This window comes from Porites lutea, chromosome 14 (genome assembly GCF_958299795.1).
Source record: "Porites lutea chromosome 14, jaPorLute2.1, whole genome shotgun sequence".
In the NCBI taxonomy this organism is placed as follows: Eukaryota; Metazoa; Cnidaria; class Anthozoa; order Scleractinia; family Poritidae; genus Porites; species Porites lutea.
The window spans coordinates 20,062,149-20,206,327 of record NC_133214.1 but is presented as its reverse complement, the minus strand read 5'-3'; the positions used below and the strand labels follow the sequence as shown (position 1 = coordinate 20,206,327).

Genomic DNA, 144,179 nt, shown 5'->3' with positions numbered 1-144,179 from the left:
ACTGGGGGCTCCGCAGGAATACAGCTGGAAAAAAAAAGGCATTTGCGAGCAGCTTGTTCTACCTTTGATTGCTCATCCATCTGGGTTTATGTTACTGTCACGGTACGTATTTACTGGAAATAAATACAAAGTTATTTTGTGGCAAACATTTGAACAACGAATTAAGAACCCCCTTAAAAAAAAACGTCCCCACCCAACCCGTCGAATAAACCCAACCCAAAATGGTAAATAAGCGCCCTGGGCGTCAATTAAAGCATCTGCTGTAACTGTGGACAAGAAGTTCTTCTGACACAACCATGGGTTCTGTTAAGACTAACCTGGAGTTTGTTTCTTGTGAACTCGAGACGTTCTCTGATGCTGAAACAAGGATTAAGACAGTCAAGCAATCATTAATTTGAGTAAGGATTGAACAAAGAACAAAGGAAAAACCTGGCTAGTAGGGAAGATTCGTGTTTTTAATCAACTTTTTACTTATTTCAGTAAACCAGTCACTGAAACAAAAAAAACACTTGTACAAGAGAAAATAAGCCTCTTGTTGACACAAAGCGGCAGGTTTGAATCGCTATTTGGCTACTACGAAGTCAGTCTAACCTAATGTCGTTTCGTTTCACACTAATTCTAGCATTTGAAAGTGGAACTTATTCTACAACTCTCCTTAGCTTGTTCTGCACCCTTGAGAGTTACTACCCTCCCCACCAACCCGCTAATGTAATAGCACCCTGGTAAGGTTCACATGCATTTGCACACAAGAATCTCTAGGACTGTAAGAGCATACAAAGTAACACACCTTTGCGCAACTTTTGTCCACACATGACGGATGGTAAAACGGGATATCGATAGATATCAAGTTCTTAAACGGATACGTGCTAAAGCACGTTCACACGAATTTCGTCCCACACATGACAGAGTGTAATTAACAATTAATCCTCGAGCCGGAATGGGCTCTTAGTCAATAGCCCATGAGACGGAAAGCCGAATGGGCTATTGACTCAGAGGCCATGAGGGCGAGAGGAATAATCTTTTTAGTAAAATCCAGCTGGTTGGTCAAAAATATCGAGAATAAAAAACTTGTAGCTAGTTAAAGCTGGATTTTAATCCTTTTTTGCCGCCAAAAAGCCCGCGCTTTTCGCTACTAGTGGGCTATAACGTACAGCCTACTAGTAGCTCAACCAATCAGAACGCAGCATTGATAATAGACCACTAGTTGGATTTTACAAAAGTGGGATATCTTCGGATTTCCGCGGCAGTAAACGTATACGAGCTAAAGCCGGTTCAAACGGTTTTCGTGCAAACATGACTGTTCTAAAAGGAATATCAAATTTATTAAATCATATAAACTAAAGCGCGTTTTTAGCTTTTGTCCACACGACTGTTCTTAAACAGATATCATCAGATATAAAGTTCAGTCGTAAACGCATGCGAGCAAACTGCGCCTCCACACGACTTTGTCCACACATGAGAGATCGTAAACCGGGAAATCTTCGGATATCAAGTCCGTAGACACATACGAGCTAAAGCGAGTTAACACCACTTTTGTCCAACATGTGACAAATCGTAAAACGGGATATCATTAGATATCCGAAGTTCGTTATATTAAACGTATACAAGCTAAAGCGCGTTCACATGGCTTTCGTCCCACACGTGACAATTCTTAAACGGATATGAAGGGATATCAAGCTCGTAAACGCATACAAACTAAAGCGTGTTTACGCGACTTACGTCCAATCGATCGTAAACAAGGACATCGTGATCGTGGGATATGAAGTTCGTTAACGCATACGAGCTAAAGCACGTTTACATGACAGATCGTAAACGGAAATCATTGTAAACAATCTAAGGAGCAAACTTCAGCCTCCCGGCAGCGACGAAAAAGTTAAGACTGAAGGTTTACTAGACTTTAAGCCAAAATGGACTTTCGGAAAGTCTATCTCCAGTAAACGAACAATTTCATCCTTCTTGTGTCAACGACCGTCAATACACTATGTAAGTTTGCGTGGCTTACAAACAGAAATTACAGCATAAGAGTCACAGGGAAATTTCAAAGCGGATATATATAAATACGACACGCCTGACTTCCTTCTTCTTTCTGAACCATTTTAATGTTGTTTTTTTTTTTTAATAAATGCAACCGCAGCTTAAAAAGTTTCATCATTTTGTCGCCATTTAAAAACATGGTGAACTGTCTAACAAAAATAGCTCTTTGGATCTCACAAACCATGTCCAAACATTTCCGTACGTCTAATTTCACCAAAGTAGCCTCTAAACTAAAGGAATTCATGTGAAACGCATGTTTTTTCGTACATTTACAATCGAGCATGAGCAGTTACTCTGGAGAACAAAATAGGTACCTTTATTGCGCTCATTAAACCAATAAGTTCCAAACTTACCACAGAAAGACAAGGTTACAACGTACACGGCAGCGAGAACATGAAGGTCACCAGTAGACTGAATAGACATTTTCGTCAAGGCAACATCAAATCACAAACCCACCTCGTGCGGAACATTAACACTGCAAAGCGAAGTTAAAAGATCTGTGCCGTTAACCTAATAACGTTAAAATAAGTAACATTCGATAAGTCATCATGGGGTAGGATCCGTTCTTTTCGCTTTCCATACAAAAGACCCTTTATCATCACGCATCCGTCGTTCACCTCGATTCTCTACAAAAATTTACCTTAACTTTCAACTTCCGACTTCCGTAGCAATGAAAGGCGGTGGTAGGCCTACGCGACTTTTACCTTATGCTAAAATGCTGCTTGTTTCAATAACGTTTTTTCCTTCTGCTGGGTAGATTATGCTATGGAAGGTTCTACATTTTTTACTGAGCAAATGTGATTTTAGCCGCTTGTTTCACACTGAGAGGTCATGGCACACATATCGATTTACAGTGGTTTTTGTTTCTGGTCGGCAAGATTTGCCCCCTGATGAAAGAGCATTTTCTTTAACCTTGTCTTTTTTTATTATCATCGGTTGCCGGGTTGGCTCTGTGCTTAGTTGCTTTTTCAAGAGCAAGTTTAGTTGTTCTCTTTTGTGGCGAGAACGGAACAGCCATCCTTTCAACTGAGCTTTGACTTTGAGCATTAATACCCGCGTGGTGGATCGAGCGGAAATCGAGCCTAACAGAACTGAGAGTCAAGTCAGAAGTCGGAAGTTAGAATTCGGAAGTTGGAAGTCAGAAGTCGGAAGTTGGAAATCAGAAGTGGGAAATCAGAAGTTGGAAGTCAGAAGTCGGAAGTGGGAAGTGGGAAGTGGGAAATCGGAAGTAGAAAGTCAGAAGTGGGAAGTCGAAAGTGGGAAGTGGGAAGTGGGAAGTGGGAGGTCCGAAGGTCTAGCCATTCAGCTTTGAGTCTGAACGGTCAGAAATCAGACATCGGGAGTTCGCACTTTGTCAAGTCTTAAGTCTTAAGTCTGAAGTCTGAATTTGGAACTCGGAAGACCCTTCTCGGATTTCGAACTTAACGTAAATCTGGTAAATGACGTCCTACCCTGGGTGCCAGAGACTTTTCTAGCGCGGTTTCCGGTTTCTGTCAAGTCAGTGTAGTGACCCGCGCGAAAAGCCTACGGCCGAAGATGTGTCGGCCTTCGGCCAACACCGAAAGTTCCCGCCGCGCGCGAGAAAAACCTCTGGTACCCAGGGTAATGACGTCCATCTTAGTGACTCGAAGAGATGTATCACGGGCGACTGTCGCCTTTGATTTTTAACTGATGAAAACAAACAAAGAAACAAAAAGACTTACGATTGATTACCGTTACTTCTTGCCTCAGGCAAACTCTTTTCATACCACCTAATGATTTATACTAAATGTATTTTGAGAGCTAATACTTCAAATAAAACAAATTAATAGTCGAAATGAAAATTGTCATGAACACTTCTATTTGAGTGCCCAGATTTTAGCAAAGTACATAGCTACGAATTTCGAACTTTCTGCTACCACTGAGTTTCCCCCAGACTCCTTAGTTGTAAAACCCGTCTGGGGAACGGCAGGGACGCTTTTTGGGAAAATTATAGAAACCGTTTGTCTTTTTTCAAGGATAAGAGAAGACTTGTATAGTCTATGTTTAAAGAAGATGATGTTCCACGTTTTACATCATTTTACTAAAAAAAATCTCTCTGTAGTATTATGAATACGTTTGGAAAAAGAACAGTGTAAAGGATTTCACGCGGGAAAGAAAAGAAAAAAAATCAGGGGGGTACTGTTATCGAGTCGGTTATTTGACAGCCGTTTGTTATTACAACGTATTATCTTGCAGCCTTGCTTTTAATCAAAACTGTCATCAGTAGCCACCCTGTTCCCTAATGGACGTCGTGTCCGTTTACAGTAGCGAGAAAACCAGTCTAAACTTGCTTTGTTGATGAATGGAGTAGACTGAGTAAAGGCTCTTTACCTAGCTACCTAGCTTACTAGGAAATTTGGTGCTCTTTCAACTGATTTATCTCTTCTTGGTGTTATAAAAAAGGCCAATCGTAGACGCAAAAAATTGAAATGGAAGAAGCGGATAAGGTAAGTGGGAGATCTGTTTGTGTTTATCAAAATGCCACTACCTCGTGGTTCTATAACATCCCATTTTCAGACGAATGAATTAAAATAATTGTACTTTACATTCAATGTGCATTCGTGAGAAATCGCTACCAAACAGACTTTGCTTATTTGAAAGGCTGCACTTGGTGCTTTACTAAAGACCACAGAAATGTTCTTAAACCTTGACTTCCGCAAAAAAGAAAAAAAATCATTTTCCCCACGTAAAATTCCGGACTCCGAAATAAAACGACTACTAAACAACTGTGCAGCCCGGGTAAATCTGCAGTTTGAAAGACTGACACGATGGCAGCAATTTTTTCCGCGAGATGTATGAACTTGGGGCTGCATTCAATGTCTTGTGGCAGTCGGAATACAATTTGAAGTGAGTTATATTGCCACGTTTCGATACCAGTGCCCTAGACAAGCTTAGCTTTAGACAGCAGAGAGACTGAACCCCTTCGATTCGTTCCACCTACGGCCTCTATCCTGTAGACTACCAGTGTGTCAAAAATATCGATAATCAAATAAAATTTGTGTTGAAAGCTGGAACAACACAATACCACTTGGCGAAGTTCACTTCTGTCTAATGTTCTCAATACTGACTCAAAACCAAATAGGTCAAGTAGTTGTTAGATATGAAAGCTACAATAGCCACAAAAGCATTTAAATTTTGCAATAGAGCGACGTTTCTCTGAAATCGTCGTTGCGTTCTTAAGGGTCTAAAGGACTTTCCAAAGTTGTTATCAAGGCCTTTCTCTTTATAATGCATTATTAAACGTTTTTTTCTACTTGAAATTCCATACAATCCGGAAATATTCACCTCTTAAAACCTGAAGATTGTGTTCGTGAAAGAATGTTCGTTATATCCGATGACGAAAATTATACTCCAATAATGACAAATTATCAGTGCAGGAAATAACTTTTAAGAAAGGTTAATACCCCTGAATTTCGATTAATTTCAGCCGCGGTGGAGCTTACCTGTTAAAAAAAGGGCTCAGGGGTAAAAATATGGCTTGTGGTGGTCTACGTAAGAGAGATGGGGTCTTAGAGTAGCATAATGGATTTAGCGGATCCACATTTAACAATGTGTCTATACGCATTATCCGGAAACTCTGGAAATCTACAAACCTTATTTTCAAGAAGCACAATATAAAGGTTCGATATGGGTAATTCATTACGATATATTGCTTGAACGCGAGTTATATTTCCTTTAGAGTTCACGTATCCTGACTCTATGTAAATCCAGTCACCTAGCTACATCCTCTACGTTCTCTTGCGAAAAAGAAGTCAGCAAAGGATTATCAGTCAGTTGGAAAGAGATTTTAAGTGCACGGATTTGTTCACCTGCAAATCTACCTGCCACAAAACCCCACAAGGTTTGTTTTCTTTGTTTGTTAACGTGGCGGTGGTTTATAAAACATTTATGGCAGACCGCGGTGCGGTTTTCACCAAGGCATTTCTAAAAACAAACGCTTTATAGCTTTGTCAAATAATTAACTTACCATACGTATATAAAGCTTTATTATCAATTTCTAGGGCAAGGATATATTTTCTACAGGTCGCCTGACCTTGAGGAATATTTGCTTTGTCGTATGTGGGTTAATGTGTTTGTAATATTCTTTTAAACATAATCGTTTCAAGAGACTGATAATCGAATTATCTCATTCCAAAGTCTGATTCAATACATTTCTAACTTTTACATCTATGGACGAAATCTTGTAGAGTTACCCTTCTAATGAAACCAGTTTGGCAGTAATTTCACGTAGCAAACGCCTTTGGAGGGGTTGTTTAAAATATTGTTAAATTTTCCTTATTATTATTATTATTTTTGCTGTGGATACTATCTATTATTAGTCTGAATGATCACCATCATCTATATCAGAACTACTAGCCGGCTATCTCTGTCAGGAGGCTACGATTAATCAGAGACACCTATCAAGCTTAAAATACAGGTTAAATATATACATTTAAAAAAAAACGTTATTTGATAGTATTTCACCAAGAGTAGTATTCAACAGTAACCTTAAAGTAAACAAATACTGTGTTAACAAACGCAGTATAATGATATGAAAACATAACAAAGTTATCAACAACCCCGTTCAAATTACAATAATTTCGAGAGCATGATTTACAAGTAAAATGAAAGAACACGTTAAGGCAATATCATATACATTGAAATTAACGTATTTTAATAGTATTCCGTTTCTCCCCGACTTGTCTCCCTACGCAGCCGTACATACTCTTAGAAGTGAATTGTCCATTGAGTTTGTTAAAACGAAAACAAATAATTGATTTATTGTGTTCCTAAAGCCAATCGCACTGAATATTTAGAAAATCCGTTTATTTCAAGCTTCATCGATGAAATACACTTAACTCCTACCAACCATTAAATTTCCTGCATTTTGTCGCAGCTTTTTTATCTGTGTTTGTTACAAACTATGTCTTGATTTTAATTGATAACAATCACACTGGTGATATTTAATGTCGTAACAATGCCCTTGTGTCAATTTTACTCGGAGATTGTGCTGTTTATTGGAAAACAGAGAATGGAGCTTTATTACAAAGAACCCGTTCTTTAGATTTGCATAATTTTTTCACGCTAACAACTCCAACGTGTGAGAGAAGTATAGGACATTCAATTTATAACCATTGCAACGACAGGTTAGTAACTAATTTGGGGAGAAAGAGTCACATTCTATTTACTGTACTAGCAAGCAAAGAGTGCTATTTCTCGATACTTTTTCAGATTCACAAATGGGTGGTAGAAAGTTAAATATTAAACAGATATAGAATAATATAATCGGTACTCTTCGGAAATTATACGCTACTTGTTTTAGCTAAAATATTAATATCTGACTCTACTTTAAGCTGAAATATCTACCTTATCAGAGTAATATCTGCTCGTTTGATCTGATAGATTTTGACTGACGAGACGAACTATTTGTTAGTGTATGTGATCGCCCGTGGACGACTGATTACGCTTGTACGCTTGCGTTCAATCCCATTTGTCCATGAATTCTTCAGGGACTGTCATGGAAATATTATTGGGGGATTAAAGAGGCTTCTTACATGGGGGGAGGAAGATCCTAGAAGGCAGATCATGCTCGCGCCATATATTTTCTGTATTCAGTTTACATGCAAAACTTTGTACTTGTCCCTAGTGGTAGGATCTTCTTTGCAGTGAGGTACGAATTAAAAATCCTAGCACGAGGAAGATCCTAGCACCAAGTAAACGGCTTTCACTAGGAAGATCCTAGTGTTAGGTACAAACCACACAAAAATGGCTGCGGGCCGTTCAATGGGTTATCTTCAATCTTTAATTCCTTCTCTACTGTTAACCAAACGGACAGAAATTTCTGCATGTAAACTCAACGAAAAGTTGTTCCGTCTTATAGGATCTTCCTCCAGCTCTCTTCATGTAAAAAGCCCCTAAGTATACATCAAATAGGTGTATTCGATGGTAGCTTTAACAAATTAACGAGATTCAAACGATTATAGCCACTATAATTTGATATTTTTGGCCGATTTAAGTAAAACTACTCTGTCTTACCTTAAGCTTAGCTGTTTAGACAATCTTTTGCATACAGCAGACCTTGCTAGACAGTTTGTAGTCACGCTTCGGTAAGACAAAGTCGGATCAATGGAAGTTTCTGGGTAAATGATCGACCGCTTACCCCTTCCCTTAGTCAACATTGACACTTACTTCTCACTTGGGGCAAAATTGTGAATTAGGGGAGGGGTAGGTGGTAAGTTATCCAGAAACCTCAATTAATCCACAAAGTCCTGTGTTACTTAAATGAGGTGTGGACTCGTTGAAATGATTCTTAAACGATAATGATGACGATGATGATATTGATGATGATGATTTGGTAACATTCCATTGATTTCTTTCAGCTTGTTTACTCCAATGCAACTGACACCATGTCTGAATCGCACTTGTTAGCACCTCCTCAGGAGCCGTCGCGCAACTATCGCTCCCACTCCCTGAAAACACAGAGTCAGCCCTTCCTGTTTCCACCCCGAACTAAGCGACGTACCCTGAGTCTTCCATCGACCAAACCAATCATCCCGCCTTTCATTGTCATAAGCGATTACCAAGGCAACAATATAAGTGAACGCGAAGATGGCGAATTAGGATGTGAATATCACAAGGAATGCATGGGTAAGTTTTTTTTGTGCGTGTATGTCTGCGTGATTTCGTGGGTAAGTTTTTTTTTTGTGCGTGTATGTCCGCGTGATTTCGTTTTCTCGTTCAGAGACTGTAGACAGTCAGTTTCAGTTTAAGAATATGTGCTTTTAAGATTCCAAAAAACATGGCACGTCCAGGAATGTTTAAGAGATATGTAAGTACCATTATACTATTACTATACCGTCAAAATCCATTTCGTTTTTGTTTTCTCATTTCAATTGATAAATTCCGTTTTTGTTTCAGAAAACAACAACGATATATGGTTTGCATTAAAAAAACACTGGTCGTTGTAGTAAACCGACACCATAATGCATGCATGTTTGGTCAATTTCTAATATCAAAATTAAACGCGTAATTTTTCGTTATCCCTCTTCTTTTCAGCGTGGTACACGCCCGTACTTGGTTTTTCTTGTAGTGTTCTGATTTACTTCTGCTCATGCGCACTGGCCTACTATTCAAAAGCAAGTTAACCACTAGTATGTTTTCGTATTTCGTGACTTCATTTATTTATGGATTTCCTGAAACGTCCAGTTCCACGAATTTTTGCGGCTCTGTATCGCTGGGTCATCGCTGACGTTTAAAGGTGAAGCAGTCATCTTGTGTTCTCGTCCCAAACATTGCTGGCCACATAATTCCAGTCAGAGCTCTCACCATCTCGTGTCCAATCATGCTGGCGTAAACCTTTACTGGAAGGTGCAGGGCATTCTTACAGGAGGATGGCAATAGGTTTGGTCTGGGACTGAACTTGTCATAAGGATGCTTGTTATAACAAGAACAACACGTTTTATTGAAATTCAACATTATAACTGATGAAATCATTTTCCCACCCACAAAAAGCCTAGAGAGAGAGGGGAGAGGAAAGATCTATTTACAATACAAGGTTCTATTAGTTGGACTAAATAATAATAAAGACACTACAATACAATAAATAAAATAAACTAATATAAAACAAAGTATTACCAAAAAACGATTACGAAGAGAGACAAACGTTATTGGTACACGAAATATATCAAAGAAAACAATAAAACATTGGATGTATGAGAGAAATAGGACCACTTTACAGAGCAAATTCACACACACGTCCGTCCAACTTGGTCAGCTCAATTGACTTGAGTCTTTTTTTGCTCAGATTGCCACAAATTTGACTAGTTCCGCAATCAAATCGTCACCAGAGCCTTCATCACCCTTGTCCGCGAGACAGGCAAATCTTATAAAGGCGGGAATTACGCAGATCTCGGAGAGTGTTATCGGTCTCGGCGGATAACAGCCTCCTCGTTGCTAAATAATTTTTCATATCATACTCAGCCTCACCTAACAATGCTAATTATTTTGTTGTCAGCCATTTGCCATTCTGTTGTATGTCACTAGAGAGTTTTAAAATTGTTGACCCCCTCATTTCATTTACAAGCGTTGGTTTAGTTTGTAAACTTATAAAGTGTGGCACTGACAGTTTTTCTTAATTTTACCAAAGTGTTCATTCAGTCTTAAGCATCCGGCAAAATCGATTGTAAATGCGAAGCGCAATGTTCTCAAAGCAGAGGCTTAAGAATGAATGCCATCTTACCGATTAATTTAAAACCTTCCTTAAATACAGATGTTTTTAGGAATCATTTTTAGCTTCACACGTTGCATAATCTTTGTCAAGTTTATTGAGACTAGGAAAAATATTTTTATCCTAAAAACGTCATTTTACATTCCAAAAGTCGTTGATTGTTTTCCTTTTTAACCTATCCTTTATTTTGTCAACGTGGTATTGAAACAAGTTCTGTTTACTTCATGACTAACCTCAGCGACCAGTTTGGTCCAAAACAGATGGACATCAGTTATGAATTCACTTCTTTGTAATCTATTTTTTAACTAATATCGCAAAAGGCATGACGCCCCGCGATTAAACTCATCTCCGCCGTATCAGGAAATTGCGAGCAACGAAACAAAAGAGAACTGTTAGATCGACGATTAGCTCGCTTTATACACCTTTCACACTCTTTCGCTTCTCCGCGGCGTGTTGGTTTACTAAAATCACTAAACGATCATCTCTGTTGTGGTCCTTTTTTTAATCCTGTACGATTTTTCCCTGTTTATTTTCGTTAAATGAGCTAATTAGTAAGTTTCAAGTCTGTTTGTCTCGAGTCTGAACCAGTCCAATATCACTCAAGCTTTGCATTCGGTAAGTACCTGTTTAAATATTGCTATCTCTGGCTCATATCATAGTTTTATATTTATGGGTTTTTTAAAATTGTTTCTCCTTTTTAAAAAATACCCCTCTGTTGTGTTGCTCGCGCTGGGAAAAATCATAACGAAATTGAAAATGGTTAAGAGTATTCGCCTCAATTTTTACATTAATTTTCCGAAATAAACTACCTTTTATTACTCTAATACCTTAGTAAACTGACACAGTTGAAAATCGTCGAAAGGTACATAATATTTCAGCTTTCTGCTAAAAATGACTAATGATTGACACTTTTTCACGAAAAAATATTAAAGAATATACTTTGCAGACGATATTACATACAATTTAAGGTTTTTTTAATGTTCATTTTGCACAAATAGTATAATTTGGCATTTTATATTTCGAATATTTTTTCTAATTAAATATGAGTTTAATTGTACCGAAATTCTTTGGGTTGATTTGTGAATAATCCAGTTCTTCTAGGTTGATTATCTTTATGTTTCGTCTAGCTTGGTCTAAATTACAATCCTACAGCTTTTTCCCGCTTGAAAATTCATTAAGTAACAAACAGGCATGCATGATATGAATCTCAAAGTGACGTCAAAAGCCTTTTAAGAAGCCTTCATCCCCCGCAGCATGAAGATATTCAACTTTTAGGAAAAGAAAAATCAGTTGGTAATGGAAAGATATGTTTCAAACCGATAAAATACTAAAATATCGCATGTCGCGATACTGCCTGAAAGTTATCGCCAATGGAACTGGGAGCCCTTATGGCATTGTTCATGCGCAAGGGCCTGGAGCTAGTGGTAAAAAGCATTAAAATTGCATTGCTTATAAACCTGAAACCAGCCAGGGTTTATTTGATTTGAGACGACGTCATAAAAACTATGGCTTACGTTAGGAGCGTAAAAAGGTTGGGAGGGAGGGGATGGAAGGATGACGCAGTGACTGCCTATTATATTATCGTTCATAAAGCTAAAGACCACATGCAGAGCGAAAGAGATATTCCGTATTCGAGGGGCCCATAAGTTAAAGTTGTTTATTCAAAAGGACCTACTACAAAACGTCTGCTTTAGTACAATCGGGTAAAAAAGAAGGAAATTTGAAAAGTAAATACTGAAAAAAAAAATCATTTTTCGTAGCATTATATTAATTGTTCGCTTTTCTTTATTTCAATTTTGTAATAGCTACAAGTCTCCGCCAGTCATGTTTACAATTTTACATCTATCGGCGTCAATCTTTAGGTCGTTTTAAAACATTTGAAAAGTTATTTATTTTGCAATCTTTCAAAGTGTCAGTTAGAGGCTTTCGTGTTTGAAATGTTAATATTTTCTGAAGGATAATTTCCTGCGATTTTCTTGAAACATTCATTACTGCCTCAGGTTTGCAAATAAAAACCGAAACCGAAACAAAAACAAGTGTATCTAAGATATTGTTTTCTGCGACACTGCTCTAAGAAAAAACCGTTTTTAGAACTTAGAAATTAAGGTGTTTCCTTTGCAAACGCTTTAAGGCACTCAGCAACAAAAATAGCCGACAGTTTTCGCGTACTTTAATTTAGCAGTTTCTCAGCTCCCTCCCGCCTTATTTGTTATTTTCGATTTGCCGCGAGTTGATTTATTTGCAGCTGCTGTAATAATCTTTGTAGTCTTTCTTTCAGTACACAGCTTAAATTAAACAAATTTTAATAGAAACTTCGAAAGGAACACAACAAGAGGATCCTCGCAGCTTACTAGCAGTTAAGGGAGTCCCGGAGCTTTTCATATCCTGAAAACTCGGTAGGTTGTGATGAATTAAGATTTTTGCCCTTAAGATTATCCTACACTAAAAGTAGAATATATAGGCAGCTAAACTGCAACAAAAACTGTATTAGGTAAACGTTGTTTAGAACAATGTTATGCTTTAATTTGCATGAGCAGTATCAACATTTTTTGCCAAATCAGAGACAATGTTCCTTAATTTTAGACACGATCAGGATACCAGCCAGTTCTGAATTTAAGGCTTGACTTAAATGAGAAAAAGAAAATATGTTTTTATAATATACTGAGCTCAGTTATTTCAACAACATCCCTTCTTTTCCCTCGAAAGTCACTCAATGTTGAATTAAATCGCGGTTGCATATCAGTGTGGGATTCTAATATTCACCATGTAGGTTCTTTATTTCTTTTTGTTCTATGTTTTCGTTTGTTCATAAACAAGAGGCCACCTTTACATATTTTGCATCGAACAGAATGCAACAAAAAAGAGTTCAAAATATCGTTTAACCTTTGATTAAAATAATTTGAATGTTTATTTTTGTTTTATTTTTCTCCTTGACGCGCTGTTGAGGCGTTTTGGAGCAAGTTAAGTCGCTGGACAGACTGGCAAACACACAAGCAGCTAAAGTTTAAAAAAAAGCTGTCTAGTGCTTGGGCTTTTTTTCTCTACTACTGGCTTGCTTTGTATGTTTTTTGTTGTTGCTGTTGCTTTGTTTGGCTATTTTTTCCGTATATGAATGAACAGGAAGTCAAACATTTAGTACAGATGAGGGTAAGACGGGAATTTTTTTTCTCTGTTTCATGTTACTTATTGCCTTTTTTTCAGGGTTATTCTTGGGGTTTACCCTCTGTTTCCCTTTTCCCAGCAAAACTACTCAATCTAAAACCATCCCTTAATTTTCTTTGCCTTTTTCGTTTTAGCTTTTTTTATTCATGACTACCATGTCTGACCGTGTCACTCTGTGTCTACCAACAAGCAACATACAAACACGCTCTGTTCGAAGCCAATCGTTTAACCCCCCTCCCACGCTTGGATGTCATCGCTCAAGAAGAACACTTAGTCTTCCGGCACGAGAGAAGCCGATCATTCCTCCGGCGATCACGGAAAGTTCCGAATGCGCTCCGTTGGTTCACAACCAGAATTCCGAGGAAATGCAGAGGCATTTACAAGGAGAAGGTTGCGATATTGGTAATGTTATGCTCGAGTCTATGTTCCCCCTTCTCGCTCCTTTTTTTACCAGATATACACCTCCCTTGTTTCCCTAGACTATTTATATCAGCTTTATAATGAGACTTTTTATCAGGGTCACCTAAGGAGAATATAGTTCAAAACCACTTAAACACTTAAACATAGCATTGTTAAACGTATTTTAGTATTTAAACGGTAGATATAGGCATATTTTTATCCCCTAAAAATTTTTCATCTCTTCTGATTTTCTAGCTGAAAAACTATAGGTATTAAAACTGACCTTTTCGAAAATTTCAGCCAGAAAAAAGGCTCCTGAAAATTCTAGGTGACCTTTTTAGGGAAAAAATCTGTTAAAAATGAGCAATTATACCATTTTTAGCTATTTTTAGAAGGTTCGAGAATCCTAGGAGAGGTAGGTAAGCAAGAAATTTAACAACAAATGTTCCGAAAATTCTAGATCTCAAATCGCCTTCCGAACAGATATTTTCCAAAAATTGTCGTTGGGTGACCCCTGATGTTCCCCCTCCTCGCTCCATTTTTTACCAGATATACACCTCCCTTCTTTCCCTGGACTATCTACTTTCCTTGATCTGTATCAGCTTTATAACGGGACTTTTTATTGTCAGTGTCGTGATTAAAATAACCGGAGCACAGGGCTTTAGGGGGGTAGTCAGGAGTATATTGCTGCTTTAGGGCAATTCTGTACTGAAATCACTACTTACTGAGTTTACCTAGACAGAAAAGCTCCTGTAACGTTACGAGGAGGATATCTAACAAATTGAAATTTCATTAGCTCTAACCATGATTTCCGTCCTTGCCATCCTTTACAAGAGACGACAGAAAAAAGTTTCAATCCCGCCCTAAATATAGTCGTTCATAACAAAATTGGACCATTATTTTTGGAATTCAATTGATGCGAAAAAAAAGTCTGCACTTTTCGAAAAGGTAGCAAATGGCTGGAAGTAGACTTTTTTGTAACATTTCATATTACATAAGCCCCTGCAGTATTGTTTAGCAATGCATTGTTTCTTCTAAGCCTAATCAGCGTGCATTGTATAATAGCATTGTTTGTATGCCCATGGGCGAAGTGTTCTTAGCATATACTGTATATACATACTCGAGTAGGGAATAATGTATCCATTCGGAGTGTACACTTCAAGTACACAAGACATGTAGTTTAGTCGGTAGAACGCTAGGCAGCAGAGATAGGTCGTGGATTATTTCCCCAGACCGGAAGCGCACTCAGAAGAAAAGAAGGTACTGTACTACTAATTCCATGCAAACGTCTGTCTTCGCTTGGCTCGCATGACTAAGTAGATATAGCGGTCCCGTCTGTAGTAAGAAACGGAAAAATAAATAAATAAATGATAAATATAGTCGTGTTAGACCCCTTTTACATGGAGTGTGGGACCCAGGTTTAATGGGGTAGGTTTCTTTTGTTTTGTGTTCCCCAGAGCGTGAAAACAAAAGAAACCAACCCTACTAGACCGGGGTCCCCCACTCCATGTAAACAGGCCCTTAATTACAAGTAGGTTTTATTTCCACTTTTTCTTCCAGGTTGGTTCGCCCCTATACTCGGTTTGCTGTTGAGCCTATTGTTGTTTGCTTGGGCGTGTCTACTCTCACTCACGGAGGAAGAACAAAAAGCCTTATTCTCATAAAAATGCAAAAAAGTGCTTTGGTACTGAAGAGATTACACCTTTGAACAAAAAGAACCTCAGGACCAGGAGAGGAAATATTGCTACGGAAACACTTTTCTTTTCATTATTGGGCGTGCAAACAAGAGAACGTTGTTCCGTGGGAACCAAAATTTACACAATGGAAGCGAGAATGTTTATTGACTTGATTCAGTATTATTTTTTTCCCGTCTTGGAAATGAATTTGCGTCCACGCATTTTGTTTAGCGCGCGGCTAAACTGGGAAACATTTTGCCGCAAAAAGGTTCATCAATTAATAGCCATGCAGGCTGTTGAAATTCAGAAAATGACAATCATCCGAGAGGATGAGAAGAAAGAGAGCTAATAACCTGTATAGGAACTAGTCTGATTAAATTTAATTAAGGTCCATAGAGGTATTAACCACAAAATCCCCGTCCCAAAAGCCTCAAACTTTAAGAGAAAGAGGGACTGGGGACGGCAAATGATTATTTGCCTATTTATCATGCGATCTGTTATTATAATTATTTATCAACCTCTCATGTAAATTTAAATTCAAATCTTAGGAGCTGTTGCAGTATTTTCTTTCAGTGCAGCTCTGGCCCTGACGAAGGCTACTTTTGTTAGCCGAAACATTGGCCCAACATAAATCAGCCCTTTCCCGTATTGCCAGCCTTGCATTCAGTTTTGTTTAAAAGTCCTCATCCCCCTTTCGTCGCCTTTCCCGAAAACTTCTAGACAGCTTTCGGTCGGGTAGCTCTTTCACTTTGTCAGACTGCAAAACAGTCGTTTTTTTCTGAAAATCGGTAAAGTAAAGCGTAGCCTAAGAGTCTCCCCAGTATCGCTCTCCGTTTTCAGCCTCGCTGCAGACCTTTTGTTTGGTTGCTCGCGCTCACTTGAATACGCAAAAATACGGACTATTCTGCAGTATATCACTTTGTCAATGCCATTTGCAATAGTTAAAACAATCACTGGTTACCAGGCCAGTTTGTTCCGTTTCTGCATTATGTGAAAGGCCCAGGCCCAAGATGAATTCGCGACGGGACTGCAGGGGCCACCTCGGATTATAATAGACCATTATTTTTTACAGTTCAGTATTATATTCACTAAATTTAATTTAGTGAATATAGTATGTGACTTAGTATGTGATTAGACAAGATTATGAAATGAACCGATTTACATCGACAAAAGCACATTAATATTAGTTATTCTATTATATTATATTCTATCCTATTCTATTCTATTGTATCCTATTATATTCCATTTTATAAATTAACTAAGATAGGACGCGCGTTTTGATTGGTTAAAAAGCTATGGTTTATTGTGCCGGTAAACTCATAGAAAACTTCATAATTTATAGTTTTTTTTATAAAAGCAATAGACCACACTTTCTACCTGGGTTTACTGGCGTGTAACACTAATTTGCGTAAAAACAACTTGATTTACATAAGAAAGCATGAGGGGTAAGAAGGGCACGCATAAACGACACGCATAGGAAGCGACGCGGTGGCTCAGCTGTTGGCCGTGCACCCGGCTGGAAAAATGGCGGAAGATTTCGCAATAGTAAGAAGCAAGCAAGAATGCATCATAATACGTCTGGACGGATGACAGTCGTGAGTTCTATATGAAGAAAATCCCTTCATATCCTGGAGCTGCCGAGAAACAAGCAAATGTTTTGAAAACGGCAGGAACGTTAAAAAAAGTTTAGCGTGTTCTGAGCTTTAATTCGGCTCTCACAAGAGCCCATAACCTGCAGTGAGCAACTCCTCTGTGCCATGCAACGGCGTTTTCAGCAGACCAGTTTATTTTTAGATCGATTTTCCCGCGAAATTTGAATATCAAATAAGTTTTACAAATTAGCCATCAAAAACCGGAGACTAGAAGAAAGTCTTTCTGATGTTTTGATAGCATTCACTTATTCTTTTTGTAAAAATGATGCAAAAAATAACTTGATCTGTGAAAACGCCGTTGCTTAGGCTAAGTATCGGAGTTACACTCTTCGGGTTATGGGCTCCTGGCTTTCAGAAGGAATGAAAAAGGCCTGAACGGATGACAACTCCACGATCTGCATAATTCTTTAATATATTATACTCAGCCTCATCCAATTGTTAATTGTAAAACAGACGTGTCTTAATAATTAGCATATCGTAAGCAATTTACTCATCTTTCTATTAAATTTCCATTTATTTTAATATTGTAATGTCTCCTTCCGGAACTGCTTTAATTTATATTTTTGAACGTAGACAAAAAACCCTGTTAAGTTGTAGAAAGGTTTTAATATTATCTCCTTGTTTATTCTATGTTTTACTCACTAATGCTTCCTAGAGCCAATCAACACCTTCTATTTGAATAGGACTACGCGATTCGAGCTCAATTGCTTTTCCGTCATCATTCTAAGTAGATATGAACACGAAATGTGTCGTGTCATCTGCTAAAAGTTTTTTTTTTTTTTTGGGATTACCACATATATCATACGATGAACGGAGATATCATGACAAATTTTATTTGTTTAGCATGGCTAATCTTTGAAGAAAATGAAAATCGTATTCAGAAATCTCCTTCCACAATGATTATCACTTTTTTTTTTCTTTAAAGTCAACTCAACAGAAATTTAAAGAATTGCTTTCGGAGCATTGCCAGCTTCATTGCCGGAAGAAAAACGCTGCCGAATTGTCTTGATGATGATTAAATCAAACTATAATTATCCAATGTATTAAACCTTGAACGATCGGAGACAATTTTACACCCGGGCGCACTTTGAGTTATGTCGGTTGAAAAACGTCTCTATGATTTGTAGCCGGGTGTTGGTTTATTCAAATAAGAAATCTGAGGCTATCGCCAACAAATCTTAAGACATTTTTTCCATGTTTTTCGCAATAAAATACAGGATACTGTAAATAAAAAGTCTTTTCTTTGGCCTATTGGTTCTGAGTTGCCGGCAAATAGTTACAGAAAATTAAATCAAAATTTTATTTTTGGCATTTTTTTTGTCGCATTTGTCGATTAGTTCGATAATTTTTTGAATGCCTGGCAACTGTTCCTTAGACGGGCTGGGGCGGGGGAGACTCGATCCTGTTTACAGGAAATAAAATTGAAAATTGAAATCTTTTTTGAGCCTGGAACTAAAATATGACGTCGGATGCTACTTAAAAAGGACCGTGAAAACTGTTAAGAAGACTTGTTCGTTCCGCGCTCTTGAGATTATCCGGCTCTACTCAGGGAAAATCGTCGTCTCTTTCTTAACAATCCAGCTTAGCGGATAGTTTCAATAGAGGTTAGATCGGTCTTGCATTTAGCCCAAAAAAATATTTCAAGGAACCCAACTAAAAGGGCGATATCTTAAACGAACCTATGAAAATCCGCAGAATGTAACCTTGATATAACGAACCTATACAACGCCGAAGTCATGGGTATAACGAACGACATCCTCGACCAGTATTAGTAAGATATATGGTGAATAACCGCGACACTGATAACGAAACTTCGTTATAGTGAAAAATGCCAGTAGATCCCGCGACTCTTAGTTTTATCGAGGTTCCACTGTTAGCTACTGTTTGCGTTAGCTTGCGTTATCGTGAGGCACCAACGTAGTACTCATAGCTCGTTCCCCCGGGCAACTACATTACTGACATTTTCATAATATTCAAATTTTCACTAAGTCTCCTTTCAGTCAATTGTTAGCTTTCTTTGCAGCCTTCTACTTAACGAGCTGTCAACGAGACTGCCTCGGGATGACATACGTTTTGTTCCAATTTTATTTAGCTATTGTTTCACTTCGCGTTTACATACGACTGATCAAATAACTTCCATTTGGAGCTCAAAATGACAAGTACTATTAATTGACGTTTCGCGATTTCGATCAAAAATATTGCTCTAGTTTATGGCTTAGATCATGATCTATCGCCATAGACATTGGCTTTGAATAAGACAACGTTATTCCTCAGCCGAGTTTTTTTATTTTCGATTTCAAAAAGCACCTGATTCTGATCCGTACTGAAAGAGAGTCCAGCTGATATTTGCCCACAAACGCCTTAAACGCAGGGATAATCTCGGGCAAACAAATTGAAATTCTGTATCGTGCGACAAAAGACGCGATCATCAAGTTAATGGAAGGCTCCCAGATTTGATTTAGGTAAGGAAAAAAAACATTGTAAGGAAAATTATGCTCCTTTATACTCAACTCATTAGACATAAATAATTCGTCGTGTTCCGTCCAAGTTAGGTAATGTAATATTATTCCCTTCACACTGTCAGCAGAATCACAGTATTTGTCATAGACACTAGACGATACGTTTATTTACAGTTGAAGAAAAATATTTTTCTGTATTAGGCACTGTTATAGTGCATCAACAAGGGCGCGAGTAGGGCTCATGAATTTTAAGAGCAAAATTTTCGTTATTTCCCCATATAAGACATTGTAAATTAGGTATAACGTGAGGAAACTGAGGGATTTCATTTCTTAATTAAGTTGAGGAAAATTTTTCTTTACTTGAACATTTCATGTCCGTCTAGCAATCGTATCTTGGGCTAAGCACGTATACGTTACTTGTTTGGCTAATAAAGTACAATTATTTTCTAACAAAGAAATGTACACTTAGAAAACAAATTTCGCGCCGAAAATATTCTTAGCTAGACGAAAGTGAATTTGAATCTGTTCACACCTAAAGTTTTCCTCTTCAAGATGCGCTCAAGGAAACCATTCGCCTGACGATGAATATAATTATGAGTTTTGGAATACGTACAGAGTAAACTTCACAATAGTTTTCATCTCGGTGGTGGCGTACAATATGTTACACTACATAAACTCAATTTTCGTTCGATCATATTCAGAACCATCTACCTCCACCTATTGACAGCACCACAAAAAAGTACGGTTTATTCTCCCAAATAATAATAATAATGATGATAATAATTACAGTAATGATAATAATAATAATAAAAATAATCATAATGATGATGATGATGATGATGATGATGATGATGATGATGATATTTGATAATGATAATAACAATTCCTTTATTTACCCTCGGCAGGTTTTAAAACGCTTAGGTTGTTCAGATCTTAACCTTCTTGTGTTCTATTCACACCAACGTAACATGTTTAATTAAGGTGGCTGAACACAGTTTCGACAGTTTGTGAGTATATGTCATTTGCCAAATCATGGCAAGAGAAAGGTTGGAGCTCACAAGCTGAAGCTTGACAAATGAAAAATATACTGAGGAACATTTTGATTGACAGGTAAAATGTGACGTTTTCGTTGTTTCCATGTCAACACGATCGATTGAATACAACCTTAAAATTTCACTTTTAGTTGCTCAGTTTACATAAAATTCGCTCATTAGATTTTCCTATAAACTTGCACACAGCTTACTCATTAATCATTACCATTTGAAACTTATTGGATCAAATTTTAACAGTCGGGTTTTTAGATAATCAACAGTTAAAATACGATAAAAGAAAAAATTCTGCCAAATATCACAAAGTTTTAATGAGAAGATTTTGAGAAATCGTCTTCTGTGTACAATTGCTTTTTTCGCCTCCATGTTTGTTTGTGTAATTTAAAACACGCCGCCGTCACGCGAGTTAACGCTGACTGTCCGCCAAACTGTGTTCAGCCACCTTAAACGAGGTTTTAAAATTGAAAAACAGACATAGAAAACTTGAGCACAGGTTTTCACACAGGATTCAAATGGAATTCAACATCATGTAACATGTCAGTCAGTACGAAACTTTTATAAAAGAAACACTATTGAACCGTGTTTTACCATAGTTATTAGAGGAGACTGGTTATGAAAAGCGGAAAATATCAATGATAAAAACAACAGTGCTGCAGTTTATGTTGGAAGCACCCTGAAAGTGCACAATCCTTTGTTTTCTGTTGGCAAATTGTTACGGAATAAATTAATGCAACGTTTTTATTGGTCAATACAATCAAAATGATAGGAATTCTTTTGAACGTTGTGCACTTTCAGGTCCACAAAAACATATAACAAAGGAGTCTGACTGGTTTCATAACCATTCCACTCAATTAACTATGGTTTTACTAAACAAATTTTAAACGTGTTAAAGCTTTGGTGTGAATGGGGCATAAATTTGCATACAATTCCCTAGGACTGACCGCTTTGACTGCATAGGCAGTTAGTGTCCATCTTGGAAGGATCTCTGCTGTATACTGAACTGTCTTGAAACAGGGGACCTTATGGGAGAGGTGACTAATGTTATATTTAGAAAATAAAATCTACATAACTTTGTTGCTTTGCCACAGACTCGCAAAAAATCAGCTAAAATGTCCTTTGATGGAGACACTTCCCGACTGTCTACTCGGTCACGCAACACTCGTTCCCATTCCCTCAAACCACAGAGTCAGCCCATCATTGCTCTCAAACAGCGTTCAAAACGCACGATGAGCCTACCTTCCAAGCCTGTGCTGTTACCGCTGATCAATGTTCAACGTTGCTATGACAACTGGGACGGGGCTGAAAGCGAGGATGATGAGTCTAATAAAAATGAGGAAGAAATGGGTATGTCATGTTTAATGTAAACTTGGGGGTTAAAAACAGATAGCTCTCCGGTCCCTCAATGATTTACTGTCCGTTTCGTTTTATCACTTTTTATCTCGCACCTGGTTTAAAATGCGGACCAAGTTTTTCTTCATAAAGTTTTTCACGTTTTTTTTAATCTTCCGATGTTTTCACTATTTTTATGCCACTGTATATACCTTAATTAACTTTCGTTAAAGAAATATTAGGACCAATTTTTCCAATTTAGTGAACACTAGTGACCTGTCGGCTCAACAACAATGGATAATGCCTATGCTCCAGGGCCATCTTAAAAATAACCTACCGTTAGCGCTTTAGACCATTATAAATTTTTTTAAAATGCCTCGAAGTCTGGGCATTATTCTTAATATTTAACACCTGGCGACCGCACTCTCCAAATGGTTTCCCCCAAACACTGCTAGCCTCCGCCACAGACGAAACTAAATACTCTGCTCAAGTCTGTCTGCGAAACAGCGCCGAAATCCTTGTTCTGGGCCCCGATCAGTGTACCAGGATTTGAGGACGCGACATGATTGGCCTGTTAAAAATTCCATTGTCAATTTGCCTATCAGATTGAAGGGAAATTCGAGAAGCATTTCCGGTAATTCGTTGAGTCCGTTGGCGGCCCAGTCGAAAAAGGATTTTCGCGCTTTTTCCCAGACGTTACTAACCGAAGTCAAATTATATAATTACGTCCGCGGCGCGGGCTAGCGTTTTAATTCCAAACATATTAACTCTTTACCCTTATCATTTTTCAATATTTTGTTCTTTCAGCCTGGTATACACCAGTTGTTGGTCTGTCCTGTAGTCTTGCTATTTACTTTTGGTCATGCGCATTAGCCTACTATTCGAAGACTGAATGAGAACAATTCTCTTTCGACTAATATATTAATAATGTATTTCCTCTTTGTTTGGTATTATTTTTTGAGACGAAAGATGGTTAATATTAAACATACTTATAGCTACAAATTAAAAGAACATACTTTAACTGTATAGTTAGTTTGTCCCTGCTTGCATTAGAGTGCATGGTTAACCCTTTTAGCCTCAATATCTAAATACAAATTCTCCTGACTAATCTCCATACATTTCCATATGGAACTAGTTGAGAGAACTTGTTTAAAGATCAGAGCATTTTCCAAAGACTGATCACTTTATTAATTCTCACAACATTTTTTCTGGATTATATGTTGATATCATTAGGAGAAAATTGATTTTGGTCACTCTTGGGGCTTAAAGGAGTTAACGCCGACAGGCAAACATTGTTTGCTAAAGCGCATAAACAAATTCTAGTTATTGTCTCCTGCTCGTTTAATGAGACTGACATTAAACTCACTTTATCAGGACGTTTTACAGACCTAAATATAAGCTGGTGTCGAAAAATGCACCAACATTTTGCCGCATGTTAGAAAATCCAACAGATTCCACGAGTAAAAATTTCCGGGAGTAATTGGCGAAACGTATAACGTGCAACACTGCCGCCACATTTTTAACGTTGTTGAAATTCTTGGTGGATATGCAGAAATGTACTATGAAAATACCGTTATCAGTTATGTTTTAACAGCCCACCCACGCTACTTAAGTTGTAACCACCATGATGATCATGATCGCCGGTTCCTCGTAACTGCCCGCAAAAAATGAACTGAAAATATTTAATATTGCGTTAAAACATCCGCATTCCTAATCTTCAGTGCCGTGAAGTGCCAACGGAGGTAATGCGGCTAGGAGACAGGTAGCCTCCCACGCAGACGTTCTTAGCGGTTCGTCACGCGTTCCCGCCCCAAGCCTCACAAACGTCTGCTGAATCGAGCTGTAAAACGTAGACCAATCACAGCTCACTTTCAGATCTGGGAAGTGCACTTTCGACCTTGAGAAATTTCGCGCCATATTCAGCTCCAGAAAGATCCGAAAGGTCTAGAAAGGTGAAGACCTTATTATACTTTTGGAACAAACTACCCAGTTCACTCACGCCTTCGTACTAGAGACTACCCTCAAAAACAAAATTACCTCGGAGGTTTAATTTTCTGAACGCGGTACGGAAGTCGGCTTTACTCCAAAACAATAAAGTGCGAAAAAAAATTCTGCCTTTTGTTCAGTTACGACGTACAACCCCACGGTTGCCTCATTCACAGAACAACTTTATGAGCAAATGACATCTAATCCATCCTTTACAAAGAGAAATATACAAAACACCAATGCTTATCTCCTAAATATTCTTGTCCGTAGTGGAACTCTTTGGTCACGTATCACACTCTACGGAGCTTGTCAGGGTATATACTCAACAAATATTTATGCGGGGATGCTCTGTCCTAAGGTTCAACCGCTTAACCTTTTACAAACCATTTTTCATGAAAAAGGTACCCCTTTTGTATACCTTCTATTGCCGACAAATGGTACCCCTTTCAGATACCTTGTTTAGAACTTTGCATCCCTTTTAACTGCTGTAAATGCACTATCTTTTAAACAGGAATCAATCACAAAAATAGAACGTTTCCTCGACTTTATAAAGCCATAAAATTCATCTGTCAGCCCTTTTGGGCCCTTTCACAGACCCAAATGACATACATATTCGGTACTCTGATAATCTGCATGTGAACTCCAGCTGATATCTGCGAACATTAGGGAAGGAATTTAACCACTCGATTCAGCAGACGTTTGTGGGGGAGAAACGCTTAACGAACCCCTAAGAAAGTCTGGGTGGGAGGCTAGGAAACAGGAGGAATATAATTATTACATGGTATGACGTATTTCCTGTGGACATGATGCTTTTTAGGCGCACACTTTCAGCTACATGTAACTCTGTAGACTTATCGATGTCAATCGTTGCACTTCTGTACAATTATCGTTGTCAGTTGTTGCATACTTTTTTCTGGAAACATCATATAGACACTGTCTCTTTAAAAATCAGCAAAACGGTTGGCTTACTTGCGAAATTCCGTCATTTTGTACCCCGGCAAATTCTTCTAAAAATTTATCAATCACTTATTTATCTGTATATTACATATGGACTTGCTGCTTGGGGCCAAGCAGCAAAGACACATCTCAATAAATTCTATTGCTACAAAAAAGAGCTCTTCGGATAATAAACTTCTCGGATAGACGCGATCACGCAATACCTCTCTTCATTGACGCCAACGTTTTGCCCTTAAACTTCCTATATTATCAGATCTTATGCATGCTGTCCATAACAGTAAGGTACCTTCTGGCATTTTAAATCTATTTCAAAAAACAAGTAGCTGCCACTACTACAATACAAGAGCATCGGCTGCAGGAAATTTTTACGTTAACAGTTCCGATCTAGAATTATATAAACTGTCTTCCTCTGTAACATCCGACAACTTCCCAAGAATAAGTTCAAAAAAACACTCCGCAAATTACTTTTTGATATTCTGAATTCAGAAGATGACCATGTTGATACGCCCACCTTAATTAAAAAGGTAAAATAAGCCAAAAATGTCGAAAAATAAATTCTTGCTTTCTAGTTTCTACTCTTACAATTTATTTGTTTAATTCTTTTTCCTTTAGTCTGTTATCTAGTCCTCATCCATATTACCATTTTTATTTCATGATTTATTTGTAACTAACTGTAAACTTTCCTTAGTTAATAGCCTTAGCCTTTATTTCTTATATTTTGCACGCATTGTCCCGCCTCGAATAGCCTTGCTAGCTGCGGGCAATACTTTTGTAATTTTATTTGTTTATTAATAAAGTTTTGTTGCTGTTGTTGTTGTTGTTGTTGTTGTTGTTAATAATAATAAAATGGAGAATGATAAGCTTAAGGAGCCCGGATTCCCTCCACAAAAAGTCTAAATATTTATTACATTTTCTAATGATGCGTACCGTTAAATTTCTGATTGCGACCTTCCGACTGAAAAAAACCTGAATCAAGTTATTCACTTTTATTACTCTGCTTCGATTTTCCACAAACAAAAGAGTAAAAAGTTCGTGTTATCACGCACGATCGCTGCCTCGCGAAATTGATTCGCTGATGGATTGTAAGTGTCTTCACTGTTGCCAAACATTCAGGAAATTTCACATTCCAAGTTAAGGAAACAGCAATAGTTCGCTGGTACAAATATGGTTTTATTTTTCAGTTAGCGTGTTAAGCAATGCTCAACAACTCCCACGTAACGACGTAGATATAGATGTTTTAAAAAAATGCTTCGTCACCGAACGAACTGTTGCTTTGACGTTTTTACGACAAAATCTAATATATTAAATGAAGACTACCTTTAAAATCGACGACAAATGCCCCATTTCAAAAAACTTAAAACTCCTCCAAAAATAGTAGCGATTGGACATCATATTGGAAATGTTCAAAAACGGACGTTGGAAAAAAAAGGCAGCCTTAGATTTGAAATAGCTTGCTTTAGTAGATTTGGCATAGTTCCGCTTTTCTGAAATGGGTGGCTTAATGCCTGCCTCCCTCTTCAGATTATAAATGTTTGTTGGACTTTTTTACTTTGAAGAACTAAAGAAAAACAATAGAAATAAGTGGCATTTATTTCATAGCGAAGCAGAATAACAGAATGATATTACTCTAATATTATGCTAATATTGGTCGATGTCAACAAAAGCCCTAAACAAAAGAGTTGTGATTTTTATCATTCAAACGCCCAGTTGTTGCGAAAGATGATGCTAAGGACATCAAGAGAAATGATTTTGACAAACACAATCTTGCTTCTGCAAGTGTTACTGATGAAATTCGTCTGGAGTGAAAGTCAGAAATCAGTGAACTCGTTGCAGAGAAGATATATGAGTGACTCAGACGCCGTATGTAATGATAATTCCAGAGCAACTTTCTTTATCGGAGTTCAGTCGAGTAACAAATGGATTCTGTTCTTTGAAAGCGGAGGGTTTTGTGCTTCGTTGGTGGACTGCAATAAGCGGTACTTGAATGAAAACTCGACGGTGTTAATGACTTCGACATTGATGCCCAAGGAAGTAATTGGAAGGGATTTGTTATCTTCATCTCAGACTGAAAATCCATCTTTTTATGATTATCGTCATGTTCTTGTACCATATTGTAGCAGCGACTTATGGTTGGGACAGAGGACAAATCCAAAGGAACCGTTCCGTTTCGTCAACGATTCCTCTGTTGATAATTTCAGCTTTAGAGGTCAAACGATTTTCCGTACTCTCTTCATGGATTTACTTAGGGGATACAATCTTCGAGAAGCGGAGGAAATTGTCCTTTCTGGTAGCAGTGCTGGGGGAATCGGAGTTCTAAATCACGCAGGCTGGGTCTTGGACCACGTGATTAAATCTCAAGGTTTAAATGCTAAATTAAAAAGTATTGTCGACTCCGGATGGTTCATAAACTTTCAGAACAGTTTGGAAGCCAAAGTTAGACCCAGATTTATGTCATTTGCGAACATTACATCGGCAGCTTGTAAAGATACATCACGCGACTACATTTGCTGCCCTTCGGCATCGTGTATGATAGCGCGCGGGTATTATCCCTCGGACGTCCCGTTACTTATAGTCTCGAGCATATACGACCTTTTTATGCTTGGGGATGTTATCAGTGCGCAAGACACACAAGAAAATACTGCAACAGATAACTCTGCAGATTATTTAACCCTCGTTAGTATGTATGGTGGGGCAATGAATGAATCTATCAGTCTGATTGGAACTCAAGCTTCAAATGTGAGCATTTTTGCGCCAGCCTGCTTTCAGCACATTTATCTGTCCACATCAAGTTTGTGGGAAGAAGGAGGTGTTTTGCCACCTTCCGCTGAAGTTGGGCGCGGCCCGGCCAAGTACAGGTAAGGCTAGTGTGAATGAAAATTAAATTTAAAGCGATGGTTTGTATCGTAGAAACGAATAGATCATTTTGTTTTGATGACTTTGATATTGTTCGAAAAAATTATTTTATTTATTTAAAGTATGCAGCACTATTATTGTTGCGGCAGATCCCTATAAGAACTAGGATTATTATATAGCTGGAAATTTTTTTCCATCAGCGCACGCTCTCTGGTTATTTCTAGGTCACTTGACATCGAACAATGAGACTGTTTTCCGCCAAAATCGCTGAGCGGCCAACATTGCAAAATCTATGACGTCGGAGTGTAACAGTTCACTGTTACCCGTGAATGTTGACCGACGACCACCGTTACAGAGAGGTTTAATGAATTTCCAGCTTCCAAATTTCCAGCTATATAACAAATCACTTAAAGACTGGTCCCTCGGGAAACAGTTAATTGTGTTTCCCTCGTACGTAGGAACATCGAGATTCTGGGGAAACAAAATTAACTATTTCACAAGGAATCAGCCATCAAGACATGGTCTTTTGTGCCGGGTTCAATTCACCAAAACAATAGCCTTTTGTCCTAGCTGATGCTTCCGAAAAAAGACCAAACAGTCTGTGCATGATCGTTTAATCTTCGGCGTGACTAATATGTAATACTAGGCGGGTGGAGATAGGTTTTTTGCCTTGACGCGATGCTTTTGATCGGATCGTGTTTTTATACTGAGCGCTCTGAACAAAAAGATATGATTTCAGAAATACCTTACAGAGAACGTTCTTAAACCGTTATTAAAACAAGCTTATTATTTGCGGCGCGTCCTACATTCAAAGGTGCAATCTTTGAATGTTATCCATACCTTTTTCTAAGATTAAACGACTTTCCTTCTTATTCTCACCCAAGCGGCCCAGAACACGTTTTCACGATCTTTGTAATCCACAAACTTTTCCTGCTGAAAAATTATTCATTCTCCCCAGAAAAGAAAAGAAAAAAAAGTTTAGTCTTTAGTTTACTTTTACGAGCATTCCGAAACGTTAAGAACGAAATGCTTTGTTAGCCTGTGGGCGGAACTTTACGAAGGTGAAATTTTTGAGATCATTGTTGTTCGCTTATTGTTGTTAGTATTGGCGTGGGCAATGAACTCTCGATCAATTCCTCTCTATAAAAAATGGACAAGCGAGTTCGACAACAGATAAAACATTTGCAGAAAAATGAGACACACATGGTTAGCTGTTTTAGAGTTGAATGAGATGCGTGACTTTGTCGTCTATTGTTTTTGTGTGCCCTTTAATATCCCATTGCCAGTAAGCACGCGAAAAAAAAACATCGCTAGAAGAGTTATAAAACAATTCCAAAGTTGAGCCAAGTTTTCATGACGAAAACGACTTACGCTGAAGAGGAGTAGAACGTGCACGCGCGGATAAAACAAGGCACGAACAGGGCACGCTTTACTTCAATAGCTGAATGGGAAGTGAGACTTTTTATTCATCTCTTTGTCAGACAACTGAAGCACAGAATTTAAATGCTTTTTTTATGACGCTGTGAGAAGCAAGGAAGCCATGCGAAGCGAAATCAAAAGCGACAATATATGCCCCGCACTTTTCGATGAAACAGTTTGTAGGTTTTAATTGAAAGATTTTTTTCCGCGGGTAGCCGTGTGCGAATTGATTGAAATGAATCGACGAAGCGCGAGTTTTAATGCTTAATTTACCACTTTGAACTTAATAACCCACTGAGTGCGTGTATTAGTTATTCGAATAAATCAATGAAGCGCGAGATTTGAAAGCTGACTTTGTCGTCTATTGTTTTTGTGTGGCCTTTAATATCCCATTACCGGTAAGCACGCGAACTGATAAATATTGCTAGAAGTGTTATAGAAGAGTTATACAACAATTCCTAAGTTGAGCCAAGTTTTCGTGACGGAAACGCCTTTACGCAGAAGTAGGATTAGAACGTGTACGCGCGCGGATAGGAACGAAGGGCACGCTTTAGTTCAATAGCTGAATGGGATGTGAGAGTTTTTATTCATTCTCTTTGTCAGACAACTGAAGCACAGAATTTAAATGCTGTGAAAAGCAAGGAAGCCTTGCGAAGCGAAATCAAAAGCGACAGTATGTCCCGCACTTTTCGATGAAACACTTTGTAGGATACTGAAATGAAACATTTTTTTTCTCCGGGTAGCCGGTTGCGAATCGACGAAGCACGAGTTTTGAATGCTAAGTTTACCACTTTCAATAACCCACTCAGTGAGGCCATTAGTTATTCAAATGAATCATTGAAGAGCGAAATTTGAAAGCTGAACTTAAAAACGTGTAAAAAAAACCTTTGAATGCAGTCTGAACAGTATTCGCAAAGGGCCCTAAACAACCTTTGCAATTGTGCAACCGAACCGATAGAGTGACGACAGTATTTTTGTCCCTCTCCCTCTGAGTGAGTTTCGCTTACCCTCCCTCCAAGGAATATTGTTCACTCCTTGACACTCGCCGAAGTTTCAGATTTGCCGCCTCGGTAGTCATCGGAATTTTGCATGTGTAAAGACGCCATTGTTTGAGTCATTTAAAAAATGACCAAATATGACCAATTTTACAACAGAAAACAATACCTTTTGTTTTCGAATTGGACCCGCTTTTCTTGATACGAAGTGTTTTGTGTTAAAGGATTGTTATGCTTATTCTCCATTCTAACTTTGGCATGTGTGGACGAAACCCTATGATGATACCATTCTAATAAAACCTCTGTGGGAAGACTTTTTGCATCCCACTTATTCTTTCTCAGTATTTTGCAAAAGTAAATTTGAATTTTTGGGGGAAATTTGTTGCTTAATGGCAGCTACTAGGAGTGAAGGGTTCAAAATAAATTTAAGCCACACCCGCAAAGGAAGACAGATTCTGGTATCTTTGAGGGCTCCGAGGAACACCTCTGTTATTTTTATGTTTAAATGACGTAGTTTTAATTGGCGTCTCTCATCGATCTTTTTTCTGTTTTCAACGCTCAATTATCTCGCTTTGCACAAATTTAATTCAGGGACCTTCTCTCCGCCACTAACTGGTTTCTAAGGTGCCTCGCGAGAAATCACGTGAATGACCATGAACGGAAATCACTTCACTACTTCCTTGTCCTATCGGACGCACTTCTGATCTGTAATTACCCTTGGATCAGATCAAATCTTGGTTCAATTGTACTACTATTTATACGTATGTTTATTCCTCTGTTAGCCATAAGATACAGAGTGGAACGTGGGAATCGACAAAGATCCAAACGAAAACTTACAGCAGCAACATCAAAGATTTCATAGCAAAATGGATGCAGTCAAATGGTTCTTCTATGACTTTGATAGACAGCTGTGTTGGAGCGCACTGCAACCCAACTTGTCCTGGGCAATTTTTGTTTACAGACCCTGCGGCAATTTGGAAACAGTCAGTTCAAACTACCATTCTTTTACTTTCCTTGGTGATTACAATTGTAAGCTTGGGATTTAAGGCCACCTTCTTCTTACAGCATTACTACTTGAACAGGAAACAAAAGCATTACCTTAATGAGTTTGCAAGTTCTCCAGTTACAAGAGAGGTGGGTAAAATTCTACTCGATATATTTCTTTATCACGCATTGGAGCGCTTCAATACAAAGGCTTTTCTGCTAACCTCCATGTAGCCTCATGTAAGGCAATCCAACACAGCCTTAAATTCTGGATTCCACGCTGTGGATTCTGGAATCCAGGTACTGGATCCCGGATTTGTTTTCAGTGGAACTTGGATTCCGGATTTCAATCGTTAGCGGGTTTCTAGATTCCTTGGGCTGAATTCCGGTTCCAAAGCCCAGGATTCCAGAATCAAATAGAAAACGTTTCCCGGATTCCTGAACCCGGATTATCGTAAATCCTCTATTAAGCTCCCCCCGGGGGGCTTATTTATTTCAAGCCCATTTGAGGGGGAGCTTAATAGAGACGGGGGGCTTATTTAATTTAGAAACGAAGATGGTATCAGTTCTCCATAAAGAACTCGAATACAAAATGGAAAAGCTCAAGCACAAGAAGGTTGGAGGTCACGCAGCCGAGGATCAGAATCAAATCCGAACTTCCAGTTGGTAAATAAATCCATCCCGGATCAGTCTACACGTTTTACAGTCGTGATTGATTAAGACCGATCTATCATTTATTAGTTAAGAATAATTAAAGGAGGGGAGGGGGGCTTAATAGAGAGGGGAGCTAATTAACTTTCTTCCCCTAAAAAGGGGGGTTTTATTAGAGGGAGGGGCCTTATTTGAGACGGGGGGCTTAATAGAGGATTTATGGTACCTTACATGGCATGATTCCATAAAACAAAGTCGATTATTCATGTCTTTCAGCTTCCACCATGCGCACCTCACGAAATGACCAGTATCGCCTGCCTTTTCCTAAGTTACTCAGTTAATGTTGCGCATCAGAAACCAACTAAAGACAAAGGTGAGAGAAAACCACTTGTAGTTGTAGCCATTCCTCCTAAAACGAGGGCTAGTTAAGGTAACTTGGAAACGACACCATATTTCAAAATGTTGGTAAAAATTTTTCCTTTTAAATCTTTATCAATTAGCCCTTTTTGCCTCCATTGTCGATCTGCAGAATGAAAAAAAGCTTTACCTTGAAGAGAAGCATTGATGGCCCAATATCATGAAAACAGAAGAGTAACTTGACAGTTTGCCGCAGCCATTTTGGAATAGAGTTATGGCAGTGGAAATTTGCTGTCGACAACATCGTTATTGATATCAAAATTCTTATTTCTTGAAATCGATGATATTAGTAGCTCAAAACGTTGGTATCTCATTGGGCTTCTAGTGCTTTTACAGATAACTTGATATATATTCTCTAACTAACGGAAATCATCTAAGATAAGCTTTCTATCAAACATAACTGCTAGGTCGTAGTACATGATGTTACCGAAATTTCGTAGCATAAGAATGAATTAACCATTTCCATTTGAGTTTTCATCAGGATTACTGCAATTGAAATATTTAAATATATTAATGTTAGTAATCTCCTTTGATTAATGTTTATTTTGTCACTAATACAGATATCGATAATAGGTTGACTTTGATATTACTGTTGATATTGATGCTGATGTTGATACTGATTTTTTAGGGGACAGGAAACTAGCAGCAAATAAAAGTGAGGCAGATTCAAATGAAGCAAAGACTGAATGCCCCGTGAATATCAAACAACATACGATTTGTGATATTGATGGTACTGGTGGCAGCGAAAACCATGCAGATCCTCCCGTATCTACTCAGGCTGTTAACTTAGGTTTTGCTACAACGCCCGAGAAAAAACCGGTTAATTCTCAAAAAACTATTCGTTTCAGCGACAGCGAAACAGATTTTGAAGAATTTAACAAGGTAGACGGACTCAGCACAGACAAAGAGAGGAGAAATAGTTTACAGACTCCCTGGAGAAAACTTTCAGATCCCCCTTACGCTAAAATAGAGCAAGGCAATCCCCGGGAAAAGAAAATTCTTGACAATGTTTCAGTTTACTTTAATCCTGGTGAACTGGTGGCAATCATGGGTCCATCTGGTTCAGGGAAGACTACCCTTCTTGATTTGCTGACAGGAAGGAGGACAAGCGGTCACAGCCAGGTACGTACATAATGAACTACAGTGGCACCTCTATTCAAGGGACACCCTCGGGACCAGCGCAAGTGTCCCTTGAACAGAGGATGGCCTGGGGTTTGTTAATAATTAACCAACAAATAAACTAGTTTTCTTTTATTCCAACTCTGAATCTGCTGCAGTTCTTATTTCAAGCAGCTAGGTAACGTATAAAAAATCATGGTTAAATTATCTCTGCGACGGTTGTGTGTTGAATTCCTAAAAGTGCAGTACATCGATTTAAGGGAGATAGTTCGTGTTTTGAAAGCTGTCACCACTGTGACTAGTGTACGCTTAAATAGCTTATCAATGATTTTTGTGGTCAGTCACTTTTTGATTGCTAAAGTTTCCCCTAAATGGAGGTTAACCCCGGGTTTCGGTATCCAGAAAAAGTGTCCCTTTCCCCTTGTGAATAGAGGTGTCCCTTCCATCGAGGTAGCAAATACAAATATTATGTGAACATTTTTACGGGACAAAATTTTTTGTGCCCTGAATAGAAGTGTCCCTTGAATAAAGGTGTCCCGAAGGAGAGGTTTCACTGTAATACTTTCGTCACAAGGGGCTACCAGGTCACCCCAGCTTTGCTCAGTCTCCTGTCACGTGAGCGGCGTCGTCATGTGACCTGACGAGTTCTCCATCTTGAAAAAGACAACGTGACGTTTAGAAAAGATTCACCTTTTGTCTGCGGAGAAAATTTTATTTCGCTCTAAGGATCCAGAGACCACAACCATTCGTCAGCAAATAAATTAAGAGGTTTGCCAATGAATATCTGAGTGTGTCATTTGAATTATTTATTCTGAATCTGTCTTTTCAGCGGAATTGTGATCTTAACGAATCATAGCTTGCTAACCATTGCATCTTGATCACTGAGATCTTGCTCAATTCAGTTTTAGTTCAGTTTTACTAGCCTGTATCCCCGCTTAGTTATGAAGAAGTTTTGCTCCAAGTCTAAGAACTTAACGTAATCTTAAGTACATGTAGTCTGTGCAACGTTGAGCTCCTTCGGTACAAAGTGAGGAATATCAGACAAACGAAAATGCTAATTGTTTGCCGACTGATTGAAGAAACCCGTTCGACTGCACAAAGTTGTAGTTGTCGACAACTTTCTTAGGCACTGACAAACCGACGTTCCTCATTCCGTATACCAACAGGGTAGTGTTTACATTAACGGAGAGAGTCTGGGTGACGTACAAGACTGGTACGCCCGAAGGATTGGTTATGTGTTGCAGCTAGCTGTACCTTATTACGAAGAACTCACTGTTCGACAGAATGTGTTTTTCGCAGCGCACATGAGGCTTCCTAAGAGAACTAGCCACTCAAAAAAGCTTGAACGAGTAGAGCAGATACTTGAAGAGGTAAGTTCTGATTCGTTTGTTACAAGTGAACCAGGTGACTCCATACAACTCTGCGCATTCAGAAGTGTCGAACTCTACGGCATAACTAAAAATCCTTTTCACTCACTGCAGTACGCTCATCATCAAAATTACCTTTACCTTGAAAGATCTTTAAGGGTGTCCTGATAGGGTAGGATTCACAATTAAGATGTTGTACTTTTTTGTTGAATGTACTAGAAACAACTTACTATAAGGAGTGAAACGGTTAATTTCTTTTCAGACAGGTCTTGTATCCCTTGCCGATACAGTTGTTGGTGGATCTGTTGGTCCAGGACTCAGCGGTGGACAAAAACGTCGCCTGTGCGTTGCTCTGCAGATGATCAACCTGCCTTCTGTACTCTTTTTGGACGAGCCAACGTCAGGTAGTCTCATTTGTAACGAATAGAAAACGAAATTTTCACATTTCGAGCAAAAATGTTCAAATATAATGTGCAGATGTACGGACGGTTCTAAAATTGCACGCTCTATGATTGTCAGAATGGCGGATCCAGAGGGGGCCTGGGGTCTAATCCCTACCCCTACTCCCCCTACCCCGCCCCCCCCCCCCCCGCCACCCCTTAATGAAGATAGCAGAACATAGATTTGCCTTGAAACGCCTTGAAAGGCCTTGCATTCACAGAATGATCGCATTTATCTGATAGTCTATGAACTAGGGCTAGCAAAGCACGTCACCTCTAAGCCATAAACTTTCACAAGCATAACCAAGTTTGTCTGTAATATAAAGTAGGAGCGAAAAGTCCATATACGCACATACGCCCGTGCGTGCATGCATGTACATGCATATCCATTTATTATTCCATAATTCTGACTGCTAGAGATGACTAAAATAAACAACTAACTACTACATTTTCCTGCGTATTAATTTACTGAAAATGTCCTACGGAAAACGCTGGAAAAGACCCTAGCTTTAAGGTTTTTCTGGGGGATGCCCCCAGATCCCCCTAGGTTGGGCCGCGTCAGGAGCTAAAATTTTTCTTCCCCGCGTGCGTACACCTTCAAAATCTTACGCTTAGTCACGCCCCTAAACGAAAAGTACTAAAACATGAGAACCATCCCCAGCAACCGCCCTTTCGTGGTATAACTTTTAAAGTACTTTTTGTAGGTCTGGATGCATCCTCCTCTCTTGAGCTGCTGCAGCATTTGAACGTTGTAGCAGAATCAGGAAGACTTATTATACTCACCATTCATCAACCCAGACTTGAAATCTTCCATCTTTTCCACAAGATTCTTTTGTTGTGTGATGGCCAGGTGAGTAACTGCTCGCCCCATGTGGGCAACTGCTCGCCCTATGTAAGGGAATCCAACTTATCCAACAGGATTCTGGATTCCGCACAGTGGATTCCGGATTCCAAGTGCTGTAATGCACATTCTTTGCCAGTGGAACTTGGATTACGGATTCCAATCCTTAGTGGGATTCCGGATTCCTTGAGCTGTATTCTGGATTCCAAAACCCAGGATTCTGGATTCCACAAGCAAAATGTTCCCACATTCCGGAATCCGGATTCTCTAACATAGAGCGTGACTGCTGTGATAAAGGTTTATTCATTCACAGTTGACATGGTTTATGTCATACATCGGTATTCACCTAGATTAAGATAGTTTTGTTGCCGATTTGGACGAAGAAGATCAATAAAGAAATTAGCTTCTAAAGAAATTTTGGAGTTGCGTCGGCTGGCGAGTGTGATGTAACGGAGTCGATAAACTATACCAAAGAAGACAAAGGGTAGTGCTCAAAACTTCAACTTCTCAATCCACCTACGGTCCCGTGGGGAAACTCAAAAACGTTTTATATGGGGAGGCTCCGCCCCGAGGTCCAACCCCTTACCCTTTTATATACCATTTTTGACAGCAAAGACCCCTCTTATTAGCTAGTTTAGAACTTTGCATCCCTTTTAACTGCTGTAAATGTACTGTCTTTAATATATGATACAATTATAAGATACATATGTTAGACAATTTGGGCATTTTTACCGCCCAAAATAACAGATTTCCCTACCCTTTTATATTCCTGAAGCCTAAAAAAGGTACCCTTTTAAGGAGAAGCCTTCCCGTATAGGCCATTGTAAGGAGTACCCCCCCCCCCCCCCCCGCCTCCACCCCAAGCCTACGTTATCAACTTCTTTGATAAAATCATATCTTTGGTTTACCACGTCGTCATATCGCTATCCATCCACTTGGTAAATCTCTGTCCACTGGATAACGCAATTGGTTTCCTTAATGCTTATTCATTGGATAGTGATATCCACTTGATAGTGCTATCCAACGTTTAAAGAACAAAGACCTGCTGTCTGATTTTTGCGGACTGGTTTAATAATTGAAGTTAGCAACAGAGCTTATCTAAAAATAAACTTGTCCGTGATCAACGCCTTGTCAGTAGTGATATCAAAGGATACCCTTGAAATATTTCTTTTTTTTTTTCAGGTAGCGTTTTATGGCGAGCCCACTAACGTCCCGAGTCTCTTTGTTGAGGCATATTTGAAGTCAACAACAAAAGAATTTCGGATGAGTGAAAACGCTCCAAAAATTGATGCGAAAAACCCAGCAGGTTGGTGTTACTTAATATATCAGATGAAATCAAACCATAGCCTGCGAAAACAGCCGTTTCTTCTTGCTCCGTTTCTCGCTCCCCGCCGTTGGGGACGTTTCGGTTGTTTTCGCAGGCTAATCAAACCACAACTAGGGAAACATATCTTACAAATTAGGCTCAGTTGATATCTTTCTTTTTCTTCTTCCTTTAAATATATGTCTTCTGAGTAACGAAGTGCCAGAGTGATGTCCTCATTGGTTATAAGAGTGCTCAATAGTTGAACTAGCGCAAAATACAAGTAGACTAATGGAACTGGATTATAAATATAAATCTTGAACATTTATTGCTACTCAGAGTTTCCTGCCTCTTGCAAAGCCCTCATCAGGCAACTGCCAAAAGTAACGGTTACATTCAAGGGATCGAAAACAGAACAATAAATGCTAGGCGTGGCGCATCATACCGCTACTAAACACTGCCCTAATTTGATTCAGAGTAGACTTCGTCGCAAATTTGACTTGACCTTTATAAGCATCACTATTAATCAGAGGTATGACCAGCCACGCACCACACGCCACGCGCCACGCCTAGTATTTATTGTTCTGTTTTCACTTTATCTTTGAATGTAACCGTTACTTTCGGCAGTTGCCTGATGATTGCTTCGCAAGAAGCATGAAACTCAGCTGAGTAGCAATAAATTTTCAAGACTTTAATCCGGTTCCATCAGTCTACTTCTCCTCTGAGTAATAACGTATGTGTTTCCGGTCGCTCTATGTAAAGTAATTCAAGACAGTCTATCTTGGACACTGGATTCCACCCTGTGGATTCCGGAACCGATTTCTTCGAGAGGAACTTGGATTCCGGGTTATAATCGTTAGCCGAATTTCGGATTCCTTGAGCTTAATTATCCAGGATTCTAGAATCCGGAACACCTTTCATGTGGTAATTCAAGGATTTGAAAGAGCATTATGTTAGAGCTTTTTTGCTCAGTTCGCCTTCCCAGTGTTAGTGCACTGCTTCTAGCATACGGCTATTTTTTTTCATTCAGACACTATAATGGATATACTGAACTGCCCCGACGCTCGACGTTGCATTCTCGCTTATTACCAAAAAAGTGGTGAGCCACAGGCTGTCCAAGAAGCTATCATGACCTCCCTGCGCAAACAAACCAACACCAATAAACCAAAAAGAAGATTCAGAAAGAAGAGGTGAGTGATTTAAGTGTCTGAACGGCTCCTGACGTTAGGGAAGCCTGCGGCGCTTTTCTTCTTTTTGTAAACTGTCGGAGATACTTCAAAAGTTAAAAATTGAAAGTAGAGACCTTTAGATTCAAGGACGAGGACGATTACAAGTACGAGATTTGACTTTGACTTTGACTTTTTCGCGTATTCTCGAATTATAAACACCCCGGAAAGCTTCATTTTTCCATTTTTCACTAGAAAAGTCAGCACTGTTACCTTTATTGAAGGACATTGAAAATTAATCAAAGAAACAAACTTGGAACACTTAAAAAGCCCATGTTCGGTTTATTTGATGTGATTATTTTTAAAAAGTAGTGGGATAATAGAGCGAAACATTTAGTGCACGACTTCCAGTGAGCAATATTTGAAAAAGTCGCCTCCCTCGAATAATCGCCTCCTTTTGGTGCGAAATAATTAATAATTCGAGGAAATACCGGGTACAGCCAAGAGAGGATAAAGGGGACAGAGAAGGCATCCCCCATACACACCCTATTCCATAGGTAACTCGTCTCGAGTTATTTTTAAGACCACAGTTCCCAAGGGGGATTAAACAGCCAATCACATATAGCGCGAATGTGTTCCGTGTGGATGACCCAGGCTCAGAGCCACGCGTCCTTTGCGAATTGACGCAGAACAAAATGGCGGAAGACGCGGAGAGCGATATCGCTATTCGTTTTGCGGACGAAAACGACTACAGAGAGATTTCTGCTAAAGCTGTATCAGCGAAACGGAAATAAAAAAAGAATCGTCCTTCCTCCCTCGTATAGAGCTAATAGTACACCAGGGAAATCCTAAACACACTGAATATTCTCTCAGGATCATTTATAATTTACAGTTTGACGAGAGCAATTTCTAGTTTGATATTTTTTCTTTTATCAGTCTTTTATCATTCACCAAAAATAACACTTGGTGTCCTACTTGCTTTGTACAAACGACCGGTTTCAATAGACCGGCGAAATTTCTCATTTTATTAAAGCGCTGAGGTTACGGCAACTTCGAGTTAAACTGATTTCACGGGTTGTCAAAGAGTCTAGCGATTCTCTTTTCCCAGGTGAGCGCCGACTCATTTCGCTTCAATATTCAGGAATGCTCTCGATCTCTTTACACTTTCATTGCCTTTCGCCCGACTTGTTTTGCACGGCGTTTAGTCATGCGAAACCTCCACGAAACATCCACGCAGCGCGCGAGGTAACTTTATCCCGATTCTAAAAATAACTCGAGACGAATAACCTATGGAATAGGGTATGTATGGGGGATGCCTTCTCGGTCCCCTTTATCCTCTCTTGGGTACAGCCCAAAAAAGGCTCATCATCAACTGTACGCTATTCCCCATTTCCCTCCTTTACAACACAACGTTTCATAATACAATATTGTGTTGTAGTTGTTGTTGGTGATATTATTATTTTCTTAACAGTTCTTTTTTCTTTGTTCGAGTTTCATTTTCAAAAAGGAGTGAAATTATATTTTTTTATTGATTGCTCTAGGGATGTAGGCGGAGGGACATTCAACAGAGTCTTCGTTCTTGAAGCTCGAACGTCGGAGAGGCAGTCGTTAGGCCAGATGCTGTATTTTCCATTTATATTCTTAGTATTTGGATTTGTAACAGGTAATTGAGGGCCCCGAATAGGGTTCTTCAATCCCGTAATCCAGACCCCGAAACTTCGTGCAATTACGTTATCCCGAGGGATATCTTTAGCATCCCATTTTCCACACATACTTTCACTTCCGAATATCTCCCCGATTTTGCTCTAAAATCCCGAATCCCAAACTTCAAATAAGGGAAATCCAGGATTCCGAAAACTTAATGGGGACCTTCGTAATTCACTTAGCCGGAAAGCAAAAAAAAGGATGCTTCTTTCAAATAGCAATAATCACATATCAGAACCTGACCCCCCCCCCCCCCCCCCGCCCGAGTCGTCTCTTACAACCTCTTCCTAGTGGCGCGAGGGGTGTGATGGGAAGGAGGAAAGCGATGGTCAGGTGGTTCCTTTCCCATCGCCCCCTGCTGTGCTCGTTAAGCGCGAAGACGACTGGGGACGAGTCAGTATCCCAACTGAATTTTATTTAATACTTTATTATTTTTTCAGGAACTGTTTATTTCCGAGCTGAAGAAAAAGATGGAATTTTACTGATGTCCGCTTTCTGTGTGTATTGCTGTGCCAGTCCACTGTTCCTAAGTTCTGTTTTAATGGCGCACCTCAATAAAGTTTTAGATGTAAGTGAAGCCTCATCAACCAATCTTACATATTTGTTTTGGGACTTATTTTCCTTCTGTTTTAATTTACGATGGCCCAGGAACAAAAGTCTTTACTTTCCTTTATCCTTTTTTTCCTTGATTTTTCTCCTTGGTTTCCGTCGCTTAATCTTGCCATCTTTTTTCCATCCTGTACCATCTTCCCACCCATCCCTCTGATCTGTCACCCGTCTATCTATCCATTTTCCACGTACATCTCCTACGCATTCATTCATCCATTCATCGACATCGACATCCATTTTTCACCCACTCATCCACCCACCTAGCTAGCCAGCCATCAATTTCCCATTAATGTATTCATTAGCCATCCATCCATCCTTCAATCAGTCTATTCATTCTTCTATCTACCCATCCATTCTTCTATCTACCCATCCATTCATATAGCCCAAGTAATATTCCCATTTTTCTCCCTTTCCTTTCTCCGCCTATTTCTTCTCTATCTTAATGCCTCCTTTCATCCAATTTTTCTCTTATCTAATAACCCGATGTCTCCCCCTACGTTCCTACTTTTACTGTTAAAACTCCCTAAGCAAAGAGACCAACTAACTATGATATATAAAAAAAAAAAACATCTTGCCTTTTCACAAATGACGTAATCAGTTTTTATGATTGAATTGCAGATATTTCGTCTTGAGCGTGCAGATGGTTGTGGTCGATCCTACGAGAACGTCATACAAACTTACCTCAGAATTTCTGCTCTGTGCACACTTCCTGTGATCATTTGTTCTGTTATGACCTATTTTATGGTATGTCACGCAACTACAAAAAATACTGTCACTAAGGGTTGCTCTCCACTGACGCGTTTTTGGCTACGCACGTTAACGCACGTAAATTTTATTCAGGTAAATAAATAGAGGCAAGATAAAAGTGCTGAGCTCAAACGAGAAGTTGAGCGAGGTTCAACTTTTACGCTTACGCGCGACTTTTCATGCATTGCCTCCATTTTTTGCGAACGTACATTTTACGCACGTACCCACGTAATAATTACGCGACACTGGAAATAAACCCTGAGACTCTTTTCGTCCATTTCAAGACATTCTGAAAAGGAAAGCGTGTCAGTTTCTTTTGTCTTGGACATTTGCTAACATGGGTTTGGACATTGTATTTTTGTAGGTGATGACATCATACGACTTGTGGAAGTTCACACAGGTGACAATAATTTCACTTGTTTTAAATCAAACATGGATTGCTGTTTACATGATGGTTATTTGTGCGCAGCCGCGAATCGCTCATCGTATCTGTCCAATGGTGTCAGCCACTGCTGGCTTTGCTGGAGGCTTTTTAGTTCCTAGGCCCTTGATGCCACCTGGGTAAGATGATGCTTTAGGTAGATGAAGTGTGTTCCATATACTTTATAATGTTCTCTTACATGTCATCATGTGCTGATCGTAGAGAAGGATTTTTTATCTCCGAGATAACTCTTCAAATATTTAAATACAGTAGCTGTTTCTGAATAGGATACTTAAAGTAGGCGCGATTCCACGATTGACTTCGGATTCATTGAATCCTATGGACCAAAAAAATATATTGGAATGCATACAACTAGATAAAATACACGTCGTCTGGTGAAGTAAGAAACTTGCGCGCGCACCTGTATCCCAGTGAAAAGCAAGAACTAAGGAACTAAGGGTATTAAGATGATATAGTGAGTTTCGTATGACCTTGAAATGAAAACTCGCGAACAAAACAGAAACAACAAACGAAAAGAAACAGAGCGTTTTGATTGGTTTATCGAATGGATACAAACGCGCATGGCTTTTAGTTTGTTAAGCGAACGCTCGGGTGCAAAAACTTCATACCCGAGAACTTTCTAGAAACCAACCTACAGTTCGCTATGACGTCATACTGCAACACGTTTGACCAATCGAACAATGCCTTCTCAATATTAGGGTTTTCATTGGCGGGAAAACGAAAAGGCCATGTTTTGATCTTTTCATCCATTGGCTGATAAAACAAATAACGAACACTTACGAAACGGCCATTTTTCAAGGTCATACGAAAATCGCTCAATAAGCAATATAAATAGGATAAGAGAGTGTTTTTCATCTTCAGATCGACTATTGATGTCAACTCTAGTAGCGTATCACTGTGCTTATGAATGTGGCTCATGCAGTTGCCTATCGTCTCCATTTTATTCCACTAATTCTATAAACGTCGACAGGAGCTGCCTTGATTTAAATCCTTACCGTTCAAGTTTCTCTCCAAATCATAACACGATCCGCTATGAATGACTCACTGAGATTTTTTTTTCAAGGTACAATCTGCTGTTCTTCATAAACCCTCAGTTTTATGGGTATGCAGCTATCACTAAAGTTTTATTAAAGAATAATCGTCTGAAATGCCAATACGAGTCCACTTTAAACTGTATCAGTACAGAAGGAAACGCTGTGTTGTCTAGATTTGGATTCCATGATGTTAACATCTATGAACATCTGGCGGTAAGTTAAAATATAATTAACCCCAGGGTGACTCATATGAATGAGACCGGAAAATAGAATACATGTAACGTTAGAACTAAAACGCTAAGGGAGGTCAATTTGAGGCGGGGGGGGGGGGGGGGGGACTCAGACTCTAACAGTAGTCTATGCTTCAACACAGATCTAAGCAATGAAATGCAATTTTCTACCCCTTAATTTTTTTTTTGTATTTTTAATTTATTTGATTTTTTCACGCGAATCACACCTGTTTTCACTTACTATACGAGCATTGTATTTTCAAAATCTTGCCTTTTAGATACTGCTTGGAATGACAGTTTTGTCACTACTTCTGGCATGGTTCTTTCTTGAGTTAAAGTACATCATCAGGAACCTCTTTTTCCGGAAGTAAGTTGTTCTTGGCCATTATTACAAGTAAAAAGCAACAAACATGGACTAATCTGCTTGAGAAAAAAATTTGGCTTTGAAAGTGCCCCCAAAATAGCATAACAGTTATTTCGCACCTCTACCCGCCCATACTTGAACGAAGAGCGAATTGAAACGAGTGAATGGCTCAATTAAATGATGAATGCAGGACTAAGGATCGTTATTATTTCGTTAGTGCGCTTTTCAAAAACACGCGAATTCTGAACTTCAAAAGCCCACTGATGTTTGCTTTTTTTCGCTGCCGTCGATCATTTTAGCGGACCTCTTAGGAAACATAACTCTACTTAGACGGGTTCAAAAGGTCATGGTTTGTGGTCTGTGATTGGCAGATTTTGGACAGACAAAAGATTTTGAGAAAACCAAGAACCTTAACCCTTTAAGCCCTAAGAGTGATGAGCTTCAAATTTCTCCTTGTAATATCAATGCATTATAAAACAGAGTGGTCATGAGAATTAAGGACATGATCACACAAGATCAATCTAATTGATACTTCAACACATTCTTCCAACTACTTCTTTTGAAAACGTATAGGGATAACAAATGAGAATCTGAATTTTGATATCAGGGTTTAAAGGGTTAAATTTGTTTATTCTCTTCCTTTTTAGGTCATCAATATTTTCAAAAGATGAGAGGTTCGAGTCGCCCAAGGTAAATGTGCACGGCCGACAAGGGCGGCAAAAATCGACATTGCGTGTTATATCAGAAAATGATGGCTTGCACAGTGTTAGGGTTCAAGGCAGGGAAGAAGCCCAGAAAAGTAGAAGGCCCAGTTCCAGAAAAGAGAGATGGCAGAGCGCTCGAAAAAGGCTGACAGAAAGAAAGCAAAGTTTAGAAGAACAACAAGAAATAATACAAAACAACTGGGATCACTTTCTAAGATGTAGGAGTTTCAGTCTTCCCCCGGATGCTGATCAAAGTAAAATTCAGGAAACCGCGTTTAGACGCCGATTTCATTCTGAGGGAAATCTCCGAGTGCGTTTACCAGATCCAATAATGGAGTCTACGTTTGAAGATGACCCCGACCGAAACAAAGTAAGAATTCAAGAATCTTCGTTTAGGCGCATTCATTGTGAGGAAAACGTCCGATCAAGTATTCACGCTCCAAAAGAAGAGCGTCCGTTTAAAGATGTGCTGAAGGAAAGTGAAGTCTTTCAAGTGGGTATGCAATTAAGCCCTGTTACGGCCCTTGAAGATAGGGGAAACGTGCAGGAAGTTATTACAGATAACCGCAATCAAGGCAGTAACGGAGACGAAACGGGTTTATGGATTAAGTTCGACGACGGCGGAGCAAAGGAACGCCCGGAATTCACCTCAAGTTTAGAAACAACATTCTAAGAGAACAAGATGTCAGGAGTTCATTTCCCTGACATCTCTGCTGCATGTTCAGAGCAGGAGCGTATGAGATCAGAGGAGTCAGTTGGGAAGAGTGCAGCTGGTAAAATAACCCTCGAAGACTAAAAATCCGATTACTAGAAGATGGCCTGCCATATTGGATTATGCGGACGTTTGTGAACATAACAACTCTCTGGACGTTCTGAGGCAACTGCTGTCCGGCCTTTTCCCTCGAGTTTCCTTCTGTCATCCTTCCAAAGTCTTTCCATTGATTTTCTTGTCAAACACCATATGTTGTTAATAGCAACAAAAGCAAACCAGGTTCCCTGAATTTTTTTTTTCTTCTTCTGTTTCATTCTGTTTGTTTTTTCACTTCCCACTTTTCAAATAAATCCAAAAGCTCTACTATCAGAAAGAAAACATACCATCATTATAACAGCGATCTTGCTAGTTTTTCCAAAGTGGTTAACCCATGATTTTGGTCAAAAAGTTCAATTTTTTTTTGTTTTATAAAATGAGCCTAAAAATAATGTTTCAAGATGTTCTACATAAAAAAAGAAGCCTTTTTAGACTTTCAAAATAACAGCTTTAAAAGAGGCCAAAAATCCCAATTTCCCAAAAGGGTTAACCAATGATGTTGGTCAAAAATTTCAAAATTTTTCTTCTCTTTTGCTTTAAGGTAAAATCACAGTACAAATAATGTTTCAAGATGTTCTACGTCTTTTTTAATGGTGTAATTTTTGTCGTCCAAAAAGGTTTTTTTTTTTTTATTACAAGTTGCGACAGGTATTACAAAGTGCGATGGATTTATTACAAATTGCGACAGGTATTACAAAGTGCGATGATTATTACAAATTGCGACAGTACAGGGATTAACCCATATATAATTGTGGTTTAAAAATTCGAACTTTTTTATTCTTTTACAGAAAATAGGACAAGATATACTGTTTCAAGATGTTCTACATAAAAAAAACCTTTTAAGACTATAAAAATAAAACCGTTAAAAACGTCCAAAAATACCATTTTTTAAGGGGTTAACCCAAGGCTTTGGTCAAAATTTTTTCTTTAAGTGTTTTCGTGTAAAATGAGCTTAAAAATAATCTTTTAACGTCTAGAAAGGCGATTTTTCTTTTTAAAATATCGTGAAACACATTTTCCTGGCCTATATTGCATAAACAAAACGTGGAAAAATCGCCAATTTTTTAGCAAAACTCTGCCAATGCTTCGACTTTTTTAACTAGTTCCCTTTGCAGTCTAGAAAGGCGTTTTTAGTTTCTAGAAAATCAAAAAACATGATGCTGGCTTATTTGCCTAAAATAAAAAAAGGAAAAATTGCCAATTTTTTATCAAAACTATAAACCCTTTGGAAAAATCTCAATTTTTCGACTTCTTAAACTTATTGTTTTTATAGTCTAAAAAGGCGTCTTACCTTTCTTGAATATCGTAAAACACTTTTTCCTAACCTTTTTATCCACAAAAACAAAACCGCAAAATTCCCAATTTTTAACCAAAACCATGGACTAACCCTTTTAAAAAATATCAATTTTTCGACTTTTTTATTGCCTTGTTTTTTTAGTCTACAAAGGCGCTTTTACTTTCTAGAATATCGTAAAACACATTTTCCTACCCTATTTTCCCTAAAAAAAAAACTTCCAACTTTTTGACAAAAACCAGGGACTAACCACTTTGGAAAAATACCAGTTTTTCGACTCTTTTAACTACTTGTTTTTATAGCATAAACAGGCATTTTTACCTTCTAGAATATCGTGAAAAACATTTCCCTGGCCTATTTTCCCTAAAACAAAATAATGGAAAAATTACCTATTTTTGACCAAAACCATGAACTAACACCTTCGGAAAACTCGTAATTTTAAGATTTTTCAACTTTTTATTTTTATAGCCTAAAAAAGTGTTTTCTCGTTCTATAATATCGTAAAACTCTTTTTTATGGCCTACATTGCTTTAACACAAAAGATGGAAAAATGGCCAATTTTTAACCAAAACAATAGACTAACCCCTTTGGAAAAATGGCAATTTTTCCACTTTTTGAACTTCTTGTTTTAATAGCCTAAAAAGGCGCTTTTTCGTTCTATAATATCATCAAAACACATTTTCCTGCCCTATATTACCTTAACACAAAAGATGAAAAAATGGCAAATTTTGACCAAAACCATGGACTAACCCCTTTGGAAAAATGGCAATTGTTCCACTTTTTGAACTTCTTGTTTTGATAGCCTAAAAAGACGTTTTTTTGTTCTAGAACATCGTAAAACACAATTTCCTCTCCTATATTGCCTTAAGAAAAAGCTTGGAAAAATGGCCAATTTTTGACCAAAACCATGGACTAACCCCTTTGGAAAAATGGACATTTTCCAATTTTTGAACTTCTTCTTTTTATGGCCTAAAAACGCGTTTTTTCGTTCTACAATATCGTAAAACACATTTTCCTGGCCTATATTACCTTAACACAAAACATAGAAAAATGGCCACTTTTGACTAAAACCATGGACTAACCCCTTTGGAAAAATGCAATTTTTCCACTCTTTGAGCTTCTTGTTTTTATAGCCTAAGAAGGCGTTTTTTGGTTCTAGAACAACGTAAAACACAATATCCTCTCCTATATTGCCTTAAGAAAAAATTTGGAAAAAAGGGCAATTTTTGACCAAAACCATAGACTACCCCATTTGGACAATTGGCATTTTTTTCACTTTTTTAACTTTTTGTTTTCATGGCCTAAAAAGGCGTTTTTTCGTTCTATAATATCGTAAAACACATTTTCCTGGTCTATAACGCCTTAAAAAAAAAGATGGAAAAATGGCCAATTTTGACCAAAACCATGGACTAACCCCTTTGGAAAAATGGCAATTTTTCAACTTTTTGAACTTCTTGTTTTTATAGCCTAAAAAGGCGTTTTTACGTTCTAGAACATCTCAAAACACAACTTCCTCTCCTATATTGCCTTAAGAAAAAGTTTGGAAAAATGGCCAATTTTTGAACAAAACCATGGACTAACCCCTTTGGGAAAATGGCAATTTTTCGACTTTTTGAACTTCCTGTTTTTATAGCCTGAAAACGCGTTTTTTCGTTCTATAATATCGTAAAACACATTTTCCTGGCCTATATTACCTTAACACAAAACATGGAAAAATGGCCAATTTTCACCAAATGGCACATTTTCAACTTTTTGAACTTCTTGTTTTTATCCCCTAAAAAGACGTTTTTTCGTTCTAGGACATCGTAAAAAATAATTTCCTCTCCTTTCCTTAAGAAAAGGTTTGGAAAAATGGCCAATTTTTGACCAAAACCATGGACTAACCCCTTTGGAAAAAAGACAATTTTTCGTCTCTTTGAATTTCTTGTTTTTATAGCCTAAAAAGGCGTTTACTTGTTCTATAATATCGTAAAACACATTTTCCTGGCCTATATTACCTTAACACAGAAGATGGAAAAATGGCCACTTTTGACCAAAACCATGGACTAACCCCTTTGGAAAAATGGCAATTTTTTCCACTTTTTGAACTTCTTGTTTTTACGGCCTAAAAAGGCGTGTTTTGGTTTTAAAACATCGTAAAACACAATTTCCTCTCCTATATTGCCTAAAGAAAAAGTTTGGAAAAATGACCAATTTTTGACCAAAACCATGGACTAACCCCTTTGGAAAAATGGCAATTTTTCCACTTTTTGAACTTCTTGCTTTATAGCCTAAAAAGGCGTTTTATCGGTCTATAATATCTTAAAATACATTTCCCCGGTCTATATTGAATTAAAACAAAACATGGAAAAATGGCCAATTTTGACCAAAACCATCGACTAACCCGTTTGGAAAAATGGCCATTTTTTTTCACTTTTTAAACTTCTTATTTTTTTAGCCCAAAAGGGCGCTTTTTTTTTGTTCTAGAACATCGTAAAACACGATTTCCTCTGCTACATTGCCTTAAGAAAAATTTTGGAAAAATGACCAATTTTCGACCAAGACCATGGACTTACCCCTTTGGAAAAATGGGAATTTTTTCACTTTTTTAACTTCTTGTTTTTACGGCTTAAAAAGGCGTTTTTTCGTACTATAATATCGTAAAACTTATTTTTCTGGTCTATAATGCCTTGAAACAAAAGATGGAAAAATGGCCAATATTTGACCAAAACCATGGACTAACCCCTTTGGAAAAATGGCTTTTTTTCCACTCCTTGAACTTCTTGTTTTGATAACCTGAAAAGACGTTTTTTCGTTCTAGAACGTCGTAAAACACAATTTAATCTTCTATGTTGCCTTAAGAAAAAGTTTGGAAAAAAAGGCAATTTTTGACCAAAACCATGGACTAGCCCCTTTGGAAAAATGGCCATTTTTCCCTTTTTTTGAACTTCTTGTTTTTTATGGCCTAACGAGGCGTTTTTTCGGTCTCTAACATCGTAAAACACAATTTCCTCTCCTATTTTGCCTTAAGAAAAGGTTTGGAAAAATGGCCAATTTTTCACCAAAACCATGGACTAACCCCTTTCGAAAAATTGCAATTTTTTCCACTTTTTGGACTTCTTGTTTTTATAGCCTAAACAGGCGTTTTTACGTTCTAGAACATCTTAAAACACAATTTCCTCTCCTACATTGCCTTAAGAGAAAGTTTGGAAAAATGGCCAATTTTTGAAAAAAACCATGGACTAACCCCTTTGGAAAAATGGCAATTTTCCCTCTTTTTGAACTTCTTCTTTTTATTGCCTAACAAGGCGTTTTTTCGGTATAGAACATCGTAAAACACAATTTCCTTTCCTATATTGCCTTAAGAAAAAGTTTGGAAAAATGGCCAGTTTTAGACCAACACAATGGACTAACCCCTATGGAAAAAAGACCATTTTTCGACTTTTTGAACTTCTTCTTTTTATGGCCTAAAAACGCGTTTTTTCGTTCTACAATATCGTAAAACACAATTTCCTCTCCTATACTGCCTTAAGAAAAAGTTTGGAAAAATGGCCAATTTTTGAAAAAAAAACTTTGGACTATCCCATTTGGGAAAATGGCAATTTTTCGACTTTTTGAACTTCCTGTTTTTATAGCCTCAAAACGCGTTTTTCGTTCTATAATATCGTAAAACACATTTTCCTGGCCTATTTTACCTTAACACAAAACATGGAAAAATGGCCACTTTTGACCAAAACCATGGACTAACCCCTTTGGAAAAATGGCAATTGTTCCACTTTTTGAACTTCTTGTTTTTATAGCCTAAAAAGACATTTTTTTGTTCTAGAACATCGTAAAACACAATTTCCTCTCCTATATTGCCTTAAGAAAAAGTTTGGAAAAATGGCCAATTTTTGACCAAAACCATGGACTAACCCATTTAGGAATATGGCAATTTTTCCACTTTTTGAACTTCTTGTTTTTATGGCCTAAAAAGGCGTTTTTTTGTTCTATAATATCGTAAAACTCTTTTTTATGGCCTATATTACCTTAACACAAAAGATGGAAAAATGGCCAATTTTGACCGCAAAACCATGGACTAACCCTTTGGGAAAATGGCAAATTTTCGACTTTTTAAACTTCCTGTTTTTGTAGCCTGAAAACGCGTTTTTTCGCTCTATAATATCGTAAAAGACATTTTCCTGGCCTATATTACCTTAACACAAAACATGGAAAAATGGCCAATTCTCAACAAAACCATGGACTAACCCCTTTTGAAAAATGGCACATTTTCAACTTTTAAAACTTCTTGTTTTTATCGCCTAAAAAGACGTTTTTTCGTTCTAGAACATCGTAAAACACAATTTCCTCTCCTATATTGCCTTAAGAAAAAGTTCGGAAAAAAAGGTAATTTTTGACCAAAGCCATGAACTAACCCCTTTGGAAAAATGGCAATTTTTTCACTTTTTGAACTTCTTGTTTTTATAGCCTAAAAAGGCGTTTTTTTTTTTGTTCTAGAACATCGTAAAACACAATTTCCTCTGCTATATTTCCTTAAGAAAAAGTCGAAAAATGGTCTTTTTTCCAAAGGGGTTAGTCCATGGTTTTGGTCTAAAACTGGCCATTTTTCCAAACTTTTTGTTAAGGCAATATACGACAGGAAATTGTGTTTTAAGATGTTCTAGACCGGAAAAACGCCCCTTAGGAAAGAAAAATGGCAAATTTTTCCACTGTTTGAACTTCTTCCTTTTTAGCCTAAAAAGGCGTTTTTTGGCTCTAGAACATCGTAAAACACAATTTCCTCTCCTATATTGCCTTAAGAAAAAGTTTGGACAAATGGCCAATTTTTGACCAAAACCATAGACTAACCCCTTTGGAAAAATGGCAATTTTTTCACTTTTTGAACTTCTTGTTTTTTATGGCCTAACAAAACGTTTTTTCGGTCTATAACATCGTAAAACACAATTTCCTCTCCTATTTTGCCTTAAGAAAAGGTTTGGAAATATGGGTAATTTTTGACCAAAACCATGGACTAGCCCCTTTGGAAAAATGGCAAATTTTTCCACTTTTTAAACTTTTGGTTTTTATGGCGTAAAAAGGCGTGTTTTGGTTCTAGAACATCGTAAAACACAATTTACACTCCTATATTGCTTTAAGAAAAAGTTTGGAAAAACGGCCAATTTTTGACCAAAACCATGGACTAACCCTTTTGGAAAAATGGCCATTTTTCCACTTTTTGAACTTCTTGTTTTTATAGCCTAAAAAGGCGTTTTCTCGGTCTATAATATCGTAAAACACATTATCCTGGTCTATATTGCCTTAAAACAAAAGATGGAAAAATGGCCAATTTTGACCAAAACCATAGACTAACCCCTTTGGAAAAATGGCAATTTTTCCACTTTTTGGACTTCTTATTTTTTTAGCCTAAAAAGGCGTTTTTTTCGTTGTAGAACATCTTAAAACACAATTTCCTCTCCTACATTGCCTTAAGAAAAAGTTTGGAAAAATGGCCAATTTTTCACCAAAACCATGGACTAACCCCTTTGGAAAAATGGCAATTTTTCCTCTTTTTGAACTTCTTGTTTTTATGGCCTAACAAGGCGTTTTTTCGGTCTGGAACATCTTAAAACACAATTTCCTCTCCTATATTGCCTTAACAAAAAGTTTGGAAAAATGGCCAGTTTTAGACCAAAACCATGGACTAACCCCTTTGGAAAAAAGACCATTTTTCGACTATTTGAACATCTTGTTTTTATAGCCTAAAAAGGCGTTTTTTCGTTCTATAATATCGTAAAACACATTTTCCTGGTCTATCATCCCTTAAAACAAAGGAGGGAAAAATGGCCAATTTTGACCAAAACCATGGACTAACCCCTTTCGAAAAATGGCAATTTTTTCCACTTTTTGAACTTCTTGTTTTTATAGCCTAAAAAGGCGTTTTTACGTTCTAGAACATCTTAAAACACAATTTCCTCTCCTACATTGCCTTAAGAAAAAGTTTGCAAAAACGGCCAATTTTTGACCAAAACCATGGACAAACCCCTTTGGAAAAATGGCAATTTTTTCACTTTTTGAACTTCTTGTTTTTATAGCCTAAAAAGGCGTTTCCTCGGTCTATAATATCATAAAACACATTTTCCTGGTCTATATTGCCTTAAAACAAAAGATGGAAAAATGGCCAATTTTGACCAAAACCATAGACTAACCCCTTTGGAAAAATGGCAATTTTTCCACTTTTTGGACTTCTTATTTTTTTAGCCTAAAAAGGTGTTTTTTTCGTTCTAGAACATCTTAAAACACAATTTCCTCTCGTACATTGCCTTAAGAAAAAGTTTGGAAAAATGGCCAATTTTTCACCAAAACCATGGAGTAACCCCTTTGGAAAAAAGACCATTTTTCGACTTTTTGAACATCTTGTTTTTATAGCCTAAAAAGGCGTTTTTTCGTTCTATAATATCGTAAAACACATTTTCCTGGTCTATCATGCCTTAAAACAAAGGAGGGAAAAATGGCCAATTTTGACCAAAACCATGGACTGACCCCTTTGGAAAAATGGCAATTTTTTCCACTTTTTGAACTTCTTGTTTTTATAGCCTGAAAAGGCGTTTTTACGTTCTAGAACATCTTAAAACACAATTTCCTCTCCTATATTGCCTTAAGAAAAAGTTTTGAAAAATGGCCAATTTTTGACCAAAACCATGGACTACCCCCTTTGGAAAAATGGCAATTTTTCCATTTTTTGTACTTCTTGTTTTTATAGCCTAAGCAGGCGTTTTTTGGTTCTAGAACATTGTAAAACACAATATCTTCTCCTATATTGCCTTAAGAAAAAGTTTGGAAAAATGGCCAATTTTGACCAAAACCATGCACTAACCCCTTCTGAAAAATGGCAATTTTTTCCACTTTTTGAACTTCTTGTTTTTATGGCCTAAAAAGGCGTTTTTTGGTTCTAGGACATCGTAAAACACAATTTCCTTTCCTATATTGCCTTAAGAAAAAGTTTGGAAAAATGGCCAATTTTTGACCAAAACCATGGACAAACCCCTTTGGAAAAATGGCAATTTTTCCTCTTTTTGAACTTCTTGTTTTTATAGCCTGAAAAGGCGTTTTTACGTTCTAGAACATCTTAAAACACAATTTCCTCTCCTACATTGCCTTAAGAAAAAGTTTGGAAAAATGGCCAATTTTTGACCAAAACCATGGACTAACCCCTTTGCAAAAATGGCAATTTTTCCTCTTTTTGTACTTCTTGTGTTTGTGGCCTAAAAAGGCGTTATTTCGGTCTATAACAACGTAAAACACAATTTCCTCTCCTATATTGGCTTAAGAAAAAGTTTTGAAAAATGGCCAATTTTGACCAATATCATGGACTAACCCCTTTGGGGAAATGACAATTTTTCCACTTTTTGAATTTCTTTTTTTTATAGCCTAAAAAGGCGTTTTTTTGTTCTAGAATATCGAAAAACACATTTTCCTCTCCTATATTACCTTATGGAAAAGTGTGGAAAAATGGCCAATTTTTGACCAAAACCATGGGCTAGCCCCTTTGGGAAAATGGCAATTTTTCGACTTTTTAAACTTTTTGTTTTTATAGCCTAAAAAAGCAATTTTTCGTGCTAGAATATCGAAAAACACATTTTCCTCTCCTATAATTGCTTAAGGAAAAATGGCCAATGTTTGACCAAAACCATGGACTAACCCCTTAAAGTTCTTGTTTTTATAGCCTAAAAAAGCAATTTTTCGTTCTATAATATCGTAAAACTCATTTTCCTGGCCTATATTGCCTTAAAACAAAAGATGGAAAAATGACCAAAACCATGGACTAACCGCTTTGGAAAAAGGGCAATTTTTCCACTTTTTGAACTTCTTGTTTTTATAGCCTAAAAAGGCGTTTTTTCGTTCTAGAATATCGTAAAACACATTTTCCTCTCCTACATTGCCCTAAGAAAAAAATTTGGAAAAATGGCCAATTTTTGACCAAAACCATGGACAAACCCCTTTGGAAAAACGGGAATTTTTGCACGTTTTGAACTTCTTGTTTTTATAGCCTAAAAAGGCGTTTTTTCGTTCTAGAATATCGTAAAACACATTTTCCTCTCCTATATTGCCTTAAGAAAAAATTTTGAAAAATGGCCAATTTTTTACCAAAACTATGGACTAACCGTTTTGGAAAAATCTTAACTTTTCGACTTGTTAATTGGTCGTTTTTATAGTCTGGAAAGGCGTTTGTACTGTCTAGAATATCGTGAAACACATTTTCCTGGCCTATTTTGCCTTAAATAAAAAGATGGAAATCTTTCTTTATTTTAAAAGAGAGCATAAAGTGCAGAAATATAAATTCCCGAGCTAAAAATCGTAATGTTTTGTTTTGGTTTGCAATCGATCGCGCGCTTCATCAACACGAACGCGTCCTTCTTTAACACACATAGGTTGGAGAGTGAAGGAAGATTTTCCTGAAACTTTTAAAACGCAGTTGGAAAAACACAAGAATGTTATTCACCGGCCTAGGTCAGTCCCTATTGGGAGAAACTGTTCCCCCGGTCTGAGTAAGGGGTACTCAACACCTCGGGCACATGTTTTCCCAATACGGACCTCCCAGCCGGTGAATAACATTTTAGTATATGAAAAAGGCCGAAATTCGCAAATTCGCAAAAGTAACCTTTAGTAGACTATAAAAATAACACCTTTAAAAAAGCCAAAAAAAACATTTTCCCAAAGGAGTTAAACCATGATTTTGTTAAAAAAAATTAAAAATTTTTCGGTATTTGTTTTAGGATAAAATGAGCCTAGAAATAATGTTTCAAGATGTTTTACATAAAAAGTAACCTTTTGTATGTTATAAAAATAACACCTTTAAAAAGGGCCAAAAATCGCATTTTTCCAAAGTGATTTTGGTAAAAAAAAATTTAGTAAAAAACCTAGCGTTTGAGAACGATTGCAACGTCTTTGAAGATAGCACTCGCTCGAGTATGCGTATTTGTGAAGTAAACAACAAATAATATACACCAATGGAAAAAAAAAAAAACAAAACAATGAAGGACAACATTTTTAATTTTAATTCTTGGAACAAACAATGGTTATTTTAAATTTTGACTTTACTGTTCAACAACAATAGACATAGTGTCTAAGCATATACGTTTATTTTTGGAAGGCTTGGTAAGAACCATCCCTGCTATACGATATAGCCAACTAGTGTACGTGTAATCTGCGAAGAAGTCAAGTTTTTTCAGTCTTTCCCAAAGCACTGCTATCACTCACATACCCAACCAAGAACACAGGCTAATAGCCAAGCGCATATTATACAGTTCACAACTCTGGCAGGAGGTGTACCTTCTAAAGTAAATCTTAATTTATGTCGCCAAAACTTATAACCTATTCTGGGTCAACTGACCTGAGAGGACACTGAAAGGCACAAAAATGGAACAACGAAGCACGACTGAAATTAGTCAGAGTTGAGCTACCGTCTACAACTGAAACAAAAGCGGTCAGACGGAGGCCAGAAAAAACCTGCCCCCATTGCAAAAAACCCCGAGGGGAAAAAATGCGGGCAGGAAATCTGGGTACGAACCAAGGCTCAAGCTCCATAGTCCTTCCTACGGGACTTTTACATGGTAAAAGGAAACGGCCGCCTAAAACGAAGGTTAGTTTTGAAGAATCCTCTATTTTGTCGAAATGTTTTCTGTAAAAGTGACTTAATCTTGATTGCATCTGCTGATATGGCTTTGAAGAGGACATAAATTCCAGCAGCATTTCTAGGTGCATATTCATTCACTGCTCTTTAGGGTCCAATCTTTCTGTTCCACATTCAGTGGTCTGTTCTTGCAATCCAGTTTTATTTCACAGAACAACAATTCAGATTTCCGCTTCTCTGTAAAATGCGACACTATATTGGGGCTCAAGGTTCTCTTTCCCTGTTTAGCTGTTAATTATGAGAAAGAAATTTAAAATTGTCCATTAATTATCGGATATTAAGAATGTAAATGGCCGTATATGAGCATCCAGTGTTAACCAAATCTATTTGTAGTTGGCATAGGTTATGTGGTGAACGTTACGTTAACATGAATTATCAACAACAATACAGTACGATTATCTAGGGCTAATTTGAACCCAAGGGTTGAAATGCGTCCCAGCGTGGGTTGGAATAGGCTTTTTAAAGGGCTGTTTTTGGTTGCAATCGAGTTAAAATTGCTCTATGAAAGGCTGAATCAGACTTTGGTCTGCAGGGCCGCTAAATTGAAACTTTGGTGTAATCTTTTACCCCCTTCAACAAGAATGTATCAAGCAACCCTCTCCAATTCTTGGTTTGCAACCACGTGACAACGCGGCCATGTTGAAGGTCAATACAACACAATATTTTCTTGAAGAATTTACCTGAAAACAGAGTTAAGTTCCGAGAGGAGAGAAATGCTTTTGCTCTTGACCTCCAATATGGCCGTCGTGACGTCACGTGCAAACCAGCAATGGCCTCTCTTCTCCATGGTATTTCTCCTCCAACAGTGACTGGAAAAAAGCCTCTCCTGGGCCTTTTGACAGACATTTTACTGAGTAAGCTTTTTCCGTTATTTTTTCTTGGCGAAAGACCTGTAAACTTACTTCGATTTAGTGTGGCCGATGTTTCATCCCTTATGTCCTTGTCCAGTTTACAAGTCTTCCTCTTCCACTCTCTTACTCTTGTCCTTTTGCTTTGGCAGATCCTTATAAAACAAAGAAACATTATAAATTAACTGTTAAAACTTTGTAAACTGCCCTTTAGTCTCAGATCTAAGATAGAAATTGGACACTAACCACTACAATCGAGTTGATTAGCTGTATAAGCACTAATAAAAGTGGCTCAGTAGCTCACAAGAAACTCTACTTCAAGTGGTCGTCTAAAACAATATTGCCTTTTTTGTTGAGGGTTAGGGTTATTGTTTGTGTGGTTATCCTATTGTTTTCACAGCTATTTGTGTGAGCTGTTCAGTGAGGTGCTGTTTGACCCAAAGGATGTGCACTGTGCAGTGAGCTGATTAAAAAAAAAGGAGAATTCTAAGGCAAGAATTACGGTTTTTTGTGTCCTGGCTGATATCTCATAATTCTTCCACAAGTACAGTGCAAGGGAAAATTGTTTTAATTGCAACAAGTCATCTGAAACGTACCTTCCCTGTGGTGTCTAGCAGGGAACGATTTTGGGGCCTCTTTTGCTTTTACGATATATATAAATGACCTTCCGAATTGTCTCATGCATTCACAACCTAGAATGTATGCTGACGACACTAGTATCTTTCTCTTTGTTTAGGCTGTTTTCAGATGCCCCCCTCCCCCATTTTTTTCTCAGGGTGGGGGGGGGGGCATCTTTACACAGGCTAATGATTGTTTTCTTTAAGAGAAAAAAATGTTCTATCGTGGCAGGTTTTTGTTTCAAATCTAATGATATTTGATACATTTCACCACCTTGAGGGCCATAGTCTCTTGCAGTAGCTGTCATGGTACACTCATAGAAGGGTACATTTGTAAGATAAGCAAAGGAACCTGAAATTCATTTTAAGCAATGCTAGGAAAACAAGTGTAAACATACCTTCTCAGAGCTGCAGCAGTAGCTGATGAGCATTAATTCAAAATGTTCCTTACAAGACCGATCCTTCAGGTACTTTTAAGCGGGTTCTGTGGGCCAGGAAATCTCGACTAGTTTCCACTGTAAACTGTTTTTAAAATAAATTGAAAAAAAAAAAATTAATCAGCTTGATCGATAATCTTTGCTTAACCCGAAAACTGATTAATTGAACTTAATTTTGTAACCCTAAGCTTTGCTTTATGTGTAACTAACGTTTGCTGACGTATATCACATATCTGTTACAGGTCAAAATTAAATTCAGGTTAAAATTTTTTAACTTAGGTTGACCCTCAATCTCCTTTGTCTCCTAGCCCTGATTCATGAATAATTAGGGCTAGGAGACAAAGAAAATTGAGAATCAACCTAGGTTAGAAAATTTTAACCTGAATTTAACTTTGACCTGTAGCATATCCACCAAGCCTTTAATCATAAAAAGCTTTTACATATAAACAACCTCACAACATAATCTAGGGCCTATCAATAAATGCTAAATCGGTGAATGAGCTTTCATTTAAGATCTTTCTAAATCTAAATCTAACTCTGTGCAAATCTCCCATATGGAATATATGTGCACAGGGAATGGTCAACTGTCAGCGGTTAATTATCATTGACTAGATATTAAAAAGGAAAGTTAAAGGAAATTCATAAAGTGGTATACTCACCAGCCAAACTTTAAAACTTGAAGATACAGAAGTTGAAGCAAAAGCAGCAGTGTGTGGTCAGTCAGGGTTTAGGATTCTAATCTCTACCCAATAATTTTAAGCTAGAATTAGGCACATCTTTGCTTTGACCCTGAAAGACTGAATAAAAGTCAAAGCCTACAAAGTCCAGTGTTGTGGACAATCTAAAACAACAATACTAGAGATAAAAAAGCAAAAAGTTAGAAATCTAGGAAGCAAATGTACTCAACCATTACCTGTAAAGATAAAGAGTAACTAAAATGTTAGTAGTTGGCCATTTTGAAAAAAATCTGATCGGTAAAGACGTTAAGGCAGAAAAGGGCAGGAATCTAGAAGGTGATTGCCCTTACTTATTAACTGTAGAGATAAGAAGAAACTCATGAAGAAGTTAGCATAAGTTTCCGTTTTGGTAAGTATGTTAATGAAAATGGTATCTTATAGTTTCCCAAATTAAAGTGGTATCCCTGTTTCTCTGTTCCCTGATTTATTGTGTAAATTCGGTTTGAGTGTCAGCGGTTTACGCAAAATACGTTTCAACACCCATACACCCTGTCGAATTTCCACAAAAAAATCAGTTCCCAAACAAACCAGGATTCCCGTTGTCCAGGTTAATAATTTTGGATTGGTATCCCTACGTTTCTCTGTTCCCTAATTTATTGTGTAAATTCAGTTTGAGTGTCAGCGGTTTACGCAAAATACATTTCAACGCCTATACACCCTGCCGAATTTCCACAAAAAATCAGTTCCCAAACTAGAAACCAGGATTCCCGTTGTCCACGTTGATAATCTTAGATTGGTATCCCTATGTTTCTCTGTTCCCTGATTTATTGTGTAAATTCGGTTTGAGTGTCAGCGGTTTACGTAAAATACGTTTCAACACCTATACACCCAGTCGAATTTCCACAAAAAATCAATTCACAAAGAAACCAGGATTCCCATTGTCCGCTCTGATAATTTTAGATCGGAGTAATGTGGACTTCCTTCTGTTTAATAAAGAAAGCGAAAAAAATAGAATCATGGTGAATAGAGTTTGCTTGGCAATCCCAAAGCGTGCTGGCATCACCTGTAGAGGTAGGAAGAAACTAAGAAGTTAGCATAAGGTTCCAATTTGAAAAGTACCCGAATGAGCATGGTATCCCTACGTTTCTCTGTTCCCTGATTTATTGCGTAAATTTGGTTTGAGTGTCAGCGGAAGAAACTAAGAAGTTAGCATAAGTTTCCGTTTTGGTAAGTATGTTAATGAAAATGGTATCTTATAGTTTCCCAAATTAAAGTGGTATCCCTATGTTTCTCTGTTCCCTGATTTATTGTGTAAATTCGGTTTGAGTGTCAGCAGTTTACGCAAAATACGTTTCAACACCCATACACCCTGTCGAATTTCCACAAAAAAATCAGTTCCCAAACAAACCAGGATTCCCGTTGTCCAGGTTAATAATTTTGGATTGGTATCCCTACGTTTCTCTGTTCCCTAATTTATTGTGTAAATTCAGTTTGAGTGTCAGCGGTTTACGTAAAATACATTTCAACGCCTATACACCCTGCCGAATTTCCACAAAAAATCAGTTCCCAAACTAGAAACCAGGATTCCCGTTGTCCACGTTGATAATCTTAGATTGGTATCCCTATGTTTCTCTGTTCCCTGATTTATTGTGTAAATTCGGTTTGAGTGTCAGCGGTTTACGTAAAATACGTTTCAACACCTATACACCCAGTCGAATTTCCAGATCGGAGTAATGTGGACTTCCTTCTGTTTAATAAAGAAAGCGAAAAAAATAGAATCATGGTGAATAGAGTTTGCTTGGCAATCCCAAAGCGTGCTGCCATCACCTGTAGAGATAGGAAGAAACTAAGAAGTTAGCATAAGGTTCCAATTTGAAAAGTACCCGAATAAGCATGGTATCCCTACGTTTCTCTGTTCCCTGATTTATTGCGTAAATTTGGTTTGAGTGTCAGCAGTTTACGCAAAATACGTTTCAATGCCTATACACCCCGTCGAATTTCCACAAAAAAAATCAGTTCCCAAACAAACCAGGATTCCCGTTGTCCACATTAATAATTTTGGATTGGTATCCCTACGTTTCTCTGTTCCCTGATTTATTGTGTAAATTTGGTTTGAGTGTCAGCAGTTTACGCAAAATACGTTTCAATGCCTATACACCCCGTCAAATTTCCACAAAAAAAATCCGTTCCCAAACAAACCAGGATTCCCGTTGTCCACATTAATAATTTTGGATTGGTATCCCTACATTTCTCTGTTCCCTGATTTGTTGTGTAAATTCGGTTTGAGTGTCAGCAGTTTACGCAAAATACGTTTCAATGCCTATACACCCCATCGAATTTCCACAAAAAAATCAGTTCCCAAACAAACCAGGATTCCCATTGTCCAGGTTAATAATTTTGGATTGGTATCCCTACGTTTCTCTGTTCCCTAATTTATTGTGTAAATTCGGTTTGAGTGTCAGCGGTTTACGCAAAATTCGTTTCAACGCCTATACACCCCGCCGAATTTCCACAAAAAATCAGTTCCCAAACTAGAAACCAGGATTCCCGTTGTCCGCGTTGATAATTTTAGATTTTTTTTTTTTGGAGTAATGTGGACCTTCTCTTTAAAACTGAAAGTAGAAAAATAAAGTTTTCTTGGCTATCTTAAAGCGTGCTACCATCACCTGTAGAGATAGGAAGAAACTAAGAAGTTAGTGTAAGTGTCCGCTTTGGAAAGTACCTTAATGAAAGTGGTATCTGATGATTTCCCGAATTAAGGTCATGTGCTATCCATACGTTTCTCTGTTCCCTGATTTATTGTATAAATTCGGTTTGGGTGTCAGCGGTTTACGCAAAGTACGTTTCAACACCTATACACCCCGTTGAATTTCCACAAAAAATCAGTTCCCAAACAAACCAGGATTCCCGTTGTCCACAATGATAATTTTAGACTGGTATCCCTACGTTTCTCTGTTCCCTGATTTATTGTGTAAATTCAGTTTGAGTGTCAGCGGTTTACGCAAAATACGTTTCAACGCCTATACACCCTGTTGAATTTCCACAAAAAATCAGTTACCAAAGAAACCAGGATTCCCAGTCCGCGTAGATAATTTTAGACTGGGGTAATAACATTAAATGTTGATGTGCTCTGTAATGGAACAGAAAAGGGGAGGACATTTAAGATGAAAATGGTAGAAATTTAGGAAGCGGAAGACATGAAAACTCAAAGCACTCACTTGCTGATGCCGAGAATGAAATCCACTGCTGCTAAGAACGTACCCATGAATATGCAGCAGCTTATACATCAATTCCACCGTAGTTGGGAAGCGACAAGAACTCTGAAAGAAAGGATAACAAAATGTTGAAATATACATTGCAGTATTGTTTTTTATTAAGGTTGAGTACAAACATAAAGTAGCAGTAATGCCGTTTCTGGGGTTTATAGGATTTTTCTTAGCTCCAGAGATAATATTATTGTATGTTTCATCATTTGCTACACAGTGCTATGGCATGTAATAGATTATTAGATATGAACGTTTAAAAGTTCTTCCCCCTAAGTGATCTGCCACACAAATTACCCAAGACTTGCTCTATGCAAGGTTCACAGCATTAATCAGTAGAGCAACAGCAGATCTAACTTGAAGGATGTACGTCGGTGCGAATCATACCGAGGTCAATTGTTCTCTTTGCCTCGTGTGGTCCCCAAATTTCTTTTATTTGGGCTAACGCTCATTGGGGTTTTATGAGTTAAACCTACCAGAAGTTGGAAGGTTATTAGTTCCTTCTGTCCCTGTCTAACTTTCTCATATTGACAAGTTGAAATCTGATCCATCTTTCAACCTCTACCAGCATTTTATTCCTACAAAAAAGACAAAGATGTATAACATGAACATTATTATGGAGAAATAATATTTACAAAAATTGAATGTATCTGAATCAGTAGCCAATGAGCACTCTAAAGGGAGACATTTGTAGTTTGCATTTGTAGTAGCTGTATTTGTATTTCTTTCCTGTAAGAAGGTTGATTTGCTGGAGAATTTTAAAACTCTTTTTTCATCTATGGCCTCCCTTTGCTAAGTGTAGTGTGTAGTTCCAGAAAATATCCATGATCACCCACGAAGGGCACCGGAAATTCTGGGAGGAGGGAGTCCAAAAGGAGGCAATTTTGGAGGGAGTTAAGGGTTGCTTACAGAGAATTTTTCCAGGGGGGAAATAAAAATATCAAAATATAAATATTAAATGTCAGCTTCTCTGTCTAGCAAGATATCAGTTATTTCAATGTTACCAGTCTTCAAAACAAGTATTATTGTTTGCAGTGACCATCTTTTATCTATGCTGAACTATATACTTTTTTTAACAGCTTATGTGATAGTTTTCTTTACAGTGTAATACAATAGTAATTGTCATCAGCTCATGACTAAACTTCCACTTATCTAGCTGTTGCTTTATTACACATTTGATCCATTATATTAAACTTGGTCACGTTCTAAGCCTTCTTGTAACATTTTCTAACTAAAATGAAGTAATCAAAGTTCATGTGTTATGTAGTTTGAATGTAGCTGGTTCTGTTGCAGATGACATTATTCCTGTAGTCAGTAGTGTAAGGTATCACCTCCATGCTTAATTATTAGCTGAGGATGTCCTTGAGATTATTAGATGCCGCACAAACATGAACGAAAAGGTTTTTTTTCATGAAATTGCCAAAAAAAATTATCAACAACATTCTTGCCACCAATATTCTTCCCAGAGGGTACACATGGGTGAAACTCGGGAGTCCTGCACGTAAAATTAACATCCGACATGATTCCAACTCTCTTTCAATTAAGAATATGTAGCAGTGTCCAGTTTGGTGCGTGCCTTCTCCATTGTCTTTCACATTAGCATTTATCAATTTTCATTAGCATATAAGAATCGAGTTATACAAATTCTCTCTATTTAAAGAAAATGAGGGGTCCAGTTATGTCTACAGCCATGTAAGATGTGTTACCTACCTTTTCATGATTAATACACACTTTTAGTTCAAGTTTGCATGCCGCTGGCCTCTGAGGATTACATGCTTCATGTTCAGTTTGCCAAGCACAGACATTTTTCTGGAAAATTAAATGTGTTTTTACTATCAGCTTATCACACTTCTGTTTAGTATTAGGTTACATTTACTAACTAAGATAAAATATTTAATACATTGTTTTTAAGGCAACCCAGGTTTCTGCATCACATTTGTTCTGTTTATCTAGAGAATTACTGTAGATGACTGATTTGTTGCTAATAATGATACAGTATTGTTTAAAAGTTGATTATCCAGGGCAGGACAAAAAATTGAATCCCACCTGTCCAGTGGGCAAGTAAATCTAATAATGTGATTCTAACTAAGCTGTTGTCTACAATAAGTCATGCATGTGGATACTTTGTGCAAAATGTGGGAAATGGCACTTGGGAAAACCTAGGTTTGCAAAATTTTCTGGAGGGATGCTATCAGAACCTCCCTACACCCATAGAGACTCGCGCCCTCGCGCCGAAGGCGCTCATGTTAGCTCCTTTCGGGCTAACAAAAACCTCCCAATTTTCCCTCAGAAGGGGTTGGAATATCTCTTACTTTAACCTCACCTGCTCATACGGCCCAGGTAGTTGTCATGCACACTGCAGCTACAATGGACACAGAACTCACGTGAAGTACCTAAAAAACAAGTAAAAAATACATTGAAAAACTGTCTTGTTTCTCAACCCCACAAGAAACATCAAAGTTTTAAACCCTTTTTACGGTTCATTAAGCACTTTTTCAATTGTGCGCTTCCCTTTTAACAGATTGACTTGAATCCGTACAAAATCCGAAACGTTTCAGCGAACATCGACTTCGATCGACTCCGCCATGTTTGCTTTTGGTTCCCAGTCCGGCTAGTAAGCCGCCAAAAAACGTCGGTTACACGGGCAAGATTTTTCCTACAAAAAGTCATCTTGTCGTTTGCAAAAGGCTTTTATGAAGTCCTCCATGGACACAACCGGACTGCAAAGTGGAAAGGCAACGAAGGCTACTTATGCTTGTTGCTTCTGCATTAAACGGTTTATATAATACTGTCGGTATTGACCGGGAGTGAAGACTCAGGGGTGAATGCATTGAAACAACACCGACAATATAAATATTAAAGGTTACCTGACATATTCTCTTCGTTCCTTAAAAAAACTTTTCGTCGGACATGACAAGTTACAGTCACAAATGTGCATTTGCGCGGTGCGCGAATCCTCGCTTGGAAAAGTCAGCGGATTTTTAAAAATTCATGTATGGTTACATAAAATGGCCTCCTCCCTGTGAAATGGTGTAACTAGCGACTGTAGTAGCGCAGTTTTCTTATGGTCCTATCTTCTCAATAAAGAGGACACCTGATTGTTGATTGAAAGTTTTGTTCCGGTCTACCCACAACGGATATTAATACCTAACCGGTGCCAAATCATGGCCGTCCTAGGGAATTGGCAGAATTCGAAAGCCACGATAAAGGAAGGAAGCATCTGTTTATTTAACAACGATCTGCTAAGCGATGTCAGCTTCGTTATTGCAGCGTCGAGCCACAGACTTGATGTGTCTATCTCAACAGGTCCAAGGGGGGCTGCTGTATCCGCCCCCCGCCCCCCCCCCCCCCCCCCCCACCCGCTACCTAAAACTCTGTACTTGTTATTTTTTCTAGGGCCCAGAGAAAAAAATCCTGATGATTGAGAAGTCAAGATGATGTAGGTTCCCCTGTATGTAAAATTTGACGCTCTTAATATTTTGAAGCATATAAGCTTTTACGTAAACGTAGTTTCTCTTTTTCTGTTGGTGTATCGGGCCTTAACTGTTATGCATATTGATAAGTTGGAACGTTTGATTTCAAGACTTCACAGTACTTCCTGAAGATATTATATTAATCTTAGTAAAGCACTCATTTCCAACAATCTTGCTAATGTTCAGTAATGGCCGTGAATTTTTATAATTATGCGACATCTTTTTGCATAATTTTCTTGTTAACCATTTCGACTGATGTGTGATGCAATAAAAAACTATCCTTCCTCAGAAGGGACTTTGCAGACTACAATCTTAATGTGTCAAAAACCAGTACCAGTGATGCCAACTCTCCCGCTTTTGGCGGGAGACTTACGTTTTTTTGCCTCGTCTCCCGCTCTCCCGCTTTGGTACATAAATCTCCCGCTTTTTACGCCCACTATAAATATCGGATTCTTAGTAAAAAATAAAACAGACTTAGTTTGAGATTTAGCCCATTTTTAGCTCAAAACTTGAACTTTTCTCATTCGCAGTACGGTTTCTGGGGCATTTTTGCACGTATGTAGTCATTCCGGCGGGGGAGGGGGGGGGGAGGGGGGGGGGAGGGTAGTGAAAAAAAGATAGCCTCCCGATTTTAGGTCTCCAGAGGTTGGCATCTCTGCAGTACATCATTATGTTTGTAGGCAGCCTCTACTGTAAGAGGCACAAGGAAATCAAAGGTGCCTACTTACTGAAATCAAAGTATGAATAAAAAAGACAACTGTTGGGTCACTAAACTCTTCTCATTACACACCTTTTCTTGTGCAGCATTGAACCTGCTTGGAGCAATAGGGTCTCCCATCAACACACAACATTACAAAAAATAGCCATGTGCAAAGGATCTATTTTTGGTTGTCATGTATTCCAACAAACCAATCTGTTTTGTTTCCTGCACCCTTTAACCGTTTCTGTTTTCCCCTAAAAATCGTTTCCAACTTTTTTTCGTCAACATCAAAACGTCCGTTGTGTCCCCTAGACTGCTGAGGCCAATCTTGACCCAGCTGGTTTTTCTAATACGAATTAAGGGAAAATAAGGGGCGCTTTCCATTCAACCCCAAATTCCGGAAATTTCGGTTGGTACATCAAATGGAACGGATCATTTCGGTTTGGTCTGACCAGGATATTCGGGACCAGATTTAAAGGTGGTCCACTTTGATCGGTCTGGTCATATTGGTCGGTCAGTCGCACCGAAATGTCCCTTTCCATTTCACAAAATTGTTGTCCCCGGTACCACTCTTTTGGATCGTGCTTACAAGAATAACAAATCACGCGGTGGCTTGGGTCGGGTCTGAGCAACCGCAATGTACCGTTCCGTTCGGCACGTGAAATTTCCGAAATTTCAAACCGGAATTTTTGTTGAATGGAAATCGCCCAAGGAGTTGGTTTCTTTCCCCTTCTTCCTCCACCTCTGCACCTTCTATGACATAAATTATAGTCAATGCCCAGTGAAGCAAAAAGTAGAAGAGCTGCAGAAAGCTGCAGTGGTGGAGAGAAGAGAAGAAGGTAGAAGTTGAAGTCAAAATACAACTTTTGTCCAAACTACCGCGAAATTTAGGCATCTATAAAGCTATAGTTTGGAATCTGGAAAAAAAAATCCAGCCAAGATCTGAACCAGCAAACGTTTGGGTAGGTTTGTGCAATTTGGGAAGACGGAGACCAGAAAAAGGCACCACTGAGTTCAAACAGTGCACTTTGTAAGATTTCCAAGGTGAGTGGGTTAACAAGTTAATAAAGTTACGTCTGAAAATTCAAAAACACTTCATCTTGTTTTCACTTATCAGTCTTAAAATATGTACAAATAAATCTTCTTTTCTGTCGCATAATCTCTGAGACGTAAAATTCAAATAAAATAAATAACCAATTTACAATCTGTTAATCTTCTATATTCTCGTCTTCTTCCAAAATAGTTGCAGGAATTTTCTCCTTCACAGATGAAAGAATATCACGCACAGGAGAACCAGTTCGCGGTGTCAAGTGGTTTAACTCATTCCAAGGAAGAAGATCAAAATACGAAAACGTAAAAGCTCTGGTTAATCTCTGGGATAATGAAAAATAATGGCTTTCTTTTAATATTCCTGCTATAAATAAATGTCTCTGTAGCTGTTTTTGCCGAAGCAAGGCCAGCGCTTCTTCCCTCCGTCTTTTTTCTTCTTCTCGTAATTGCCTCTCCTCTTCTTCTATTCGCTTCTGTTCCTCGAGTCTTCTTCGTAACTCTTCCTCCTCGCGACGCAATTTCTCCAGGAAGGCGATTCTCTCAGACTCTTCCATGGCCTTGATTCTTTCCTCTTCTTCTCTAAGTCTCGCTGCCTCCAGCTCAGCTTCAATCTTCTCTTGCTCTCGTCGTAACTCTTCCTCTAGTTTTCTCTGCGCTAGCACTTGTTGCTGTCGTCTCTTCCACTCCTCGCGTGCGCGCCGTTCCTTCTCAGCTTTAATCTTCGCTTGTCGCTCACGCTCCAGTTCTTCCTCGTGTTCACGCTGGTTTGCTTCATCTTTCTCTTGCCGTCTTAGTCTACAGAAGATAAATACAGAGTTAAAGGAGCTGCGTCACGAAATTCAGCAAAATTAGAAAATTGCAAAATGCCTGTTAAATTAAGAGAAACAAAAATAACCGCTTAAAACTTTAAAGGCAGGTTGAAATAACATAACAGAAACAACAGATGCCACGGATGGGCAAAACTGAAGAAGATTGAAACGGATTGAAATTAGGATTTTTGACAACTGTTCAGCCTAACAGTTTTTCAAAGTTGATCCCTGCTGCTTGCATCTTCAAAAATAATGCTCAGGAGACATATTTGTTTGTCTTGGATCTCTGATTTTGTCATTTAATTTCTTTGCTTACTTTAAGTTCCATAGCGATTGACGGCGAGTAATTGCAAAATTAAACAAAATGAACTGGACTGCCGTGACACAGCCCCTTTAAACACGATCAAGCCGCATTAAGCGCCATTCCCCATTGAGCGGACAGGTACTAATAGCCCGATATTATCAGAATATTACTGAATTGCTGAGAGCCATTTTTTTAAAAGGCCAACAACAACCAACTAATATTTTACTATGATCTTAACAAAAATATCTCAGCTTTTTAGCTTTTCCGTTTCAGAGCACTGCTGACTGAGTCTCTTACAATATTCCCAGGCTATTCAGAATATTTTCCCGAATTGGACTGAATTTAACGCAGTCTTCACGACAGGCGTTATTTTGACTGATCTTACAGCGGGACGGTGGAACGCGAGGCGGTGCTCGCCTCTCACACTTAGGGGCCGACCATTTAACTCTTGAGGGGGGGGGGGGGGTGATTTTGAAAAAAAATTCCTGCAAGCGCTTGTCCGAAGAAAAAAATTGCATGCAGCACAAATGTAATAGAAAGCTTATGGGGAAAAAAAGGGACAAAAGTATCCTGTCCACCAGATTGCTAGGAATAAAGATTCTTGATGACCAGAAATCCCCCCCCCCCCCCCTTCAAGAGTTAAATGGTCGGCCCCTTAGCACTTGACACGTCGGTTCATGACGAACGACAACAATGACCACGTGATCATTTTCCAACGCCAACTGATAGCAATTATGCGAGGAGAGGAGTTCACCCGGCGTCAAGGAGAACTGTACTTTTCTATAGTTCTCGGATACATTAATTATCGTATGTCCACCTATGCCGTTTGCCGTAAATGGGTAGTTTCTTGATGTTGCGGATCGGTGGAATCACCAAGTGACGTAATACAAAAGATAAACACAGAACAATACCTACACCGCTTTACGGTCAATTTCGCCCCGGTTACTTAGCGCCTATTAACCGGGGCGAAATGACCGGCTACCTCAACACCACAACACAAAAGTGAACCAACAAAGGTTTCTGAAACACCAAGAAACGCTGTTTCTACCCCTCCTCTCGTAACAGAGGAGAAGGTTCGAGGTTTGCGTACGTACTATAACCCATCATTAACTAGTAACTTGTGAAGCAAACATGGGTCCAACATAGTGCGCTTTATTGAGCCAATACGTATTATAACCCATCATTACCTAGTAACTTGTGAAACAAACATGGGTCCAACATAGTGCGCTTTATTGAGCCAATACGTACTATAACCCATCGTCACCTAGTAACTTGTGAAGCAAACATGGGTCCAATATAGTGCGCTTTATTGAGCCAATACGTACTATAACCCATCATCACCTAGTAACTTGTGAAGCAAACATGAGTCCACAAAGTATGCTTTATTAAGCTTCCTTACCTTCGTTCTTCCTCTCTCCTCTTCATTTCTTCCTCTGCCTCAAGCCTCAGTTGTTCTAATCTGGCTTCCTCTTCCAAAGCGCGCTTCTTTGCCTCTTCTCTCTCCTTTCTCTTACGTTCTACCTCTTGGCGCCTTCTTTCTGCAGCAGCAGCTCGCTCAGCTGCCCTCCTGGCAGCTCTAGACTCCTGAGCGGGCTTTTGCACCTCTTCTACAGAAGGTTGCTTTTCTTCGGGTTCCGACGGCACAGGCTCCGGCTCGGGTGGTTTTGGAACAATTCGCGGGAGCTCGGGGACTAATGTTTCGCTGGTTTCAGTGGGTTCATCAACCTTGCCATCCTTTAACTCATCAGAGGCTTTTGAAGATATTCTGGCTGAGGTATCTCTTGAAACACCAGAAGACGCAAGAGTTCTGTCTGAAGCTTCAGGCTCACGCTCACCGGTTTCCGAATCGATCCGAATAACTTCGGCTTTTTCCTCCATCGTTAAATCCTCGGCAACCTTCTCACCAACTTCCTCTGTTTTCTCCAGCTCTTCCTTCTTCGGTGCTTCTGATTTCCTCTTTGTAGTTTTGGTGGTTTTAGCTTGCTTTGTCCCTTGCTTTGCTGGTTTCTTCCCGCCCTTTTTCTTAGGCGCAGCTGGTTTCTTTGCCGGAGTCGTTTTCGCTTTTCCCTTGGGTTGTCCTGGTGGCTTTTTGTTTTCAAGACCAGCTGGCGGCTTGGAAGCCGCCGGCCGTGGAAATTTAAACGGCTGTTGGTCCTTCTTTGGTGATGAAACCGCCATTCTCGATTTGGCTTCAATCAGCGCATAGTCTGGTTTTACTTCACTGACAACAGCATTTAAAGCTGTTTTAAAGTTTCCGTCGTCATCGTCCGATTCCTCGTCCTCGATTTCATCAGCCTGCATTTGTTTAAGACTGGGCTCTTTCAATGCATAACTAAAAACATCAGCTTGTATATCAGCATTAGAGATTCTCTCCCAGGGAATAGATTGAGCTGCGCCGGACGAAGCCGAGCCTTTGGTTGAAATGGAACCTTTCCTGGCTGAAAGGAACGGAAAGACCTACATTAGATCTGGGTCACCACTAGGTCACCTGATACAGGGTTGTAAAAAAGCGCCGGTAACCGGCACTATCACCGGCTACTTTAAGGTTATTGCTGCCTGTAAATTATTGGAAAGAGGCGACAAAAATGGACGATTAAAAAAAAAAGAGAAATAAATTGTTTTAATCATGACCTAATTGTTGTTTATTGTGAAGCACCTTATCAAGCTGGGAAACACATATCCCTAGTGATATGTCTTCCCCGACCATGGAAACACGTATCTCCACTGATATGTGTTACCCTACCTAGGACACACATACCCCTGGTGATATCTGTTGCCCTACCCAGCAATACGTATTCCTAGCGATTTGTGTTCCCCTAACTAGAAAACACATATCCCTAGCTATAGGTGTTCCCATACTCAGAATACACATATCCCTGGTGATGTGTGTTGCCCTACCCAGGAACACGCACTACTACTGACATGTGTTCCCCTACCTGGGAAACACATATTCCTAGTGATATGTGTTCCCCCACTTAGGAAACACATATCCCTAGTGATATGAGTTCCCCCACCTGGGAAACACATATCCCTAGTGATGTGTGTATCAACACATGGGAAACACATACCCCTAGTGATATGTGTTCCCCCACCTGGGTAACACATATCCCTAGTGATATGTGTTTCCCCACATGGGAAACACATATCCCTAGTGATATGTGTTCCCCCACATGGAAAACACATATCCCTAGTGATATGTGTTCTCCCAGATGGGAAACACATATCCCTAGTGATATGAGTTCCCCCACATGAGAAAAACATACCCCTAGTGATATGTGTTCCCCCACCTAGGAAACACATATCCGTAGTGATATGTGTTCCCCCACATGGGAAACACATATCCCTAGCAATATGTGTTCTCCCAGATGGGAAACACATATCCCTAGTGATGTGTTCCCCCAGATGGGAAACACATATCCCTAGTGATATGTGTTCCCTCACACTGGAACCACATATCCCTAGTGATAGGTGTTCCTCCACCTAAAAAAAAAAAAAACCCTAGTGACATGTGTTCCCCCACCTGGGAAACACATATCCCTAGTGATATGTGTTTCCCCACCTGGGAAACACATATCCCTAGTGATATGTCTTCCCCCACCTGGGGAACACATATCACTAGGGAAACACATATCCCTGGTGATATGTGTTCCCCCACCTAGGAAACACATATCCCTAGTGATATGTGTTCCCCCACATAGGAAACACATATCCCTAGCGATATGTGTTCCCCCACATGGGAAACACATATCCCTAGTGATATGTGTTCCCCCACCTGGGTAACACATATCCCTAGTGATATGTGTTTCCCCACATGGGAAACACATATCCCTAGTGATATGTGTTCCCCCACATGGAAAACACATATCCCTAGTGATATGTGTTCTCCCAGATGGGAAACACATATCCCTAGTGATATGAGTTCCCCCACATGAGAAAAACATACCCCTAGTGATATGTGTTCCCCCACCTAGGAAACACATATCCATAGTGATATGTGTTCCCCCACCTGGGAAACACATATCCCTAGTGATATGTGTTCCCCCACCTGGGAAACACATATCCCTAGTGATATGTGTTCCCCCACCTGGGAAACACATATCCCTAGTGATATGTGTTTCCCCACCTGGGAAACACATATCCCTAGTGATATGTGTTCCCCCACCTAGGAAACACAAATCCCTAGTGATATGTGTTCCCCCAGATGGGAAACACATATCCCTAGCGATATGTGTTCCACCACATGGGGAAACACATATCCCTAGTGATATGTGTTCCCCCACATGGGGAAACACATATCCCTAGTGATATGTGTTCCCCCACTGGGGAAACACATATCCCTAGTGATATGTGTGCCCCCACATGGGAAACATATATCCCTAGTGATATGTGTTCCCCCACATGGGAAACACATATCCCTAGCGATATGTGTTCCCCCATATGGGAAACACATATCCCTAGTGATATGTGTTTCCCCACCTGGGAAACACATATCCCTAGTGATATGTGTTCCCCAACCTAGGAAACACATATCCCTAGTGATATGTGTTCCTTCACCTGGGAAACACATATCCCTAGTAATATGTGTTCCCCCACCTGGGAAACACATATCCCTAGTGATATGTGTTTCCCCACCTGGGAAACACATATCCCTAGCGATATGTGTTCCCCCACCTCGAAAAAACATATCCCTAGTGATATGTGTTCCCCCAGATGGGAAACACATATCCCTAGTGATATGTGTTCCCTCACCTATGATATGTGTTTCCCCACCTGGGAAACACATATCCCTAGTGATATGTGTTCCCCCATAAGGGAAACACATATTCCTAGTGCCCCGCCGGGAAACACATGCCAGCTACTTTCTTTTATTCTCGTGTTACTTAAAATGTTTTTGACAGCCCTGACCTGGTATCAAAATTTTAATTCTCATCTGTTGCCTTTAGGTATTTCCCATAGAAGCGGTGATGATAAGTTGTTTAAGCATGAATTAAATTCATCTTGTGGGAACACTTTCTTAATTCTCGATGACTATCGTGTTTTATTAAGCACGAGCATTACAAGGAGAAATTCAATTTTGATTACTCTTACGGTTTAAAGAGTTAAGACCTTTAAGGTGGCTAACAGTAAATGACCTGCAAAATGCCCAGGAAGTGTATTAAATAGTGCGACTTTAAAGCATAGGCCTGGGAAATTTTGACGAAAACGCTGTTTGAATCTACTCGAGCCACTTCTGGTCTTTGTCTGGCCAAAAAAGCAAAAGTGCCCTAAACTTTGTTTACAAGTAGAGGACTATGCTGGCCTTTGTTTTGACCCTTAACTAAAGTTCTTGATAGTTCTCCAACTATTGAAAGTAGCAAAAAAAACTCACGTTGTTCACGGCGCGCATGTCCACTAGATATTCCACTCGGTGGGTGTGCTCGGCCAGACTTCCTGAATCTTTCTGGAAGAGGTGGCAAGTTTTTCAAGGTCTCAATTTCCGGGACCTCACCTGAATCATTGCAAGAGAGAAACGGTTTTAAAAAATCATCCTTTTTAAGTATCAATCACATGGTTTACAGAACTCTGGGATCCTAATGTCATCTGGAATCGTAAGACCATCTCCACAGTTTCCTGAACTCTCTAATAATGTCATTGTGTCTTTGACTTGAGTATCAGACATTTCTGTTGGGGGGGGGGGGGGGCGGGGGGGGAGAAAATGGAAGAGAGAAGCGAAGGTAAAAGAACTTGACTTTCGAAAAAGTCCTTTGTCCTATTTAATATTGCCCGCGAAGGCCTCTTGCGACTTAGTTACTCGCTTGGCTGTCTTGCGGCCTAAAACGCTCCTCCCACTCACTCTCTGCTGTGAAAGTGAAACTACAAAGGTCGACTTGTGACAAGTCTGGCGGAGAGCGAGTGGAGAGGGAGAAACACTCTTTACCCCACCCTCATAATCATCTCTCCCCAGCTAACCCCTAAGGAAGACCTGATGCTCCTGTTCCACTTTCTTATGGAGAACATGACTTATGTCTATTGCTGGCCTGCAAGAAGGCTGCCTGGGGGTTCTAGGAGCGGGAACCTTCCCCTGCCCCCATAGTTCCTTTAGGAGCTTACTTGCAGGTTATTTTATTGCCTGATCCTTTCACACTAACACGTTGAAGTCACACTTACCTCCAGAAATCATTAAAGTTTTCCTGAGGGCTGCTACCGATGGACCCGCCGATCGGCTCACTTTTCTGTGCCTTGTGGGACGGATTGGTACACCTTGAGTTGTCACGCCTGGCATGGGAGGTCTTTGTTGGCCGGCCGAGCTGACACGTGCATCTACAAGTACATTACAGAACATAAGTGAGAATTTTGTCTAAGACAATATAGCCATATCATCACGTAGGGGAACACTTATCACTAGGGATACATGTTCCTTACCCGGGAAACACATTCCACTACTACTCAGGAAACACACATCCCTAGTGAAATGTGTTTCCCCTACCCGGGAACATATATCCCTAGTGATATGTGCACTAGGAATTGTTACTGGGTAGGGAAAACACATTCTACTACAGAAACACATATCAGGAGTGGTATGTGTTTCCCAGGTAGGGGAACACATATCACTGGGGATATGTGTTTCCCTGGTAGGGGAACACATATCACTAGTGATATGTGTATTCCGGGAAGAGGAACTCATATCATTACGAATTACACCCCCATAAACTTAATTGTCCATTTTTCATTGAAGGAGGTTAAGCCCTCTCTCCCAATCGCAAAACTGATAAAACTTCTAAAATGTGATAACTTGTTTACATCACTACAACATTTTCACAAAAAGCTGTAGTAGATAGAATATTACAACAGTTACCGAAAAATGATACTGGTTCACACGTGCACACTTTGTTCTGAGAAAATTTTGTACTTGTAGTCGTCCTTGTCTTACAAATCTAAAGGTTTCTATTGAGCATAGTCCACAACACGGAGGTTGGTAAGCCTGTGATAAAGCATACCTGATTTAGGTGGACCCAGGAGGTAGGATAAACGATCAGCCCACATAGCAATTGCGGTCTTGACATCCTCCATGAACACCATGCCAGACTGTGGACGACTGAGGACTTTGTTTGCCACAGTCCGGACTTCGCCCTGCAGTTCCTCTAAGCTGATTGGAGGAGGGGGCTCTACCTCCCCCTCAGGATATTCCACACCTGAAATACAATGAAAAAAAATTTCTGGTAAGCTGCCCACATATCCCTCCCGTTATCTAAAGTTAACGCTAGTTTCTCACTTAAGGTGGATTTCAACTGCCGCAAAATTCTTATGCGCGTTGGCATGTGCATGTTACCTGCGTAAATAAAATTAATAGAAGCATTGTGTGGAAGGTGGCATGTAATCATGTAAGTTGAACCTTGATAAACTGTTACGTTTACTCACACCCCTTTATCTACCGCCCCTTCAGGGCTCAAAAAGAACTTGAATTCCAGTTTGTCCTTTGGGCAAGTAGCTCCCTCATTTTGCTTGCCGTGGGCCACTTCTTGCTCGTCTTGGTTAATGATTTAGTTAGATCACTTGCTTAGACACTTGCTTATTGGGCAAGTGAGTTATAAAACTTACTTGCCAGCAAGAAAATGTACTTGTTCCGGATCCGGCCAACCGGACGTTACTTTTTTTGAGCCCAGCTCTTGTATATAATTACACACGTGTATTTTAGACGTGTACACGCATAAAGATTATGGGGCAACAATGGAAATCCACCCTTAAGGAAAAATGTTGGTTGAGGGTTCCAGTCGTTTGTCCTTGTGTCTTTTGGATGCTAAAAAAACAAATCAATTTAACACAAAAACATAAAAAGCTTTACTGATAAAATCATAACACTACAGAGTACTTTTAGACTAGAGCTATTGTACCTTTTTCCACGGCTACTCTGTCATCAGCTTGGGAAAGTTCCCCTTCATTTTCCTGTTTTTGAGTAGCATCAAGTTCTTCTCCATCAAGGCTAATGCCCTCATCTTCTTCAGCATATCCTATGTTCCGAGATGCACCAGTCTCTTCTTTTTCCACCAGCACAGTGTCACCTAAAGGTGCAACTAAATCTGCACCATTATCAAGTTTGCCACCTCCTCCTTCGGCAGAAGTTTCCTTCCTTTCTGTCATAGCAATCTCTGCACCAACCTCTTCCATATTTTTGTCCTGGTTTCCTTGCTTGCCATCACTGTGAAAGGTATCATCTGTAAGAACTATATCATCAAGAGCTATGACTGCATCATTCTGTAACACTTCTTGACCAGCTACAAACTCTTCACTCTCCGAATGAGCCTCTTCTTCATTTTTATCACCTTTGACAACGTCTGAAGGTTCGTCGGCTGTAATCACAAACACAAGAAGGTATCATCAGGGAGGGAAAAAGTAAATCACGTCTTGGATTTATATCAGATCTACCCTTGGACCGTGGTGTGGGATTTTCTTAAACACTATTCTGTATCTAAGGCTGAAGAGCCATGATATCAGCAGGGCTGTCACTAAAATTTTTTCAAAGTTAAAAAGTTGCAAGGCACATCTAGTTAATATAGTAGGCAAGGAATAAAAAAAGCCAGGGAGTTCTGTCGGTTGTATTTTCCTTTTGCCTCCTATAAAAGTAACCAGTGGGGTCATGATCATAGTTATAAAGCCAGGGGAAATCTTGTTTTTTTTTCCTCACTTTTTTTGTTAGCGTACATCTAGCGTTTGAATTAATTTTTTTTTTCAAGGGCAAAATAAGCTTTTTAACGGCATCGTAATTGAAATTACAATTAATATTGTAAGTAACAACAGGGCGGTGCCTTGCATGGGGGTAGGGTCCTGTTTGCACTTGCCCTTTTGGTGATTCGCAATTATTTTTTAATAATTCTTGTAATAAATTATAATAAACTATTTCTTTAGTCATGTCTTGTTAATTTTTTTCATGATTGTAGTTTTGCCCCAATAAAGCATAAAAGAAAACAACAACAATTCCCACCCAGTGGTTCTTAGTGACAGCCCTGATCAGAGGTTAGTAGGGAATACACTGGCACCCAACAGAACTGCCCTCCCCCCACCCCAACCCCCTAGATCTCCCTTGACTTTCTGAATCTAACAAGGGAAATGGTACCTTCTTCACTGGAGTCCCTTTTAAGAGCCACTCTTTCATCTGAGTCTTCTGATACACTCTCATTAGCAGCTTGGTCAGATGCAGTAACATCGTTGTCATCTTTAACATTTGACACACTCTTACTTTCACTGTTAGCAGTTACTTCAGACCCGGCAATGACGTCCCCACCTTAACGACAAGGTTAAACTGTTATTGTAACAAAAATGTGACGACGATCTACTCTAATGCCTTCAAGGGTAATGTAATGGTAAAATAATGAAGATTCCAGGGGCGCTTACCAGTCAGACACACCATCTTGGTGGAAATGTAATGCGCATAAAGTTAAAACTAAAATTTGACTTAGTGGGAGAAAAACCCACTACAAAGTATATCAGATATGAAGCTTTTCCACAGTATGTCTACAAGTTATATTTCCCTGTGCATGCGTAATGTTGTATATAGTTCATAAATAATATTGGAATTGTAATATAGTATATTTTATTTTATTTTAACTTATTTTCTCAAAGATATTAGCTCTACAGCTACTCTGTAAATTTCAAGCATAAATAAAGTATCTGTATGTATGTATGCATATCAACATCAGTTGAACAAAATTAAAAGATTAGAAAAACTGCCTCGCCTCAAATCAAAACCATATCTTCTGAAGCTTTCCATTAGATTTTCCAACCAAAATTTCTGGTTTTCCCATTTAAATGGTAAGTTCTCCAGATGGTTTTTACTTACCCTGCAGATCTCTTTGGTCTAATGAAGGAATGCTTTTATCCAAGGAACTTAAGTCTAAGTGTATAGAACCTAGATCAACAACATCAGGTTCTTGTTTGGTGTCAGGGAAAGTGTCTTTTTGTTCATCACCTGATGCCAGCATCATTGTTCTGCCATTTTGAAGTTCCATAGGTGTTGTCGGTCTTGCCCCTGCAGATTGTATAGGGGGTAGGCGTGGTATGGAAGGAAAAGAGCCCGATTTAAGGCTCCCTCTGTGTTTGGCTTTACTCTTTGGTATGGTAACCATAGCAGCAGGTTCCTGTTCTACCCCTCCCCCCTCATCTGGGTAGTTTGTCACCCATCCCTGAAGGTCTGAGAGATCAGATTCTAAAGTTTTCTGAAGTAAAAGATGAGAAATCAGGTCCTCTTTCTGTTTAGCATTCAACAGTCCATACTGGTCTCTTCTTTGTGGCAGGAGTTCCACTTCAGGAAGGCGATTGCTCAATGATTCAGCTGGACTCAAAGCTCTTGAAGATGGAGCATATTCTTCTGTTTCACTATTTATAGATATCAGTGACGCAGCTCCAGTTGACATTCCATTCTTGTAAAAATGAAATGAGCTGTCAAACATTGAGCTTGATGGGGACACAGGAGGAAGAGACATTGTACTGTATGGCTGTGGTTTATCAGGAAATAGAGACCCCAAACCAACATCTTGGTGAAATGGTGCTCCTTTCGGATCAAAAGTCAGTAGTGTTGGATCCTTTATAGATCCTGTAGCAGTTAATCGATTCCATGTGTCTCCCTCCAGTGAATTTCCAAGAGATGCAATGTAACGTTTTGGTGAAAAGCCTGGTCTCACTGAATGGTCTTTGTAGCCACTGAGGCGTTTCTGAAGCAAAGCCAGAAAAAGGGGATCCCCCTGTTGAAAACAAAAGATACTTTACTAAAGAAGGTAATAAAAAAGGCCAGGGCTTTCCTCAATTTCCCTAGCATTATTTTCTATCTCCCTCAAACTCTCCTCTCTCCCCCCTCCCCCAATGACAGGATGCTAGAGCTGTAGTACATCATGGGGTTACCCCCCAGCTAGCACTACATTCACCAGTACCCTTTAATACACCTGGGTGGAGTGAGGCACTGTGAGAATACGAGAAAGAAGTGTCTCGCCCGAGAACAAAGCACAAGGATCCAGCTCAGGCAAGGGCTAGAACCAAGACCTCTCAATCTTGAGTTCAGCATGCTGAACATTAGATTACTCAATGCCTCCCACAATCTAGTTGAACCTCATCAACACTGCTGCTACTAGGCCATGAGAATTTGCTCACATAAAACCTTTCACTGCCACAGTACATGATGAGATCTGGTAAGTAAGGTGGTTCTAGCGATCCACAGATGTGACCTTCGAGTCTATGGACAAAATCCTGTTGTGTGACCACTTTCCTGTGGTACTGTTTATTATGCTGTACAAGATGGTTCGCACTTTTGAGTCTGTGGGTGAAATCCTAAGGTGTAACTATTCAAATGAAAGCTGCTGAGTGGTACTTTCCTGTGGAACTGTTTATTATGTTGTACAAGGTGTTTAGCCATTCATGCATAAATTTAGAGGAAACACAGTATTAACTAAAGATGCATGTAGATTGTAGCATACCACTGCTTCAAAAACCCCAGGAAATAAATTGTACCTAAACATCTGTGCATTCTTTTTTCCAGAATAAGGTCAAGAAGATGCACCCTAAGCCTTTCTGTGTAATCATTTTAAAGTACTTTAATCCAACACAGCATACTACCATACATACCCCATTCTTATAGTCCAAGATGGAGTTCCTCAAGTCACTGATTGTCTTTAACTTAAGAGACGATTGTTTCTTAATTCTGTGGCGCTTCTTTCTTGGTTTCGGAGAACCAGGCAGGAAAAAGTCCTCTGCGTATAAAAGTAATGCTCCTTTCCTTGTTGTGTAGGTCTTGGGTACATTTATAAACGATTGCTTAGTGTTATCTACCTTAGGTAATCTAAATAGCTTGTTCTCATATCTGGGTCCAGCCTGGTAATCTGACACCTCAATTTGTGGTGGTATTCTGTAATTTGATCCAATAGGGGGCAAATGGAGATCGTCCAAAGAAAAATACTCCTACATGAAAAAAAGATGCACTTTAAATCAGGCTTGCGTTATGTGAACTGTTATTGGTGTTGGCTCCTGCTATATCAGGGTTGACACTAAGATTTCAAGTTTCCAGGTATAAGGGTTTTGAACGTTGGACGGAGCATTAGGCCTGATCCACACTAGCGAATAAGCTCTTCATTGAGACAAATTTTCTGTCCTCACCAATGCTTAACAAATTCAGATGGTTTGTCGCACTTTTACAAATTATGTCTGAGACAGGAAAATCTTCAAAGGTGCCGTGGACAAAAGTTGTCCCATGGAAAAACGTATCAAAATTGACTAAATAAATCAAAATGTGTTTTTCTTGTCAATCGCTTGTTGTAAAGCCATTATTCTTTGCATACAATTTTTGGTTTAGATGTTTCACAGACAATTCCAAATTTGTCTGCCAGAGCAGATTGACCCTTATATATATATATATATATATATATACACCCGTTTTCAAAAAGGTTTTCATATAGAGAGATATATAGATAGATATATATACTTTTGTTTTCTTGCACGTGCGCCCGTGTGCATTTACACTTGTTATTGTCTAACTTGTGAAAAAACTTGGTTCAACAATAATTTTCCTTTTCGTCAGGTTCTTTGTTGCAATTTGTCAATTAAAAAAAATAATGCACGAATATTGCCTGCAATTCTCTTGATTTGCATTCTCTTGAAAATTAAAGAATGAGGAATTCGGTCACTTGTAGGTCATATCATTGTTGTCGTTACAGGATAAGGGGAAAAACGCAGATGAAATGAAAAAAAAAAGTGTTTTCGAAACCGCTGAGAAGGAAGATGTGACGGTGGATATCCATATTGGATATGTGGGAAGGAGCAACAATATATTATAGCAGTTGATTAAAACGGACCAAGACGTTGACTAGGTTCATAGAAGTAGATTTTATCATAACCATGATGAGCGGGTCATATATATTAATGTCTCACCTTTTTTCGTGTAAAATCGCGGCCTTTAAGGCAACGTCTTATTGAAGACAGAATAAACTCTCGGCCACAAATGCTTGCAAGTTAGTTTACAGTTTCTCTTAAGCACGCCCCTGGACAGGGCATTTTTTAATACACTCCATCAATAAAAATGCTTCGTCACTTGCTACAGATGCCATAGCATTTGGCCTACCAATTTGGTGACGCCGTATAACTCGTTGATCGGCTGCTTCGCGGGATGTTTTCCTCATTCCCAAAATCAGCTATATAATTCGCCATTGCAAGTTTGTATCGCGGGGGGGGGGCATGTATTTTTCTAAAAAAAAAAAAAAAAAAAAAGTGAAAACAACATTTCAAATTAGAACAAAAACCCCGACGACGAAAAAAATTATCGTTGAACCGAGTTTTTCACAAGTTGGGCAATAACAAGTGAAAAATACACACGGGCGCACGTGCAAGAGAACAAAAGTATCTATCTATCTATATATCTCTCTGTATGAAAACCTTTTTGAAAACGGGTGTATATATATATATATATATATATATATATATATATATATATATATATATATATATATATATATATATATATATATATATATATATATATATACACCCGTTTTCAAAAAGGTTTTCATACAGAGAGATATATAGATAGATAGATACTTTTGTTCTCTTGCACGTGCGCCCGAGTATATTTTTCACTTGTTATTGTCCAACTTGTGAAAAACTCGGTTCGACGATAAATTTCTTCGTCGTCGGGGTTTTTGTTCCAATTTGAAATGTCGTTTTATTTTTTTTTTTTTAGAAAAATACATGCCCTCCTGCGATACAAACTTGCAATGGCGAATTATATAGCTGATTTTGGGAATGAGGAAAACATCCTGCGAAGCAGCCGATCCGCGAGTTATACGGCGTCACCAAATTGGTAGGTCAAATGCCATGGCATCTGTAGCAAGTGACGAAGCATTTTTATTGATGGAGTGTATTAAAAAGTGCGCTGTCCATGGGCGTGCTTAAGAGAAACTGTAAACTAACTTGAAAGCATTTGTGGCCGAGAGTTTATTCCGTCTTCAATGAGACGTTGCCTTACAGGCCGCGATTTTACGCGAAAAAAGGTGAGACATTAATATATATGACCCGCTCATCATGGTTATGATAAAATCTACTTCTATGAACCTAGTCAACGTCTTGGTCCGTTTTAATCAACTGCTATAATATTGTTGCTCCTTCCCACATATCCAATATGGATATCCACCGTCACATCTTCCTTCTCAGCGGTTTCGAAAACACTTCTTTTTTTCATTTCATCTGCGTTTTTCCCCTTATCCTGTAACGACAACAATGATATGACCTGTAAGTGACCGAATTCCTCATTCTTTAATTTTCAAGAGAATGCAAATCAAGAGAATTGCAGACAATATTCGTGCATTATTTTTTTTAATTGACAAATTGCAACAAAGAACCTGACGAAAAGAAAAAATTATTGTTGAACCAAGTTTTTTCACAAGTTAGATAATAACAAGTGAAAATGCACACGGGCGCACGTGCAAGAAAACAAAAGCTATATCTATCTATATATCTCTCTATATGAAAACCTTTTTGAAAACGGGTGTATATATATATATATATATATATATATATATATGGCTCCCCAAGTAACCAGTGTTATGTTTTATAGCTTAATTAAAATCCAACATTGCATGCCGAGTTCACTATGATATAGTGCCTCATATTAAATTTATTCAAATTTCTTATACCGGCCTGATCAGCAACGAAATTGACACAGTTTTAATAAATCTGTCAAATTAAATTTACTAATGCGTCAAACTTCCCACGATTATTTGGCATGGACATAAAAAGTTGACATTTGCCGGTCAAACTCTGAGCACTGTCAAAGTTATCCACAGGGATTATTAACAGCTGTGATGGTTGAAAAAAGTTTAATCAAAACAACTTATGGAAATAAGCTTCAAAGATGATAAATTGACGAATCCGTCTTGAAGAAAAAAATTTTACCACGGCATTCTAATCATTTTGGAACAAGATAATCTTGAACACAAAAATGGAAGAATTATTGCTGGTATTAAAGTCTTAGAGCCTTTCATGTAAAAATAATTATACGTATTGTTTTGAGCTTTATGAAACTTTGCTGTTTGTTTACAATTTGTAAACTAAAGCACATTAGCATGCTTGGACAGTGCCAACTTGATTATTCCGACAAAATTCGCGTAGAGCTAACGAAAAGTTCGTGTTGTAATAATAATAATAGAACGATTTATTATTTTTGTAAGGTATTGTCTCTCCACAATAGAATGCCCGGCTCGACAGGAATCGCTGGTTTGCAATGACTTTATACGTACCGCGAAATCAAAAAGTCAATATAAAACACGCTGACCCCGCTATTGAAATTCGAACAACCCTTTAACAAAACTCGGTGTACTATACTCAATATTGAAGCTCGGAGAAGCTAGTGGCGGGATCTCTTACACGTTCGAACGAAAGAACCGCGATACATTGGAGTAAAACAGAAGCACGCGATAGAATGCGGGATTAACTCGGGATGAATCGAATCCTGCAAATGAGTTCTTGAAAGCCTTCGCGCTTCGAGCAACAGCTAACACAAAATCATTCTGAAAAGAAGTGTAAAATCAGACACTTCTTTTTGACCAGAATTTATACCAAGAAGAACACGAAAAATGACATGATGGGTTCGTCTGCTGCAAATTATACGAGTGCAAGACTGATGATCAGTTCGATACCTTTTGGTCCGCGATTTCTTGATAATCTTTCTTTGCTGTTCCATCGTAAGTCCCATATCCTTGACTAAGTAAGGAGAACATCATTTTAGCAGCTTTCTAACATCACACATCGCCAAGAAAATCGTTAATGGAAAGGAACTAATTGCCCTTCCTGATCACTGATTCTGTTGAGCAAGCGGTTGCCATAGGACGATGCACTACTCTATTTTATAAATAAATGACTTATTAATTTATTCTCCCAGACATCCATTGTTCATTTCAGCTCGTTCCGCCAATCAAAAGGCCGACTTAAGAATGCAGGTGCCTTGTTACAACGAGGGGGAGGGGTGGAGGAAAACTTTAAAAAAAATTTTGTCCGTAAGCGCGCGTGAGAAGGCGTAAATTAAAAATATGAAGTCTCATATCTTGCAAATGAAAGAAAGAAGATTTCTGCAACTAGTTCAACTGATAGAAACATTAAACAAAGCTCCAGTCAACTTTCCCGATAATTTCATTCTCTTTTCTAAATAGAACACTGACTGATCGCTTGTTTTTTCCAGTTTCGGGAAAATTCAAGTCGCCTTTGTCTTTGCTGTTTGGCCATCATGTTAATGCAGAGGCAGGATTTGGATATTCTTCTTTTAATTTTCGATCTTTAATCACTGGGTCTTTGCACACGGATCGCTGATAATGTTTCAGGATTCGGAGCATCAAAGTTAAGCAGCGATTTTAAGTTACGGAAACTTCTTAGAGATGAGATGAAAACCTACGTAAACCCTGGCACAAAAACTTAAATATCCTCAGTTCTCGCCATACTCGAGTTCCCCTATCCCTTTACAAATAGTTTTTACCTGACTTTTCAAATGAAATAATCCTACCTGTAAAGTTTTTCACTTGATTTCGATGTTTATAAATCTGAACAAAGGAAGCCCTCTACAAAGTCGTTGTTGCTTGCAAAACGCACTGCAGCTCTGTTTTGCTAACCTGGCGCGAACCACCGAACCACAGGTAACCCAGTATTAAGCTGGTGCGGGAGCTAAGTCGTTGTTTTGCCAATATAAACCTATTTCTTTTTTTCCGTTCTCGTTGCCGTCGCCGTCGTCGTTGCTTAAGCTCCGTACAACCGTTGTTCAAGTAGGTTACACACATTTTCCGCTTTCAAGCACTTGCAACAGAGGGCAGAAATGTTTGGACCTTTACCATGTTATTCAGTTGAAAATGGCTGAAGCCCTCCCCACGCCAACCCCAAAATGTACATTTATTAACTTTTTTGGGCTAAGGTGATTCGGGGAATGAAGAGATGAACCTCAAGCCGACGAAGGATAACAGCCCTGTGTTCGGTTTTTTTATAACTTTCTAAGTTCTTTTCACCTTGATTGTAGAATTTAAACACGTTTTAAACAATTTCTATGGAAACCTTAACAGATGACAAACACACAAAGCAGTGTCTTGGACATTTAATTTTTTCCATGTTTCAAATAAATATCTTCCACGCATTTTTTTACTCGAAAAATACAATTACACATCCTATTAAATATACAGAATTATGTAAGGGCCATTCTCATTTAACTGGCGCCCAGTAAATAACTGAGTTGAACAAGAACATACGGGGCAGATATCAGTAAAATATTCTAGTGACCTGATGACTTGGAGGCAAACATATTGACCAGGGACAATCAAAACCCAAAAAAGATCGATCTCCTCTACAACCAGTATTTCTTTCGCAGGGGAAGATGACTCAACCAGTTGCACGAAACGAATTATTTCCGGCGGTAAGCAATCCGTTAGGAACGCTTTGATCGTTAAAATTCATGGATAATACCATGAGAACAGGAGAGATTTATCCTTTTTTGATAAAGACTAAAACTAAGACTGTTCAGTCAAGTGAAAAAACAGAATTTCCTGTCGTCCAGTGCCATCTGTAACCACACAACCAAGGAGAACCATGTCGTTTGACCGCTCCCATGATCACAGAACGAACTGACGTCCACTCTGACTCAGTCGTTAATAAACTCTCGATTAGCTATGCTAACTGGGGTTTGTCAATGCTTGTAATATTGTTATTTTAAAAACGGAATAAAGTGTTGTTGTTGTTGTTGTTGTTAAAAGAAAATGGGTTTTGATTCACCTGGCTAACTAGACTACTAGAACCAAGCACATTAAGCAAAAACGAAAAAAGAGAAATGCAAAATTTTATAATAGTAATAACCGTAAGCAAACTACAGCACATTGTCACTGACAATATTACAAACTTAATCAGCATAAGTACAAAATAAGAATTAAAAGAAATTCACATTAAGTAGCGAAATATCTCAGGCTTTAAGAAAGCTGATATCAATATTTACCAAAGACCATTATTTTATATCCCCAAAATTTGCCATTTTTAATATAGAAAACGCATAATTTACTTTCAAATATATTAATATAAATAAATTGGAAGCCATAATTTACAAGGGGAATTTAAAAAATTGCATTTACCGCACTGTAAAAACTATATACATCTTTTAATCCCTGGGATGAACCTTTTGAAGATGCAACCTGTAGCTGTAACATTTTCCAGTGATTAGCGAGTATTTTCAAATGAATGTCGCGAGTTGTTCAAAGTAATCACGTGATTGAATCAACTTTGAATTGCTACGCCTCTGATTTGCTGGACTGAAATCTCGCGGAGTTTTATCCACCAATCATAAGTAAACGAATCTTGACTTGCTCACATGCGTTTTCCCGCTCTTGGCAAACGTTTAAGCTTTTGTTCGAGTTCTGATTGGTTCAGTTGATTGTCTACGCGTGATGTTCGGAGTTCTGATTGGTTAATAACTTAATATCAAGTAACTACGTAATAACTTAGCGACATTCAATTGAACCCGCATTGCGATAAGAACATCAAGAGTTTGCTTCAGTTCAGTTTATTCTGGGTAATATTCGGCGTTAACAGGAGGCCATAACCTAGAGTGAGCAACTTCCATATACTCGTGTCAGGGGCCCGTTTCTCGAAAGTACCGATAATTAACGGGCCCGATAAGCTGTTCCCGTTTACATTAAAGATCGAGGTTTCAATAGTCTTGCATCTAACATGATAAAACTATCAGTTAATGAAACAAAATGGAGTAGTTCGCTAGCCAGGACCCGTGATCTCATTTTTTAAATTTTGCCTTGAATATTTGATTTCGGGCCCGAAAAGTTACCGGGACGTTCGAGAAACGGGCCCCTGGGCGCTAACATTTCACTGACCAGTTTTTTTTTAGCACGGTTTTGGCGCAAATCATTGAATTCCCCTATTACTTTTCAGCAAAACCTACAGGCCTGAAAATGGCTGGTATTTCGGAAATTTTAAAGAAGTTTAATATCTTCTTATACTTCGAATACACTCATAGCTCATAGACTGAGTGGAGGTGCCTTAATATGGATCTAAAAATAAACCGGTCGGTGAAAACACCGTGAAACAAGCCTAGTATGGGAGAGGCTCGCTTCACGTTATGAGCTCCTGATGTCAATGTTTTAAAATATACTTGGAATTCAGTCACAAAATGGCGACAATTAATAATTAACTGAATAAAAAAGATAAACTATAGTTTCCTCTTGTAAGATACTCCTTGGGAAATCATCTTATATGCGAATCTGAGAGAGTTTGTTGGAGAGCAGAGTCCAGCTTGCGCTATTAACAGCAAAGCAGTGTAGGCGATTAGACTGCAAAACCAAGCCCCCTTTTTCTCATTGCTCGTCCTTGCTTAGCTGAATACCAGGGACTGAAAATATTGACACCACTAAAAGCAAGAAAGTAGCGTTAGTGAGCATTTCATATTATTGCTACGAGCCACTTATCTTTGGATTTCCTGTGGTTCCTTGGGTGTCCTGTTATGGATTTATCTTTGTCAGGATGATTTTTAGTAAGTATGTACAGCGGAGTCATAATAACTCAATTTCACATGCATCGTATTAACACTCTTATTGCTTTGCATCACTTTAATTTCGATATGCTCGCACATTGTGGCGCGCGCAAACACTTTCAAGTTACTTAGTGGCCAATAAGGACCCAAATCACAAAGAACTCGTGACTGTATGACTCACTGGTAGTTCTTTATCCCACGACTATTAATTGACCCAATAAAAGGGACTGTGATTAGCAAAATTGTACGCGAATGAAATAATTCTTTAAATCAAACTTATCACAATATTTCTGACATGAAAAAGAAAAACGAGAGAAAACTAGTAAAGACTCATTACCTACCATTTGGTAAAGTGAATAATTCCTTTGGTAAGTCGCTGAAGTATACATGACTCATAGCATCTGAGGCGGATATTCTGTTCTTTGGAACACACTGAAAAACGACAAAAAATTGGAGAGTCTTGTGAAGCGTTCAGTAAACAAGAAAGGGAATGCTAAAATCAAAGAATTTTCAACTCGACCCCACTTAACTCCACAAGAACACAATCTACCAACGCACAATTTGGGCAACTTACAGTTCTTCAAAAGATGCTCAGTTAATGCTTTACTGACATGATTCTCTATATTTCAATACGGTAGATCATACCTGCACCATTTCTGTGGCCAGAGATTCAGCTCCAGTAATAAGCAACAACCTGGAGACATATCATAACAGTGATTTTGTTACAAATAGTTATGGTGAGTCCTGGGACTGATCTTGTGAAAAATCTTGAGTCCCAGTGCAGAAACAAGAATTGCAAGTCCCAAGGGCGGATACTGGATTTTTCTTTTAGAAGAGGGTGCACTCGTCTCTTGCTCTACTTCAACACCAATAAACCACATAGTTTTTTTTTTTTTTTTTGCAGAATACCAGTTGTATTAGAAAACCACAGGTCATCTCAGGGGGTGGGGGGTGCGCACCCCCTGCACCCTCCCCCTAGATTCGGCCCTTGAGTCCCTCTTCAAAAAAACGAGTCCTAAATTGAAAATGCTTGGGCCTTTATGTAACCAGACAGTTACATAAGACAGACTACAAAACTCTGTAAAAATATATTCCTTCTATTGTAAAGCACAACAAAGGCAAAAGATAACAACACGAACAGCTTGAAGATATTCTAGAAATAGACATCTTCAGATCTATCCGATCTTTACCATGGGTTGTGTCTTTGGGAATTTTTATGCGTCAGGGAACAAAATCACTGCATAATCATAAATGGAGGATATCACTCGAGGCAATTTCATTCGCTGAGGCAAAACATCAATTTTTTTCGACGGATACGATTAGGAGAACACCTTTGAACACTTTGTCTGGCCCTATATAGGTGTCCGCTAACGAGTAGCCTGCGTAGCTGGCGGTATTGTGTAGTAGTCGAGTGAGATTTGGCGGCGGAGCCGTTGTAATATAGTCGAGTGAGATTTGACGGCGGAGCCGTCACGAGCGGCGAAGCCGCGAGAAATACCGCCTGCCAGAGAACCATGATTTTGCGAATGCCGCCCACTTTTGTCACGTTAGCTGATCCCAATTAAATCAGCCAATCAAAGAGACACCTGCAATTCGAAACTTCCGATTATTTTCGCGCGAGACAGTTTAGAAATAAGGGTTGACAGGCTAAACACGACTCTTAAAGCTCGTGACAATGTGAAACGTGACCTTGTGAGTTTGCTTGAACAGAGATTTTTTTTATTTTCTCGGCTCTCGCTCGAAGGTTACTAGCACTACACAGTGCACGTATCATTCTAAACTTTGACTGAGTAAATCTTTTTTTGCAACACTAGGCTTAACATTAAAAGGTAATGAAGCTGGTTTGTTACATGCATACTGAGTAACCATTTCCGGTGGTTTATTCTTCTGTAGGTGTTCCTGATAGGATTTGATCTCGGATGCAGTTGTAAAGTGTTTTAATTTTCTTTGACCTTTGTTTTTTACGGCTAAATTAAGACAATTCCAGCGCTGTGAATTTTAAAGACGCCATTTCGGCAATTTGGTCATCAATTATGCTCTTTCTAAAGCGGAAAACACAATCACCATCTGCTCCCTAAAATGGGAAATATACGCGAAGGCTCATCTAACATGATTGACATATGAATGGCCGTCGACCAATCCGTTTCCCCGCACACTGGTGTGCGGACCATTCAAAATACCGGGGTTTTCTGGCAGGCGGTATTTCAACCGCCTAGTCCCTACTCCTTTTTTTTGGAACACGGCTCCGCCGCCAAAACTTTAATCTCGAACCCACACAATACCGCCAGCTACGCAGGCTAGCTAACGACCAGTTTGACTGTTAAATGCATTACACTCACGCCATCTATACCAGTAATCGTATCGTGACAATTAGGTGAAAATCACTTACTTCGGAGCAACAATTCCAAGTCTCTGTGGTGGAAAGTCAACAAAATTATCTGTGGAGCAAAAATGGGGGAACTAAGAGATCGTAAAAATGTAGATATACAGTAAACGGTTAAGAGGGTGTGTGTTTAGTGCGCTTTGTAAACGTATACCAGTGACAAAAGACCTTGCCTATGCATACCTGCGTTATACTCAGGTAATCTGGAAACACCAGGCCATGTTTCTTCAGTTGCTGTTCCTAAAATCTAAAATTTTTAAGATCATTAGTTTTTTCAAGTAGACTTGATCCAGTTGATTACAGTCGACTCTCTCTTAACGGACACCCGTAAAACGGACACCCAGAATTGGTCCCTGCCTTTCTTTACACCCTTTATTTGACCCTCTACCAGACGGACATCTATCTAAAACGGACACTTCGCCTCCTGCAAAGTGTGATGCTAATTAGCCTGCGAAGCAGACGTTTCCTTACCCGCCCCTTCTCCCCCCCGCTATTTTGCTCCTTTTTGCCCAACGCCCTTGCGCCTATTTCGTGCTTTCCCCGCCTGGCTTAACCCTTTAAGCCCTAAGAGTGATCAGTATCAAATTTCTCTTTGTAATATCAATGCTTTCTAGAACAGACTGGTCATGAGAATTACAGACATGATCACACAAGATGAATTGGCTTGATATTTTATCAACTTCTCCCCTCTACTTCTGTAGGAAATGAATAGGTGCAGCAAATGAGAATTCGAATTTTGGTCTTAGTGTTTAAAGGGTTAAGGGAAACGACTGCTAGGTGATTGACAATGAATGTAGACCTTATAACTAACTTACAAGATGGCATACGACATAACCCTCGCTGTCGAGTGTAACCATGGTAACTGACGTAACTCCTACCTGCCATATCTTGTTGAGTTGATCAACGGAATCTCTCATTCCAGGAAACAGAGCAATTCCTGTTACCATTTCCACAAAGATACAACCGGTACCCCTGAACAATGACAACAGAGTGATTTTGTGGTGTAAACGTGAGAACCTGGGTACTAACTATGGACATGGTTAAACTGGAAATTCCGGTAAGAAAATCAAATGTTCACGTCATTTCGTTTGGAATGGCCTGTTAAGAGACCCTCTAATTTCTCTTCAAAGTCCGTCGAGCGCGCGTGATAAAAATAAAAACCGCGGGCGATTTATTGACCGCCAGCGCAGAGGGTAAAGGTGGGGGAAGAATAAAATTGACAGAAATAACTGAAACTTTTTTCTTTCTCGCGCGCTCGCCGATATTTCCGAAAGGAAGGAAAAGAAAAATAAAACAACGTCTGGGTACAGGCTACGTTTGGAAAGCTTCGGAAAACATGGGCTGTGATTTGAGGCGACGCAATTTTTCCGTTCTTTGTAGTCTGTTCAATTGATTTGGACATACTTTGTACCGGGTCATTCTCCCATTACGTCAAATTTTACGGTTTCTTTGTTAATGCACAAGATTTCCACCCGGATGGTTTATGTAAAAAGTAAACAGCCCTTCTCTCTGAGAAATTCAAAATTCGTATCGTTTTCACAGAGACTACGGACTAAATTGGATAATTTTCTTGACTTGTGACTTAGACCCCTTTAGCAAAGGAAATGGTTAACTAAGTCGGTCCAAGGTTAAGGGCATTCATATCTTACCAGATATCTAATGATGTTGTGTAATCTTTTGATCCTAGAAGAACATCTGGAGGTCGATACCTGTCAAGGTTCCCAGCGAATAAAAAATGAAGAATTAATTTTAATAAACAATATTTTTAACAGCGCCAAAAATAAAATTGTTCAAAATTACAGAAGCTTCTCAAGCTGAAAACATGTTTTTACTTACCAAAGTGTAACCACTTCATGAGAGTACGTATGGCTAGGGACGGATTTAGCACGGGCTAAACCTAGAAACAATCAACCTCGGTTAGACATAGACAAACAAATATCTCTAGAAAACAAGAGAAATGCAAAGTGATCATATTGATAGGGTGGGGTGGGGGAAATCATTGTAAGGGAGGGGAGGGTGCAAAGGGCGATGGGAAAAAGTGAAATAATGATGTCACTTACCAAAATCAGCCAGTTTTAATTCTCCCACTTCATTTATTAACAGGTTCTGAGGTTTTAAGTCCCTATAAACACAGAAGCACATAATGACGTCTTAAATACAAAAATTACATGTGTATCAGATACTGTCATGTTTAGTTAATATAGACTTTATGTATATTAACTCTGTCTAGCTTTATACTGGTTTTAATATAGTTACCTTAGTTCAGATAGATTTTGAAGCATATATTTTATACCAGTCTTTAATCACCAGTACTTACCTATGAAGAATTTTCCGTTCATGAATGTAGTCCAGTCCTCTTAAAAGTTGGAACAAAAACAGCTAGAAATACAAATAAAGAATAACCAAACAAATTCTTTGGCCTACATTGAGTATTTAAGTCATTTAATTTTCATTTGCTTTATTTATGAAAGAGCTGTCATGAACGACTGACACGGTAGATTTTTCTTGCTGTGGGCCAAAGGTACTTTCAATATCAATAAAAACAATAATGACACATATTAATGAACCACAAAAAAAACCATTGTTTTCCAAGGCAATTATTTTAATTTGTCCTATTATTAATTCACAAACGGTATCTTAATAGTAACAGCCATGGCTAAACAAGGCTAATTAATTATTACAGAAAATATACATTAACAAGACATGTATTTTCAAATAAACCTTGGACTATGGGCAAAATGGCAAACGGCAGATTACACCATTAGTAACCAAACTTCTTTAAGGCAAAAATCTCTGAACAAACCTTTACATTGTATGACGGAATACCTCTCGGATACTTTTCAAGGTAGATATTTAGATCTGTATCCTGCAACAAAATATGTGAGAGAGCTCAGGAAATACAAAATTAAATAAATATACATCTCTCATTGAGCCATTGATCTTGCTGATCAGTGCTTTGTTTCAGATGCCTAGTTTCCTACCCCATAGTAGCCTGCGAGCAAGCTCTCTGGGGTGCTCCAGCGGCGTGGCAGGAAAAGGAAGGAGAGCTTGCAACTGCGTCTCTGGAATTTGAATTCCACCTCCAATTCCCCTGTGGCTCTGCGTCAACTGAGCTGTCACATTTCGCCAATCAGCGTGAAGCAGAAACGAGCACGAACGTAAACAAACATTGAGAAACACTATGTGCCAAGGGTAATACCGCCATTACTAATGCCATCTCCACCAATCCGCATTTTGCATCGACTTTTTTAATGCAGATATTCAAATTCCAGAGACGTAGTTGCAAGCTCTCCTTCCTTTCCCTCCCCAACACCAGAGAGCCCCAGAGAGCTTGCTCGCAGGCTAACCTCTTTATAGTAGGTACTGACCCCTAGAAACATATTCACTTAAAACTCTTGACATAAGTTGAGAGTAGTTTTGCAATATTATTGTGTAGTAAGCAGCGGTTTGACACTGTAAACTAAGTCAACCCTCGCTAAGATGGGACACTCTTTTACATTATTAACTCACCACAAACTCAAAGACAAACATGAGTGTATCCTTGGTATGAATGATGTCATGTAGTGTCACAATATTGGCATGCTTCAGCTGTTTCAGCAAAGAGGCTGGAAAAAAAATGAGAGTATATGTGATAACCAAGCAACTCATACAGACAGATTCAGGTTAAATATCTTTTCACCCAGTTGATTATCAATTTCTTTGGTCTCTTAGCCTTAATTCATGAATAATTAAGGCTAAGAGACAAAGGAAAATTGCATACTATATTTTTCAAAAATGATCTTCGAAGCTCAAACTAGTTAGCGGAAAAAAGCCTCAGAACAGTGCCTGTCTCCTAAATCAGAAGTCACATGCAAAATTTTAGCAACTTTGAAGCATTTTTAAAAAATGAGCAAAAAAGGTGTCATTCTTGCACTGAGCCCTTCATTATTAACTTAAAGCTTACAAGTGCATGGCCAAAGAAAGGCAAAAAAATTATCCATAACTGTTACCTTCTCTGATGGCAGTAAATGGTGCTCCTTCTTCTTCTTGCAACCTGATCTCCTTTAAGGCCACAATCTTATTATTTGCACTAAGGTGAAATAAAAATATACAGTATATTATCTTGTAAAAATCTTGTCTTCCATAATATCATGAAACTCAGAAGACCATGAACTTGTAACAAAAATATTTCATCTGGAATGTTATCGCAGTGCTTTGCAAGGGAAAAGCCAATCAGATATGAAAAATCTAAAGCGCAAGCAACAACTTTACTTAGTTAGTGTTTTCTTCTGTCTTAAATGGTTCGAAGGCCTCGCCAGCACCCCTCTACCAGATCATCCTTTGAGTGCCCAGCCTCTCCCCTCTTGGAGCCTAGTCTTTCCCCTCTGAAAGTGACCCCTCATGAATTTCTTTGAAATAGCTTAATATTACATGAAATCACGACACAGTAATTAAGCAATATTTTGATGGTTCACATATTAATTTTTGCAACACTTAAATTTTGTGATTTTGCAAAAATTTTGGATTAAGAGTCACTTTCGTTTTATGTTTTTGAGCTAGAGACATTTAATTTAACTTCTTATTTAATCAAATAAATTTAAATTCATAGGCATTACTGTCAAAACTAACAAATGCCGCAACAGCGGGTATTGTCCAAGATTTTCCTATAAAAAAGCCTCACAAGTTATTTATGTTATGTCTTGAAAAGGAACAACAGGAAGTAGTACTCTACTCCCAGTTACAACTCTTGTAATTCTCTCTTTCTCTCATCGTTTCACTTAATTTTCGCATTATGCTATGTTTGCATCATTTTAATATCACCATTTCAAAAAAAAAGTGCAAAATCTGCAAAATTAGATTGTCCCCAAAATTTCATGTACTAATTGAGGTGAGTATTGACAAATGCTTGATGCAGTAGCATTACCTGCAAACTCCTTTGAACACGGTTGCATATGAACCCTCTCCAAGCTGCTCCAGCTTCTGATAAGCATCAAGACAACCAAATGGAGGGGACAGGGGCTGCAAACGATCAATGTCACTTGGTCATTATAGAAACAATTACATTTACATTGTTAAACTATGTGCAAGCGGACGCAACAACTTCCAACACTGATCTGTCCATGCTGGTAGTCCTGAGTAACAATGTTAAGACCTGCAGTGCATCATGGGAAAGACACAACCCATAAGACTTTGAAAACTATGCATTGGTAACGCGCATGTGTGGCCGACACAATGCTGAAAAGCTGTGCAAATGGATACAACATTGTTGTTACTGCGCTTTGGTGATCACAGAACAAAAGAAATGTTGGGAGTTGTTGGCTCAAACGTTTGACCAGTTTCAAACTTTGCACAACAACTCCCAACGACATACAACAACATGCAACAGGATGCGCAAACAGACACAAAATGTGACATTTAACAATGTTGGGAAATGTTGGCCAACAATGTTGCATTCATTTGCATAAGGCTTTACAACTAGGAGGAGATTGGTGGATTAGCTTTTCCTTTGGAAGCACTGTAGACACAGCAGGGTACATGTACTACTCCCTTTAATTTACTCTGGGGGTGTGATACTGAGTTTCTGCACCTGTTCTAGACAATAATTTAAAAAATAGGAATCCTGTTGCAGCTGTGTAAGGTTCAGGCATAGATTAAAAAGGGAGTGAAGTTTCACACCTAAATTTGATCCAGATAAATCAGGCATCCATGGGGATAAAATTAAAGTGAAGTAAATATAACCATCCTCCAGAGAAAAAGGGATGATTTTCATACCTGGGGTAGGAGAGGGATGTAATACATGATGTGTTTGTCCAAGACAGAATGTATATTATTCTTGTGTTTTCTAAAAGTGTTCACAATTATTGAGGTTTGTCACATTTGGGTTTGGATATCAAAGATTCCTAAACTTTTCTATACTTTCATGCCTAAGATTCCTAAAAAAGTTGAAAAAAGTTTTTTTCCTAAAAAGTTAGGCAAAGGTGCACACGAGCCATATCTGGACAGGGGCGGATCCAGGACTTTTTTTAGGAGGGGGTGCACTCGTCTCTTGCTCTACTTCAACACCAATAAACCACATAGTTTTTTTTTTTTTGCAGAATACCAGTTGTATTAGAAAACTGCAGGTCATCTCAGGGGGGGGGGGGGGGTTGCGCGCACCCCCTGCACCCTCCCCCTAGATCCGCCCCTGCTGGAGTTTGAGGTGTTAAGCTTGGCCACATGCCTCCAAGATTTCTAATACCCCAGATTTTAGTACCCTCCACCACTCTGTTATTCTCAATAAAAGAGCGGCCTGCCTAACTAGCTACTGAATGATATAAACACTCGATCTACTATCAAGAACCAACATTCAGATATTTAATTATATATATTATTTTTACAGTTTTTTTAATCTGGCTCCAGTGTTTCAAAAAATAAAACTACCTGTAAGAAAACCCTCCTAATTTCATACTTCATTTCTGACTCTTTGCTTATTACACATTTGAACTTTACTTTCCATATAAAAGTTGCTACATGGAGTTCCCACCATAGTTTTGCGCATCAACAAGGAATTTATGTTGATGTGTAGATTTATCTCTCCAGTAAATTTCACCCACAAGCAAAATTTTTAACTCAAAATCTAAATAAAAAAATTGAAAACTAGTAAAAGCTTGCAACCTGACTGAAGTGATTATATAATCATTTAAATAGTGAATGCATGTTGTAACAACCCTTCCTAGATATATATGTTATAGTTGTTTTATAATAAGTACTATGTCTAGTTCTTTCTTTCGTGATTCCAATCCACTGAATTAAAGAAAGAAAAGAAAGACTGGTTTAGTGCCTTAGTAAAGCATTCTTTGCAGCTGTCTGGCCCAGTGTCGAACTTAAGATAAAGGAATAGATTCAAGGATAACGTCATGAAATAATCTGGAACTTACCATCTTAGTCACATTTCTTTGATGCATCAGAAACATAAGTATAAATCATGCACAAGAACTAAGTAAGATGAAACACCAAAGCTACATAATATGACAAATATAATTCTCCAGAATTGACATCTTGGTCAATGAAACTGATTGTGAAGAGGGTAAATTTTTTTTTTGCATAGAATATAGTGATAAGAATACCACAATCTTTTAACAAGTAATAAGTTATGCAGATATCTCAAAATCAACAGCATCAAAGCATGAACACTAGTCTTTAGAAATATCTACAGATCTTGTATTACTGTTAAAGCCATAGCAACTACACACCTAAGAGTACAATAGATCCATTATAAACAAGTGTTAACTTTTCTTACAGTATTGATGATTTTGTGGAGTTCCTGCAATGTGATGGTTTCATAACTCCTTCAACTTTTTTGTCATTTGATTTAATTTGTTATTTACCTATAAATTTAAATTTATCACAAGAGTTTTTCAGTACTATCCTCCCTCAGAAAAGATGCTAAAAAACAGATGTTAACCACATGTCCATATAAAAAAAAATTATTCTGTACACAAGAAAAAGAAAAATTCACCATGCACATGGCCCCAAGACTAATGTTTTCAACAGAGCACTACTGAGATCAAACTAGCCTTGTTTTTTACACTTATCATGATCAGTTCAAACATAAATATATATTTAACAAGAAGAAATCCCACACTGACATAACGAATATTAAATAACATTCTACAATATCATACATTACATAATTAACAGTTGTAACAATTATTTATTTCACTGGGAATATTAATGATCAATACGTTTAAATTGTACCAGTATTGAAGTTAAAAATAGCATTCACACATCATATATTTTCATATAACCTACATAGCCCGTTTAGGAGAATAGCTTGCAAATTCTTTTCCTTTCAACAACAACTTTATATCTTTAACTGATAACCATCCAGGTACTTAAAAATGTTGACCACAAAAATATCTGATGTCATAAAATGCGATAACACTGGTTTTTAATGCAAATTCTTCCTAAATATCATATTGCAAAAGGCAATAAAGATCAGTGCAGCATACTATTGTATTGCATGGCTTGGCTCCTTGGCTTTCAAGAGAGCCAATTCCTATAAAAGTTATATAGACAAAGGAAATGAAGCAAAACAAGATAAAACATTTTTTCTCCCTCTCTCACCATTCATTCTCTATTTACAACCCTCCAAGTTAAAGTTTTTGCTTCATCACCATTTGGCGACATATTCTTTTGGTTTAGGGGGACTTTTTTACAAATCAAGTCCCCAGCTTCAACATTTTAGGCACCATGGCGACTAAAATGATCCCAACTTGGAGGGTTGATTTAGTGTTTGGAAAACAACGTTTTAATATTGTTTAGCTAGCTACATTGATCATAGAAATGACCTCACACTGTTCAAAACTTTGTCAGTAAAACTGTACTTTTGATCTACTGAGGAAAAAACCAAGCTGGCTTTCACAGCAAAGTTTTAAGTAAATTTTTTATGGAATGCACGGCCAAAGGTCGAGACCCAATGATCCATACATAGCCTGCATCAAAGATGTATTCTAACCCCTGAGTTAAAGCAGCAGTATAAAGCAGCGCCGATACCTTTTTTTGTCATGGGTACCTAACGGACCCAACGAAATTACCAGATGTACATTTCGAATTTCCTTTCAACCTGATTGGCGCACTGACAATAAGCTTTTTAAACAGGCCAAACATGGCATGTTAACTCAAATCCTGGTACATAGGAAGGCACACAGAACAAGGATTTTGGAGCTGTTTTGCAGATAGACTTAACCAGAAGTTCAGTTTCATTTGTGGTACAGGTATTCCAGTCTCAAAAAACGAGTTCACCATAACATTATGTAAAACTGTTCCAAATAATGGTAATCACCTAAAGCATGTAAAAGATGTATGTAGCAGGCAGTCAATAGCAGAGTGATTAATTAGGTGCCAGAAGTTACATTTACTGTCCCATACATGTGCTTTTATTTCCATTGTCAACTGACTTTCCCATTCTGTTGCTGAATCACAGTAGTGTAACAGTTTTTTGAGAGAACACTGGGTAGTTAACTGAGTAGTAAATCTTAAAACAAACCTGAGGAATATTTTTCAGTTCATCAGGTGACAGATCGTCTGAATTTCTCCTTCCATTGCCAATCTCAAAGCTGATCTTTCTAAGCCGCGTTCCTATTGAATCAGATGCAGAGCGCCTGACGACCGGTCTGGCTGCAAGCTTGCTTGATGTCAGAGATGGGTTGGAGTTGCTATCAAAAACATCATTCTGTATGCATGAAAACAAACAACAGTAATAATAAATACCTTTGTTATCTCTGCTGATTATGTGCATGCGTCTCTTATGAGTTTTCCTGCATGAGTGATTGATCATACTGTCCCTAGCTATATATACCAAAAGTTCCAGTTCGAGAGTGGGTGCTTCATGAAAATACACCATAGTAAGTGTCATTTTACTTGGGAATCATGTAAGGAAACTTGTGCATGCTCAATTGAAAATGGAATGATTGTCAGAAGAGGATACTTCTTTCATGCCAGTATAAGTAGAAGGACGGTAAAAGTATAAACTAGGCACTCTTCACAGGGTATCTACCGTAAAATTCCGAAAATAAGCCCCGGGGCTTATATTTTTCAAAGGGCCTTTTTGAGGGGCTTATTTTTGGAGGGGCTTATGTACGGAGGGAAATTTGTGTTTCAAAATTGATTGGGCTAGCTTGTAGTGGGAAGGAACTTTACCATTTTTGCTTTGTTTTACTTTGTATTCGAGAGCAAAATCCATGTACAAGCCCCCCAGGGGCTTAATTCAGAGAGGCGATTTAACGCAGGGTTTTTTGCATTCCGATTCTGAGGAGCTTATATTTGGAGGGGCTTATACATGGAGGGGCTTATATTCGGAATTTTACGGTATTTAAGCAAATTACATTCTTCTTAAAGCACATGAGTCTTGTGTTAAATAACAATAAACTTATTTTAATAACAAATAAAGAAGCTAGTGCTAACCTCGATTTGACTTTTATCAGAGATGTTGGATACATCATTTTCGTCTTTAATAAAAGCTGCAAGAATAAGTACAGACCATAAGAGTCCTTCCTAAGCCCAAGGAGAGGGGGGGATGACTACATTCCTATACCAGGAGGGGGACAGGACTGCAGAGGGGCGAAGTTAAGGGGCTTCACCCAAATTCCAATATTTTTGGGAAGGTCAAAGGTAACTATTTTATCCGTTTTTTCTTAGGTTAACTGTTAATTTCATTAAAAAGGAAAGTTGTTTTGGAATTCCAGTTGTGGTCAATGTGTCAGGAGAGTCACAAGCTTTTTTTAACATAAAAATGGCTTATTATTTTTAAAGTAAACCAAATTACACCGTTGTGAAGGAAGAAAATGTGGTTTGCAAGCAGAATTGTCTCTTCCAAGCAAATGGTCAAATCAATTTGTCCAAGGTCCATTATACACAAGAAAATGATTCTGTACTTGGTTTTGTTGATTTAAACCAAATAAAATTCCAGTAATGATGTGAATCATGCCTTACTTAGTAAATTGAGAAAATCTTATTCTCCTGGTCATCCTTGTCTTCTAAAGGTCATGAAATCATGATGCTCTAAGAAGTCATGTTTAGTGTTCTGAGATGACAATTTCTGTTTAAAAATGGTTCCCTATATCAATTGTCATTTTTAAGCTTACATTGTATTTTCTTATTTGCGTGGCTTCGATTATGAGCACTAGATTTTATTTTATATTTTGTGCAGTTTTTTAAAGCTTTCTGGAAATCAGTTTCAGTTAAACGTACTTTGTTAGGTTTTCTTGTATGAGTGTCATAAGAATTCATTTGAAAATATCAGAACAGATGTCAAAATCAGGATTTTTCCTATTCTGATTGCATTTTCGTCAGGATTCAGTATTTCCAAGCAAAATTTGGAGAATCCCAACAAGATCGGGATAGTTGGACGGTCTGCTTACTTCTATGGGGCGTTGGTTCAGCACCCTTTCCCCCATCTCCAACCCCCCCCCCCCCCCGCCCCACCCCAATTTTAACCATGTTCTGAAACATGCGAAAGAGGACTGGGGACAAAGCATGTCTTTCTTCAATGCATCGATAATATCACCGATCACCACAGCTGATATGGCAAGTTAAGTTAAGCATCATATATAATATAACCTTACCGAAAAAGCTTTAGAACTTGTTTAATAATGGAACTATTATTTCAAGCCAAGCATAAATTGTCACAATTCTAAAGAGAGGATTATTAAAGGCAATTAACAATTAATTCTTCAAGGACTTCTGTGGACTCGAAGCGCGAAGCTGCAATACGAATATTTATTAGCCATAATGAACACGACACTGCTATTGCAGCTCAATATTACTCACATAACCTAAGTCCCTGTGATATTTTTCTCCGTAATTTCTTGATTTTCGAATCTGAAGAAGACCTCCTCATTCCTAGTTAAAGCAAGCAATTGCATGTTAAAATCTGCATTGAGAAGATTAAAAATCAAAATTGAAGGTGGTGAAGAAGGCAATATTATAAAATATAAACAAAACCTGTCGAAGATCGATTGCGTTATAAACACGAACCTTCGTTGTTAGATGATACTTTGGCGGCATTATTAGCTGTGTCTTCGTCTTCCTCGCATATTTCATTATCATCTCCAGCAGACGCCATTTTAGGCTAATTTAACCGTGGCAAGTTCAAATCCAGTCGGACGAAAACAGCGCTCTGTTGATGATCTATTACTCAGTGTTTACCGATCAAGCAGCGAAAACCCCGGAGATTGTCCTGACGTGTCCCATTCAAGTAGCAGTTTCCATAAGTATTTCTGGCAATTTTGCACGCAATAACTTTCTATTGTTAAATACAAAAAATAACAGAAGATTGAAAGTCAATTCGCACCACCACTTACAAAACAAATTAATTCGCCATTACAATAAAAGCTACCCACAGTGCACCACCACGGGAATGAGAGACCGATATACTGTATATACTGTCCACTGTCCACTTGGCGCCAATTTCATTTCCACCCACTCATGTACCCACTCATCTGTTGTCCACCAATCGCTGCCGCTTGTACAGTAAAGCCATTATCATTTCTTTTTTCATTTACCTCATCAGAGCGTAAGGTAAAGCAGAAACACAAATATTGGGGAGGGGGGGAATATCGCCTAAAAGATTATAGCAGAAAATCAGAACGAAACGATTAACCTTTGACTTCCACTCGTAGAAACAGCAGACCATAGATCAGTGGATTCGTTGTTCTTGTTTTTATAGCGGTTTTATTTGAAGAACTTGGGTGCGCGCATAAGCGACGGGATATTGGCCCTGCTTTCATGCCAAATCAGAAAAAACCAGGAGCCCATTAATCGGCTCCTGAAAAAACTCCAAGTTGTCATCCCTCACTAGTTTTCACGAAATCGGTATATATACTTAAAAAACATTAAATTTTTTAGATCAACTTTTTAGATTCAGTAACAACCATTTTCTATTTTGAGCAAGGGGGTTCCGGTCCTACAATGAGGGACAAAAGTGTTGGCACACTTCCGTAAAATGGCCCCTTTTTGCATAGTGGATATACTTATCCCATTCCCCTGTCTACCCCAACCCCTTCCCCCCCAAAATCAATGTTGAATTTTGGACCCTCAAGTCTTTTTTTTACTTCAGACAACATTGATTCGGGGGGTGAGGGGATTTACGGCGTTTAAAAAGAATGAAATAATAGATGAATTAAATGTTTGCTAAAAGCACCCGTTTTAAACAAGTGTGTCAACTACTTTTGTCCCTGATTGTCTGAAATATGTATCTGTGTTTTCCGGCTAGATTTTTGACGCTGCTGAATTTTTGTGCGATGACGTTACTCTATGGGCCAAATTGTTTTTTTAGAAACAACAATTTGTAAAGTTTCGTCCTGATTTGTAGTATACGTAGAGTAAAATGTACGAAGCGTATGTCATCACTTAATCTTGTACTTCCGCGCGCGTTCCTGATACCCTGTGGGGTCGAGAGGAAATCATTTGTGTTATGATCAATGCCGTTGCAGCGGATGTAATGTTTTCACAAGTATTATCAATAGTGGAAAAAGGATGGAAACACTAAGGTGCAATGGAAATTGTTCTGGTAAATGATTAACTTAAGCGAATGAAGTACTGCAGAGTAACTGAGGGGACATGCATTATTTTTGACATTGACTTGTGCCATTAGTGAAAGGACGTGAACAATATACAGGTTATGAACCTCATAAATGATGGGCCAGCCGTTTGTGCTATGTCCTATATATAGATGTGTGTTTTTTTGGAGACCTTTTCAAACCTAAGTGATCCAAACCTTTAGCGTAGGTAGGCGTCGAACAGGTTAGACCAGGTTTTGGAATGTACTTTTGTAATGATTTTAGATGACCGCCTGCCATTTATTCAGTGGCATAATTTTTTTATTGATGTTGGATGGACAACTATTTCATTTCCCAGCTCGTAAATCACAGAATACCAAAGAAATTGTTTTCAAGATAGACACACCAGTTTGCGTCATCGCCAAAACAGCAATTACTTTTGCCCAGAAGTTCACTTGATGACAAGGAAAGCGGGATAACATGTGATCAATGACGGCCGTGCGCTGGAAAATTTTCCTTTTTTATGCGCTAATTCCTCACGAAAGGCAAAAGAAGATTCCGCTATGTAGAAAGTACTTCGCAATACGTATTCTTGGCAAGAAAAATTCCAGCGATGTGGTGCAAATAAGGAGTTTCAACGGTTAACCACGAGAATACATATGGACATTAAGAGGTCATAACAGACTCATTATACTTTTCGTTTTCCGAAACGTGGTTAACCGTTGTAACACGAAGGAAGCAGTGTTTTCCTCAGTTTGAGCTGTCGTTTTCTTTGAGAGTCAAATACCAGTTCACGTTTCAAAGCTCTCTTTTCATTTTCTCTGCCGACAATAGACAAAAACACAGGGTTTCGCTTGAGAAATACAGTCCAAATGCACAGACATATGCGCTCATGTCACGCTATTTGCGTTGCGTTATCATGTCACTCATGGTGTCACGAGGTGGGATTGAAAGTAATTGTTTTCGTGGACACTTGCAATGTTTGCTACGCTGTCCTTAGTTTTTTATTGAATTGGCCATGAATTTACCTTCACTTTTCCGTAGTTTCGATATTGAACGCAGTGACGGCCGCTCCGCACTAACGCTCCATATTTCCGTGGCCGGCCAGTGACTATCCCCACTACGTGTCAATCCTTACCCTACCCGTGATTGTTTGCGCCTTAACCATCGGATAAAGTGAAGAACGAGAAATATTCACTTTATTAAAAACATTTTCAGTACGCGTACCCTTGAAATTCATCAAAAGTTGTACATGTGCGCAAGTTTCAGCGTTAGTTTTTAGCTTGTAAACCATATCGACGTTAATTCTGGATATCGCAGCCCTTTTATTACGTCATCACGTAATTCCAATTGGCCCTATAATTCGGTCGTGAATAAGTCAATGTCACCCCCACCACCAATAACATAATTATGTCTTTGATTTCTTTAATTTCAGTTAAAATCAGTGTCATGCACGGCTCAACTTGTGTGCAGTAGCACAATTTTGCATTCAGACAATGAGGGACAAAAGTGTTGGCACACTTCCGTAAAATGGCCCCTTTTTGCATAGTGGATATACTTATCCCATTCCCCTGTCTACCCCAACCCCTTCCCCCCCAAAATCAATGTTGAATTTTGGACCCTCAAGTCTTTTTTTTACTTCAGACAACATTGATTCGGGGGGTGAGGGGATTTACGGCGTTTAAAAAGAATGAAATAATAGATGAATTAAATGTTTGCTAAAAGCACCCGTTTTAAACAAGTGTGTCAACTACTTTTGTCCCTGATTGTCTGAAATATGTATCTGTGTTTTCCGGCTAGATTTTTGACGCTGCTGAATTTTTGTGCGATGACGTTACTCTATGGGCCAAATTGTTTTTTTAGAAACAACAATTTGTAAAGTTTCGTCCTGATTTGTAGTATACGTAGAGTAAAATGTACGAAGCGTATGTCATCACTTAATCTTGTACTTCCGCGCGCGTTCCTGATACCCTGTGGGGTCGAGAGGAAATCATTTGTGTTATGATCAATGCCGTTGCAGCGGATGTAATGTTTTCACAAGTATTATCAATAGTGGAAAAAGGATGGAAACACTAAGGTGCAATGGAAATTGTTCTGGTAAATGATTAACTTAAGCGAATGAAGTACTGCAGAGTAACTGAGGGGACATGCATTATTTTTGACATTGACTTGTGCCATTAGTGAAAGGACGTGAACAATATACAGGTTATGAACCTCATAAATGATGGGCCAGCCGTTTGTGCTATGTCCTATATATAGATGTGTGTTTTTTTGGAGACCTTTTCAAACCTAAGTGATCCAAACCTTTAGCGTAGGTAGGCGTCGAACAGGTTAGACCAGGTTTTGGAATGTACTTTTGTAATGATTTTAGATGACCGCCTGCCATTTATTCAGTGGCATAATTTTTTTATTGATGTTGGATGGACAACTATTTCATTTCCCAGCTCGTAAATCACAGAATACCAAAGAAATTGTTTTCAAGATAGACACACCAGTTTGCGTCATCGCCAAAACAGCAATTACTTTTGCCCAGAAGTTCACTTGATGACAAGGAAAGCGGGATAACATGTGATCAATGACGGCCGTGCGCTGGAAAATTTTCCTTTTTTATGCGCTAATTCCTCACGAAAGGCAAAAGAAGATTCCGCTATGTAGAAAGTACTTCGCAATACGTATTCTTGGCAAGAAAAATTCCAGCGATGTGGTGCAAATAAGGAGTTTCAACGGTTAACCACGAGAATACATATGGACATTAAGAGGTCATAACAGACTCATTATACTTTTCGTTTTCCGAAACGTGGTTAACCGTTGTAACACGAAGGAAGCAGTGTTTTCCTCAGTTTGAGCTGTCGTTTTCTTTGAGAGTCAAATACCAGTTCACGTTTCAAAGCTCTCTTTTCATTTTCTCTGCCGACAATAGACAAAAACACAGGGTTTCGCTTGAGAAATACAGTCCAAATGCACAGACATATGCGCTCATGTCACGCTATTTGCGTTGCGTTATCATGTCACTCATGGTGTCACGAGGTGGGATTGAAAGTAATTGTTTTCGTGGACACTTGCAATGTTTGCTACGCTGTCCTTAGTTTTTTATTGAATTGGCCATGAATTTACCTTCACTTTTCCGTAGTTTCGATATTGAACGCAGTGACGGCCGCTCCGCACTAACGCTCCATATTTCCGTGGCCGGCCAGTGACTATCCCCACTACGTGTCAATCCTTACCCTACCCGTGATTGTTTGCGCCTTAACCATCGGATAAAGTGAAGAACGAGAAATATTCACTTTATTAAAAACATTTTCAGTACGCGTACCCTTGAAATTCATCAAAAGTTGTACATGTGCGCAAGTTTCAGCGTTAGTTTTTAGCTTGTAAACCATATCGACGTTAATTCTGGATATCGCAGCCCTTTTATTACGTCATCACGTAATTCCAATTGGCCCTATAATTCGGTCGTGAATAAGTCAATGTCACCCCCACCACCAATAACATAATTATGTCTTTGATTTCTTTAATTTCAGTTAAAATCAGTGTCATGCACGGCTCAACTTGTGTGCAGTAGCACAATTTTGCATTCAGACAATGAGGGACAAAAGTGTTGGCACACTTCCGTAAAATGGCCCCTTTTTGCATAGTGGATATACTTATCCCATTCCCCTGTCTACCCCAACCCCTTCCCCCCCAAAATCAATGTTGAATTTTGGACCCTCAAGTCTTTTTTTTACTTCAGACAACATTGATTCGGGGGGTGAGGGGATTTACGGCGTTTAAAAAGAATGAAATAATAGATGAATTAAATGTTTGCTAAAAGCACCCGTTTTAAACAAGTGTGTCAACTACTTTTGTCCCTGATTGTCTGAAATATGTATCTGTGTTTTCCGGCTAGATTTTTGACGCTGCTGAATTTTTGTGCGATGACGTTACTCTATGGGCCAAATTGTTTTTTTAGAAACAACAATTTGTAAAGTTTCGTCCTGATTTGTAGTATACGTAGAGTAAAATGTACGAAGCGTATGTCATCACTTAATCTTGTACTTCCGCGCGCGTTCCTGATACCCTGTGGGGTCGAGAGGAAATCATTTGTGTTATGATCAATGCCGTTGCAGCGGATGTAATGTTTTCACAAGTATTATCAATAGTGGAAAAAGGATGGAAACACTAAGGTGCAATGGAAATTGTTCTGGTAAATGATTAACTTAAGCGAATGAAGTACTGCAGAGTAACTGAGGGGACATGCATTATTTTTGACATTGACTTGTGCCATTAGTGAAAGGACGTGAACAATATACAGGTTATGAACCTCATAAATGATGGGCCAGCCGTTTGTGCTATGTCCTATATATAGATGTGTGTTTTTTTGGAGACCTTTTCAAACCTAAGTGATCCAAACCTTTAGCGTAGGTAGGCGTCGAACAGGTTAGACCAGGTTTTGGAATGTACTTTTGTAATGATTTTAGATGACCGCCTGCCATTTATTCAGTGGCATAATTTTTTTATTGATGTTGGATGGACAACTATTTCATTTCCCAGCTCGTAAATCACAGAATACCAAAGAAATTGTTTTCAAGATAGACACACCAGTTTGCGTCATCGCCAAAACAGCAATTACTTTTGCCCAGAAGTTCACTTGATGACAAGGAAAGCGGGATAACATGTGATCAATGACGGCCGTGCGCTGGAAAATTTTCCTTTTTTATGCGCTAATTCCTCACGAAAGGCAAAAGAAGATTCCGCTATGTAGAAAGTACTTCGCAATACGTATTCTTGGCAAGAAAAATTCCAGCGATGTGGTGCAAATAAGGAGTTTCAACGGTTAACCACGAGAATACATATGGACATTAAGAGGTCATAACAGACTCATTATACTTTTCGTTTTCCGAAACGTGGTTAACCGTTGTAACACGAAGGAAGCAGTGTTTTCCTCAGTTTGAGCTGTCGTTTTCTTTGAGAGTCAAATACCAGTTCACGTTTCAAAGCTCTCTTTTCATTTTCTCTGCCGACAATAGACAAAAACACAGGGTTTCGCTTGAGAAATACAGTCCAAATGCACAGACATATGCGCTCATGTCACGCTATTTGCGTTGCGTTATCATGTCACTCATGGTGTCACGAGGTGGGATTGAAAGTAATTGTTTTCGTGGACACTTGCAATGTTTGCTACGCTGTCCTTAGTTTTTTATTGAATTGGCCATGAATTTACCTTCACTTTTCCGTAGTTTCGATATTGAACGCAGTGACGGCCGCTCCGCACTAACGCTCCATATTTCCGTGGCCGGCCAGTGACTATCCCCACTACGTGTCAATCCTTACCCTACCCGTGATTGTTTGCGCCTTAACCATCGGATAAAGTGAAGAACGAGAAATATTCACTTTATTAAAAACATTTTCAGTACGCGTACCCTTGAAATTCATCAAAAGTTGTACATGTGCGCAAGTTTCAGCGTTAGTTTTTAGCTTGTAAACCATATCGACGTTAATTCTGGATATCGCAGCCCTTTTATTACGTCATCACGTAATTCCAATTGGCCCTATAATTCGGTCGTGAATAAGTCAATGTCACCCCCACCACCAATAACATAATTATGTCTTTGATTTCTTTAATTTCAGTTAAAATCAGTGTCATGCACGGCTCAACTTGTGTGCAGTAGCACAATTTTGCATTCAGACAATGAGGGACAAAAGTGTTGGCACACTTCCGTAAAATGGCCCCTTTTTGCATAGTGGATATACTTATCCCATTCCCCTGTCTACCCCAACCCCTTCCCCCCCAAAATCAATGTTGAATTTTGGACCCTCAAGTCTTTTTTTTACTTCAGACAACATTGATTCGGGGGGTGAGGGGATTTACGGCGTTTAAAAAGAATGAAATAATAGATGAATTAAATGTTTGCTAAAAGCACCCGTTTTAAACAAGTGTGTCAACTACTTTTGTCCCTGATTGTACTTTCATTTCTGCAGTTTACTCTCAAGACCAGTAGAACAATGTACAATAGGCCTTGGGATCTAGAGGGGGGTGGGGGGGCACTTGTCTTAAGGAATCTCTCACTATTGGTTCCTGCCCACTATAGTTTTTGCTTGTTTACTTTGATTTTTTGTTTAGTTTTGGATTTTACAGTTAGGTACCCTGACCGAGCCACCTAGAACGCCGACTGTGAAAATGGCCTTCGGTTTTGGATGTGGTGGTTTCCCCCTTCCTCTGGCGGTAAATAAATCTCCCCGCGGTTTTTGTTTTTTATCACGCGCGCTCGACGGACTTTGAAAAGAAAATAGAGGGTCTGTGAACAAGCTACAGTCTGAGAGGCTATATACTCTAAAATGACTCATCCAGAGAGGATCAAATGAAATATGTCATCGAACTTGATGCCATGACACATAGACTACGAGCAGTCTCTCTTTTTTCTGTAGTCCGTCGAGAAAAACGCGAGACACGCAAGTGGCCACGCGCGTAACTGATGACGGCGGGCTGCCGCCCTCGTTTAGCGCGTCTCGCGGCTTCGCCGCTCCCGCGCGCGTGCATTGCTCTCACTAGATCTGAAGAAAAAGAGAGACTGCTCGCAGTCTACATGACACAAAACTAATTCATAAAGAGCAAAAGTGGTGCGCGTTTATCGCTTTTTCAAGGCAGCGCCGCTTTTTATCAACCGCTAGGCTAGGCTCAATTACTTTTTTCTCTGGTTGTCTCTGTCGACTGGCAGCTGGCTTTTCGGGAGATGATAAACAACTCAGAAAAGCTGATTGGTCACATAGTAATTCAGACTTTGCCGCAAGATTACCCGCTGTCTCGGACAGAACTTCAGCAGAGCGATGACACATCCCATTGTCTCGACATTCACTTAATAACTGATGATAAAAATATCGTTAATTTCTCGGCAGCCAGACTGTTAAACTCATATACCAACTGATTTGCAATATACCGCCACCGCCACCCCCCCCCCCCCCCCTAACCCCTAGCCCCACACACATCAATCCCCAGTCCGACAAGAAAGCTCGACGCCTTGCTCAGCTCAGGTGAGTCTCGTTGACGTCACATCCAAATCGCCGAGGACGACCGTGAACAAGGCTGGAATAAAACTAGGTCTATCGCATCGTGATCGCGTACAACTTCGCTGGACGCAAATTTGAACTCCATCAAGACTGCGACTTTCCACAAAGAAATCGAAACCGCCAAAGAAGCACGCGCGGGGTAGCGGATGAAAATGATTATCCATTTATTTAATTCTATTAAAACAGCATAATCTCTTTTAATTCCTTCCCTACAACTCAAGCAACTCAGCTGCTGTTAAACTACTCTAAGACTCTTCTTTTTCAAGAAGTTGCGGAAACAATTAGCCATAGGGAGTTGATAAAGTATCCGCGGATCACTTCACCGAGTCCACCACAACTCGGTAGCGGCGGTACTTTAGCTTTTCACTAACAAAAAGAGCAAAAATGCTTTTAAAAGGTACCGAAATCCGTTTAGTTAATTTTATTATTTGAATTCCGGGCGTTTTACCTCAGCCAATCAACTTACATCATTAAGTGAGCAGGTATATATAAATTGTGCTTCAGTTTGAACCGGCGAACAGCATAGCCTCGGGCTAGGCACGCGACATTACAAATTACGTTTTGTATTAAACTGCTCTTTTTAATTTTGATAACAAAGAAAAAATAAGCTAAATCGTCAACCTTAACAATTTAGGCTTTTTAAGCTGAGGATTGAAGGAGTCATAAAATCTAAAACTGCTGAAATCATATTTTGACTGATTGATTCCTTGTGAGGGACTAGAGCAAAAATGGGATTTAGAAATAGAGCAATCATGACTGATTCAGTATAAGCTCCCCTGACTGAGTCAGGAGTGTTATCCTGACTGAGTTTAGTTGATTTATGAGATGAAAGCTTTCCAGTTAATTATTGCTTATTTTGTTCGTCCCTGTGTGAGTTTGTGCGGATTTTAAGAGGGCCACCGGTTCGATTAACTTGAAGCTACAGTGCATAAAAATTGAGAATCCTTTAAAAGAATCTTGTTCCATATGTGTTGTGTTTTTTTTAAATGATTTATTGACCACACAAAATATACAGGAGATAATAAAATAAAATAAAATTACTAATTTATAATTTATTGTTTTTGGAGTTTCTAGCCTGCCAAACTGAAAAAAAAAACATCTAGCATCGTCCATATGTACTTCAGTTATATTTTTAGCCTTACTGCTGATTAATTTATATATAAATATATTACGTTTTACAGCTTTCTATTTTTATTTTTAACTTTTTTGAATTAAGCTTATATTACTTATTTTCTACTGCCTCTACTATAACGAGCTTCGAAAGATAACAGTTATATTTCCGATGGTTATTGAAAATGAGTGCCGCGAGAAACCTGCAGAACAGATTGAAAAATTCGCTCGAGGCCGTTTCCGCGTTGCTTCGTTTTCAGTCTGTTGAACTCAAAATTATCGCCCCCCTCAAGCTACAAGGAGAGGAGATCGAAATTAAAGCAGATTTATTTGTCGGTCTCTCGCATTGCTGGGAATTTTTGACTGCCCCTTGGGCACATTTCCTTTTTTTATAGCTTCTCAATTCGGTATAAATCTCGTTACACGAACGACCAAAAGTCCTATTTTCAGCTAATCAGTCTCAGGAATTCCATCTCCCTTTTTCCGGCTGCCTTAATATAAACGAGTTACTGTTGTTCTGGGCCCAAGTACCGTTGCAAGATTAATGAATATAAGAAAACGCTGGTGCCCAAAGCCAGTTTTGAAAGGTCAATCTCTAAGTATAAAGTCGTGCTGTAAACTTTGTGACGCCATGAGAAGAAAATTCAGTTTTTAAATAAAGTTATTTTTACTGACGGGTAGCTCTTTCATTTTTCGTAGCTTGTTGTCGCTTTGTCTGAGCTCTGAATTGGGAATAAACAGAGGAATAAACTTAGTAATATTTCACATAATAGTAATATTTTGTATGATACAAAAGTTTGTCTGACCCCAAAAAAAATTATCATTCGAAGTGTACCTATCAAATATCGCGGTTGTTCCTCACACGTTCTGTTAAGGTTTGATTCTTGTGTTAACACGTAATGACATAGGCAAGCCAATAAAAAGGATATTTGGCAAACACCTTGTTAATCACGAGAATAAACAAATAAAATGCAAGAACAAAGAAAGCAAAAGAAAGCGGTGCGTTAAAGAATTTCAAGAACGCCCATACCTCGGAAAACCTCATATCCCGCAACAAAAAGCTTTTTCATGAAACTATCAAATAGGCCGGTTATCTCGCGTCTGGTTTATCTTACAACAAAAGATCCTCTATCGTGGTTTTAGAAGGTTTGTTTATCATACACTCGGAATTTATCAAATGTAAGCCCCCAGAACTACTACTTTGGTACTCGACTCCCCGCTGAGAACAATATGAAAAATTCTAATTCCTTGGCCGAAAAACATCAACATGCCTCGCATTTGTGCAGATGCTCTTCTCTTCGTTGATAATGAGAGAACAGCAAGGGGGAGGCTTTGTTGATTTTTGGCGAAGAGTGGCTTTGAAAGGTCGAAAACACAAGATCTTTATCATGCACTGTTTGGTGTAAAGTGCGCATTAGTGAATATTTAAAAGCTAACTATAATAAAGCCGCTTTACCGAGTAAATTCCAATTGTGAAAAGTACACCAGAGAGCGTTTCAAAGGAAGTGATCGAATATCCGGTGGCCTTAACATCGAGACGATGTTTGACTCTTAATTAGAAATATCATGATATTGTGTCCAATCACAGCTCGATATACTTTTCAATTATTATCTCCTATCACCAGTAGCCAATCACAGTGCGCGTTCTAAACTATGCTAATTTCGTTGACACTTCATTTCATTCTAACGTTTGCAGACTGTGACCGATTAGAGCTGAATGGTTTTGTGTTTCCCTCGAAAGAAAAGGAGAGTTGAATTCTTGCAGCCGCTCCGAAAGCAGCGAGATGATTACAGAAGCTTGGGGTAGATGTTTTTCGGGATTACTGCTTCCCGCGGTGATCTTGAGCGTTTGTTTGTTGCCTTGCTTCTGTCAAAAGAAGTGCGAACCAGTTTCAATCCCTCTCTGCACAGGTCTACAGTACAACGAAACAATATTCCCAAACATGCTAAGGCACAGAACCCAGGAGGAAGCTGCCCTTGAAGTTCATCAGTTTTTCCCACTTGTGAAAGTTGGATGTTCCAAGTACTTAGCGTTTTTCTTGTGTTCGGTGTACGCTCCGATTTGTACGATTATGGAAACGCCAGTACCCCCTTGTCGTGGGCTTTGTGAGAGCGCCCGCGACGGCTGTGAAGGTCTCATGGAACGCTTCGGCTTCACGTGGCCAGAGTCCCTTAGCTGCGAAAAGTATCCCAAAATGACAGAGACATCTATGTGCGTTGGCGAGAATACAACGGGCCGAGGTGATGGCGGAGGGCTTCTGCCTACTAAAGAGACAACACCGCCGGAAAATGAGTCGGTGACGACTGAACCATACACATTCGACGTTAGTGCGGTGAAGTTTCAATGTCCTGGCAATCAAAAAATCGAGACTGATCATTATACGTTCTTTGGAGCGAAAAAATGTGGAGCTATGTGCGAAAACATTTATTTCGACGAGAGGGAACGAAAAATTGCCCGCCTTTGGACTGGATTATGGGCGATCTTTTGCTGCATTTCAACACTGTTTACAGTTTTAACATTTCTTATCGACATGAGGAGATTTCGATACCCGGAGAGACCTATCATTTTTCTGTCAGGGTGTTACTTCATGGTTTCTGTTGCTTTTGTCATCGGCTTTGCCGCTGGCGACAGTCTCTCGTGTACAAAATCATCAACAGGCTCTAAAGTCATTGTCCAAGGAACTAAACACGAAGGATGTACTGTGGTTTTTATGCTGCTTTATTTCTTTAGCATGGCTTCGTCAATTTGGTGGGTAATTTTAACACTCACTTGGTTCCTAGCAGCAGGACTAAAGTGGGGCCATGAAGCGATCGAGGCAAACGCACAATTCTTTCATCTCGCAGCCTGGGCGATTCCTGCGGTTAAAACAATCGCGATCTTATTGATGACAAAAGTTGATGGAGACGAACTGAGCGGTGTTTGCTTTGTTGGGCTTTCAGATCTGAACGCGCTTCGGGGTTATGTTCTCGCTCCTCTGTTTGTATACTTTTTCGTCGGCGCTACGTTCCTCATAGCGGGATTTGTGTCATTATTTCGAGTACGATCGGTTTTAAAAGATGATTACTCTAAGAGGGAAAAAATCGAGAAGTTAATGATTCGCATCGGCGTGTTTTCCATACTGTACACCGTACCAGCCGTTTCCGTGCTAGGATGTTTATTTTACGAGCAATCAAATCGTGAAGAATGGCAAGAGTCTTGGAGAGTGGGTTGGGTTTATCAGCAAAGGTGCATTGAAAGTCACAGGCAAAACTGTCCTGATTACCCAATAGCTCAAGTCAAACCCGATTTCACTGTATTTATGGTCAAATACTTGATGTTCTTAATCGTGGGGATTACATCTGGATTTTGGATTTGGTCGAGCAAAACCATATATGCATGGCAGAAGTTTTATTTCAGAGTGAAACAAAGATTTTACGGCCCCAGAGGTAACATTCGAGTATGACTGTACTGAAATAGCCCTCGATTCATGGAAAAATCGCTCGATATTATGCCCTGCATAAGTTATACACGGAGGGCGAGCGCATTTGATGTAAGAAACAGCATCACTAAATATATCACACGACAAAGACCCGAATGAAATATTTTTCATCTCGGCATGGTGCATGAAATAGACTTGATTTTATCAAGCTTCATCAAACGGCTTTAATATGAAGAGACAAATTATTCAAGAATCGCGTGATCGAAAAAATTAGTGTTCGAAAACAACTTGGCCATTCACCCAGTCGTCATTTTCAAGACAGCATTAGACTGGTTTTCTTGCATGGCTGAATATGTGGGCCTTGTTACTGACTTTCCTTTAGGAAATATTTCTCATATTTTGTTTGACAATGAAATCTACGTATGTTTTGTACGCTATTTGCCTATTTTTCACTAGAAACTGTATAAAGTGTAAAAAAAAATATGCTTGATAATATAACTTAAGCGCTTCCACTTATGACAAAGTTTATTTTGGACAGAAATTCATCGTTATTGAATGAGCAATATATTGCCTGCGTTAAGTTCAGAGGCCGTAAGTAGATTAATCATTTATGTCATCATTTTTGTGACCACGCACGCAAGTTTAGAGACTTAAAATACGTAAATCATTTATTTTTGTTTATTTTGTTGACATCTGCTTGAAATTATGCTGTTGAGAAAAATATTATTAATGTTGCCTTAATGTGTTTTAGCTTGTAAGTGATCATAAGTGCATTCAAACTGGATTGCAATATGTTATTTTGCATTTTGTTATAAGTTCTTAACTTAGATTACATTTACACCTGCTAACTTAATTTGCTTGATGCTAAATATGATTATTGTTCTTGAATGAGATTTTTGCATAACTCTGTGTTTTATTTGTTTGTTTAGAAGATTTTATAGTTGGGTTTGTTTGGAATTTTCTTTTATGCTTTATCTGAGTTTTGTATTCCACATAATATGTTGCGTACATACTGGCAAAAACTTCTGGACGTTTTATTTTGAGCATGTGAAAGTGATAGTTACAACTTCATCCCCAAGGTTTTTCACAAGCAACACAAAATCATCAAGTTTATCTGTGTTTCAAGGATTTTTTCTTCAACTTTTGTTTCAATCCTATTAATGCAAAATAGAAATTTTTAGCTATATCTTTCCTGAATGAAAGAAAATCCTTCTCAGTGGTAAAAAGAACAGGAGCAAAGTCTAATCAGTAAGCTTTCTCCACGAAAGTTAACTATTAAAGTTGTTTTTATGGTACTGTTTAGCCAAAAATTAAAATTACCTGAAATTTTTGCAAATAATGTACGTTCACCTTCACTGATTTTGTGTTCAGTTATTGACAACAGACACAATGTTTTGACTACAGATATACTATTGTCTTTGTCTGGGTAGGAAGGGTGTAAACATCTCCTCCTCTTTCAGATTTCAAATTCCAATTTTTTTTATCAGGTTTTCTTTGTGCAACTGCAAAAGTTGTGTCTTTATTTCTTTCATATAAAACTCATTCATAGGAGAGATATGTGTCAACACTAAACAGCTGTGTAGCAGACTAAGATATTTTCAGCATGCTGATTAAAAACATTACAAGCTCATACAATTAAAGGGGCGGTGTCCTTATTATGTCATTTTCTGCCTGAATTGCTATTAGATCACAGACAGGATCACCTCTAATGAATGTTTTTTCAATTAAGCCTATGATCTGTCAACATCATTTTTTCCCCTGTGTGACTAACCCCTAAGAACGTCTGCATGGGAGGCCACATCTTACACTGCCTCTCCTGTTGGGCAACAAATACAATTTTGGTCACACTAGATTCCAAAGCTTGAGAATTTTTTCTCCCTGGATTGTTTTTGTTAGAGCACAGCCTTGCATGTATCAAGTTAAAGTACAAAATTACTCAAACATATAAAGGACTTGAAAGTGTCAGTTTGCCTTTCTCAAGATGATACGTACCTATATTGACACCATTACATGCCTGACAGTATGTACTAACTTGTAGGAATGGCTTCCCTGGACTAGAAATGCTAATTAACTAAAATTTTTGCTCTTATTTTCATTTAATTTTTCTAGAGAATGACACTGCCCCTTTGAGGGAATGGGAAAATCAAGTTTATTGAAACCAGGTTTAAATATATAGCTGCTTAGTATTCAGTCAATGTTAGAGTGGAAAGTGACAACTCCTTAATTCATACAGGGGTATCAGTATGTTATTGTAGTTCTATTTAATGTTTGATTAAACGAACCAACCTTTTTCTGCTGTTACCATTTAAAGCGGCAGTGTTATGAAGAAATCTTCCAAGATTTTACAGCATCTGTTAGAATAATATTCTAATATTATTGTCCACTTGGTAGTCTTCAAGAATTTTCCCCTCAATTATAGGCAAAGTACATGAGAAATGATATCAACATTTTGTTCTTGTGGCAATTGTTTACTTGAGTTACTCGTTTTAGCATATTGGGACCAGGGCCCGATTCCTGAAAGGCCAATTAGCATTAATCCAGGATTAACATTTTGTTCCGTTTTTGTATTTTATATTCCTATGTATTGCTTAAGGCAACATTTTCTGTTTTCTGGTAGTATTATATTAAAAGGCTCAACAGTATTTTGTAACCTCTAGTTGCATGTTCTTAGACGAGAAAACCATGCTTGAATTTGGCTTTCCTGGATTAAACTTAACCAACTTTCAAGGAAAGGGGCCCACGTTTCTTAGAGAGGGGACAAAAGGGTGAATAATGGGCCTTCGCAGAGTAGCACAAAGAAAGAGGCGAACAAGTGTTTTAGGCGAGGGAGGTGAGGCCTTTTAATTGGAGGCTGAACGCTTCCATCTAAAGCCAGTGGGCTTATACTATCAAGCCTATAACCAATTTAATTTTACAGTATTCTAACTCGAGGAGAGTTCTATCTCGTACGCTGAGATTGGCAGTGGGTTGAACCAGGGCTCTATCTAGGATTTATCGTTTAGGGGAGAAGTCCTGAGTAGGGGTCCGGAGGCATGCCCCCCCTCCCCCCCCCCCAGAAAGTTTTTGAAAAGAATATGCGCTGAGATAAAATCTGGTGCATTTTGAGACACAATTTTGAGAAATGTTACAGTGTGTGCACTGACCTCGTCGCCTCTGGACGATTTATCCGATATAGTTACTTATATACTGTAATGATAACAACATTTTTGGGAGGGAAGCTGGGCATTTTGGGGAGGGAAGTTTCTACCCCCTCCTACCCTGGGTTGAATGAATAAGATACACCATGATTTTCTTCTTTTTATCGGCACTTCAACGTGTCTCAGCGAGGTCACATAAAATGCTCCTTCAGTTGCTCTCACCAAAAACCCTACCTCAATAGGGAAAAACAAAGGAAAGTCCTCCGATTCAGTCAACCGATTTATGACTAAAGATAACAGACTAAAGGGAAATGAACTTTGAAAGTACATTCACAGTCGAACCTTCATGTGCGACCACCTTTCGTAACTGGCAACCACTTTTCCAAACACCAAAAGTTTTCTTGCGGCTTCTGCGACACTTATAAGCCGGCACCTGATACAATAGTCTGCTACACAGCCGTTTTTAGTGTCGTCACGCAACGCTCCTCCCCATTGCGTTGCGTGATGACACTAAAAACGGCTGTGTAGCAGACTACTGATACAATGGTCCAATCTTTAAATCCGTTGAATATTTACCACGCTACTCAGGGTATAAAGAAGAACTTAAAGAAACAAAACGGATTTACAGCAAAAATGATATTATATCCTAGAAATTGCACCCAACTCATTATCTCCAAAAAGTAGATGTGTCCGGTCTTCTCCTTGTGAAAGATCTCTCGCAGTTTGACTCTCGTAAGCGACCTTCTCCGATAAGAGACTAAGTTTAACATGGGTGGTTGCCTACAGGAGGTTCTACCATATTTTTTTCTCTTTTTTATCGAGGTCTTTACCACACGCAGTGAGTGAAGTTTCGTCAGCAAAGAGGCGTGTGGAAAAGTAGTATCACTAGTAAAATTAATAAAATAGATCAGACAAAGAACTGGGCCAAGAACAAATCACGCTCACGCCACTCCCAAATTGATAGCTTGAATCTCTGAAAACACCGTTAAAGTGTTAAACTATTTGCCTTCGATGCTGAAGAAACTACAAAGTTTCAAGGCCTTGGATGCCGTAGTTGAACAATTTAGATAAGAGAATGCAAAGGCTTTACTAAGGTCTAATTTAAAGAAGACCAATACTGCAAATTCACAATTATCAAGGCTTTTGGTAATTTGTTCAATTAACTGAACTAAACAGTCAGGGGTGCTTAAAAAAATAATTAAAAAAATTAAATTGATTAGGCGCAAATACATCATGGAAAGAATATGAAACATCAATTCGACAAGTACATATTCTTCAAATATTTTACTCGATGAAGGGGGTACCGAGATTGAACGACGATTAGTGCAAAGCAAGTGAATCAATGATAGGTTTATGATATCCGTTATTTCTGTCGAGGTTTTCTGCTTAATAATAGAAACACCTGAACTTAACTAAATAATTGACTGAAACAAAACTTCTTCTTATACTCAGGGTTAAATATGATTTGAAGAGGCGGTTGAATTTAAGCAGGAAAGTTGCCACGTCAGATGCTACATCACAGAAATGATTGTTCAAGGCATTGGCGACGGAGGAGTGTTGATGATATTGCTTTTTAATTACAGATATTCCCTCAATTCGAGAGTTGGGTCGTTTCTTGTTTATAGTGTAGTTATTGCTATCCCACATTTTTTCCAACATGTATTGATGAAGTTTGTTCAAACTATATTAATAAAGTTCATGATAGTGCTTATTAATGGCAAATATTTTGCTACATGGCCATGATCCTCACCAAAAATTTTTTTCCTAATCAACGGTGCTTTTTCGTAAACTTATTTGGCTTGTGTATACTCCCCTTCTCTCGTACACTGATGCCAAGGCGTTAAACTTATTGCTCCCTCGTCATGATTTTCACCGAAATTCTTTTGCGTAATCATCAGTTCTTTTTCGAAAAGATCTTTGGCTTGATTGTATTCTCCCAGGCTGTTGTACACTAAGGCCAAGTTGTTATAACTTGTTGCTACATAGGCATGATTTTCACCAAAACTCTTTGAAACTACCTTTATCGAATAATGAAGGTTAATGAATCATCAAGCATTGCTATTTTAATACATTTTAATTATTATTATCACTGAGTGGAGTGTTTTGAATTGTTATATAAATATGTTCTGCTAGAATGTACTGGGTTTACGAAAGCTATTTGTTTTTCTTTTTAAAATAAGGTTTGGCATAAAGATGTTCTTTTGGACGTCGGTTTCTCTTTGCCAAGTGCCGCTATTCAATTAAGGAATGATGCTTTTTGTTTTAACCCACACAGAGGTTCTTAATCTAATTAGTTCTGGTAAATTTAACGACACTTGTTTGTTATCTTACATTAATTGGCTTAATTGGTTTTTCCTAAAATCTTCAGAAGCTTGACCTTGCCAAGCTGTCTTTTCTTGGACATTCCTATTTTAACTATCTTTCGCGTTTTTAGTGGTTTAATCGAAACGTTAGTGTGCTTCCAAAGAAAACCTTGTCCAACAGACTATCTTAGTTAACTCGTTGTGATAAACAAGCTTTTGATACTGCCTAATTCAAGTTACTAGTTAAAATTTATAATGAGCGATATCTTTGTTTAAAGGCTTTCGTAGCCTGTTCCAGGCCCCGAGATAGTCGGGTCCGCTGACTTGAGAAAGCACAAACATCAAAATAAAACGGGAGGAAACTGGGGAACAGGCTAAGGCTTTCGCAATGAAAATATCTTGCTAATTGATTTTTGACTAGAGTTTTGTATGGAAAAAGCCGGGAATAATTACTATTGTACGATATTCCAACAAGAAGCTTTTAAACGACAACTTTAGCACTGTACGCGAATTGACAAGTTGTACATTTTAGAGTAAGTAATTGTACATATGTGATTTTCATTCACGTAAATATTCCTTGTAATTTTTGTCTCTCTCTGACTGTTTTGTTTTGACTGGACATTCGCTGGACAAAAGTGAATTTTGGAGTTTTAACTGATTTTGCTATTACGACACAACCTCGAAGGAAAATATGTTAATAATTCTTATAGCCAATCGAATTTTTTCTGATGTAAGATTATTTTAAGTTTGAGTAAGATTGGCAGCGTCCAGATTCAGTTAGGATAAAAGGAGCTGTAACTAGGTCTTGTCAGAGAGATACTGCCAGCCTTGATTGTGAAAAGATGAGCAACAAGTAATCTACATTAAAACAGTTTAAAGAGAGAAAGCGTTTGAGTTCATTGTAGAGGATTACTGTTCCCTCAAGTTTCCTACTACACAAGTTGTTATAACCTGTTGCTACATAGGCATGATCTTCACCAAAAATCTTTTAATTTTGCCAATCATAAGTGTTTTTCCTGAAGTTCTTTGGCTTGATTGTATTCTCCCAGGCTGTTGTAAACTGAGGCCAAGTTGTTATAACTTCTTACTACCATGGGCATGATTTTTACCGAAAATCCTTTCACTAATTATCAGTGCTTTTTCGTGAAGTTCTTTGGCTTGATTGTATTCTCCCACGCTGTTGTAAACTGAGGCCAAGTTGTAATAACTTGTTGCTACATAGACATGATTTTCACCGAAAATCCTTTTACTAATTATCAGTGCTTTTTCGTGAAGTTCTTTGGCTTGATTATATTCTCCCAGGCTGTCGTAAACTGAGGCCAAGTTGTTATAACTTGTTGCTACATCGGCATGATCTTCACCGAAAATCTCTTTGCGAATCACAAGTGCTTTTTCGTGAAGTTCTTTGGCTTGATTGTATTCTCCCAGGCTGTCATACACGGAGGCCAAGTTGTTATAATTTGTTGCTACATCGGCATGATTTTCACCGAAAATCTTTTTTCTAATCATCAGTGCTTTTTCGTGAAGTTCTTTGGCTTGATTGTATTCTCTCAGTCTGTGGTACATTGATGCCAAGTTGTTATAACTTGTTGCTACATCGGCATGATCTTCACCAAAAATCTTTTTGCGAATCACAAGTGCTTTTTCGTGAAGTTCTTTGGCTTGATTGTATTCTCCCAGGCTGTCGTACACTGATGCCAAGTTGTTATAACTTGTTGCTACATCGGCATGATTTTCACCGAAAATCTGTTTCCTAATTATCAGTGCTTTTTCGAGAAGTTCTTTGGCTTGATTGTATTCTCCCACGCTGTTGTACACTGAGGCCAAGTTGTTATAACTTGTTGCTACATCGGCATGATTTTCACCGAAAATCTTTTTCCTAATCATCAGTGCTTTTTCGTGAAGTTCTTTGGCTTGATTGTATTCTCCCAGGTTGTTGTACACTAAGGCCAAGTTGCCATAACTTGTTGCTACATCGGCATGATTTTCACCGAAAATCTTTCTCCTAATCATCAGTGCTTTTTCGTGAAGTTCCTTGGCTTGATTGTATTCTCCCAGGCTGTTGTACACTGAGGCCAAGTTGTCATAACTTCTCGCTACATCGGCGTGATTTTCACCAAAAATCCTTTTACTAATTATCAGTGCTTTTTCGTACAGTTCTTTGGCTTGATTATATTCTCCCAGGCGGGTGTACACTGAGGCCAAGTTGTTATAACTTGTTGCTACATCGGCACGATTTTCACCGAAAATCTTTTTGCTAATCATCAGGGCTTTTTCGAGAAGTTCTTTAGCTTGATTGTATTCTCCCAGGCTGTTGTACACTGAGGCCAAGTTGTTATAACTTCTCGATACATCGGCGTGATTTTCACCGAAAATCCTTTTACTAATCATCAGTGCTTTTTCGTAAAGTTCTTTGGCTTGATTGTATTCTCCCAGGCTGTTGTACACTGAGGCCAAGTCGTTATAACTTGTTGCTACATCGTCATGATTTTCACCGAAAATCTTTTTCCTAATCATCAGTGCCTTTTCGTGAAGTTCTTTGGCTTGATTGTATTCTCCCAGGCTGTTGTACACTAAGGCCAAGTTGCCATAACTTGTTGCTACATCGGCATGATTTTCACCGAAAATCTGTTTTCTAATCATCAGTGCTTTTTCGTGAAGTTCTTTGGCTTGATTGTATTCTCCCACGCGGTTGTACAGTGAGGCCAAGTTGTTATAACTTCTCGCTACATCGGCGTGATTTTCACCGAAAATCCTTTTACTAATTATCAGTGCTTTTTCGTAAAGTTCTTTGGCTTGATTGTATTCTCCCAGGCTGTTGTACACTAAGGCCAAGTTGCCATAACTTGTTGCTACATCGGCATGATTTTCACCGAAAATCATTTTTCTAATCATCAGTGCTTTTTCGTGAAGTTCTTTGGCTTGATTGTATTCTCCCACGCTGTTGTACACTGAGGCCAAGTTGTTATAACTTCTCCCTACATCGGCGTGATTTTCACCGAAAATCCTTTTACTAATTATCAGTGCTTTTTGGTACAGTTCTTTGGCTTGATTGTATTCTCCCAGGCGGGTGTACACTGAGGCCAAGTTGCTATAACTTGTTGCTACATCGGCACGATTTTCACCGAAAATCTTTTTCTTAATCATCAGTGCTTCTTCGAGAAGTTCTTTAGCTTGATTGTATTCTCCCAGGCTGTTGTACACTGAGGCCAAGTTGTTATAACTTCTCGATACATCGGCGTGATTTTCACCGAAAATCCTTTTACTAATCATCAGTGCTTTTTCGTAAAGTTCTTTGGCTTGATTATATTCTCCCAGGCTGTTGTACACTGAGGCCAAGGCGTTATAACTTGTTGCTACATCGGCATGATTTTCACCGAAAATCTTTTTCGTAATCATCAGTGCTTTTTCTTGAAGTTCTTTTGCTTGATTGTATTCTCCCAGGCGGGTGTACACTGAGGCCATGTTGTTATAACTTTCTGCTACATCAGCATGATTTTCACCGAAAATCTTTTTCCTAATCATCAGTGCTTTTTCGTGAAGTTCTTTGGCTTGATTGTATTCTCCCAGGCTTTTGTACACTGAGGCCAAGTTGTTATAACTTGTTGCTACATCGCCATCATTTTCACGGAAAATCCTTTTACCAATTATCTGTGCTTTTTCGTAAAGTTCTTTGGCTTGATTGTATTCTCCCAGGCTGTTGTACACTGAGGCCAAGTTGTTATAACTTCTTGCTACATTGCCATTATCTTCACCGAAAATGTTTTTTAGAATCAACAGTGCTTTTTGGTGAAGTTCTCTGGCTTGATTGTATTCTCCAATTTCTCTGTATACTTCACCACTCATGTCGAAAATCTTCGCTTTACGAGTTAACGCACCTGAAATAGTTTCGTCTATATTCTCCAATAGGTTGCATGCTAAATCGACCAAATCTTTCGCAAAGAAGAAATAGGAATTTTTTCGAAAGTCATAGGCGAGAGTACATAGCCAATTAATAAATATATCCAAATCTAAAAAGGGCGTAAACCTTTCTTTAAAAGATCTTTGATCCGAACTGAACTCTGACGTCATTAACTTAAGTAAAGTTTCACAGTGGGGCATCATTTTTTTAAAAAACGCATTATTCTTATTATTTTCTTCAAGTTGGGACTGGAAAATCTTAAGTGCTTTTGCAATGTTGTGGTCGGTCTCCCATGATTTTAGATTAAACATTTCATTTTGTTTCAATGCTTCATGAACACTTTTATGCAGGCGCAAATACGTTTTTTGTTTATTGCCTTCCTCGAAATAAACAAGAAGTAAAGAACATCTTACAATCTTTGATTTCAGTAACTCCTCTGGTTGGTCCTTCACTTGGACTTTGACGAACTGCAAAACAGCTTCGAGTGGGAGATCGTCGTTAGCGCAGAGCGAAAGAAAGGAGAATGTCTCACGAAGAACCTCGTCCGCTTCAACAGCTCTCTGGATGGCCATTTCAACAGCGGTCGTTGTTGTTTTAGCATAGGCCGAACTTTCAGTCGCAAGGACGGTTTCAATCTCTTTTCGTTGGTCGTATGTTGATATGTCGTCGAGGTACGCTTTCCAGTTATAATGCAAAGACCCACTGTTCACAACAGTTTGCACGTAATAAGCAGCAGCAGCTAAGGCCAGTGGTTGAAAATCAAGACGTTCAGCGACGTTTTCAGCTAGTTCTCGATCTGAAATTTGCGATACTGTTTCCAGCAATTCCACTGCCTCATCACACATCATTCCTTTACTTAACGATTCATGATACGTGTGAGGAGCGTTTTGGGGAATTGTACCGCTATCTTGAGTAGTAATCAGCACCTGACCATTTCCCCATTCCTCGCTACCAGTTTGAGGTAGTAGGGTGCGGACTAAGCGTAAGTCAATTACATTGTCCACAATAATAAGCCACTTGGTAAACTTACTAGTCTTCGGCATAATCAGCAGCTGGAGCTGTTGAATTGCTTTAAGAGGCTTCTCATTTTTTAAAGATTCTAAGCTTGTCAAGGCGTATTCTGTTAGCCCTAAGTGTCCTCCAAGGGCCATGTAAGATTCAGCAAGTGTCTCAACACTTTCTGCATTCAGTGTAGCAACAAAGTTTAGATCTTCAATATCGTTGGGTCGTTTACGAAAGAATTGTTTTCCGATTTCCCTGGCAAGTTGACTCTTGCCACATCCTGGATTTCCTGACAAATACACCGTACTAACAGTTCCATTGGTACCACTGTAAAGTTCCTCCATTTTGTTTGTGATTCTTTCAATGTCATGCGAACGCCTGATGATATCGTGGGGTGGGCGCGATGTGAGAAAGCAAAATGGCTGAAGTTTCGCATTTATTTCCTGTGTGAGAGCCTTGTTTTCGTCTTTTGCAGAAATCAGAGCAACCTCTGTACTCTGAAGTGTGCTTTTTGTCTCCTTCAAGTCAGATTTTGTCTGATCTAACTCAGCTTGCAGATCACGAACTTGCTTCTTAATTTGTTCCACTTCATTTGTTGGAAAGCTATTCTGCTTCTTTATTTCTTGGATCTCAGTTATAGGAAGACCAAGGGATGTAAAAGCGTTCAACACTCGATCTACTGAAGTTTGGAAGTCGGCATCTGTCAGGTTAGCCTCCGTGATATGGGCGATCCCGTTTCGCACTTGACGAATATCATCGACATCTTTACGGACAGCTGGACTTAAGGTTTTACCGATACTGTCTGAGTACAAGATGGCAAAAAACAAACAGGTGCAGTCCCACTCTGCCGTGTCACCATTCTGGATTGTTACCAGGCACCGAGCGTTTTTCTTCCGACTTGCTTTAGTTTCCCTGCTGTAGAAATCACGGCCATTTTGTGCTGAGTTTTTCCATTCTCCGCGTAGAATTGTCTTGTAAAGGAAATCCCATTCCTGTTTAAAAATCTGCCGCAGTCCTACTGGAACCAGATTAAATACGACGTAGCAGAGTCTAAAGTAATTCAGCTGCTCCTGCGAGTATTCCATCACCACCTACAATACTGTAAGAGATATTTCCATTTAGCATGGTTTAACTAAATCATTAGGAGCCATGATCAAACAATAAATTTCTTTTTCAGACAAGAAAAATAAGTTGTTTACTGCTTGATTATATTGAAATCCTCGTGAATCGCCGCCGATGAACAAAAGAAACCAACAAGAGTTGTAAGATTACTTAAAGATGATATACACTATTTTATTAATTTCCTTTATTATTAAAAAAGGGGAAACAAAAAACTATGTATATTTTTTATGCTAATCGCCTAGTGCTTTGTTTTTATTAGCAACTTGAGGGAAGTAGATTTTGTGCAAGTAAACAGTACCAGAGTACTAAAAGAATAAAAAGGGCAAAGGGGGTAAAAATAAATTTCGGTCTTTAATTTTGATGAAAGGAAATAGGGCAGTTTTGTCGATTCCAGAGCTCTCTTCTCTGCGCGGCCAAAAATTCCCGATGTCTCTGGTGTCGAGAATGACAGGGAGGGAGTGGGGTCATGTAGCAGCTGACACTTAACCTTGTCACGAAACTGCGCATGTTTGTCGTCAGAGAGGACTCAAATTGAGAAGAAATTTCTAGGGACAAACTCTGTAGCGATTCCATCGACGTGAATCTTGGTCATACGTGACTAGATGGAAGATATATAAGATGTGAAAGATAACAATGAACATGCAAAACACCCTTGAGCACGCTGCAAATGAATATTCCTGCAGCCTCGTCTTGTGATGCATGGCGAACATCTGTAGAAGGCCTAAATGTAACAAACGACCCTAAATGTAATAAAGTCCTAAATGTAATAACATTTTGTCCTAAATGTAATAAACTCTTAAGTTACAAATTACAGTAATTACTCAAATAAGCGCTGCATTTTGGGCTCATATAAAAGCCATTTCTTCCAAACTTGCCAAATCCACTAGGATTATTATCAAATCACGACAGTTTTCCTTTCTAATACTCTTTGCACATTATAAAACTCTTTAATACTCCCATGTCTTCAATACTGTTCTATTATTTGGGCATCCACATACTATTCTCATTTACAACCCCTTTTCCGTCTCCAGAAGAAAGCTTTAAGAATCATTACTCATTCTCCACCACGTGCACATACGTACTCAATCTTTAACAAAATTCAAAATACTCAACATATTTACTATTTATAAGTACCAAGTTTCTTGCTTTGTTTTCCTTCACATGCAGAAGCTCTTGCCTTCTCCTCTTTCATCTCTTTTCGTTCTTAACTCTGATTGTCATCAATATCTCACCAGGCAAAAAGACAACTTACATCTTCATACTCACAAACATTCTTTTTCTCTTCGGGTACAGGGTCCTCAAATTTGGAATGACATGCCTCTCTGACTTCGTAGTTCACTTACTCTTTTTAGTTATAAACATAAACTGAGAGATTATTTTCAATCATTATAAGTTTAAACTAAATTGAACTCAAATTTTTCTACCTTCAAACTCTTTTCTTTATTACTTTTTGCACAGTATCATTAATTGTTATGTTTATTTTGCTTTATATGCAGTAATAATTCTTTATATCTTGTAATAGTTTGCCTCTGTTAATCTTGTACTTATTAATTTTTATTCTCATTGTAACTTAGCAGCACATTGTAACTCTCTGACCTACGCCATATAAGCCTCTGGCTTTAGCATCTTATTATCGTAAACTTGTGCTTTGTGTACTTATTTATCAATAAATAAATAAAAAAGAATTTAACAAGCGCTGCGGCGCTTATTCGCGTAAATACGATACTAAGAGGTATTACTATGGTTTTAAGCGCCGCCCTCAAATGAGCGCCGCATTTTTGGAGAAAAAAATTAGTAAGCTTTGATACATTTCCTTCTGCACTGTGTAACTTGACGTTTACAAATAAATTGCTTGTAAAGGGACAAAATCAAAAAAAAAAACTTGTAAGCCTTAAAAAGTTTTTCATACTTCATTTTTGTTAAAGAAATTTACTGCAAAAACCGTGAAAGAAGATCCTGTTGCTTTTCAACGTTGATCCTGTTGCCTGTCGACGTTGGATCTCTAGAGATCTAATCAGCTAAAATATTAAGAACAAAAAACGAGAAGTCTAAGGGCCTGTTTCCATGGAGGTGGGGGGCCCCAGGTAGGTGAGGTAACCCGCTTTGGTGGGGTAACCCGCCTGTCCACATAATCTCTCATTTTAATTTGATCCCGTTTACATGATAGGTGGGGTGACCCGCCGCATACCTATCTGGGGTCCCCCACCTTCATGTAAACAGACCCTAAAGACTACTGCACAGCTTATAACAACGTTTATAAATAACTAAGGTAGTACGAGCGCGCTCTGATTGGCCGAGAGATGTGTTTGCATGAGAGTATGTAAACATGTGTGGAGTCAAGATGTTTTGCTCTTCGCGCGCTGACCACACAAGCACGAATTTTAAAAAGTTTTTGAGTTGAAAACTCGACTGGGGACACAGTTACTTTATTTACCCATTCCCTCGTCGGATGAGACCTGGAAAATCTTTACAAATATGCTGTGCCAATTTTTTTTCGCTTAAGATGACATTTTAAGCGAGAAAATCCCTTTTTTGGAAACCATCTTTATTGCAAAACAAGAACTGATTACACGTATATTAAGCTTCGTGTACAAGACTACGCGACTGGTAAGAATTTCTCTTTTAATCAGTAACCTAAACAAAGAGTTTTTCTTTTTTCTCGGGAAAGTTATTTTACAACAGCAATAGAAAACTTTTTCCCTGTGTTTGCATAGCCTGATATAAACACTCGAGGGGTTGGGAGAATTCTTGACAGTTATGCAAACCCGAGACAACGTCGAGGGTTTGCACAACTGTCTCGAATTCTCCCAACCCCTCGAGTGTTTATATTAGGCTATGCAAACACAGGAAAAAAGCTTTCTATTGCTTAAATATTGCTTTTTTAGAAAGATACTGTTACTTTGCCGTTTACAAGCAAATTATTTGTAAACGTTAAGTTTCACAGTACATAAGGAAATGTACCGAATTTACGCGAATTAGCGCCGCGGCGCTTATTATTATTAGGACTTTATTACATTTAGGGTCGTTTATTACATTTAGGCCTTCTACAACATCGCGCTCGCTTAGGGACTGAAAACGTTATACGGTTGCATTTTTCATTTTCTACCCCAATACAAGAGCCATCTTGCCCAATGCACACGCTTCTGACTTGGCGCGTATGCGCAGAGGAGCTCTTCTACTATATTGCCTGGTCCCTGAACGGCGTCTTCCCAGGCCTTCTCGGTCAATGAATTCAAAAACTCCCTCAGACCAAGTGACCCGAAACGCATCAGCCGCGCGCAATAATGAGGCCTGGCACTAGGAAACTACAAATAACCTTTGTTGGCTACAGTTGCTACACCTACTACATATACTACACCTACTACATATACAGCTACTACAGATACTACACCTACTACATATACTACACCTACTACATATACAGCTACTACAGATACTACACCTACTACATATACTACACCTACTACATATACAGCTACTACAGATACTACACCTACTACATATACTACACCTACTACATATACAGCTACTACAGATACTACACCTACTACATATACTACACCTACTACATATACAGCTACTACAGATCCTACACCTACTACATATACAGCTACTACAGATACTACACCTACTAACATATACAGCTACTACAGATACTACACCTACTACATATACTACACCTACTACATATACAGCTACTACAGATACTACACCTACTACATATACAGCTACTACAGATACTACACCTACTACAAATACACATACTACACCTACTACAAATACACATACTACACCTACTACATATACAGCTACTACAGATACTACACCTACTACATATACTACACCTACTACATATACAGCTACTACAGATCCTACACCTACTACATATACAGCTACTACAGATACTACACCTACTAACATATACAGCTACTACAGATACTACACCTACTACATATACTACACCTACTACATATACAGCTACTACAGATACTACACCTACTACATATACAGCTACTACAGATACTACACCTACTACATATACAGCTACTACAGATACTACACCTACTACATATACAGCTACTACAGTTGCTACACCTTCTACAGATACTACACCTACTACATATACAGCTACTACAGATACTACACCTACTACATATACAGCTACTACAGATACTACACCTACTACAGATACTACACCTACTACATATACAGCTACTACAGCTACTACACCTACTACATATACAGCTACTACAGTTGCTACACCTACTACATATACTACACCTACTACATATACATCTACTACAGATACTACACCTACTACAGATACTACACCTACTACATATTCAGCTACTACAGATACTACACCTACTACAGATACTAAAGATACCACACTTACTACACCTACTACATATACAGCTACTACAGATACTACAGCTACTACAGATACTAAAGATACCACACTTACTACACCTACTACAGATACTACACTTACTACAGACACTACAGACACAATCTACTACGGTTACTTTTCGGTCAGCACTCGTTAACATCCGTCGAAAGGCTCTTTCATCTTCGGTCGGATTTCGTAAACATATGACGTCACGCTCGTCTCGTGGTATATATTTTATACCTGTGATTCTGCTTCGATCGTATACTCTGATTTGTCTGATGATCTGATGTTTGTTTCGAGGTCTTGTCTTGCTTTTTCGATCATCCCTCGATTGATTCAAACAAGAAGATGCCACTGTCTCCGTTTAAAGGATGTTTTGAAGTTTCAAGCCTCTTCTATCTCCACGGAGTAAAGGACCTTTCAGTGGATGTTACTGAATAACATCCTTTGAATGACCCCAGATCACTAGGCTAGGTGACAATTATACATTACCACTTTCCTTATTGAATACATGTACAGTGTAGACTCAGTGTGAAAATCGCCGTACTTATATTTCACATTTGAGGAGAAGGATCAATATTGTTATTTACTTAGTCATATTTATTTATTTATTTATTTAGGCTTTTTAATTTTATACTTTATAATATAATATAATTCAATTAAGGTTGCAAATGAAAGTGCACTTTGGTTGGTACCCATTGATACTATGAAGTCTTCATCTATATGATATCTACAAGTTGTTTCTTGGGAAAGGTTGCCCATCAGGTCATGAATGCTGGAATAAATTTTTAATTCAAGTTAAGTACCCCTCCAGAGGCAGATCCAGGATTTTTTCAAAGAGGGGGTTGTAATGAGAGTGCAAGGCTGTAGATTTTCTTCATTTTGACTTCAGAGGTATAAATTTGTCAAATTTGAGACACTAAGGAATAAGAGTACAGTGCAACAATGGTGTAGCCAGAAGGGTGTCCAGCCGTCCTATGAACACCCATTACAAGGAAAATTCAATACAAGGAAAATTCACTTGTAATTGTATGGCAAAATGTGCCTTCTAGCCGGCAATTTTCAATGTCTGGCTAAAAGCCTACAGTGCATGTGCAACAACGATAGTTTAAATCAAACAGACTAGCTTGAAAGAGCCTTTACAAAGGCTTAGTGGCATTTCTCATGAACCTCTACCTCGAATCTCTCGGAGTTGTGCGTGGCAATCAATGCGAGATCAGAGAATTGCCCTTCAGGCATTGCTGACCTAGAGCAGGTCTTGATTTATTTCATCAGTGAAAATGATTGCTCAGCTTCTGCGCTTGTGATCGGTAGGGTGTAGGCAATGACCAAAAGATGATAGATGTTTGGGAAAGCATCTTCATCGCAAGCTCCCTATCTGTTGACTGCCAGAGTGTTTTCCATCCAAGTACCCCATTTCCAAGGGATTTGGGAAATGGAATGTCTTTCTCCCAGAACAGCGTGCCTTCTACTTCGTCATCCAGCTGCAGTGCCTGATATACTATCATTGATTGCACTAGACCAAATTGCGGGCGTGGAGATCTTCGTCAAAAATGGATCTTAGACATCTTACATTTGGAAGATTAAGGAGTCAAGAAGAGGAATAGCTACAGTCTTCTTGTAATGATCGATTGGACTGAAACCCATATTATAACTCATAATATTATTTTTGGTATGAAAAAGGGATAGACATGGGTAGCCAGACAAGTTTGAAAACTTCCCGAAGGGGGGGGGGGGTGCAACCCCCTCAACCCTCCCCCTGGATCCGCCACTGCCCTCAGAGTTTTGACTGGGCCTCTTGTTGTTTCGTCAAAAATGTCTTTTAAAAACTGAAAGGGGAGGGTCCAGAAAAATTGGAAATGGTATCTTCCCATCTGCCCTATGCTAGAGCTAGTTCAGATAAATTTTGCTACCCTATACTAGAGTAAACTCCCCAAATGCCCCCTATCCTAGAGTAGCAGTTTCCCTGGTCTAGATAAAATCTTCAACCAACTTATCAGTTTCCTGAAAAATGATACCCTATTCTAGACCCAAACTCTCTGATTTATATACCCTATCCTAGAGTAAACTGCTTGAAAACCATACCCTTCACAGCGGCACATACCTATATAGCCCATATATGGCAGTACCCCCCCCCCCCCTGGGACTCAGCCATAGTCATAGTTGTTTTCTTGAAAGAGAATTGCTTTTAATGTAGATAGCAGGGGGGCCTTTGCCCACACCCCCCTTCCCTACCACCACCGCAGCCATGTTTCTTAACCCAAAATTGGTCAGGTGGAAATGTTAAGATTTTATTAAACACCACTTGTAGCATCCAGGGCGCTCCTTTTTTTGGCACCCGATGACTCAAGAGGCACCATGAAGCAGGATCGTTTTAGCCTTTGTTTGAGCAAGTGCCCTTGGTACTCCATTATTTTAAGGTCCTATATGGGGAAGCTCCGCCTGAAAGGGGTACTTTTTTCGGGCTTCAGGTACAATGAAGTATTTAAAAGGGTAGGGAAATCTGTCATTTGGGTCTGTGAAATGTTCCAAAGGGCCGAACAGATAAATTTTATGACTTTATAAAGTCAGGGAAACGTTCTATTTTTGTGCATGATTCCTATTTAAATGACAATACATTGGATGCAAAGTTCTAAACTAAGTATGTAAAAGCGGTACCATTTGTCAACCGAAGTTATATGAAAGGGGTACCTTTTTCGTGAAAAAATGGTATATAAAAGGGTAAGGGTTGGACCTCGGGCAGAGCCTCCCCGCATAAAAATTTGTTAAGTACCCCCTCCCTTTCCCCCCGGGAAATTATTAGACAGCTTAGTACAAGCTTTGGCTTTCCCTTGTTTAATACTGGCAAACTTAGCTTTCTTTTGTTGTATTTCTTTTTCAACTGTTTTTTTTTTTGTGGTTTTGTGTAGCTTTGTGTGGTGAGCTGACTGTGGTGTGTGGTACCTGACCCTTTAAAATAATCATTTATTAATAACCTTAGTATGTAAATCAATGTAGGGTACAAATAAAGTTGTTGTTGTTGCTGTTGCAAGCATTCATTATTATTCGACAGAGACAGACATTACACACATGGATAATTTTCTATTATTCCCGCCAATATTTAGAAAAGTTGTTATATGGGGCAGTGGTTCATTTGAGTATTATTTGCTTGTTTGTGTAATTCGTCTTGAATGCCATTCAATCCGGGGCCATTGAGGGGATGTTACTCAGTAACATCCACTGAAAGGACCTTCTCCTTGCGCTAAGAGGCTTGATCGACGCGAAACATTAGGGAAAGTTCATTTAATATGACAAGGGGGGGGGGGGGGATGAAGATATTGAACAGGGGCGGATCCAGGATTGTTCTTAGGAGGGGGTGCACCACTAACTGACTGATGACGTAAAAAATTTTAAAAGCGAATACGAAGAAGAGGGCTTTTGACTGGGAAATGACATAATGTGAACTGCTGAGAATACTTATCAAACGATAGAGCAGATTTTGAATGTCTGTCAAGCGACTGCACAGTGTTAATTAGAAAGCGGCCGCAGGTCATCCCAGGGGGGGTGCGCACCCCTGCACCCTCCCCCTGGATCCGCCCCTGGATATTGAAACTCGAAGCTTGAAATTTTAGCAGCCCCCCTCGCTAGCGGTTCAATTTTTTAGGAGCCCCCTCCTTGGTAGTCGAAAAAATTTCAGAGCCCCCCCCCCCCTCCTCCTTCAATTCCTTTGCTCCCCTGAAAAAAGATCGCTAGACTGTATTAAATATATTTACCGTTATTGTCTTCAATGGTTTATACTATGACAAACTTGAGATACAGTTGTGATACAATTTTCTAAAGCATTTTTGGGATGAACAAGAGTGTAATAATTACTGAGACTACATTTGTTATATCTGTAAACCACGTGATATAGCTGAGTTGCACAGGTCATTAAATTGTTGAGTTGAAAACCATCCGATCTGTATGATGATGTCATGTGTTGGTTTTGAAGTATACAAATTTTCGGAGCCCCCCTCCTAGCGCAACAATTTTTTCAGAGCCCCCCCTTCGGGTGTCTAAAAATTTTCGGAGCCCCCCCTCAATATCTTCATCCACCCCCCCCCCCCCCCCCTTGTCATATTAAATGAACTTTCCCTTAAAACATCATTTCCAAACGGATGCAGTGGCATTTTCTTGGTTGTATCAATTGAGGGATGATCGAAAAAGCAAGACAAGACCTCGAATCAAACTGATCAAATCATCAGACAATTCAGAGTGGACGATCAAAGCAAAAGCATGAATGAGTCATACCACGTGGCGAGCGTGACGTCATACGTTTACGAAATCCGACCGAAGATAAGTGCTGACCTTACTGTTCAGTCACAGTAGTGTTCATATATAGTAGTGAGCACTGGCTCGGGACATTTTGGGAAGTCTTACACCAACTAGTACCCTAGGCACGTGCTCCTTTGTTGTTGGTTATAGGTTTTCGCAACTACTTGCTTTTACTCAAGACATTAAACCTGTTTAGATTTTCTGTGATTTATTTAATTGGTATGTGCGTGCCTTTCCCACAATGTTAAAAACATGAAGCAATCGTTCGTTTTGACTTGTTTTGATCTTGCACCATGACTGAACCCCAAGGAGAGACGTGTATATTTCTACAAGACGGTAATGATCGCTTCAATGTACGTATTTTTGATAAGCGAAAAAACGACCGCAAAGGGCAAGACATAAAAACTGACAATTCACAGAGAGTTCAGTTTTAATGATTCAGCAGACGAGCAAGGAAATATACAGAAATGTACGACGCAAATGTTGCCTGATTCAGATATTTATGTGAAAATTTAATCGGTTTCGAAGAACCAGCCAGTCGAAACAAACAAAATCTTTTCTCCATCATAAATTCTATACGGTGCAACAAACAGAAACCAAGACAGGTAGTGATAACGATGTAAACCGCTGAGGCCATCATATAATACGGCGCGCAAAGAGTGAATTTTTTAATCAACCTATACACTGTATCAGGACACCACAAAAGATCCCGCTATTTAAAACTACGAGAAATACTGAAGCATGAATTTCACTGAACGTTCAACGCAGATCACTTACCTTGCCCAGATTAATCCACGGAAAACCAGAGAAAGCATCAAGAACGAGGGTGCTCGAAGCTGATGGAAAGCGAAAGTAATATTTAAACATTACCTTCCGCATGATCGACGTTATTGACGTCAGACATCAAAAGTTACACATGGTCTCCATTTTACAATAATGCTATTTTTGATAGTCACGCTCATTGTAGTAAAAGACGTAAAATTTAGAAACCAAGGGGCATTATGGCTTTGATGAAACAGATTATAAAATCTCATAATCTGACCTTGTTAGACTGATGACAACAATGAATGGTACATTTTTTGGTATTACCTATGTAACCTTGAAAACACATTGAGACGAAAGAAAAACTCGAACGTGTTGGTTCGATCGGTGCATGTTGTTCAAAAGTCAGTGCCGGATCCAGACCTTGAGATAAGGGGCGAGGGGTGGGGGGGGGGGGGGGGGGGAGCGGGCGGTCATCCAGACCCTTAGATAAGCGGGGGATGTCTGGTCACCAAAAAGATTTTTTTTCGCCCTTCGGGCCCTCAGTTTGGTCTAAATATAAGGGCCCGGGCCCCTCCCCTGGTTCCGCCACTGAAACGTATCCCCTTAATCTTACTAAACTCAACTAACTAGGATGGAAATGGATTGCAAGTTGAAAAATTAACAGGCCTATTTATTCAAACACAAATCTTGAGCTGCTAAAAATTATCAAACGCTGTTTTCTTGGCTTACGAAAATTTAGCTCAGTTTTGACACCAAATTTTGTGACTCACAAGGACCTAACCTTCAAACCCTTTTCTTTATTACTTTTTGCACACTATCATTAATTGTTATGTTTATTTTGCTTTATATGTAGTAATAATTCTTTATATGTTGTAATAGTTTGCCTTTCTCTGTAAATCTTGTACTTATTAATTTTTATTCTCATTGTAACTTAGCAGAACATCGTAACTCTCTGACCTACGCCATATAAGCCTCTGGCTTTGGCATCTTATTATCGTTAATTTGTGCTTTGTGTACTTATTTATCAATAAAGAATTAAAGAATTTAATTTGAAGATGTATATTAGACATATTAACCGGCCACATGCATGTCAGACTCAAACTGTTCTTAGTGATTATAGGACGATAACCCTGTTAAGCTTGGCTTGCCTTCTTTGTTTTCCCGTATGGAAGTCACGTGACGTTCTTAGGCAATCTCATTTGTTATCATCTATCTCATTTCTACCTGGAGTTTTCAAAACCGGGTTGCCTGAAATCTTAAGTCAAGTCCAGCACATTGCAGGCAATCTTTCAAAACTTAATTTGCTTAAAGCCCTGATACCTTTAGTGTAAAAATAACAATCTCGCTCTTCAGGACTAACCACCCTCACCTCTTAATTAACCATGGGTTCCAAATAACTTCCTGGAATTGACAGAAATCAGTGGAAATTCCAGAAAATATGCACGAGGGGGGCAACAGCCCGGCCCTACGGGCCGGGCTGTTGCCCCCGTTGGGTCAGCTAATAATTTTTGAGGGGGCTTCCGTCGAACTAAGAGTCCTGTTGTTGTACAGACACAGGGCTATCATCTGGTATGCATTTGGGGTAGCCTGGTTAAATTCCAGGGGGTGGGGGTATTGTAAAGACTTTGTGCTAGAGTGCAGATTTGCTGAGTTTTTGTACCTGGGCTTACCCCTGTCTTTCAAAGCTCAATGTCTGGCTTCCTCAAATTAAGGAGGGGTTGTGCCTGGCTGGGTGTCATGTTGTTGCACAGACACAGGGCTATCATCTGGTATGCATTTGGGGTAGCCTGGTTAAATTCCAGGGGGTGGGGTTGTTGTAAAGACTTTGTGCTAGAGTGCAGATTTGCTGAGTTTTTGTACCTGGGCTTACCCCTGTCTTTCAAAGCTCAATGTCCGGCTTCCTCAAATTAAGGAGGGGTTGTGCCTGGCTGGGTGTCATGTTGTTGCACAGACACAGGGCTATCATCTGGTATGCATTTGGGGTAGCCTAGTTAAATTCCAGGGGGTGGGGGTGTTGTAAAATTTGATATGTTTTTGCACTCTTTATGCAGTTTGTTTGTGCTGTTTGCATGCAAGCAATGACCCACTCTGTTCATAATGTTCCTAGTCAGCAAGCAGTTGAACTGGTGGTTGTAGGACTTTGTTTTGTTGAGCGGTGTTGGCTTAGATTGTTTTTGGGAGACAACCTTCAATGAAAAATGGGGTGAACTGGGGAAATGGCTTTGCAATCGGTGACACCGACACTAAAAATTGCCCCTTAAAATGCCTTATTTTCCAGATTAATGAGGAAAACTTAACTTTTGTTACCTTCAAGACAGACGATTCTATCAAATGGAGGCTCATGTATTCAATAATTTCTTTTTGAGGTGAAATTTTACTTTTCAAGTAACAAGGGCCATTAAATTACCAATCAGTATGAGAGACTGACATTTTTTAGTAGCCCGGTTTTCAAAACACCAGGTATATTTATTTGATATCATTTGTTTATACTATTTTTATATTTCAAATTTCTTTCAATCATTACTTCAACAGTTTTTGTTTTCAACGTTCACGTGTTATTATAGTATCAAATTGTACACTATTCTTTTTTTTTTTTTTTCAAATTGAAACGTCTGAGCTTAACCTCTTCATTATATGTAAGACCCTGAAGAAGGAAGGCCGTGCCTAATTCTAAAAAATATTGGAAAAATATAAAGAGGATATTACACGGTGGCGCGAAGATATGAATTTTATTTTCTCGTGGCAAAACAATATTTTACTCACTCGCTGCGCTCGTTCGTAAGATATTGTTTTTGCCACGAGAAAATAAAATTCATTTCTTCAAGCCGCCATGTAATGTTCTTTTTATTATATAGACAAAATGACATCCATAGAATAATAGAGGGAAATTACAAAAATTACGTCATCGATAAATTATGGAAAATAAACCGATGGGCTCCTGACCACTGGGGTCCCGGATGTAGTTTTTATGAATTTTACGAGTGGTATATTTTCCAGTAAAACACTCGTCTCTATATAATACATATATTTCCGACTGTAAAATCAGCCTTGCTTCTTTTGTTTTATATTTTCACTTTTTGCTGATTGGATCCTTTATTAGGATCCGGTCTTACTTTTTTGTAAGCTGGTTCTTGCTTCAAAAATTGAATCTCATTAAGACATGAATAAGAAGCCCATAAAGGGCCTACATTGGGCTACCCAATAAAGTGGTCTAATGCTGAAAGTCTAATGATAATAAACACGCCTAGCTTTTTCAATTCAAGCTGGGTGTTATCGCTTTGAAGTTATATGATCGCCAATGGTAGAGTAGTCCTGAATAGGTCGGTCTGTTCTCAAGCAGTAACTAACTAAGTACTCTGACTAAAAAATTTGTTTTCCGCGTTCTTGATTTTCTGTCTTATAACCTGTCTCGTCATAAGGGACTGGTCAAAAAGTATGGGGGGGGGGGGGGGGTGGGCCGGAGCATTTGGAAATGTGGTTGATAAAAAACACATGACCCACCCCCTCCCTTCGGCACAAAAATGACTGACCCACCCTAAAGCAAGGTTGGAAATTTCATGACCCACCCCCTAGTTAAAACATGGATGTTCGGTTTTCTCATAACAATCCATAAAACCTTGTTCTGTGCTTGACAAAATTTGTTAATACACTGCTACAACCAATATCAAAATCACAGAAATCATACCTTTCACTGAAAAGACGAATGTGAAAAACCGAACATTTCTTGTTTCAATGGACGTTATGAGTCTTGACACAAATATGCAGCAAAACGAAGGTATGTTGAAATTATCTGTCACAAAGCATACGAAAATTTCAACAAAGACAACCCATTCCTACACATTACTTGCCGGAAATGCTTAGATTAATCCTCAAAGAAAATTTCTTCCACTTCAGTGGAAAGCACTACCTAAAAAACCATGGAACTGCAATGGGCACAAAGACAGCAGTTTTGATTCCTTTGTCAATATTTTCATGACATATATTGAAACAACAACTCTAAGCAAAACTGTCTTTAGAACAACAGTTTGGAAATGCCACATACACGATATCTTTTCCCTATGGGACATGAGTAGACCAGAAATCGAAGCCTTCATTGAACAAGCAAACTTACATCACCTAACTATTGAATTCACGGCCGAAACATTTGACACTGAGACTGCGTTTTTAGACAAGTTTGTATACAAAGGCACAAGATTCAGGGAAAAATCTATCCTTGATGCAAAGACACATTTAAAACAAACGGAAAGCTTTTTGCACCTGCACACATTTTACCTCGTGTAACCCTCCAAATGTTAAAAAAAGAATTTGTCAAAGGAGAAGCCTTAAGAATCCTAAGAAAAAACTCCTCAGAAAAAACCTTTAAGGAAAATAATTCCAATTTAAAAAAAAAAACGCTTGACGGACGGAGGCTACCCACAATCTTTCAGGGGCAATTTGAGATCTAGAATTTTCGGAACATTTGTTGTAAAATTTCTTGCTTGTCTGCCCCTCCTAGGATTTTCGAACATCTAAAAAAATAGTATAATTGCCCATTTTTAAGGGATTCTTACCCTAAAAAGGTCACCTAGAATTTTCGGGAGCCTTTTTTCTGGCTGAAATTTTCGAAAAGGTAAGTTTTGATACCTATTAGACTTTAAGCTAGGAGATCCGAACAGATGAAAAATTTTTAGGGGATAAAAATATGCCTATATCTACTGTTTAAATACTAAAATACGTTTAACAATACTATGTTTAAGTAGTTTTGAACTATATTCTCGCTGTGTGCCCCCTATCTTTGATAGATAACCTACTATCAGAAATAAAATTCACAAAAGGGAGTCTAAACTCCTAAAACAACACAACAAGGAGGAAAAAGAAATATTGCCATTCGTGACACAATACCAACCCTCAGTGTCTACTATAAAGGAAGCTTGAATGAAAAAATGGAATCTTATACAAAACCAACTATAACTTCAACAAATCTTTAAAGAACCATTAATCATTTCCTTACAACAAAGGAAAATCGTTAAAGGACATGCTCGTTAGAGCCGAAAAAAAAAAGGTTAACAGAGGGTTCCACGCCCCTATAGATGTGCGGCCTGTCAACCTTTGTATTTTCTCGCACAACAGGTTTGTGAGTATTTTAGCAATAATTGCAGCTGGCTGTGTTTCATATAACAAGTGCAGTCTACTGCCTTGTTAGTAGTTAGTTAAAAATAGGGTGACCCACCCCCTAAGGGTAGCTGAAAATTGCACGACCCACCCCTTGCACAAGGCTCAAAACCTCATGACCCACCCCCTCTCTGCTCCAGCCCACACCCACCTATACTTTTTGACCAGTCCCTAAACAATACACTCTGACGCTCAGCGCTTTGCTGAACGGACGACTGTGAAATACTTTACATGTTGTCTTCATCCTCAACAAAAGATCATCATTATTATTGGCGCTACCTATAAAACAAATCAATCATCAATATGAGACCACCGTTATGATTTCCCTCCCTCGCCACCACATTCCTCCTGTGTCTCCGAAGATGTATTCACCTTTTCCTTATCAGTTTAATACATTTGTCAGTCACGTGACTTGTCTTACTTTGATCAGGACACATGAAGTTTTCGTCATTTGTTCAGATTGTTATCGGTAAACAGTTAATTTTGTTTCCCGAGAATCTCTCTTGAAGCTGGAAATTCATTTAACCTCGGTGTAACGGCGGTCGTCGGTCAACATTCGCTGTTACTGACTGGGCCGACTAGACACGTTAATAAAGACTATGTTATGTTATGTTGTTATGTTACACTCTGACGTCATAGAATTTGCAATGTTGCCCGTTCAGAGATTTTGGTGTGAAACAGCTTCATTGTTAGATGTCATGTGACCTCGAAGTAACCAATGAGAGCGTGCGCTGAAGGGAACAAATTTCCAGCTATATTACAATTCATTACTAGTTTGGTTAAAAAGTAACAAGTACGCTTAGATTGCAGGGGAGTGAGAGGGAACTTAAACAAGGGGAGCTTAGTGAGAAATGGGCCTCAACTGACGGATGTGGTTTGTTCGGATACGTTGGTTTTGGTGTTCTCAAACCTCGGTAAAGTATAGACATTCAACCAACGAGAAAATTCGATGGAAAACTCGTCTATTGATTATGAACCCAGTTAAAGGAATTAGGAAATTCAATGGATGAACAGACGCTTTTCCGTTTCCAGTTATTGGCTAAAAGGAATGGAAAATAAAAAATTCGGCGGAAACAGGACTCACGTCAAAAACCCCCGCAATTTAAAGAGGACTTTTCCGGTTTCATATTTATCTCTCCAATTTCTCGTGAAACTACCAGGAAAGGGATGTCGTCCTAAAAACGTCGCATTCTTACGGACAAGTTTTCCTTTAAAAATTTCCTGATTAATATTGTAAGTGAAAAAAACTGATTCCTATATTTCCCCTGGAATTATGCTGTCAGCTCTCTTCCTCGAATTAAAAGGTTTTCGGACTGTGTGGCAAAAAGTTTAAGACGGAATCCATCAGGAAATTGAGTAATTTTAACTTTCAGCGGACAAAATAATTTAAACAATATCGCATTCTCTTTACATTTTTCAAGGCTTATAGACGTGATTAGTCAGGGGCACCCAACGATAATTTTCGGAAAATATCTGTTCGAAAGACGATTTAAGATCTAGCATTTTCGGAACATTTGTTGTAAAATTTCTTGCTTGCCTGCCTCTCCTAGGATTTTCGAACATCTAAAAACTGGTATAATTACCCATTTTTAACGGATTTTTACCCTAAAAAGGTCACCTAGAATTTTCGGGAGCCTTTTTCTGGCTGAAATTTTTGAAAAGCTACGTTTTGATCCCTATAATTTTCGGACCACTAGACTTTCAGCTAGGAAATCCGAACAGATAAAACATTTTTAGGGGATAAAAATATGCCTTTATCTACCGTTTAGATACTAAAATAGTTTTACAATGCTATGTTTAAGTGGTTTTAAACTTTATTCTCGTTGGGTGCCCCTGATTAGTTATCTGTAATAACACCAAAGAAAATTTCTAATGAGAGCCCGAGAAAATAAATGTCAAATTTTAAAAAAATGTCATCTTGCACATGTAATTTTCAGAATTTTACCTGTGTTTTCACAATTTTTGTGAAATATGATATTTATTTTCACGGGCTCCCATGAGAAATAGTCTTTGGTGCTATTACAGATAACTTATTATATCTATAACCCTTGAAAAATGTAAAAAAGAATGCGATATTGTTTAAATTATTCTGGTACAAGGTTTTTGTCCACTGAAAATTAAAATTACTCAATTTCCTGATGGAGTCTGTCTTAACATTTGAAACTGAAAAGCACACGCTTTTAAACAATGACAGGAGCCTACTGTCAACGAGTATAAACAAAGAAGCAAAGAAAAGAAGACTGTGAAACTAACTCAGGAATAGCAGTTTTGTGTCCCAAAATTCAAAACGTACAGAATAACAAAATAAAATTCATTGAATGTAGATCAGACTTCAGAAGATATTCATTATTATATATTTGATAATTTTTTGCTGCTTTTTTTTTTGTCCCTGCTTCTCACTTCTCATTTCCGCCTGTTTTAACAGTTTTAAAAAGGCGTGAGGAGGTCGCGAAAGTGGCTATTCACTTCTCCTAAATATCAAAATTCAACTAATTCAAATACTTTCCTTTTCTCGTTCTTAAGATTTCCTTTATCAAGAAACAGCGGGGAAGAAGTCGTTATAACGGATGTCAGACATTCCGTCTTATCAATATCATTTCCTATTATTTCCTCATGACCTTTCTGATTTAATATTTATAAGATAATATGACGAAATTTAATGCCCGCTTCACAGATAAAGAGGCTTTTATATAAAGGCTTTAATAGATGTCTGCTTCCTTCAATGCCAAAAGCACACCCACAAATTGTTCATTATCGTACATTAGAGCGATTATTATTTGTCCTTGTAACGGTGTTTTTTACAAGGGTTCGTTATTTGTTTTACCTTGGCAGACGTACAGAAAATTACTCCTCCACATAGGATTTCCTCCACTAAGAAGATTTCAACTGTGACTGGGTGGCAAGAGTTGCCCGTTTTTCCTATACAAATCCTTCTAATTTTCGGTGGTCATTGCCACCACTACTTTTGAAGTGTATATACGACTGAACATTTTCAGGTTACCTTATTTTAATATGCTCTTTCAGTCCTGTCTACATTATTTCTCCAAAGCGAATCGTTTTCATGTTTCCAGAAAGGCCTATATTTGGATATTCCACTTACTCCCCGGATGAACCGTCTTAAACTGATTACTGAGAGGTGAATCGTCTAAGGTTTTAACTCATTACGTTATAAAGAACAATGGCAATCTTATTCAAACCTCGGAGCCTATAGTTATCACAGACTCTAAAGCGGTAATCGGCAAAAAAATATTCGGACATTTCCACACCCTCACACCAACGCCCCCCCCCCCCCCCCCCCGCTACCTAATAAATTCAAACCATTGTTTATAGCCGTTACCTAAAGTGCTTAGGCTGGTCATATTCTAGAACACTGATTTAA

General features: G+C 38.7%; 8 protein-coding genes across 9 annotated transcripts in view; 4 read left to right on the top strand and 4 right to left on the bottom strand.

Moving 5' to 3' along the window:
- The window catches only part of LOC140924255 (angiopoietin-1 receptor-like), a 13,879-nt gene extending 13,784 nt beyond the window's left edge, over positions 1 to 95 (bottom strand). Inside the window, exon 1 of the mRNA XM_073374290.1 lies at positions 1 to 95. This exon is cut by the window's left edge and continues 434 nt beyond it. Within this exon, the coding sequence (XP_073230391.1) occupies positions 1 to 80 (80 nt within the window). The 5' untranslated portion in view covers positions 81 to 95.
- Positions 96 to 4,284: 4,189 nt separating this feature from the next.
- On the top strand, positions 4,285 to 9,307 carry LOC140924770 (uncharacterized). Of its 2 annotated transcripts, XM_073374769.1 has the most exons (4): positions 4,285 to 4,502; positions 5,735 to 5,896; positions 8,415 to 8,682; positions 9,091 to 9,307. In XM_073374769.1, exons 1-4 carry the CDS (start codon positions 4,485 to 4,487, stop codon positions 9,177 to 9,179), a joined length of 537 nt encoding a protein of 178 aa, XP_073230870.1. In that variant the 5' UTR covers positions 4,285 to 4,484; the 3' UTR covers positions 9,180 to 9,307. The 2 variants fall into 2 exon arrangements, with proteins under 2 accessions (XP_073230870.1, XP_073230871.1); XM_073374770.1 differs by lacking the exon at positions 5,735 to 5,896 and having other exon boundaries at positions 4,294 to 4,502; positions 9,091 to 9,305.
- Positions 9,308 to 13,567: 4,260 nt separating this feature from the next.
- LOC140925105 (uncharacterized) lies at positions 13,568 to 15,522 on the top strand. The gene is made up of 2 exons (XM_073375054.1): positions 13,568 to 13,825; positions 15,383 to 15,522. Exons 1-2 carry the CDS (start codon positions 13,570 to 13,572, stop codon positions 15,484 to 15,486), a joined length of 360 nt encoding a protein of 119 aa, XP_073231155.1. The 5' UTR covers positions 13,568 to 13,569; the 3' UTR covers positions 15,487 to 15,522.
- An 11,138-nt stretch (positions 15,523 to 26,660) lies between these two features.
- LOC140924037 (uncharacterized) lies at positions 26,661 to 45,047 on the top strand. Its single transcript, XM_073374040.1, has 16 exons — positions 26,661 to 27,785; positions 30,980 to 31,331; positions 32,109 to 32,256; positions 32,878 to 33,371; positions 34,535 to 34,738; positions 34,998 to 35,139; positions 35,880 to 36,025; positions 37,199 to 37,322; positions 38,350 to 38,509; positions 40,027 to 40,148; positions 40,630 to 40,757; positions 41,417 to 41,542; positions 41,910 to 42,106; positions 43,051 to 43,234; positions 43,530 to 43,618; positions 44,263 to 45,047. Exons 1-16 carry the CDS (start codon positions 26,674 to 26,676, stop codon positions 44,990 to 44,992), a joined length of 4,458 nt encoding a protein of 1,485 aa, XP_073230141.1. The 5' UTR covers positions 26,661 to 26,673; the 3' UTR covers positions 44,993 to 45,047.
- A 22,121-nt stretch (positions 45,048 to 67,168) lies between these two features.
- On the bottom strand, positions 67,169 to 84,085 carry LOC140924250 (uncharacterized). The gene is made up of 10 exons (XM_073374279.1): positions 83,896 to 84,085; positions 79,838 to 80,170; positions 78,063 to 78,963; positions 77,340 to 77,507; positions 76,120 to 76,575; positions 75,226 to 75,420; positions 74,396 to 74,548; positions 73,617 to 73,736; positions 69,648 to 70,686; positions 67,169 to 67,930 (listed from the first exon to the last, which is right to left on the bottom strand). Exons 1-10 carry the CDS (start codon positions 83,977 to 83,979, stop codon positions 67,294 to 67,296), a joined length of 4,086 nt encoding a protein of 1,361 aa, XP_073230380.1. The 5' UTR covers positions 83,980 to 84,085; the 3' UTR covers positions 67,169 to 67,293.
- Positions 84,086 to 85,316: 1,231 nt separating this feature from the next.
- Positions 85,317 to 102,009, bottom strand: LOC140924427 (cyclin-dependent kinase 14-like). The gene is made up of 18 exons (XM_073374458.1): positions 101,641 to 102,009; positions 101,434 to 101,505; positions 100,069 to 100,124; positions 99,152 to 99,337; positions 95,048 to 95,142; positions 94,134 to 94,213; positions 93,655 to 93,749; positions 92,948 to 93,010; positions 92,462 to 92,523; positions 92,205 to 92,266; positions 91,981 to 92,041; positions 91,794 to 91,853; positions 91,023 to 91,116; positions 90,328 to 90,391; positions 90,151 to 90,199; positions 88,407 to 88,455; positions 88,103 to 88,193; positions 85,317 to 87,638 (listed from the first exon to the last, which is right to left on the bottom strand). The coding sequence occupies exons 1-18, from the start codon at positions 101,726 to 101,728 to the stop codon at positions 87,586 to 87,588; spliced, it is 1,380 nt and encodes a 459-aa protein (XP_073230559.1). The 5' UTR covers positions 101,729 to 102,009; the 3' UTR covers positions 85,317 to 87,585.
- Positions 102,010 to 112,989: 10,980 nt separating this feature from the next.
- LOC140924212 (frizzled-7-A-like) lies at positions 112,990 to 117,314 on the top strand. Its single transcript, XM_073374247.1, has one exon. It carries the CDS (start codon positions 113,102 to 113,104, stop codon positions 114,758 to 114,760), a length of 1,659 nt encoding a protein of 552 aa, XP_073230348.1. The 5' UTR covers positions 112,990 to 113,101; the 3' UTR covers positions 114,761 to 117,314.
- A 2,349-nt stretch (positions 117,315 to 119,663) lies between these two features.
- On the bottom strand, positions 119,664 to 126,013 carry LOC140924036 (uncharacterized). Its single transcript, XM_073374039.1, has 2 exons — positions 121,353 to 126,013; positions 119,664 to 119,891 (listed from the first exon to the last, which is right to left on the bottom strand). Exons 1-2 carry the CDS (start codon positions 125,421 to 125,423, stop codon positions 119,664 to 119,666), a joined length of 4,299 nt encoding a protein of 1,432 aa, XP_073230140.1. The 5' UTR covers positions 125,424 to 126,013.
- Positions 126,014 to 144,179: the final 18,166 nt, after the last annotated feature.

Coding starts and splice junctions, on each gene's coding strand:
- LOC140924427 (XM_073374458.1), bottom strand. CDS start 101,728: ATGGCGTCTGCTGGAGATGATAATGAAATATGCGAGGAAGACGAAGAC. Junction 94,214..95,047: donor GTGTTCAAAGGAGTTTGCAG/GTAATGCTACTG, acceptor ATTTCACCTTAG/TGCAAATAATAAGATTGTGG. Junction 92,267..92,461: donor GAACGGAAAATTCTTCATAG/GTAAGTACTGGT, acceptor CTGTGTTTATAG/GGACTTAAAACCTCAGAACC.
- LOC140924036 (XM_073374039.1), bottom strand. CDS start 125,423: ATGGAGGAACTTTACAGTGGTACCAATGGAACTGTTAGTACGGTGTAT. Junction 119,892..121,352: donor TGGCCTCAGTTTACAACAGC/GTGGGAGAATAC, acceptor TATTCGATAAAG/GTAGTTTCAAAGAGTTTTGG.
- LOC140924037 (XM_073374040.1), top strand. CDS start 26,674: ATGATTTTGACAAACACAATCTTGCTTCTGCAAGTGTTACTGATGAAA. Junction 31,332..32,108: donor GTTCTCCAGTTACAAGAGAG/GTGGGTAAAATT, acceptor CATGTCTTTCAG/CTTCCACCATGCGCACCTCA. Junction 43,235..43,529: donor ACATCTATGAACATCTGGCG/GTAAGTTAAAAT, acceptor CTTGCCTTTTAG/ATACTGCTTGGAATGACAGT.
- LOC140924770 (XM_073374769.1), top strand. Junction 5,897..8,414: donor CTGCCACAAAACCCCACAAG/GTTTGTTTTCTT, acceptor GATTTCTTTCAG/CTTGTTTACTCCAATGCAAC. Junction 8,683..9,090: donor ATATCACAAGGAATGCATGG/GTAAGTTTTTTT, acceptor TCTTCTTTTCAG/CGTGGTACACGCCCGTACTT.
- LOC140925105 (XM_073375054.1), top strand. CDS start 13,570: ATGACTACCATGTCTGACCGTGTCACTCTGTGTCTACCAACAAGCAAC. Junction 13,826..15,382: donor AGGAGAAGGTTGCGATATTG/GTAATGTTATGC, acceptor TTTTTCTTCCAG/GTTGGTTCGCCCCTATACTC.
- LOC140924250 (XM_073374279.1), bottom strand. CDS start 83,979: ATGATGTTCTCCTTACTTAGTCAAGGATATGGGACTTACGATGGAACA. Junction 78,964..79,837: donor TCTTGGACTATAAGAATGGG/GTATGTATGGTA, acceptor TGTTTTCAACAG/GGGGATCCCCTTTTTCTGGC. Junction 75,421..76,119: donor CAGAGTAGCCGTGGAAAAAG/GTACAATAGCTC, acceptor ATTGTATTTCAG/GTGTGGAATATCCTGAGGGG.
- LOC140924212 (XM_073374247.1), top strand. CDS start 113,102: ATGATTACAGAAGCTTGGGGTAGATGTTTTTCGGGATTACTGCTTCCC.